Source organism: Nyctibius grandis, chromosome 4 (assembly GCF_013368605.1).
Source record: "Nyctibius grandis isolate bNycGra1 chromosome 4, bNycGra1.pri, whole genome shotgun sequence".
NCBI classification, from domain to species: domain Eukaryota; kingdom Metazoa; phylum Chordata; class Aves; order Nyctibiiformes; family Nyctibiidae; genus Nyctibius; species Nyctibius grandis.
In genome coordinates, this window is record NC_090661.1 from 53,128,771 (window position 1) to 53,272,949 (window position 144,179).

At 40.5% G+C, this 144,179-nt stretch overlaps 3 protein-coding genes across 5 annotated transcripts; 1 reads left to right on the forward strand and 2 right to left on the reverse strand.

The window, feature by feature from the left end:
* Positions 1–55,356: 55,356 nt before the first annotated feature.
* LOC137662171 (galactocerebrosidase-like) lies at positions 55,357–90,310 on the reverse strand. 3 transcript variants are annotated; one of them, XM_068398278.1, is made up of 14 exons: positions 90,197–90,310; positions 88,632–88,771; positions 86,365–86,403; positions 81,284–81,411; positions 72,136–72,291; positions 69,900–70,024; positions 68,584–68,711; positions 68,026–68,115; positions 63,376–63,465; positions 62,886–63,030; positions 62,179–62,359; positions 59,254–59,417; positions 57,414–57,490; positions 55,357–55,724 (listed from the first exon to the last, which is right to left on the reverse strand). In XM_068398278.1, the coding sequence occupies exons 1-14, from the start codon at positions 90,288–90,290 to the stop codon at positions 55,581–55,583; spliced, it is 1,701 nt and encodes a 566-aa protein (XP_068254379.1). In that variant the 5' UTR covers positions 90,291–90,310; the 3' UTR covers positions 55,357–55,580. The 3 variants fall into 3 exon arrangements, with proteins under 3 accessions (XP_068254379.1, XP_068254377.1, XP_068254378.1); XM_068398276.1 differs by lacking the exon at positions 81,284–81,411 and adding an exon at positions 77,681–77,811 and having other exon boundaries at positions 90,197–90,290; XM_068398277.1 differs by lacking the exons at positions 55,357–55,724; positions 81,284–81,411 and adding an exon at positions 77,681–77,811 and having other exon boundaries at positions 57,413–57,490; positions 59,254–59,349; positions 90,197–90,290.
* Positions 90,311–92,274: 1,964 nt separating this feature from the next.
* On the reverse strand, positions 92,275–96,734 carry LOC137661751 (galactocerebrosidase-like). The gene is made up of 3 exons (XM_068397378.1): positions 96,567–96,734; positions 95,474–95,542; positions 92,275–92,355 (listed from the first exon to the last, which is right to left on the reverse strand). The coding sequence occupies exons 1-3, from the start codon at positions 96,732–96,734 to the stop codon at positions 92,275–92,277; spliced, it is 318 nt and encodes a 105-aa protein (XP_068253479.1).
* Positions 96,735–105,723: 8,989 nt separating this feature from the next.
* On the forward strand, positions 105,724–106,761 carry GPR65 (G protein-coupled receptor 65). Its single transcript, XM_068399911.1, has one exon. The coding sequence runs from the start codon at positions 105,724–105,726 to the stop codon at positions 106,759–106,761; it is 1,038 nt and encodes a 345-aa protein (XP_068256012.1).
* Positions 106,762–144,179: the final 37,418 nt, after the last annotated feature.

A 144,179-nucleotide genomic window follows, 5' to 3' on the forward strand; every position in this document is an offset into this window, starting at 1 on the left:
ACTCATTGAAAAGTTGGAGAGCTAACAGATTGTTCTCTTGATGCTTTGAAATACAGCAAACCACTAAAAGCAAAATATTAGCTGTCTGCCCTTGTCTTCTGACCCTTCAAACAAAATAACACATTCCTAGGCAGAAAGATCCAGGTTCTCCTTGTGTGGAGGCCAAAATAGCTCCAAGGCTTTACTTCGGCAGAAAGATATTGTGTTATCACCCAGGCCTGACTACACTCTCACTTGGTGAAACCAGAGCTAAATCCTATTGCCAGGCATGGTCTGAGCAGTTAAGGATCTTCTGATAGTTCCAGAGGCATGAACTTGAATGCATCCAAGTTTTCTGATGAGTAAAATTTCTGATTCTTCTGTGCACTTTCTCTTTGTTTCTGTGTGATAAAAGGAGTATTTTGCAAGAAATTACAGGCTTTAGAAGAACACTTGAAAAAGAGACCAGAAAGGTCAAGAAACAGGTAGCTAGCGAATTAAATAGGAAGGGGAATGTACAAAGTTTGGCACTCCAAAGAGACAGAGTCCTATTAACTCCTTTCTTCCTCTTCCTATTAAGAACAGAGTGAGCTGATGACATTGACCACTTCTAAAATCCCAGCTTTACAATCAAAACTTTACAGAGAGTTATGCTGGATATTAGAGATAGAAATAACATATTCCTGTATGTATAATGAACTTTGTTTTTAATATTATTTGACCTGCAATGTCTGCTCACTAGCATGAAGGATTAGATGGGAAGTTATTTTTTTCACCACAGTCTGTTTAAATGTTTGAACAGACTTAATTCACCTCTTCACTTGGTTGCACTTTCATAGCCCTTCCCCATCCACTTGTCAGCCCTCTGAAAGGTCCCTCTCAGACTGGGCAACATGAACACAATCAAATCATATGGGGGAAAAATTAAAAACAAAATGCTGAACAAAATAAAAGACCTTTCCATCATGCAATTGTGATTTAAATTTGTGTGTATCCAAATATTTCCTTTGGTAAAGCTTTTCACAGTCCCCTGTGCAAGGCAGCAATAAGCTGTTAACAGGAGATAAATTAAAGAATGGAAAATTATAGCACACATTCCACCTGCATATTGGCTTTAACACAAACATCAATCATTTTCCAAGGTAATTACTATTGTGTTGGCCCGCAGGGACCAGGCGAATGAAAAGGGTAAGATTTAATGCTCTATGCAACGTGCATAAACACATGCATATCCACACACATGCGTGCATCCACAGCAAAGAGTTTTTTCACTGCTAAAGAGCTTGCTGTAAAAGCTCCCTGTGAATGTGACAGATCTCTTGAGACAAATTTAAAAGCTAAAGAGCCATATACTGATCACATTTATACAGAGGCAAACCCAGAATAACACCACTAATGTCCACACCATTTCTCAAAGTTCACACAGAAGTAAATGAAATCTGAATCTGGCTTAAAGTCCTTGCCAAATTCTCAGGCAACAATACTTTCTTGATTAAGCCACAGGCTATGAAGAACAAGGAGCTATTGTCCAAGCAGCTGGCAGCAGACTGATTAATAATAGCACTAGAGGACATCTGAGACATGCTTAAAGTTATTGAATTCATTAAGCTAAATTCTGTTGCAACTTGAAATGGCTAGGAGTCTTGCCACTGATCACTATTTAGGCCAGCCTGTCATTATTTCCCATATAAAATATGCAATAAAGCAGCAGTGCCAAAAAAACATTTAAAACCAAAATCGGACTGAACCTTAGGAAATATACAAGTTGTGAAACCATTGCATTTTAGAAGCTGAGGATGGATAGCAACCTTAGTAGAAATCAGAGTGAAAAGAGTTATGCTACAGTTCATCAGAAACCCTTAACCCCAATACGCTATTAGCTAATATAGTAATACAGTCATAACTGACGGGTTTTCTTTTTGTAAAGTATTTTTTGTGTTTTTAGCACACACACACATGCATCCAAAATTCAAGTGAACATCTCTATGATCCCACAGTCACATTACGAGGTTCTAGTATCTATTCGGAGTCCATGCACAAAGGAAAAATAAAGCCACTTTCACTATTGTAATTAAGCTTAAAGCATTGGAAAAGGACGTGCAAGGCATTACTTGGTGGCACACAAATGATTAAGAGGATGTCAGATAATTATATTCAAGAGTTCCTACAGTTTTAATTCCTGTTTCCCCTCCTTCTTTTTTTCCTTTTGTTGTCATTCTAACTGGAACCACAGATGGTTCCTGACCCCAAAACCATTAGAAAGAAAAGACAAGTTCCCACCATACATCTACTTTCTAAACCACATCTCATCTGACTGAACATCAGAGGGACCATCCAGAGGGACCTTGACAGGCTTGAGAGCTGGACCTGTGCAAACTGTATGAAGTTCAACAGGGCCAAGTGCAAGGGCCTGCACATGGATCGGGGCAATCCCAAGCACAAATACAGGCTGGGCAGAGAATGGATTGAGAGCAGCCCCAAGGAGAAGGACTTGGGGGTGATGGTTGACAAGAAGCTCAGCATGAGCCGGCAATGTGTACTTGCAGCCCAGAAGGCCAACCGCATCCTGGGCTGCATCAAAAGAAGCATGGTCAGCAGGTCGAGGGAGGTGATTCTGCCCCTCTACTCTGCTCTCTTGAGACCCCACCTGGAGTACTGCGTTCAGCTCTGGGGCCTCCAACATAAGAAGGACATGGAGCTGTTGGAACGAGTCCAGAGGAGGGCCACTAAGATGATCAGAGGGCTGGAGCACCTCTCCTATGAAGAGAAGCTGAGAGAGTTGGGGCTTTTCAGCCTGGAGAACAGAAGGCTCCGGGGAGACCTCACAGCAGCCTTCCAGTATCTGAAGGGGGCCTACAGGAAAGCGGGAGAGGGGCTTTTTACAAGGGCAAGTAGTGACAGGACGAGGGAGAATGGTTTTAAACTGAAAGAGGGTAGATTTAGATTAGATATTAGGAAGAAATTCTTTACTGTGAGGGCGGTGAGACACTGGAACAGGTTGCCCAGAGAAGCTGTGGCTGTCCCCTCCCTGGCAGTGTTTAAGGCCAGGCTGGATGAGGCTTTGAGCAACCTGGTCTAGAGGAAAGGTGTCCCTGCCTGTGGCAGGGGGGTTGGAACTAGATGATCTTTAAGGTCCCTTCCAACCCAAACCATTCTATGATTCTATGATTCTATGAATATGTTTCTGGTGTTTATCTGTGCTCACAGCAGGTGTACAACTTCCACAGGCACTAGCCTGAATGAGGGCAGACTGTACCCACAGTACTGGTTAGAGAACCAGATACTGTTATATCTTACTTTACTACAGATCCTAACTACAACTGAACACAGGGAGAATGCAAAAATACCTTTAAATGTCCTCTTTGTTGCGAGTTAAGGGAGGTTTTTTACATACCTGCCCTGGGCTGCTGTTTCCCATCTCAGCAGTGCTCAGCTGTAGGGTTTCCCAGGGAGTGATACAGATGTAAACATACTTACTGTCAGTGCAGAGTAGGAGAAACTGAGGCACCAGCAAGGAAGTGATTTGCTGCCTGTCACTCAGCAGCTTGGTGGCTAGATGCAGGGAACCTAATGCACTCATGATTATTATTGATGTGGCATTGTCACTCAGCTTGTGCCCTGTGCCAGTTCAGAAGATGAAAGTTTAACCTGGCCATTGAGAAACTTGCATACAACCAGCTTACCCAGCACTTACAGTTGCAGAGCAAAACATGGGCTGTGCTTAATACAATAAGCTTTGGAGACACAGGCCAAAAAAGGGGAGGGTTTTCTTGCCCTCCTGACAGTGGTGCAGCCTGAAAATGAGGAAGATTTGCCCTTCAGCTATGGCTCTGGGATGATACAGTCTGAACATCAGAGACTAAACCAGGGAGACTTTCCACTGTTATGCTGTAAATGCCCTTTTCAGGTATCATGGAAAGAAAAAAGGTTGCCTAGATCAGAAGCCAAAGAGTTGTGTGGACTGAACAAATTGAGCCCTTTGTAGTAATACCTGAGCTCGCTCTCAAGTGTGGGAAGCAGTACGGCCCCATTCTTCTGGCAGTCTGTCTAGACCAACTGACAGGTTAACAAAGCTAGGAAGAAAACTCTGCTGAAGTTAATAAACTGCATTCAATACCAAAATGAATTGCTCAGGGATAGCTCTATATCTGCATACCACCAACACTGAAGAAAAATCAACAGTGGAGGAAAATCAGCTTGGAAGAGGTGGCAGAAGGTCCTCCTGTTCACTTGCAGCATGCATGACAGCTGCTCTGGAAATGGTTCTCCACAACCAGTGTTATAAGCTCATAGTTCTTGCATCTTATTATTCAGCATTTGGTACAGGAACCAGCAAGTGGACTAGAGGACAAGGAGACTGAGACTGGGAAGTGCATGAGGGGAAGAGCCTGGAAAAGGTCCAGCAAGGAGATCAGTGTGAGTGACAACAAGAAAAGGAAAACAGGTTTCCAGGACCTCAGGCATGCATTGGCTGATAGATGGCCTTAAGACAAGAAGCTGGTGGAAAGGGATGAAACCTCCCAAGGAGTTTGAAGCCTGGGCCTGAAATGTCTTTGGGGAGGGTGCAGCAGCAAACTGGAGGAGGAGAGAGAGAAACTGCATGAGAAGGTAGGAGAAGAGATAAGAGGGAAGGGCTAAGCCAGAGCCTGGTTATAGAAACAGAGTAGGAAGAACGTGAGTTACGATCACACACGTTGCTGTTCTTTCCGTATTTCCTCACATGGGAGCCAACAGATTTGTAATTTATGCATCCTTTTAACCCCCTTGGAGGTCTAGTGAAAAAGAAATTCTGCACAAATGAGGTCACTTTTCCCCTCCTTCCAAGGCTCGGACTGTTACTAGTTTATTCTTTCCCCCACGTAGATGACCCAGAAAAAAAGACACATATCCAGGAGTGAAGTATCTAGCCTTTGCTGTTGGGCTTGGTCAGCTTGCAAAGATACTGATGATAAATTCAGAGATTCTAAGAGACATCAGACAGAGAAATACATTTATTCAGAAGTAGTATTTCTCTCTTAAAAATCAGCCACAGGTGATAAGGAGGCTGTGTGTGGAGGATTTTTGTTTGTGTTCTTCTATTTTGCTTTTATGTTTCTGCTTTTGAAGAAATCTTTGGAGAATAGCAATTTATTCAGAGTCTGTCACACAGCTGACGGTCTGCTGCTGCTGCTATCAGGAGATACATCTTATTTCTGTTGAGCTGGTTTGACAGACACTTGTGAGGTTTCTCTGCTTTATGTCTCAGCTCCAGGAGACATCCTCACAGAAACAGAGGATTCTATCTACTCCACTTGTGGCTAACGGATTATTGTTATTTGTTTCTTATCCCAAACCATCAATACTTGGCAGTCTGTCCTGAGCCGCACTGCTTACATTTCTTTCTCCTGTTTGCTAGATGAGCTTTGCCCTATTATTAACTTCATTTTCCTGCACATAAAGCTGACTGGTGAGGCGTTTTGGGACATTGCTGTCAAAATGATGTTTTCAATAGAAAACTATAGAAGAATAGTTTTTTTGCAGAAACTATTTCTGCAAAATTGAAAATTTTTGCTGGGAAAACGGAATGAGTGCCCAGAACTCAACCTGCCTCAAGGGTCAGGGTAGCTCATGGGATGTGTCACTCCAGAAATGTATATCTGCATCCTAGCTCAAGGGTCAGCCAACACTATGATGTGGTGCCCTATGATAGGAGGTATTGGGGGGCAGATTGCAAGGAAGCAAACACATGAACACAAGAAGTACCAAGGGATATGCAGATTGTATTTCTGTGGGACTCTGCTGCATCCTCTGAACATGCAGCTTGAGATGAAACCTTCATTAACGTGAGATTTCAGCACTTTTTGGCAGATGTTTTTGGGATGAAGGATGGGAATCTGTGATCTGACTTCAAGCCATGTGACTATATTTAAATAGTAGCAATATTGTGCCACTAAGCCCTGATATATCCAAGGTGCAATAGCTCAAACTGTGTACTATACAAGCGTGGTCATATGGCTTTGAAACAAAGCATGGCTTTGTCTTGCTTATATCACAGAATCAACCAGGTTGGAAGAGACCTCTGGGATCATCGAGTCCAACTGCTGCCCTGACACCACCCTGTCAACTAGACCATGGCACTAAGTGCCATGTCCAGTCTTTTCTTAAACATATCCAGAGATGGTGACTCCACCACCTCCCTGGGCAGCCCGTTCCAATGTCTAATGACCCTTTCTGAAAAGAAATGCTTCCTAATGTCCAACCTGAACCTCCCCTGGTGAAGCTTGAGGCTGTGTCCTCTTGTCCTATTGCTAGTTGCCTGGGAGAAGAGGCCGACTCCCACTTCACTAGAACCTCCCTTCAGGTAGTTGTAGACTGCAATAAGGTCATCTCTCAGCCTCCTCTTCTCCAGGCTAAACAACCGCAGCTCCCCCAGCCATTCCTCATAGGTCAGACCCTCCAGACCCTTCACCAGCTTGGTCACCCTCCTCTGCACTCGCTCCAACACCTCAACATCTTTCTTGAAGTGCGGGGTCCAGAACTGGACACAGTATTCAAGGTGCGGCCTCACCAGTGCCAAGTACAGAGGGACGATCACTTCCATAGACCGGCTGGCTACACTACTCCTAATAGAGGCCAGGATGCCATTGGCCTTCTTGGCCACCTGGGCACACTGCTGGCTCATGTTTAGCCGGCTGTTGATCAGCACCCCCACATCTCTTTCCGCCGTGCCGCTTTCTAACCACTCTTCCCGCAGCCTGTAGCGCTGCATGGGGTTGTTGTGGCCCAAGTGTAAGACCCGGCACTTGTTCTTGTTGAACCTCGTGCCGTTGGTCTCAGCCCATCTATCTAACCTGTCCAGATCCGTCTGTAGGGCCTTCCTACCCTCCAGCAGATCGACACTCCCACCCAGCTTGGTGTCATCTGCAAATTTACTGAAGGTGCACTCAATCCCTACGTCTAGATCATCTGTAAAGATATTGAACAGCACCGTTCCCAGAACTGAGCCCTGGGGAACACCGCTAGTGACTGCCCGCCAGTTGGACTTTGCCCCATTCTCCACTCTGGGCTCGTCCATCCAGCCAGTTTTTAACCCATCGAAGAGTCCACCCATCCAAGCCCTGGGCAGCCAGTTTGTCTAGGAGGATGCTGTGGGAGACAGTGTCGAATGCCTTACTGAAGTCTAGATAGACTACATCCACAGCCCTGCCCTCATCTACTAAGCGGGTCACTTGGTCATAGAAGGAGACCAGGTTGGTCAAGCAGGACCTGCCTTTCATGAATCCATGTTGGCTGGCCCCGATGCCCCGATTGTCCTGCATGTGCCGTGTAATGGCACTCAGGATGATCTGTTCCATCACCTTGCCTGGCACCGAGGTCGGGCTGACAGGCCTATAGTTCCCTGGATCATCCTTCCGACCCTTCTTGTAGATGGGCGTTACATTTGCTAATTTGCAGTCAGCTGGAACTTCTCCAGTTAACCAGGACTGCCGATAGATAGTCCAGAGTGGTTTGGCAAGTTCATTTGCCAGTTCCTTCATTACTCTGGGGTGAATCCCATCCGGGCCCATAGCCTTGTGGGTGTCCATCTGGCACAGCAGGTCACTAACCGTCTCCTCCTGGATTACGGGGGCTTCACACAGCCCCCTGTCCCTAACTTCAGGCTCTGGGGGCCAAGTCTCCTGAGGACAACCGGTCTTGACATTAAAGATATCCTTTGTGAAGCAAAAAACATTCACTAGTTAAATTTTTTAACCTGTTTTATGATTAAATGGAATCCTACAGTTTTTTTCTGTGGGGCAGAAATTATGACTTTGCATGTCTGACTTGAGTCTAAAATGTATTATGATCCTGATGGTCTCATTCTCCAGGATCCTGTAAGAACTTGTCCTGTCTTATGTGCTTCAGAATGTCAAACAGGGTCAAGAACAACCCAGGCAAAACCCTTTACTGCAGCCTCACCTCTGTTGAATCCCCTCTGACAGCACTGAAAGTCACAGCAAGAAAGAGAATTACAGTCAACTTCCAGGTGGTCAGTGCTCTTTTGTAGTCATGTCCTTCATTTCCACCAGTTTAACAGGGCTCAAGGAGCCTCAGTCCACGCACATGGAGACAAGAGCCCATCTACAAAGCCAGCCAAGCCCCATGAGAATGGCATGTTATTTTGTCCACAGCAGATAGAGATAATCAAAGGAGATCATCCTACTTAGACTGAGAGCTTTTCATAGCAGGGGGGTATTTTGTTCATGTTGCATAAGCACTGGGTGTATTAATGTCACTTTTCCTGTGTGCTACACCAGCCCTTTCCTCCTCTAAGCTTTCATCCATAAGGAGGTCTTGTCAAGCTCAGGGGCAAAACATTATGTTAAGGAAGTCTGAACAATTGCTTCTCTTTTCTTTTCCTGGGCTGTTGCTATATTTAATTCACAGGCACATTTTAAATAAATGATCAAAAAATTTTGCAGTTATGTTTCCAAAGGACTAACGAAAGTAAGAAGTGGCTTTGGGAGTTTTGTTCATCTGCTTTTGGTAAGGCATAGGAACTTAGCTGATGGTGTCCTTGAGGGTATCTTCTAAGGCTGAAACACCAGGATATTCTCCTGACACAGTCTGAGGACAGAAAAAGAGAACAAAAACGTGGCTGGAGCTGCATGGCAGAACTGCAGATCAAAACAGCTGCCTCCGCATCACAGTGTCTGCCTATTGATTCTTCTCATGGCTCACCCTGCATTCCCAAGTAGCCAGTCATGTACAGCTTCTGATTTTAGGAATTGCGTGGCACAAGCAATGCAAACACAGTTTCACCGAAGTCAGGTTTACTGAGGAGGTAAGCTGGCAGTGCAGCTGCCCCTACACCCTACCCCTGCACACACACATGCACAAAGCCACAATACGAAGATTGTAATTGCTGCTAAATCTACATTTTCCCAAAATGTAGGGTTTGCAGCATTAGAAAGGATGAGAAAGGTTTGGCTACAGAATTGTGGTACACCCATTGTTCCACAGCTACTATGCCTATGCCAAACCATAGCCATTTTTTTCCTTTTGAACCTGAATTCAGCATTTCTGTTGGTATTACTATTGCCTTTAATGTAGTGGGGTTTTTTCTACAGCATTGTATCTCATTCATTTCTCAAAAATAAATTCTAGACATGACTAAGATCTCTGTGGGGCGTGGTGTGTAAGAAACCTTGTCAAACTTGTGCAGAAAAAGAAAGTGCTGTCAGGCAGAGAATGCTGGAAGACATGGTATGTGGTCTTCTTGCTAAGGTTGTTGAAATCAAGCCTGGTCTGGCAGAGTCCTTTTCTGCCCTGCCACAGATTTCCCATCCCATCCCATGAGAGGGGATGAGGCACACTGGCCAACAGCTAGTCACTCTCAGTAGTCTCACCTCTGGATGTAGAGCCTGAGGATGCAGACTTGGAAAAAGTACCAAAGCAAGTATGTTTAAAGTCCAGCTTCTACCAGTGTTAACCCCTGAAAACAACAGGCCTTGAGTTTCTCATATCCCACAGGCATATTAACAGGTACTTTGATCATAATGGGCTGTCTTGGGAATAGCGACCACGAAATGTTAGAGTTTTCGATAGTGGGGGAAGTAAGGAGGGGCAAGAGCAGAACTTCTGCCTCAGATTTCCGCCAGGCAGACTTTAGCCTGTTTAAGAGATTGGTGGACAGAGTCCCTTGGGAGTCGGTCCTGAAGGGCAAAGGAGTCCAGGAAGGCTGGATGTGCTTTAAAAAGAAATTGCTAAATATACAGGAACAGGCTGTCCCGGTGTGTACGAAGACAAGCCATTGGGGAAAAAGACCAGCCTGGTTAAACAGAGAACTTAGGCTAGAACTTAAGGAAAAAAAAGAGAGCCTATTTGCTCTGGAAGAAGGGTCGGGTAACTTGAGAGGTCTATAGGAATGTTGCAGGTCGTGTAGGGAGAAGACTAGAAGGGCCAAAGCTCAATTAGAGCTTGATTTGGCTGCTATGGTCAAAGATAACAAAAAAAGCTTCTACAAATACATTAACAGCAAAAGGAGGGTCAAGGAGAGCCTCCACCACTTGCTGAATGAGGAGGGTAGTGTAGTGTCAGGGGATGAGGAAAAGGCAGAGGTGCTCAATGCCTTCTTTGCCTCAGTCTTTAATGTCAGGACCAGTTGTCCTCAGGAGACTTGGCCCCCAGAGCCTGAAGTTAGGGACAGGGGGCTGTGTGAACCCCCCGTAATCCAGGAGGAGACGGTTAGTGACCTGCTGTGCCAGTTGGACACCCACAAGGCTATGGGCCCGGATGGGATTCACCCCAGAGTAATGAAGGAACTGGCAAATGAACTTGCCAAACCACTCTGGACTATCTATCGGCAGTCCTGGTTAACTGGAGAAGTTCCAGCTGACTGCAAATTAGCAAATGTAACGCCCATCTACAAGAAGGGTCGGAAGGATGATCCAGGGAACTATAGGCCTGTCAGCCCGACCTCGGTGCCAGGCAAGGTGATGGAACAGATCATCCTGAGTGCCATTACACGGCACATGCAGGACAATCGGGGCATCGGGGCCAGCCAACATGGATTCATGAAAGGCAGGTCCTGCTTGACCAACCTGGTCTCCTTCTATGACCAAGTGACCCGCTTAGTAGATGAGGGCAGGGCTGTGGATGTAGTCTATCTAGACTTCAGTAAGGCATTCGACACTGTCTCCCACAGCATCCTCCTAGACAAACTGGCTGCCCAGGGCTTGGATGGGTGGACTCTTCGATGGGTTAAAAACTGGCTGGATGGCCGAGCCCAGAGAGTGGTGGTGAATGGGGTAAAGTCCAGTCACTAGCGGTGTTCCCCAGGGCTCAGTTCTGGGAACGGTGCTGTTCAATATCTTTACAGATGATCTAGACGTAGGGATTGAGTGCACCTTCAGTAAATTTGCAGATGACACCAAGCTGGGTGGGAGTGTCGATTTGCTGGAGGGTAGGAAGGCCCTACAGACGGATCTGGACAGGTTAGATAGATGGGCTGAGACCAACGGCACGAGGTTCAACAAGAACAAGTGCCGGGTCTTACACTTGGGCCACAACAACCCCATGCAGCGCTACAGGCTGCGGGAAGAGTGGTTAGAAAGCGGCACGGCGGAAAGAGATGTGGGGGTGCTGATCAACAGCCGGCTAAACATGAGCCAGCAGTGTGCCCAGGTGGCCAAGAAGGCCAATGGCATCCTGGCCTCTATTAGGAGAAGTGTAGCCAGCCGGTCTATGGAAGTGATCGTCCCTCTGTACTTGGCACTGGTGAGGCCGCACCTTGAATACTGTGTCCAGTTCTGGACCCCGCACTTCAAGAAAGATGTTGAGGTGTTGGAGTGAGTGCAGAGGAGGGTGACCAAGCTGGTGAAGGGTCTGGAGGGTATGACCTATGAGGAATGGCTGGGGGAGCTGCGGTTGTTTAGCCTGGAGAAGAGGAGGCTGAGAGATGACCTTATTGCAGTCTACAACTACCTGAAGGGAGGTTCTAGTGAAGTGGGAGTCGGCCTCTTCTCCCAGGCAACTAGCGATAGGACAAGAGGACACAGCCTCAAGCTTCACCAGGGGAGGTTCAGGTTGGACATTAGGAAGCATTTCTTTTCAGAAAGGGTCATTAGACATTGGAACGGGCTGCCCAGGGAGGTGGTGGAGTCACCATCTCTGGATATGTTTAAGAAAAGACTGGACATGGCACTTAGTGCCATGGTCTAGTTGACAGGGTGGTGTCAGGGCAATGGTTGGGCTCGATGATGCCAGAGGTCTCTTCCAACCTGACTGATTCTGTGATTCTGTGATTCTGTGATAATCCCACTGTACCTCTCCTTCATTGTGAACCACTCCATCTGAAAAGGGGATAACAACAAGCCTTCACATTAGAGAATTATTTAGAAATAAATTAATGATCTTCTATTAAAATTATGGTCAATCTAAAGATGTGTGCATTTTAAAAAAAAATACGTAAAAAAATTAGTTATTCCATTGCTAGAGCAGGATTTAGAATCATAGAATCATAGAATCATTTCTGTTGAAAAGGACCTTTAAGATCATCAAGTCCAACTGTTAACCTAGCACTGCCAAGTCTACCACTAAACCATGTCCCTAAGCATCACATCTACATGTCTTTTAAATACCTCCAGGGATGGTGACTCCACCACTTCCATGGGCAGCCTGTTCCAATGTTTGACAGCCCTATCAGCAAAGAAATTTTTCCTCGTATCCAATCTAAACCTCCCCTGGTACAACTTGAGGCTGTTTCCTCTCGTCCTATTGCTTGTTACCTGCGAGAAGAGACAGACACCCACCTTGCTACAACCTCCTTTCAGGTAGTTGTAGAGAGCAATAAGGTCTCCCCTCAGCCTCCTTTTCTCCAGACTAAACAACCCCAGTTCCCTCAGCCGCTCCTCATAAGACTTGTGCTCCAGACCCTTCACCAGCTTTGTTGCCCTTCTTTGAACTCGCTCCAAATGTGTTTCTTGTAGTGAGAGGCCCAAAACTGAACACAGTATTCGAGGTGCGGCCCCGCCAGTGCCAAGTACAAGGGGACGACCACTTCACTTGTCCTGCTGGCCACACTATTTCTGATACAAGCCAGGATGATGTTGGCCTTCTTGCCCACCTGGGCACACTGCTGGCTCATATTCAGCCGGCCATCGATCAACATCCCCAGGTCCTTTTCCACCAGGCAGCTTTACAGCCACTCTTCCCCAAGCCTGTAGCATTGTATGGGGTTGTTGTGCCCCAAGTGCAGGACCCAACACTTGGCCTTGTCGAGCCTCATACAGTTGGCCTGGGCCCATCGATCCAGACTGTCCAGATCCCTCTGCAGAGCCTTCCTACCCTCAAGCAGATCAACACTCCTGCCCAACTTGATGTCATCTGCAAACTTACTGAGGGTGCACTCGATCCCCTTTTCCAGATCATTGATAAAGATATTAAAGAGAACTGGCCTCAATAATGAGCCTTGGGGAATACCACTTGTGACCGGACGCCAACTGGATTTAATTCCATTCACCACATCTCTTTGGGCTCGGCCCTCCAGCCAGTTTTTTACTCCTTTGAAGGAGTTCTGGGATTATGCAGAAAATTACATGTAATGCTACATGAAAAACAATAAAATAAAATACTGAGAAGTACTCAGCATCACTCCGTGGACTGAATGAGACAAAGTTCCCATAGGAAAAAAGATACACTTCCATACATTCAAAAAACATATTGTACTGCTCGTACACACAAAGGTGGCATCTGAAGTGTCCTGTTTCTGACTGCATAATTTTAAATCGGTAGTTTTATATGGGAACTCTCTATAGCTTGCCAAAAAAGCAAAAGAGGGAGAACTGTTTCTGAATATATTAAGAGTTTAAACATAGAAGAAAGGAAAACATGGTTCATAGTACTACAAAATGGAACAGGACCTGGAGTTTGTGAAGAAGATGAGCCTAAGGAAAACCTCACAAACATCTTCACAAGCAAATCAATCATACTTCTTCTTGTAATGATAATCCTTCAGCATATACCATATCTGGAACTTAACCCACTAATCACCAGTAGGATACTTTGCATTAACTTCATAAGATCAGCCCTGAAAGCAGTGCAATAAACAGAAACTAAGCAAAAGGTGTTTTAGGTAAAGAAAACTTCCTGCCAGCAAGATTTACCAAGATAGAGATCTGTAAAATTGTAGTGCTCCTTCGCTGAGATTCTTGCACAAGAGTCATCCAATTCTTATTCCACAGATCAATCATTGCCCTGTAATTTAAAAGCAAGTGAGAATCAGCACCAGTCAGATCAGTATGTGTTAGTCAGAAGATGTGCACAGTAAGACAACAATATATTAAAAATCCATCTATTATAGAACCCTTCAGGATGAGCTTTCTGCTCACTTCCACAGAATACTGTGTCAACAAGAACCTTAACGATACAACTTACAGTTCAATTATATGACACGGATTTTCAACTAGAGTCATCATAGATATCACTTAAATGTAGTTCAAACTATTTCATTATTGACAATATTCCCTCAGATAGCCATTGCCATTGGTGGAACTGCTCTGACATTCTTTGATGTAACTCTCAAGCACTGTTATCTTCTAATTCAGTAATTTATAGAGCAACACTCCTCTTCGATGAGAAATGGGAAGGAAAAGGGAGAAAATCTTTCTCTCCTGCTTCAATCATTTCATCACTGTGGCTACCCACGGACATATGCCTTGCTTAGAAAGTTTCTGTAAAGTGGGGAAAGTGGATTCGTCTCCACAAACTGTGGGTAGGTAGGACACCCACTAAATTTATTAACACCATTTATTAGCAGCATGAGCTCCAGTACAATCCTGAGGAGGCATCTTCTGGCTTTACTCTTTCTCTTGCATTGTGTAGTCTCTCTCCTCTACATAGAAAAGGGCAGCACTCTAAAGGGAGGCAAATTTTTCAGGAGCTGAACTGATTCAAATGCATGTTTTCCTTTCCACAGTCCAATTCCTACAGCTATATAAATGCAAACAGGTGGATGGGAGACAGCAAGATATCTGTACCTTCTAAATAAGAAATGAAATGGTCTTTTGTTACAACTAGAAGGTTAGAATTCTACACCAAGTATTACCAGCAGCTTCCAAACATCCTCACTGTCACATAATGAAAATACTGAACTTCCTTGGTGGCTTCCTAGTTGCTTCATTTATTTGTCAGTCTGATCCTCAAAGCCCAAGTTTATCCTGCCAGGAAATAAAGAACAAAGAAGTGAAACAATTGGTAGGAGAGTTGTTTGTGCATCATACTCCAGAAGTAAAAAGCAGGTGGAAATATTTCCTTCTCCTTCCCAACTTGACACATAGTAATAGAGTGTTTTGATGCAGCTCTGTATGTGCAGCTGTGTTCAATAGAGTGAAGCTCAATCGCTGAGATGGGAACCACTGCAAATCACAACTAAAGTGGCTGGCACATGAAGATCTTAAATGTCAGAGAGAAGACAGCAGTCAGCCATCAAAAATGAGTAAAAAAATTCCTAGCTTGAATTGCATCTTGCCTAGTAAGGCTTTGTATTAATTAGGTGTGATTTTTGATAAAAACATTCTCCCTCTTCCTAAAGCAATCTGACAATCACCACCTAAACTGGACTTGGATAATATGGTGGGATAAACACAGGCACATTCAGAACTGGGTCAACAGTAGGTAAACTGTTGTACCAAAACTATTATTACCCATGGGGAGACACAAGCATTAATCCTTAAAGGAAATGGTTTGTATAGACAGACTTCAGCACCCAATTCACACTATATTCACTGATTTGCTGACAGAAATCAGCTCTAGAAAGGAGGTTTACATTTTAGTAAGACCTTCAACATTTTTTGACCCACCATGCTTGATGCATTCATATATGCATATGCATAAGGTCCAGAACTAAGTGTTTGTAGCACTTTTAGCTCTGGGAGTCCAGAAAATGGAGACTAGACTTGGTTGACAGCAATATGTGGTCAAAGCGAGTCCACACCCACATATAAATGTATTCCATGTATCAATCAGGATGACCACTGCTAACTCAAGAGGCCTTCTGCCACTGACTATATCAGTTGTGACCCCATCAAATCATGCTGTTAACAGAGCTTCTTCAACTGTCATGCTGAAATAGCTTATCAAAGAATGCACAGCATCTGCATTACTTGGTTGCTTTAAATCCAGATTATCTGTGTGAAAGGGAAGGAAAAAGCACACTACAGTTTAAGTGCAGATATCAGTCTTAAGATAGAAATTACTGGCTAAAAGTTGATGGCCTGCTATGGGTCAGATTAGATGATTATAATGATCCCTTCTGGCCTTAAAAATCTATTAATCTTTAATAAAAAATTAATTTAAATCAAAGTCAGTCTTACTTCTTTTATGCTGCTGCATTAAGATGAATTATCAGGATCTGTTATACAAAATATTTCAACGTCTTACAGAATAACTCTTGACAAGAATGATATGTCTGTGGACAGGCCTAGAAATGCCCTTCATTTTTTAAATTTCATTCACCTTATAAAATATCTCTCTCTCCCAACTTAAGCCTCAATATTCATAACTCAGTACTCCTAGTATTGCACTATATACCTGAAAGTGTAGACAAAAAAATAAGCTGCTATGTGAAATTTCCCAGACCACAGCTCCTACCAGATGTGTGCAGCTTACCGGGCAATGTATATTATTTGTTCTTACTTGATGATATCATAAGCAGAGAAGGGGTACTTCCTTGGCTCTGAAGCCATGCAAATCTCTCAGACTGTCTGTTGATTTGCTAAATGAGACAAAGTTCCCAAAATCTCTTATCTGTTAAGTCAAACACTAGCATGTTTCTCAACCTAACACAAAGGCTACATTTTGTGTTAGAACAAAATAATAAGGCCAAAGAATTTGCAAGAACAGACAGTTTGTAGAGGATAGTGGAAATATCTCTTAACATGTTGTCCTTTTCCCCACCCTTCTTTCTCTATGCACAGTTGCGTCATATTCAATTTTTTGCATTTCCCATCCTGTCATCAGTTTTCCATGCCATCTGTAACTACCTTTCCCCCCTGCTCTTTCTCATGATAGCTGACCTAGCTACAGGAAACCAATAAATTCTGTGGTTCTGTTAGACTTTCAAACCCACAGTACTTAAGTGAATTCTAAATTGGTTGACCACAGAACGGACAAAAATCCATTAATGTGTGCATAGTCCTTCTGGAAACAATGCTTCATCTAATCAGCGTTTTAGCAACTCCAGTAGCAACCCCAATGACAGCCATGATGATAGCCACTGTGTAGTGAAAGAGCATTAACATTCTACATTTATATTTTCTGCTGCACCAGAAATTTTTATATTTAATTTCAATTCTTATTACATAAGGTCTGATCGAAAGTAACAAACCTAAAAGGAAAGTGATCTCATTTAATTGTAGTGCTTCGTTACACTTCATTTTTAAAGGTTGCTTTCACTTTATTTTATAAAACTGGCAATTTTTTTATGACATTTAGTAAGCGAGTTTCATTTAAAATCCTACTCAGCAACTTGGTATGCCTCACTACCAGAAAGTGCAAACAGTGAAGGAATTATGGGCTTCATTTATCTTTCACGTTTTATCAGCCGTGTGTTACGTTAAGAAACTCACTTATTCTAAGTGCTGTTGGTTCAACTTCTTTTGGAGCTGGCATATGTTACGTTGCAATGATTGATCATTGTGTACTGCTGCAGTGTAACAAGGGGATGAATAACGAATGAAGAAGTGTCTCTGGGAAAGGAAGGCCAAAATATGCCCAGTTTAAGACTAATTACAATAGCGCTTATCACTGAAGATTCATGAAACATAGATCAAGAGCATAATGACAAGCAGCCTGGTTGTTACAGATCACACAGTAATGTAATTAACAAAAAAGACATAAACCTCAACATCTATGTAAAGTGTGTAAAATTATCTTCATTTTGTAGACAATTTAAGACACAGAGATTAATTAACCCAAGTAAAGTGATGTAGCAAGTGAATGGCAGAGTCAGGAACACAACATCGGGTCCTCACTCTACACCAAGTGCTCTTGTCACTAGCCTAAGATGATAAGAAGGCTCCAACCTGATACAAATTAAGACATCCCATAGCTTCTGCTTGCAAGCAGGGTTTGGAGCAGCTTGGCATGTGCATTTCAACGGAAGAGGTGATTCATATCAATCCCTGCTCCTGCTCCACAGCTAATGCAGAGATCATGATCACTTCTTTCCTCTCTTTTCCTTATTCAGCTTGATAGTTACCTCTTTAGGGGTCATTAATTATGGTTATGTTATGCAATTCAAAAGGCAGAGGCTTTTTTCCACTGGGAGGACATTGCACAGCCAAACAACAAAGATAGGATTTCTGCATTTACTTCTTGAACACAACTCTACTTTTATACAGCCTATCAATCTCACTCAGCAGTCCTATGTTATAAGGCAGAATCATGTAAAAAGAAGAATTAGTACTAGTGATCTACTAGTGGAAAGGGAGAAGAAAAGGCAGCAAATAGATTAAAAAGCCTACATTTAACCCTTTGTGATAAGTGAGATGTAAAAATATGAGCAATAATGTATAACTGAACAGATGGGTTATTATCTTCATTGAAACACAGCTTTTCCTCAGGTGAACGGATTTACTGGTTGATCAAGATTGGCACTTTGCTCTCAGCAGTGGCCATTACTGAGTGCTAAATTTATTAAAAAAAAAAAAAAAAAAAAAGAAGACATAATACACATAGCCACTGAGAATTTTCACTGGCATGCGACGGTAGTTCATATTTTTGAGTCAAGGAAGGCATGCACTCTTGAAATTTTTCCAGCCCATTTTGGTTTGAAAACACAACCCTCCAACCAAAGTTAATTTTAAGCCCAGGTTCAGATTAAAGTCATCAACAGACTCAGAAGTCTACGTAAAGAGGAGATTTTGATGGAAACAAAGCATCAATATCCAAGCAGAGCAGATGCAGAGAAAATCACTGGAGGTGTTGGTCCTGACCTAGTAATCCTGAAGGAAGACATTTACCCATTGTCCCCATATATCCATAGCATGAGTCGTCCAGGAGGATCCTCAGAAAAAAAAATATTTCCAGTCAGCTTCAGTCTTCCCTCTTGCCAGCATAGATGAGAGATACACAAAGTCAGGCTGTGGGAAATGGAGGCCAGGAAACAAAAAATATTTTGATTAAAAAAAAAACAATACCAGTACAGGGGATCTCTTTTCTAAAGGTTATCTCACTCCCAGAAACAGGCTGATCCAGCTGGATATATTTACCCTAAGATTTTTCAAGAGTTTGGACATGGATTGAAATTCTGTGCCATGGTTCATTTTGATTTCTAATCTGACCAAGGAATAATTTCAATCATTTCATATCTCTTCACATTGTAAAACACCTTCAGTAAGGATGTTTGAACCAATTTTATCCCCTTAATGATGTTTACACTGTAACAGCATCCCAGGGCCAAACCTATCACTTCCCACTGACTTATTAAGGGTGGAGGGGAGAGTGGGTAATGTTTCATCAAGACATCTTGTGTAATGTAACTACTTTTTTTTATTTGTGTACACAGAAAGAGTCAGGTTGTGGAACTGTTAAACTGGATTTTAAATGATTTGAGAGATGTTAGATTTTAAATGGGATTAACCTCTCTCTTCAACCTCCAAAGTCTGAACAAATTATTAAATATATCCTACAATGATACTGACAACAAACAGTTAGAATCCACCAGGTGAAGACTTCAGTGGTGTAGCCTTGAGCAATGCACAGCTAGACAGGGAGCAGAGAAGAAAAATGGCATGGATGATTATGAAATATATTAATAGACTCACCCAGAAACAGAATTACTATGCTCCATTAAGAAGATGCAAAGGCATGTGGCAGCAAGCTCTAATGAACCAGGTGTAGTATGGGAGAAGCAGAAGAGTGGTATTTCTTCAAGAGCAGAGGCCCCAGGGAACAAATCATCCTCTTCTCCCATAAGCTTGTGTCAGACTCCAGGACAGTCTGCTGGGAAATTGTCCTAGTTTGGCCTAAACCAGGCCAATTTTCCTTTCAGCGATTTTTACTTTCAGCTAAGTCTCTTCTAAGTAACTGCACTTTCTGAAACTACCTGTATGTTTTGCAGACAGTGTCTGCTTCTAGGACTGATAACGCTCAAAGTTTGTAGTTATCACTGAGGCACCGGTAGGGATGTTATGCAGAAAGGCTCTTGCTGTACTTATTCCTAGAGAAACCAAGGTCACTGCTAAATTCCTTACTGCTTACAAGTGAAGAGCCGAAGGGGGGTCACACCTGCAGGGAGGAGCGGACCGGGCAGGTGACCCAAAAGTGACCAACGAAGGTATTCCATCCCATACACGTCATTCTCCGTATAAAGTGGGGGGATCACGAGGGTCTCGCTCTCTTTCTGCTATGGCCGGTGTCCAAAGAGGACTCTGTCCGTTTTCCTGCTGCCCCCGATCTCGATCCGTGCATCCCTGAATCCAGCTCTCATCACTAGGCCCAGCCTGGGCCTTCCCGGAGCCTGCCCTGCAGTGCCAGTGGTGACATGGCCAACACTGGGGGAGCTTGATCTTGGTTTTGTATATATTTGTATATATTTGTATATATTTTATTATTCCAATATTATTATTATTATACTCTTTTTCATTATTATAGTTTATTAAAACTGTTTTAACTTTCCAACCCGTAAGTCTCTCTCCCTTTTCCCTTTCCCTTTCCCTTCGGGGAGCAGGGGGAGAGGGTTAACAGAGAGCATCTGCCACAGGTTTAATAGCCAGCCCAGTTTTAAACCGTGACAGATTTATTGGTGCCCAACGTGGGGCTCGAGAGAACCTCCGTCAGGTTGCTCTGATAAGTCGGATCCCAGCTCCGGCGGGAGGAGACCCGGAGAGCTCAGCTGGGAGAGTATCAGATTTCTTCCTTTGAGATTTACGAGGGGTTGGAAATCAAAACAGATAGCTAAGATGGTAATGTTATTTTTGAACACTGTGTTATCTCATCTCTTTATAGAGCTTTTTTCAGAGTTAAGTGTAACAATACCTTACTTGCCTTATGCGCTGTTTGTTAGTGTTTACATGCGGTTTAGCAGTGGGCGCTGGTCAAAATGTATCGTTTTGGCATGGGTTTTGATACTGATTTATGTCATGATAAACTGGGCAGTTATTATTCCGATCTCTTATCTCTGTGACACAATGATGGGCAGCTTTATCGTGAATCGGTAGCAGCAACTTCATCTGCACACTCTGAGCGTCCTTTAGCTGATTCTGTCAGTACCTTCCCCTTTTTTGCCAAGCTGATTCCACTAGATTCTGTGAAATTCGGATGGGGCATGTTTTTATTTTCAGTTGTCCTGAATGTGTTCCTGATGTGGTATAAGATTAAATGTCGGTGCAGGGACAGCTGTAGGTGTTATGCTGCTGCTATAGCCACTAAATCCACTCAAACCCCAGCATCTACCTGATCTGTACCAACCGCCCCTGTAACCAGGAAGAAACACCAAAAGAAATCAGCTCATGAAGAGAAGGATGATGAGGCAGAGCCTTCTAAGGCAGAGCCATCACATGACCCAGATGAGGGCCCTTCTCAGGCAGAGTCAGGGCCCGACACAGATGAGGGTCTCCTTGATCGTCTTTTTAAAGCAGACCCATCACACAAGAAAGGTCCTTCTAAAGCAGAACTATCACAGGAGGAGGACTCGGACTTAGAGATAACCTACCACTGCTTATCCCTGAAGGACCTGCGAAATATAAGGAAAGACTTCAGCCATTATGACGGTGAGCCAATTATTACCTGGTTGCTCCGATGCTGGGATAATGGGGCAGATAGCATGGAACTGGATGGTAGAGAAGCCAGACAGTTGGGTTCCCTGTCCAGAGACAGTGGTATTGATAAGGTGCTTGCAAGAAGGTCAAACACTATCAGTCTCTGGAGGCAACTCCTGTCAGCTGTAAAGAGCAGGTATCCCTATAAAGATGATGTTATGAGCCACCTAAGCAAATGGAACACTATAGAAAAAGGTATTAACTACCTTAGAGAACTAGCTGTGCAAGAGATCATTTATAGACACCCACGGGACATTGTAGATCCTGTAAATCCTGATGAAGTGGAATGCAACCGATCCATGTTCCAGAAGGCTGTGAAGAGTGCTCCACTGACATATACCCATACATTGTCAATATTAGTATGGGGAGAAGATGATATGGCACGACCTAGTGTGGGTAAAATGGCTAACTGTATGCGACAGTATGAAGATAGTATTTCTTCCCCACTGCAGGCACGCATCTCTGCTGTGGAAAAACTGACTAAGGAAAACCAGGACTCATTTAACAACTGTCAGACAAACTGTCCAGGATCGAGAATAAACTTGACTCTCTACCTACACAGGCCCGTGTTGCAGCCGTCAGGAGAAAACGCCCTCCTACAGGACCGGCTCAAAGGAAATGGAACACGTCACGAGGTATCCTGTGGTTTGCCCGGTGTGGTTATGGGGAGGACATGAGCAGATGGCATGGACAACCTACCAGTACACTACAGGTACGAGTACGTGAGTTGCAATCTAAAAGAAATACCAGAGAGAATTTTCCTAGGAGGATGGCTGCTCCAGTTACCAGTGAGCAGGACTCCAGTCACAGTAGATGGGCCTCAGATCCCTATTTCCCAAAAGTGAATAGGGGAAATGAAGGTCCAATCCCTGTGAGCAGCATGAATCCATTCCTTAATTAGGGGGGCCCTGCCTCCAGCCAGGTGGAGGAGAGGGACAACAGAGAGTGGTGGTGAATGGGGCAAAGTCCAACTGGCGGCCGGTCACTAGCGGTGTTCCCCAGGGCTCAGTTCTGGGAACGGTGCTGTTCAATATCTTTATAGATGATCTAGACGTAGGGATTGAGTGCACCCTCAGTAAATTTGCAGATGACACCAAGCTGGGTGGGAGTGTCGATCTGCTGGAGGGTAGGAAGGCCCTACAGACGGATCTGGACAGGTTAGATAGATGGGCTGAGACCAACGGCATGAGGTTCAACAAGAACAAGTGCCGGGTCTTACACTTGGGCCACAACAACCCCATGCAGCGCTACAGGCTGGGGGAAGAGTGGTTAGAGAGCGGCACGGCGGAAAGAGATGTGGGGGTGCTGATCGACAGCCAGCTAAACATGAGCCAGCAGTGTGCCCAGGTGGCCAAGAAGGCCAATGGTACCCTGGCCTCTATTAGGAATAGTGTAGCCAGCCGGTCTAGGGAAGTGATCGTCCCTCTGTACTTGGCACTGGTGAGGCCGCACCTTGAATACTGTGTCCAGTTCTGGGCCCCGCACTTCAAGAAAGATGTTGAGGTGTTGGAGCAAGTGCAGAGGAGGGCGACCAAGCTGGTGAAGGGTCTGGAGGGTCTGACCTATGAGGAATGGCTGAGGGAGCTGGGGTTGTTTAGCCTGGAGAAGAGGAGGCTCAGAGGTGACCTTATTGCAGTCTACAACTACCTGAAGGGAGGTTCTAGTGAAGTGGGAGTCAGCCTCTTCTCCCAGGCAACTAGCCATAGGACAAGAGGACATAGCTTCAAGCTTCGCCAGGGGAGGTTCAGGTTGGACATTAGGAAGCATTTCTTCTCAGAAAGGGTCATTAGACATTGGAACAGGCTGCCCAGGGAGGTGGTGGAGTCACCATCTCTGGATGTGTTTAAGAAAAGACTGGACATGGCACTTAGTGCCATGGTCTAGTTGACAGGGTGGTGTCAGGGCAATGGTTGGACTCGATGATCCCTGACGTCTCTTCTAACCTGACTGATTCTGTGATTCTGAGTTTATTGGACTGTGTGGATTCGACGGCCTGGCACATTAAACCCACAAAGGTATCGAGCCTTGGTAGACACTGGTGCACAGTGCACCCTCATGCCATCGGATCATAAAGGAACAGAATGTATCAATCAGTATTTTGGGAGTAACAGGGGGATCTCAAGTGTTATCTGTATTGGAGGCTGAAGTGAGCCTAAATAAAAATTAATGGAAAAAGCACCCCATTGTGACTGGCCCAGATGCTCTGTGCATCCTTGGCATAGACTACCTCAAGAGAGGGTATTTTAAGGACCCAAAAGGGTATAGATGGGCCTTTGGTATAGCGGCTGTAGAGACTGAGGACATTAAACAGCTGTCTACCTTATATGGCCTCTCAGAGGATCCTTCTGTTGTGGGGTTGCTGAAAGCTGAAGAACAACAGGTGCCAATTGCTACTACTACGGTGCACTGACGACAATATCGCACCAGTCGAGACTCCTTGATCCCCATTCATAAACTGATTAGACAATTAGAAAATCAAGGAGTGATTAGCAAGACTCGCTCACCCTTTAGTAGTCCTATACGGCCAGTGCGAAAGTCTAATGGAGAATGGAGATTAACTGTGGACTATCGTGGCCTAAAAGAAGTTACGCCATCGCTGAATGCTGCCGTGCCAGACATGCTAGAACTTCAATACGAACTGAAGTCAAAGGCAGACAAGTGGTATGCCACCATAGACATTGCTAATGCGTTTCTCTCTATTCCCTTGGCACCAAAGTGCAGGCCACAGTTTGCTTCTACCTGGAGAGGTATCCAGTACACCTGGAATCGACTGCCCCAGGGGTGGAAACACAGTCCTACTCTTTGTCATGGACTGATCCAGACTGCACTAGAAAAGGGTGGAGCTCCAGAACATTTGCAATATATTGACGACATCATTGTGTGGGGTGATAGAGCAGCAGAAGTTTTTGACAAAGGGGAGAAAATAATCCAAATTCTTCTGAAAGCTGGTTTTGCCATAAAAAGAGGCAAGGTCAAGGGACGTGCCCGGGAGATCCAGTTTTTAGGGATTAAATGGCAAGATGGGCGTCGCCAGATCCCGATAGAGGTGATCGACAAAATAGCAGCTATGTCCCCACCAACTAACAAAAAGGAAACACAAGCCTTCTTAGGCGTTGTGGGTTTCTGGAGAATGCATATTCCAGATTACAGCCAGATTGTACGCCTGCTTTATTAAGTAACCAGAAAGAAAAATGATTTTCAGTGGGGCCCTGAACAACGACAGGCTTTCGAACAGATTAAACAAGAGATTGTGCATGCAGTAGCCCTTGGACCAGTCCGTACGGGACAAGATGTTAAAAATGTGCTCTGCACCGCAGCTGGGGACAATGGTCCTACCTGGAGCCTCTGGCAGAAAGTGCCAGGGGAGACTTGAGGTCGACCCCTAGGATTTTGGAGTCGAGGATACAAGGTCTCCGAGGCCAATTACACTCCAACTAAAAAAGAGATACTGGCAGCATATGAAGGAGTTAGAGCTGCTTCAGAGGTAATTGGTACTGAAGCACAACTTCTCCTGGCAACCCGATTACCAGTAATAAGCTGGATGTTCAAGGGTAAGGTTCCTACTACTCATCATGCAACTGATGCTACACGGAGTAAATGGATTGCATTAATTACACAGAGGGCTCGAATAGGAAACCCTAATCGCCCAGGAATCTTAGAAGTGATCATGGACTGGCCAGAAGGCAAAGACTTCGGAATGCCACCAGAAAAGGAGGTGACACGTGCTGAAGAAGTCCTACCATACAATGAACTACCAGAGGATGAGAAGCAGTATGCCCTGTTCACGGATCGATCCTGCCACATTGTAGGAAAGCATCGGAAGTGGAAAGCTGCTGTATGGAGTCCTATTTAACGAGTCACAGAAGCCACAGAAGGACAAGGTGAATCGAGGCAATTTGCAGAGGTAAAAGCCATCCAGCTGGCTTCAGATATTGCTGAACGAGAAAAGTGGCCAAGGCTGTATCTTTATACTGACTCATGGATGGTAGCAAATGCCTTGTGGGGGTGGTTAAAGCAGTGGAAGCGAAGCAACTGGCAGCGCAAAGGGAAACCTATTTGGGCTGCTGAATTGTGGCAAGATATTGCTGCTCGGCTAGAGAAACTAGTCGTGAAGGTACGTCATGTAGATGCTCACATACCTAAAAGTCGGGCAACTGAGGAACATCGAAACAACCAACAAGTGGATCAGGCTGCTAAAGTATTCCAAATAGATTTGGACTGGGAACATAAAGGTGAACTATTTTTAGCTCGGTGGGCTCATGACACTTCAGGTCATCAAGAGAGAGATGCAACATACAGATGGGCTCATGACCAAGGGGTGGACTTAACCATGGACTCTATTGCACAGGTTATCCATGATTGTGAAACATGCGCCGCAATTAAGCAAGCCAAACGGTTAAAACCTTTGTGGTATGGGGGGCAGTGGTTGAAATATAAATATGGGGAGGCCTGGCAAATTGACTATATCACACTCCCTCAAACCCGCCAGGGTAAACGCTATGTGCTTACCATGGTGGAGGCGACCACCGGATGGCTGGAAACGTACTCTGTGCCCCATGCCACTGCCCAGAACGCTATTCTGGGCCTTGAAAAGCAAATCTTGTGGTGACCTGGCATGCCAGAGAGAATTGAGTCGGACAATGGGACTCATTTCAAAAACAGTCTCATAGACAACTGGGCCAAAGAGCATGGCATCGAATGGGTATAATATCCCCTATCATGCACCAGCCTCTGGGAAAATTGAATGGTACAATGGGCTGTTAATAACTACCCTAAAAGCAATGTGCGGTGGAACCTTTAAAAATTGGGATAAGCATTTGGCACAAGCTACCTGGTTAGTTAACACCAGGGGATCTATCAATCGAGCTGGCCCTGCTCAGTCGGACCTTTTACATACAGTACAAGGGGATAAAGGCCCTGTGGTGCATGAATGGAATCTGTTGGGAAAAACCGTATGGATTCTTCCTGCTACGGACAAAGTTAAACCCATTCATGGGATTGCTTTTGCTCGAGGACCTGGATGTACTTGGTGGGTGATGCTGCAGGATGGTGGAGTCCGATGTGTCCCTGAAGGCGATCTAATCCTGGGTGAGAATACTTAATTCTGAACTGTATGATGTTAATTGCTGCATAATACTAACAGTGTTCATAAGTGTCTTTCAGGTTGAAGCAGTGGTGATGAGACCGGAGCTAGCTTCATCAAGTGGCATCCAGTAACCTCCTCCAGACTGACATCTTTAACCTGCAACCCGTGGGCATGAACTGTGACAAAGCTCATACCATCTCTCCTGCCCTGAGAGACTGCTAGCCAGATGGAAACCCACAATCCTGAACTAAATGAACTTAATGAACTTTTGTATAGAGATGAATAATAAACTAGTGATATCTGTATATATTTGAAAATTAAAAGGTAGTGGTGATCTGAGCATGGCGTGAATGGTATGGAATAAGGGGTGGAATGTTCTAGTTTGGCCTAAACCAGGCCAATTTTCCTTTCAGTGATTTTTACTTTCTGCTAAGTCTCTTCTAAGTAACTGCACTTTCTGAAACTACCTGCATGTTTTGCAGACAGTGTCTGCTTCTAGGACTGATAATGCTCAAAGTTTGTAGTTATCACTGAGGCACCGGTAGGGATGTTATGCAGAAAGGCTCTTGCTGTACTTATTCCTAGAGAAACCAAGGTCACTGCTAAATTCCTCACTGCTTATGAGTGAAGAGCCGAAGGGGGGTCACACCTGCAGGGAGGAACGGACCGGGCAGGTGACCCAAAAGTGACCAACGAAGGTATTCCATCCCATACACGTCATTCTCCGTATAAAGTGGGGGGATCACGAGGGTCTCGCTCTCTTTCTGCTATGGCTGGTGTCCGAAAAGGACTCTGTCCGTTTTCCTGCTGCCCCTGATCTCGATCCGTGCATCCCTGAATCCAGCTCTCATCACTAGGCCCAGCCTGGACCTTCCCGGAGCCTGGTGACGTGGTGGTGACGTGGCCAACATTGGGGGAGCTTGATCTTGGTTTTGTATGTATTTGTATATATTTGTATATATTTGATTATTCCAATATTATTATTATTATTATACTCTTTTTCATTATTATAGTTTATTAAAACTGTTTTAACTTTCCAACCCGTAAGTCTCTCTCCCTTTTCCCTTTCCCTTTCCCTTCGGGGAGCAGGGGGGGAGGGTTAACAGAGAGCATCTGCCACAGGTTTAATAGCCGGCCCAGTTTTAAACCATGACAGAAATTTATCTTTCCTACCCATCTAATATTTCTGTCTTGCAACAGCAGAAGGAAACTCGGTGGAGGCAGCTTGTATTTAAGATTGATCTGAAAACAATACTTCTTTTCTGTCAAAGAGCCAAGCTTTTGAAAGGAGTTTTCATTGCACATCGAGAAAAGCTGTGGATTTTCAATTATTTTCGATGGGGGAGGGGTTGTGGTTTAGGTTTTCGTGTTGTTTTTTTTTTTTTTGACAGAAACAGTGTACTTCCCCAGAACATCCAGCTACTCATGGGATAGGTCAGCTGCACGGATTTGTGAGAACTTCAGATTTTAGGCCAGTGTTGTAAGCACCAAGTTACTGGTCGCACTTACAAGGGTTGGTCCTTCACTTTTCCACTGTGTTCTGATTGAAATGCCACATCAGAAATTTTCTGGAGAAAATAATTTAATTGAAACTCAAGTATTTCTATGAAGAACTTCAATTTTATACTGAGTTCTCTAACAAAAGATATTTTGCTGAAAATATCCTGCTCAGTCTTCTCATGGACCAATAATATCTTCATTTTCAAAAGCTACAAGATAAATCTCTGCCCTCACCGACATCCATGTCTCTGTCATAGCCATTTCCAGATCAATTAGGACAAAGCAGGGCAAAGGCTATCACTGCTGTGAAAATCTCACTCCACACCTTTTTTTTTCTTTCTTCCTGCTGCTAGAGACAAATGGTTCCAAGAGCTGTATTTGTTCACAGCAGGTTGAAATTCCCTTCTTAAAAACAACAAAACAGAATAACATTTAAGGGAAATAAATACAGAACATAACCTCTGCATCACTGCTGCTAGCATCCTGTTTTCTTTCTTTGAGCTTCTCAAGCTTTGTCCTCTCTTCCCTCCTTCTGCCCGAAAAAGGTGCTGCGCTTTTCACACCCTTACTCGTTTACCTTCACAAGAAGGGGTCCATGTTTATCTCTGTTTTAAAAATAGCAAGCAAGCAGGCACAAAAACCATAAAGACAGCATTTCTGAAATATGCAGGCAACACAATGCTGTGTCTTTCATAGCTAACTTCATTAGCAACAAAGTTGTCCTCCTTACCAGAAGGGTGTAGGGTAAGCTCAGCAAACAAATGTCCACAGGCACTCTAAGTATGGGTGCATTTGTCACACCAATCTGCCTGCCTTTGCCAAGGTTCAAATCCACCCACAATGTATTACATATCCATAAACAAGTTATTCTTCAGCAACAGTGGCTCTTGGCTTAAGGGACAGCCTGCATGGGTGGACGTAAATCAGGTGAGAGGCATCAATATACCGTAACTGAAGGTCTAGGTTTGTGTATAGGCAAACTACATTTCCACTCAATAATGTGTTTCATATCTTTTTCTAGAGTCAGAAAATAAAAGAACTTGTTACCAGTGAGATGATGCAGTTACTCCACTAGCTCAAAGTGGTGGGAATTAAGCCATGCCTATGATCTACAGCGAGACAGTTACACAGGTTTTGTAGAAACCAGGCAATATCAAAAATTAGCTGTTCAATAAAGGTAGTGAAAAATGAAAACAATTATTTCATACTGTTTCAGGAACTTCTCATCAGAAATTCATCTGCTGATGTTCACATTCCTGTTGGTAGGCTACCACAAGATTGGTGTTATGGAGAGTATATTCATATAAGTGTCTGAAAAAAACAAATTCTTGGCTTCAAAATTCATTTAATTGGAAAACTGAATTTTGTTTCATGTCCAGGCTTTGCAGCAGTGTCTTCTGTGAAGAGTGTAGAATGCTACTAGCTATTAAAATGCTCATATTTGAAAAGATCTACAGTTGATATAGTTAAGGATGAAAGAATATTTTCTGATTAAAAAAAGTTCAGGTCATCTAATTAAAAAAAAAAAAAGAAATAGTATCATAATACAGACAACCAACTATCCAATTTTAAGATGCAGTTCCAGTATGGGAATAAAAATTCCCAGTGAAGAGTCATAACATATCTATGGGTAGATATTTGTTCTTACAAAAGATATAACAAATCCTAATAGTCAAAATCATTTAAAGCAGCTGTCCCCTGGAAAGAATTTTGCGACAGGATAAAGGTCTTCTTTTGTAAAATAAATTGTTCATTGTGAATTGTTTCTCTAGATGAAATTTCCATTTTGAATAACTTATTTCATTCTTTCTCACTCTTCTATGTTCTTTTCTTCTCCCCCTGCAATGAAGAAAAAAAGTTTTCTTCTTTTTCACACAGGAAAATATATAAAGTCAAGACTGTTTATTACTTGACATGTTCCAATTTGAAAATAAAACAAAGGAATGTATTTTTAAAACAATAAATTTCCAGTATGTTTACCCCTTGCATAAACAAACAAAGCTGGAGTTTGCAGGAAATATTAAAGTTAATTTCAATTGCAAATCTGACCTTATTAAAATGGCTTTTCAGAGAGCTATAAACAAACAGTGTGTGAGCTAGTAATGTAGCCAAAATAACAGAACACATTCTCAACTAGCATTATAATTAAAGTAAAAAAATATTAGTTTCACAGTTTTGAAAAATCTTAGAGGGGGAGGAGGACTGGGAAAAATGTTTTAAGGAAATCTCAAGGTTGGGGGAAAAAAGTATTCCAGTTGGATGTCTCCTTTAAGAATTCTTTGGACACTTACACTTTCAAACTCAAAATAAATTCTGATGAACACCTTCAAAATGTTATTAGGCACTTACTAATGTAATATGTTTTGAATAGTTTTCTCCTAGAGCTACTACATTGCCTCTTAATGTTTGAAGCAGAACCATTAAGATTTACTGCATTTTCTGTGAGAATAAAAATGGAGCAATTAAGACTGTGCTTGTATCTGCAATGGATGTGAAGAGCTAATAAATTTCAAAATTAAAAGCCAACAGATAAGCTGAGCTGGTTTCTTGGTTTATGGAAAATCTATACCTGAAGGTCCATTTAAACCAGTGTATTGTTAGCAAGCCAATTGTTTCCTTTTACTTAGAAAAATAATACAGGCTGCAGAAGACCAGACAAATTAGATAAAGCAGAGGTGAAACTCAACAGGCTACTTCTAACCCCAAAAAGTCTTAGATGACTATGGCTCTTGGGTACAGCACGCATGACTCTCAGTGAGTGTAAAAGAGTATCAGCTCTTCATGTGCAAGTGTTCTCTGATCAAAACATATTTTTACTCATGTCCATGTACATTTATTTGATTGAAGTTGCTTTAAAACAAATTTATGTCCTTTAGTTTATAATGTAATTAAGTTATTTATTTAACCGTATTGTCAAGACTTCATTCTCATTTGGAGTCAGCGCATCCAAACAGAAAGTGGCCAAGAGCTATTCTACTGATAGAAAAGGAGGAAACCGAATACTACAATGGACAGTGATCCTCTGAGGTTACTTTAGGCAGGGTTGCAAAGAAGCAGAGAATCTCTTTCTTTTAGTATCTATGTGGGGATTGTTCATATTTTGTAAGGCTGGATTTGACTGTCAGTTGCTTTCCCATTTCATTGGAGCACGCAGGGAGGGAATAGCAGTGTACAGAGTCAAGGGGCTGTTTCGCATGGCTTCACAAGCACAAAACCTCCTAAAACTTTCCAACAAGCAAAGACACAAATTTATTCAATATCTAGAGCTGTACCTGAAAAGCATCACCTAGCCTCTGATGAAAACATCTTCAGTCCTTCTTACTGTAGCAAAAGCAGCACAGCAATTATTTGCAGGACCTTCTTCCATGTCAGGGTGGTGCCTAGTGCGAGTACATACAGCTACTCATGCCGGTTTCTGGGCTTTGAGGCAGTTTCTGGATCTCCTGGGAGGAGGATTCACATGAGACTTCTCCCTTTCACTGCCTCTGTTCGGAATGAAAATATCAGAGTCCCCTCCATTTGCAGCAGTTCGGCCATTTCCACATCAGCATGAACTAGTGCAAATGCAAAACAGGAAAATACGAAACAGAAAAAGATAACCAATTAGAAATCTTGAAAAAAGTTACCAAGCCTGGTGCATACTCTGGATTAGATTTGTAGCAGGTCTGTCTGTTTGCAAAGGAATTCCCAAAATCACTTTATATGCTGCAGGAGTCTGAATAACTGTAACCAAAGTTGTTGGTGTGGATCATTCTTTTTACTGGGTACTTATTTTTGGCTAAAAACATCTCGCTTCGGTCATCAGCTCTACCTACCACTGAACTAAAAAATGAGCCATTTCCCCTCAAAACAAAGAGGCAGGATAGAGCAGGAAGCTAGAAGCTATAGGGTTGCAAAGATATTTTGTATGACTAAGGTGTTTCTTTTCCCAGGATCCTTCTGGGTTTAAGCTTCAAATCCTCCATCAGCCACACTGAAAACCTCAAAACCTGGGTTTATATGATTATACAAATATGATGAATGTGTATTTGCTTTCTCTAGTTCCTGTATAAAGAACTTGGATCTACTTCAACTGAGACTGGAGCCTGACCTCTCTGCGTCAGGCTCCAGTTAAACCATGAGCTGCAGAGCACAGGCTTGTTGTCAATACTTACCTGCAGTTCCTCTGATCTGCTTTTCAGGCCCCTTTATCTACTCTCTCTTCTACCTCACCCATAACTGCACTATGAAGTGTTGGCCTAAAGACTGTGGGCTATCAGGCTGCACCAAGCTTTTGGTTACTTCTGGCACAAAACCAACAGGGATCACAGTTTGGTGAGATGCATCATCTGTATAACAGTATAACAAGATCAAACAAAGTTACTGAGTGCTAGCAGGGAATTCAAAAATTTGAGTACCCACTGTGTGACAGAGGAGCTAAGACTCCTGCCTAGCTCCTTATGCTATAAAGTCTGCCTGGGTATTCCTTCCCGTCTGGAAAAGAGTCTTCGATTCCTGTTGGCATCTGAACAAATACAGCCTCCTTTTTAGATCAAGGATAAAGGAAAAGAAATGGTAATTTAGAACAGACACCCCCCTCCCCCCAACCCTTTGGCTGAGAAAGGAGAGAGCAGCAGTTGCACACCAGTGCCAGACATGCAGGAATGTGAGCCATGTGGGGATAGATCCACGGACTGGGATGGAGAGGAAATATAATGGGAGCCAAAGCCTCAGCCAAGGAAACACTACCTGTGTCTGTATCATTATTATGAGGGAAATGCAGCATAAGAGAGTATTTTCCATACCATAGCAGATGAAACGATCGTTATAGAAAATGCTGTATTTTAGGGCATGACATTACTATGAGAAGCCATCATACATCTTTAGCTCCCTTTCCTTCAAAACATTTTTGCCGTGTGTTACTAGATGAATGTGAAGTAGCCCAAGCAGAAGCAATAAACACACATGCAACATTAATTCCACCTTTTTAAGTGATTACTAGAGAGAGAAAAATATTTGAAATTAGGACTGCAGGTATGGCAGATGTGACTACATGAATCAACATATACTCTTCACTCTGTCACACCAAGAAGGTTCTTGGAGAGTTAAACTGATACCAGTATTATCCAGACAGCTCTGATTACAAGTCTTGGAAGCTGTACGAAGTAGAGAAGTGCCTTAGTGACAGCAATATTCAGCTTTCGCATTCATGACACAGTAAAAGTGATGAGGTCTGAAGGGAAAGACCACCTTACTAATGCAAATATCTTGGCTTCCCAATAAAGTTGATCTCAACCTAGGCTACAGAATTTTTCACATGGGAAAAAGTGAAGATTGACATTCCTGTGCTGGTAACTTCCATTGATTGTCTCCATTTGTCAGTGTGAAAATCAGTCAAACAGCAACAAAAGATTTCCTTTTCATGGTTTTCCTGCAGCTGAAAAATTACCCCTCCTTCCAAGCAGGATGTCCAGCAGATTAAAAAACAGTATAAAGTTTCCCTCAGTCACAGATAACATTTGTATTCCTAACTATCAGAGCAGATAGCGCAACTGTTTTCTGACCTGTTAGAGACCATGGAACGGGCGTACACACATCATGATTATGGTCATGCAAGTTAGGTCATATGATGGTTATCAGTGAGGTCACAAAGAAGGAAAGAGGAAGATGCTGAAGTCAGGCTCTCAGAGGTAAGAGATGGTGATTTCATTTGCAGTCTCACATTTGGCCCTCTCCTTTATCAGTTTCTTGCCTGGTTCCCAGATCCAAGGTCCTTTAAATCAGAGAGTTGCCCCCCACAGCACCATTGTCTGGAGAGTCACAGAGAGTTCACAGGTGAAATCATGCTGCACAGCTCTGACTGGAGCATGTTTTATGAGAATAGCAAATAGGTGACTAATCAGTCACTTGAAAGAAATACAAGGCAATGGAGAATGCTCAGAGAGATTCTGAATTGCAGTTTAAAACCATAACCACTTGTGCCCTGGGCATGGAAAATGAATTATAGCCTTCCTCTTTGCAGCAGTCTTTTATACATGTTAGAAGATCAAACAGCCACACATTCATTTTTTTCTTCACAACCCATGTTTCTCTGTGCTGTTGATTACTCCCATTGCTCTTCTCTTCAATTACATCCACATATTTCTTTGCAAACATACAATTTACACTAATAATAGTCAGTAGATGGGATGACCAAAACCTCCAAACTGAAGAAAGAGAACAGCTCTCAAAAAAGACTGAATTTGCTACTTGGACATCAAGTTTTAAGGGAGGTAATTGTTTCTACTGTCGATAGGTATAACAATACATAACAAACCTCTCTGGACTTGTTTCTAGAACTATTCTATAAAATGATTTATCTGAAGCAGAGAGATGTGATAGCTCTGAAAAGAAGGAAAAATGTAAATATTTAACTTACAGACAAATTAGAAAAGAATAGAATAAAATATAATGGAATGGAATGGAATAGAATAGAATAGAATAGAATAGAATAGAATAGAATAGAATAGAATAGAACAGAATAGAATAGAACAGAATAGAATAGAATAGAATAGAATAGAATAGAATAGAATAGAACAGAATAATTTCAGTTGGAGGGGACCTACAATGACCATCTAGTCCAACAGCCTGACCAATTCAGGGCTGCCCAAAAGTTAAAGCAAATTATTAAGGGCATTGTCCAAATGCCTCTTAAACTGACAGGCTTGGGGCGTTGACAATCTGAATCACAGAACCAGCAGTACCCATAGTTTAAACAGATGGTACAAGATCTGTCTGCAAGAAGAAACGACTCCCTAAAACACATGATGTCTGCACAGCCTGGTGTGTGGACTCACCGCTCTGGAAATAAGGGAGCCCATTGTCTGAACCCAAAGTGGCACAAGCCTGGCATACAGATGTCCCTGAAGATATATTTAAATCCTGTCTTCAGTTTATAAGGCTGTTACCACCTCCTCTATTCAAAACCTTTGCCCAGAAGGCACTGACTGGCTCAGAGACGAGATGAGTGAAACCAGCTATATGGCTTGGCCTGCATACTAACACTGCTTCTGAGATGAAAACACTGCAAGCACTGTAACTATTAAAACAGGCATTTCTGGGCAGCTCTCATGGCATGTGCTGTCTGTCCTACAAGCTTATTTGTATTTGCAGAGATCGAGAGGAGTCAGGGAAATGCTGAGTTTCCTCCCCAGTGCTTCCCTCCTCTCCTTAGATTTAATAATAACAGTAATTCACTGTAAGTATGTACAAGCAGACAGGTTAGAGAAGATCTGCATGTTAATCCCTGGGAGGAGTTAATTCTTTAGTTGATGCTATGAACTGAACTATTTTCTTTATTCTTATTAAGTCTCAAATCATCTACCAACACACTTCTGTCCTACTCTCCCACCTCCTTCATGCTGCCCCTACACCAGACTGACTGATACCAGAAGTGAAGGTGAAGACCAAAATCAAACTTCCAAAATAAACTCAGAAAGCACATTGCATTGCTGCAAAGCACATTCTGCAAAGAGCACTGAAAACAATTTCAAGCACAGGCAAAAAAAAAAAATCCTAAATCATGGGAGTGAAATGCAATACTCATTGCCAGGAGATTATATACGTGACGTGCCAAGAATGAGCTGAAAGGAGGCAATGCAATGCTTACATCTCTTTGTTTCTTACTTATGGAGTTGTCTGTATTCAGTCAGTTATTATCCAGCAAATAGAAGGCAACAGTTAAAGGCTAAAGGATAATATTCATCTAGTCTATAGACCACAATAGGTGAAAATATCAGCAGGAAGAAAACGCACCTTAACTACGAAACAAATTATCAGGTTTTAATAGAACTGCAAATATATTGAAGGTACAGTACACATATGCTGTAGAACAGGTAACACGTCATGCAGGTTGTTATGGAAACACATTGTCATTGTCATTTGGTTGGAAACTCTTAGAATATTGAAGGGACCGTTTGCAAAAAGCAACAACAATCATATCCTTACATCTCAAGAGCTGAATCAAGTATGAATCACCCCAAAATAATGCTTTTACACCAAAAAAAAAAAGCGAAACGTGACAGTTTGAAAATGGTTTGGGGTAAGAAAACTTCTGGAAGACTGATGGATATTAACTTAGACAAGTACTAAATATAAGGCAAATAGAGTTACTGTTTAATTAATAAAGCAATATCTCAGGCCCTGAAATAAAGCCAAGCTGCCACATGCCCATTTTGTGGAGAAAAACTGACTCAGATAACAGCCTCAGGTGGCTGGAGAGTTCAGTGAGGAGTAAGACGCTCGGACAGACTGACCTGGAGGGCTGTTTAGAAATTAACCTACAGAGTCAGCTCAGCTTTGATGGTCAACAGGAGGGTGAATGGGACATGATGTTTCTCTTCACAAGGATTAGGCCAAAAAAGGTTAGTACTAAGCACTGTTTTAATAGAGGGAGAGCTAACAGGTGAGGATTTGACATTTCTGAGAATAGACCCAGGCAGAGAAGCTTCCTTTGGTAGAACCAGTGGGAATTTCAGGCAGCAAGAGCTAAACATCTCACAAGCCCATCAGGCAAATAGTTGAAAGAATAATGACACAATAAATGTGGCATTTTATAGCCTCAGTTAATGAGCAGGCTTCAGCACCTACAGCTCTAACATAATTGAAAAGCAGAGCATTACTTAACCTATTTCTCATCAGTGTAGGTGTTTCATCCTCAAGGCTCAATTCAATCTCCTTCACTCACTTATTCCACTAGCGATTTGCCAAGAGTATTTCCCCCTCTGCTAGGCTGCTGAATTCTGCCTTCTGGGAAAGCCAGGACTATTAATTGGAATAAGTCTCTCTGGGATTTTCTTCTGTTCCTTGTTTTGGAACAGATGGATGGTAAACATCCAGTCGCACTGCCTTTTCCCTCTCTCTTCGATGGTCATATCACATGCACTACTTTTACAAGACCTATCAAAAGTAAAAAATGTTTTCATGCAGGTTTTGTATAGTCCTCTTTAGAATAAAAATAGATAAATATGTAGAATAGGCAGGTTAAAGAAGAAGACAAGAGCAAGGCATCAGTCTGATGCAACATAGTTGCTACAGCTTGATATGGACTGATTCTGAGGTGCTGTTCACCCTGTAAATCTTCCTCAAGTCCTCTTGAGTTGTGGATGGTCAGACTATCCTTTTGATCAATCCTACAAATAGCACATAAATCAAATTTGACCTAATTTTTCCAGGCAGTCAGGATTTTCTGATCACACCGATATCACACAGCAGAACAGCAGCTGCTGGCTGCTCCGTTCATGTAAAAGGGAGGTCAACAACACTCTTGAGGAAGTGTCTTGGAATTCAAAATCCTGAAAACAAAGAACTCTTCATTAGGGAGTCAGTCCTTACCTCTTTGATTAGAACTGTTCGAGCCCTGCTCATCCCTTCCATAGCCCCCCAAGGAAATCTCCAGCCAAACCAGAAAACCTAATCTTACTGTTCCCAGCACTGATGGAACTGGAAAAGAAATGTAGGGAAAATCCTTTTTTTTTTTTCCCTTGATAAAAACCTTTTGGGTTGTTTTTGCCCTCAGATAATGATATGACAAGGAGGAGCAATCTGATTCTGCAGGTCACCCTTACAGTCCTGACTAAATAATAGACACAAGGGTATCAGTTACCCTCTTATAAGACGGTTATCTGCTGATCTGTTTAGAGCAAGTTGTGCCTCCATAGAACTGGTCCCACTGACATGTTTACAGCTCTAAGCCCATTACAAAGGCTGAAGGTGTTCAGATGAAGGAAGAAAGGAATACATGTTTTCTGGGCTTTATATGTACCGGGTGGCAGTGGTTTAAAGAATCCTATGGTAAACAGAAGTCAAACAGTAATCCTCTTTTATTTCTTGTCTCTGTACCAGGAGTAGAAGACTCCGCAGGCAGAAGTGCTTACTTGGGAGAGGAAGGCAATGAGACTGAGCCCTTGGTTGTATTTTTGCATCCCAGCCAGGGCACTCATGCAGGAGAGTTAAGGTGGTGACTAACATATCTGCTGCTCTGGGCTGGAAAGACCTAGTCCTCTTCTGCAGAAACCTTGCTCACAGCTGCTATGGCAACAGGATAATAAGGATGCAGAAGGGGACATTAGTTTTTTTTCCCCTGTGCTGAGTCACCTGCTCTGCCATGAAGAGCAAGTGAGATTGCTTCATCCTGAAGTGTGTGGATTGTTTCTGTAGTTTGGAATGAAGCATCAAAAAGCAGTTAGTGCATATCACAGCTGTAATCTCAGCACTCTGTATGAAAAATAGGTCCTGCTCACTACACCCATTGCCAAAACACAGCCACATCACAGAAGGACAGTGATGCAGAGGAAGATGGTGTACCAGTAATCAAGAAACAGTGCAGGCAGGCAGAGCACAGTGCATATTATTACAGGTTACGGGGCTCCCAGCCTTAGTGTTGCAAAGTCTGACACTGTCTAATTAAGTCCTACAAATAAGCAGGCCTTCTCTAAAAGGCAGTTAGTGAGGAGGCACCATGCATCCTAACATCATTGTGTACCTTTGACTGGTGCGTGGGCCAGTGAGAGAAATCTCCAGCTCAGTGGCCTACAGTATCCTGGGTTTCCCTTGGAGGTTTCCTAGTCGACATGGTGGTGCCAGGGCAATGGTTGGACTCTATGATCCCTGAGGTCTCTTCCAATCTGATTGATTCTGTGATTCTGTGACCCTACCCGTAACTAGCCAAAGCTGAGTGACAGAGTATGCCTGATCAAATAGCATCATCAGGGAGTGCAATTCATTACAGGGTACCAACTGTGCAGCTAGAAAGACACCAATGCTACAGCCATAAATCTTTAGCTGAATCCTACCAAAGGGCTTAAGCATCGTCTTGGTGCGATTCTTCTCTTTGCATGTGTTATGAGAGAGCACTCATGACTTGGAACTCATTCAGAGAAAAATTATTCTGTGACATACACGAAGTTCTAAGACCAGCCTGTTTCCTTCTTGCACTAAACATTTGCTTATGGATCCTTCAAAAAGCATAAAGAAAATAGAGTGCTGAGCAGGTCATTTGGCAAAGGAAATGGCAAAGAGGGAAGTACTTTTCCAACACAATGTCTCAAGAACAATACAGATTTATCGTACTGTGGGAAATGTCAAAATTATTTTGATATATTTACAGTGCTGTTACCCTGTGTTACGTCTTCTAAGGATGTGATGATCAAATGCCACAAGGCCTTCTCAGAAATGTAGCCTAGACCTAATAAATACATACATAATCCAACATTTCTTTGACATTTATTGACTTCTCAGGGGCTCCTGGAGTATGAAAGACAGGCACCTGGAATTTTAAGCAGTGTTGCCTTGCATAATTGAAAGGCAAAAGACGGAAGGATTTTGTGTACCCATAGTCTGAGATGCAAAGAGAATACAAGAAGCTGAAGGTGGAAGGAGAGGAAGTAGCTACTGAGCATGATCTGAAGCCAGAGATAATACGGGTATCAATCTTTCATCCTGAGAGCCCACCAGTTAAACTTGATCTATCAGAGTGAGCTGGGATTAGTGTTTAACATTCATATTCCATAAAAGAAACTAGAATTTAGGGTTAAACACAGTTCAAGATGCCTTCTCATGTCACAGTGCTTTTGCTGAGATTTCCCTCTTTTTCCACGGTATTGGGATATGGATACTACTAGAATAACTCAGTGCAGAATCAGGAAAAAAAACAGTTTTTCCCCCCCTACTACTTCCCCCCTTCAAGCAGTGGTAAATGAGAAACAAATCTTGTCATTATTCGGGTATTTAGCCTTTCTACAAGATGCTTCAAAATGTGGTTTATGAAGATATTAAGTTTCAACAAGAAGGATTGTACTGAAGAGGATTTCATGAAGCAAAACTAGCATATCTGTGATCAGTGGTCCAATGTTGTGAACATCTCAAAATTTGTGCTGCTAGGTTAAAATGTATTGTGGCTGTAAGCAACACTGAATTGCAAAACTATAAATGCAAATAGTTTATATGTGTGTGTGTGTGTGTACATATCAGGAAAGAAGCAGAATGTAAAGACAATGGAATAGCTCAAACTCCAGCTATCATGCTTGCAGAGCTCGATTTACTGGTTTTAATATGTTGTCTTCTCTATGCTGGAGCTGTCTTAAGCATCATTAAATTACTAAAATTTGTTGCAAGCTAAGAACATACATACGTTTTTACAATGGCTTGGCTCAAGTAGCATAATTCATCTGACAGCAACTGTAAACCACCATAAGATGAGGCTGAGTCCAGAGTGAACTCTTATGTACTCCTCAAAACAGCAAACAACCTCAACATTAGGGAAAAAAATGACTGCCAGTTTAATTTCCAGGACTAAATCAGAGAGAAACAGGGTCTAAATCTTTTTATTCAAAATCCAGACCCGCCAACCTGGCTGTGTGTTGCTCTGAATTGTGAATTCTTCTTCCCTCTATCTGAAAAATCCTGATCTGCTCTGGAATGGTAATATATCATTTTAAAATCAGCATCAGGAAGGGCTGCCTGTATCTTCTATAAGCCATGAAATATGCATAGGAAGCACTGAAGTCAAGCCTGAAGTCACTTGTTTTGGTGCTTTTGGTTGAATCCAAGACAAGGAGACATGACAGACACATCAAGTGGATTCAAGAAAGGACCACACTGAAAAAGATTCTTCTTCCGAAGTTCTTATGCTCCTCAAGCAACAAATACAGGAAAGTTATTAGACCTCTTATCTCACTTTTTTGTGAGCATCATGGATCTAGTTGGCCTCTCAATCTGAATTTCTCTAGAGTTAAAATCCTGATCTGTATGCAATTAATGGAAGCTCAAAGAAAGAGGTCATTGAAGCTACAATTTCACTGCAAATGATAAATTCTCTTATAACCATGATGAAAAATGTCACTGCCTTGATCTCCTTTCCTCTCCCATTCCAACCAAAAGCACAGGTGACAGACACCCTGTACTATGCTCAAGAGGATGCTGCAGCAATGAAATGGCTTTGAAAGTTGCCCATTGGTGGGTCCTTCTCTGCTCTTGCAGAAGTAATTTTGAAAACATCACAAGGAACGCATTGCTATCCCTTTGCTACCTCATCAAGTACTTGTTAAACACCATCATTTATTTGTGAGAAGCTGATTCTGCTTTCCTCAGCCTCCTCATTTTTTTCCAGAGATCTGTCTGTCTTGACAGAAGCTAGGAAGAAATCAGAACCATGTTGTTGTTCTCTCCAAGTGGAATTTTTCCCCAGCATTTTTCAAGATTAATTTTTTCCCATAGCAAAGACATCTTTTGCTACAGGATGGAAATTCGATTTTTCCAAGACAGTTATAAAAAGGTGAATAAATTCTATGAATTCATAATTCTATGAAAAAGAAGCTTTATCATTTCATTAATCTAAATGAAGTTAAATATTTCGGCATACTTTACACAAGGCCTTGGCCACAAATCTCTAACTGAAGCAAGTCCCAGTGTCCAGATCTAGGCTTAAACCATTTTTGTGTGCATAGCAACTGATCTTTCATTTCTCAGTTGTTGCATTGCCATCACATAACTGCAGTCCAAGTTTTAGTCCTGTTCTCCAGTGTAAATTCCATTATATGATTCTGACTTCCTACAATGTGAGCTATTATTTCGGGGGGGGGGGGGGGGGGGGTGGGGGGGGGGGGTGGGGCTGGGTAAGAAGGAATTTTAAAAGGCAAGAGCTGTAATTCTTGTGTTTGTTGTCTGAATTGTAATCACACTTTTTCATTTGTAATTGATAGAATTTTTATGAATAGATTTCAAGGCTAGAAAAACAGAATAATGTCACTGGCACACCATTTTACAGACAGGGAATCTCAGATACAAGAAAATCACATCAGTGGCAAAAGACTCTACAAAATCTTGACTCCAGAACTGGTGTCAAGACTGGATAATTCTTCAGCAATTCACAAACATCCCAATTTCAGGTACACAAGGGTTTCTTTTCTCCAGTATTAGAACTCTACCAATGGGCTGACAACAGTTCTGTGTTTGCCCTCTGACTCTACAGGAGTATCAGCAGCAGTAAGAGCTACTAGCAGATTAAGATGGTGGCATTCCTTCCCCTTGATCTGAAGGTAAAATCCTACCTCCTAAACTTCCTTAATCATCTGAGTAGTATTCCTGTCTTTTCATCAAGTGAGTCATAAGGACAGACTGCACAAATGAAGCCTAACCAGAAACCTTCATGGACCTGATCTGCAGAAGGGCTAACTACCCCAGCTTCACCTGAAGGTCAGCAAGTTCTGTATCTTCACTTCCTCTGGGAGTTAGGTCCATTCTGTCACTTGAAACATCTTACAACTAGCAGAGAGTTGCGCCTCAGACAGCTGTTCCCAGGTACCCTGCCTTACTCCCTTGGTCTAGAGACTTGCACGAGCCCTCCATTTGATGTGGCATTTTCCACATTACAGCTTTCAGGAGAAGACTATGCTTTGACAAGTGTTACATATGGCTCTCTGAGGCATCGGATTATAGCTCAGCTCTGTTACTAGAACTCCTTCTTATTAACTTTACTGCTCTGTGCTATGTATTACAGCATGAAGCAGCCCAAGCACCCACCAGCGCTGCAGCTCTGGGACCAAACAGGTGGTTTGTCAGTACGGATGGGGAAGTCAGAAACAGGAGCTCTTGCCAGCAACTGGCAAGCGCAGATTTACAATAGCGGCTTGTCCAGGCTCTTCCTTCTCTCAAAGGAGCTAAAGGCTCTGTCTTAAGTAAATTCACTCACTAAATAATCCACAAGGAACTTCTCAAAATTACTCGAAACATCACTAACAAGCTGCCAAGCTGCATCCTTGCGCTGACTACACAAAACAGGGCTGTCCTGGTGTTATCTTGCTGGCCGAGATAGGGTCATATAATTCACCTGCTCTGAAGATACTTGTAAATAACCACAGTCTACAGGCCATACAATATCTTGGAATCTCTCTTCCAATTTCCTATATATTCTTTGCTTATTCAAGTGCATTTTTTTGGTAAGCAATTTGCCTTCAAAGTAGGAAGGGTGGAAAGGAATAGCTATCAAGGTTTAATGATCACATTTCAGTCCCTTAGCACCTCATGGAAATGTTTTTTTCTCACTTTTGCACAAGAAGCTAAAGTTACATCAAGGAAAGGCAAAATGAAAACCTGAAATGTTCCTGAAGATCATGTTCTGTCAGAGCAAACTACAAGGAAAAGAGCCATGACCCAGACAGCACAGAGCACCGAACGACCTGTAAAGATAACCAACAACACTCGGAGGAATTTCATCAAGAAAACAGAAAAAAAAATACACAGACAGTGTTAAAGTTATAAACCAATAAGCAAAATTTCTGCAGTTCTTCAAAGAAGATGTTCCCTCTCATTAGACAGAGGGGCATGACACTCCCACAGACAACATTAGCTTCCTCCTCCGCAGAAACTCATATGAAATGGTGGTTGTCAGAGCCACTTAAGACAAATAAGCACCAAGTTCCCTGTCTTGTGCCTTCTCCCCACCACACAAATGACGTATCCACCCTTTAGAGAAGCAAACCTCATGGATGCCTTACATAAAAGCAGGACTGAAAAAGAACAGTGTCCACTTCAGTTTCACACGTCCTATGGGTATTGCTATAATCTCCACCAAAATCAGAAACATTTCTCACTTTGCCTTCCAGGAGGCAAGGCATAGCAATATGTTTTCCTGTCAGGATCTCGTATCTTTGTTTTAAATTCTACAAATTGCTTGTGCTTCCCAGTCCCTACATGCATCTGGGTAGGCACTTTCGAGGGCAATGTAAAGGGCACAGAAGAAAACTGTGAACCCATAACCAAGGATTTCCTTGAGCAATGTGTCACCAGAGCACTTGAGCTGAGACGGCCCATGCTTATGCCCAGCATTGAGCTGCCTGACATTGGTGGCCTGGGAGGGACAGGGAAGGACATCACCTCAGGAAGTCTGTGGCTTAATCCAGTGTGAAAGCAAATAGCTGGCTATTAACCTAGGGCACATAAAGCTTTTGAAAACCTGGCACAAGGGAGTAAATTGCTTTCCTGGTAATCACTGCTCATTTACCTCTCCCATATTTCTGATTATGCTGTTCTGAGACACTTGATAATGGCCAAACCCATCCTCCCTTTCTGCTTTCACACTGCTGACCTCTTTGTTTTTTTAAGTTTCACAATCACCCAAAATTCAGCCAGTTCCAGTTTCTGATGTGCTCTTTGTGTCCTCCCTTCACACGTGTTTACAGGGCTGCTGCCTTTCCTTGTCCCCAGACCTCTTTGAACAAAGAACTGCCTTGTCCAAGGATAAGCTGGATGACAATTCCTCTACCAGTGCAAACATGCTGCTTCTTTCTCACACAGTGTCTCTGTCCCTTACAGCTACCCAAACTATCAATTTGATATTTTAAAATGAAAGCAGAAACTATGAGCCCACACCTCAGAAAACCTCAAAGTCACAGGAAATAACAATCCTGCAGCTGTATGCTATAAAAAGCTCTTCTACATAATTCTCATTCACTGTCACATCTAGTCAGGGGTTTCATCTTGTGATCACGCCTGTGCACGTGCACAGCTCTCCTCTACAAAGTCTCAGTAGAGCTCACATGGCCATGCACAGCAGGACACCTGTGCAGTCTCGTAGGGAGACTTTCCCATATCAGGGCTGTGGCGTGTAAAAGGCTTTTAGGATATGGGCTGTAGCAGCGCAATTATGAGTGAAGAGCAAACTCATTGTGCACTAAAAATAATTGTTGTAGATCCTTTCATAACTTAAATACATGAGGTAAGTATTACCGAGACTCACACAAAAGCTGTGCTTCTGGCAGCAGTTGGGCATTTGGGGCTTGCTCTTGTTTTAATGACTTTGATCCAGATAAACCATTGTACGTAATAGATGCTTTACAAAGCATCTGGGTTTTTATAGGTTAATCTGCTTAAAGCAAATGCAAAATTATTAAAAGATTAATCAGTATTCCTTGTAAGGGAAGTCTTGGGATTTGTGCACAGAAAGCTGTCCACAGTATCAACCTTATCTTTCTTCTCAAGTAAAGCTGCCTTCATTTCTTGTTTTCATGGCTCAGAGAGGCTGGTCCCAAATCCAGCAAGGCAGCTATTTTTTTAGTCAAACTTCCACTGCCATCTAGTGCCTCCAGTACAGACTGCAAGGTCCTCTTCACGGACTTGTCACCAAAGATAAAAAGTCCTAAGGTTCATGTCAAACCTCAGTTTTTCATTCAGAAACCAATCTTTGTGATAGCGCTATAGATTTTTTTCTGAGTACAGATCAGACTTGCTGTAATGAGGTTTTTTTTTTTTGTATCCTGAAGTATGAGCTACCAATCCTGACTGTTTGGGCTGAGTGGTGGTTTCAAATACCATGTCAGTCACACTCAGTGAACTGGAATAGCATTGCTGTTTATCTGGTTTTGGTTGGGACAAAGAGACTTTTCACAGGCAATTAGGTGTCCAGAGGAAAAGAAGTAGCTATAGTTAAGCAATAATGTGAACAGTGTTCATTAGCTTCAGGAATACGACATTGACAAAAGGTGACTGCAGATATAACAAGTGGACTTGGCCTTGTTTTCCTCTTGTACCATTCTACTCTTTTGCTAGGTATGACTTACATCCATTTTTTTCAATGAAAAGAGGGGAGAGAGCCTGCAGACAAGCATTTCTGAGGGCATATTATGGATTCAGGCTTTTTACACATGCATTAACAAAACCTCTCCTACCTTGCTTAAGTCATGGTAAGTACGCAGGGACTGACACAACTCCAAGAAGACACAATGTAATGTTCACATCACTCCACTATGTATTTCTATACCAAACAAGGCCTTTTCCAACCTATCCTACTCATCTCCATTCTACTGGTTCCACTAGAAAGGCAGCTCTGTGAAACACAGCACCTTGCCTGACCTTCTCCAGAAGATTTCCTTGCAGACTGTGGCAGCTGTTGGTGATGTGCCTATGTTTCAGCTCACTGACTCCATCACTTTTGCCTGTTTTTTCCCTACTGTGAGACTGTTGGATGGAGAAACTACAGGACACCAAAGTACTGCTGGTACACAGAACCAAGAGAGTACTCTTGCAAAAACTCTGTGAAAAGGCCCACACCCATAGTATGATTATCATTAAAGGTAGAGCATGATCACTGTCAGCACTGCAGCTCTCTGACATGGAGAACAAAAAAGGCAGCCTGTTCAGGGGTGGATTCAAAAGGAAATAAAGTCACCACTCCCAGTCCCCCATCATCACTAACGCAGAGCTGACAACTGCCAAGCAGAGGCACATCTGCAGTGGCTTCTTTCAGAGCAATGTCATTTTCCTACTCCTACTTTCAACAGGAGGTGACACTGAGCTTTTAATCAGTGCTTTTCCCTGCTAATGCTTTTAGTCCTTGTAGGAAGGAAGTTAAAGCAGCAGCTCTATTTCAGGTCTATTAAGCAAGAGTGTTCTGTGCCACTGTATTCCTGTGTTGCATCTCAGTTTCTAATGAGGAAACTGAGGCACGGAGTGAACACAGGACATAATGTTAGGAATAAATACAGAAGTCTTCAAACTGCTCATATTCATTCTGGGTTTCATAGGCACTTTGAACAGCAGTTGCAGCTTTCTGTCCTTTGACTGATGCACTCCCAATCTCCATCCACCACTCACTTAAAGCTGTGGTAAACGTAGGGAATTTAAATGTTATAAAAAATTCCAGAACTATCCAGGATGGCACACAGTGCTCCTTAATCATTTAAATACAGAACGGTACTTTTTGAAAAGTCAATACAGCTTCATAGGTAAATTCATGATATTCTTCTTTCAGAGCACTGTCCTCAACAGAAATAAAACTAAACAGAGTATCTCCAGATCAACAGAAAGGTACAGCATGCAACATGCACTTCTCTTTTATCTGTAGTAGAGGGCACCGGTAATATTTACATGGTATTGAGCTCCTTGCAGGATTAAAGAAGTGGAATGTGTTCCACAACCTTTTGAAACAAGCAGGCACAAGGAGAAAAAGACATTTCAGTTCGACAATGCAATGCTAAAACCTCACAGGGCAGAAAATAATCATCATCACACTTATTATCAGCACATTAGTTTAGTGGAAGCTAGCAACTTTTTCAGAGAAACTGCCTTCTGAAATGACCTAGTATGGACAGCTACTCCTGCAGAAGTCTTCAAAGGAATCTGAGGATGCAGTATATGCTCATCAGGGAGGCTGGTAATCACAGAATTGCTGTAATTGGGTTTTGATGTAATAAAAGCAAGCCATCACCCTTTCTACATCAGGCTTCTTGGGGGGAAAAAAAAAAAAGTCAAATGCGAACATTTTGGTGGTAAAATGAGGAATGATAAATAGAAATGATCTAAAAGGAAACAAAGAAAATCCTCCAGCCTATTCTCATTCCAATGCCTGATTGTATAAGAAAAGTGATTAAAAACCTGCCTGACTTCTAGGAGGTTGAGTTCCACAAAGAAGGTCCAGAAGATTAGCATCTACCGTTCCCAATTCACCATGTAACACACAAGAAAAACACTCACCTTCAAACCTTAATACTACCATTGAGGATGTTATCCTTGTAGCCACCCTATATGGCACCGGGGAATGTGCTGGGGGCAAAGGCAGGGAGGGAAAAATACAGGTATGACTTGTGGCTTGGCAGCTAGAACACCAGAAGAAAATATAGTTGCCTACAGGGTCCTGCTGATGTCTCCTTGCAGAACCTGGTTTATATAAATTCTATTTATTACAAAAATCAGGCTCCAGTGAAAACCTACTCAGTTCCATTAACTGTACACTATGTGGGAAAATCCAGTGAAGTAACAATATTCAGATCCAGCACAAGAAAAAAAATAATTAGCTGTAATACAGAGCTCAAAAGATTGAATAGTACAAAAGACGAAGATTACTGCATTTTCACCTGGCTAAGTATTTGAGTGGAAGGGTGACAGACATCTGTGAGTATTCACCGTTCAAAAAGTGCAAATAGAGAAGGAGAATGAAACCAAGGGATGTAAAGAATGTATTTACATTTGTGGAGGGGGAGATTTTTGTTGCAGAGATCTACTAGAACTGCCATTATGAAAAAAATATTGATGTCTTTCTCATTATGACATTCAAAAGGAGACTCCCACATGGATTCAGTAACACCCTACCAGAAACTCCCGTTAGCTTGGGAAGGGGGAATTCATAGTCGGTGTATCTATATGAAAGCGTTCACATAATCAAAGCATTTTGTCTCTGAAGGTAGAATCACAGGTGCTTCATGAAGGGCTTTAGCCACTCCACAATACTAGAGCTCAATACCTATTGGACATGTTCTGCAGTATCAACCTTGCTTTTATCATGAATTGGGAAGTAAAGCTGAACTATCTCCCTCCACCCCTTACATGGATCATAAACACAAGTAATGATGCTGTTTGTTTTAAAATCAATAGCAGAATAGCCACCTACAAATGAGAAGTGGAAGCTCTCCCACCCTTTTGACTCTGCACTGAACTAAGGCAGGCCCCAAAAACGTACAACAGGAAAAAAATTCATATTTGGCAAGGAGATGGGCTGAAGGATCAACAATGTCTTCTCAGCCTCTTCCTTCTGGTACAGACTTGTCCTGCTGCATTGAGCAAATTTCCTATAATGCAGGACAAACATTTTTTTAGGATAAAGTATCAGCTGAGCAGCGAGAAAAAAAATTGAACCATTAAGCAGCAATCTTAGAGTGAATGGGAAATAGGCAGCTCATGCCAGAGACATTGTGCATCCCAACGCAGCTTTATAGATCTCTGCACTGAGACATTAGTGTGCACCTCAGCTCAGCACAGAACCTGTCTGATCTCCTGCCAGTGAACACTACCATTCATTGCTCCCACTACAAGAGCAATCACATTAGAAGGGAATACGGACATCCTTAATAGGATTTGCTGTTTGTCAGTGCTGCATGCTCTTTCCAATGACTGTTAACTCTGTATAATCAAGCCTATGAGGCTACAGAGCCATTCCTGTGCAATCTCAGATTGGCTGATGTACATGAAGCTTCCCAAAACCTTGGAAGAAGGGTGGCACTAACAGAGAAACATTTTTCCTTTTCTTACAACTCTGCTGCTATGCTAGCAGAGAAGAAACCTTCTGCAACCAGGAGCAGGACTGATTCACACTCACAGGCATGCGTTTCAGCCGCATAACCTGTTGTCATGTTTTCTAACCTTTTCTAATCCTAGTGTTCTTGGAAAATGGCAGCAGTGCCTGTAATTAGCTATACAACACTTGCTTTTTAGTAACAACAAAGTATTGTGTTCTCTATAGGTATTTTAATTAAATTATTGTTCATTGAAAACAGCAACGAAGATGACTGCATTTCACAGCAGAAACTGAACAAAGGAAGTCAAGCTAAACCTGGACTGTTCTTTGCTTTTCCCCGTATTATTTGGGTACATGTGCACAGAGTTTGTTTGGGGTTTTGTTGTTGTTGTTTTTAAATACTCATTTTGCTGTTATCTTCTCTGTCTTAGACCATCCAGGGTTCCCAGACCATGGCTACACAACATTAGCCTAGTGTACTAGATTCTGTTTTCTCTTGTAAACCCTCGAGTTAGTGCTGTACTGAGCCATCCTTTACTACAGTTCTGCATTTTGAAACGCATCCATGAGTACAGTAAAACCAAAATGATTGTTTTCCTGCTCTAAGTGAAGTTTTAACTCTCAGTCAGGTACACTTGATACCAACAGAAAAGGCATTTAAAAAAAAAAAAGTCCACACTAACAAATAAAAATTTTAGGTTATTTCATCTCCACTTTCCAGAGATATGTCTAGGTTTAGCCTGGAGTGTACAAAAGTAAAGGACAGGTTTAACACATGAGTTGCAAAGTTACTTGGAGCCCCCTGACAAAATTGATGTTTGGGTTCTGTCTCTGTTTCTAACCTGATCTGAATATAATTCCTTGAGGGGAAAAATACTGTTTTACAGTTGCTTGTCTTAGCCACTATGAAAACCACACAGAAGTATCTTGGCACACAGTGAAAGCTTGGCAACACTGCTTCAACACACATTTTCCTCTGCTCAGTTGCAAGTAGGTGTTTGGGGGTTTGGGTTGTTTTAAAACACAAGTTCTAGAAACAACACCTTTATTGTTTCAGTGACACTTGAGCATAAATGGAAGCAACATGCCTAGTGGCAAGAGGAACTTGCTCATGCTAACCTTTCATGCATTACCAATACAGGCAGGATGATTGCTAAGGTTCCAGCCACACACAAAAAGCATTTAACCTTTACCTAAGATATCTTTGGTAAGCAAACAGATAAGCATTTGCATTTTATTTCTCTGTTTCAGCAAGCCCTGACATTAATTGGCACATGATATTTTTTCTCATCAAGTATCAAAGTATAATATGCTCAAAACCTTAAAATAGCTGCCTGATGATTCTGCTGCAAGCCTAGCAAGTCTTTTAAAATTAGGGGTTTTTTACAACCTTTCCTCCCCCTCCGCCTCCACTCCCAGCATATGCTAGACTTGTATAATGTAGTACTTACAAGGGGGGGTAAAAAAAAACAACAAAAAAACCTGAACAAACAAACAAAAAAAGGCCCATAACATCGAAGTGAGGATAATAAGGTCTCCAAGCACTGTCCCTCTTCGGTCATGCTGCTGAAATCATCATAGACAGCAATAATTAGGGTGTCTCTTTTCACAATATGCATAGCCCTCCAGAAAATGGACTCTGGATAGAAACTTCAGGTAAGCCAATGAAAAAATATTAAGTGAAAACAACCAACCTGCTGCTACCATGCAATAAAACTGATTCAATAAGGAAAGAGCAAACCACTACCATTCCAAATCAAACCCTGAACTAGAAATTTACTTTTGTACAGTGAAAGCAGGAGGCAGCTGCAAAAGGAACCATGATCAGTAGCCTAAAGCAAGAGTCTCCTGTACCTTTAAAGCAAAGAAGCCCTGGTGTTTTGCAGGAATTTGAAAATCCCAAGAACTGCTCATCCTGACTAACCTCAAAGGTAGGGTGGCAGAGAAGGTACAGAATTGATTTTGCTGCAGTATTTGTGTGTGTGGTACCACATACCTGTCTACTAGAAGACAGTATTTCCAGGGTAATTTGTATCTACTGGTATGAGCGCCTGGAAAAGACGACTAGCTCTATGGAATTTCCCCCCTCTTTTAAAGTTGAATCCTTAGGTTTAAAGGTGTGTGGGGGGTGGGGGAAGAGCACATCTGAAGCTAGATTCAAAAGGATATTCAAAGTAAAGAATCACAGAATGGTTGGGGTTGGAAAGGACCTCTGGAGATCATCTAGTCCAACCCCCTGCCAAAGCAGGTTCACCTAGAGCACATTGCACAGGGTCGTGTCCAGAAGAGTTTTGAATATCTCCAGAGGAGACTCTACCACCTCTCTGTGCAGCCTGTTCCAGTGCTCTGCCACCCTCAAAGTAAAGAAGTTTTTCTTCATATTGAGACGGAACTTCCTGTGTTTGTTTGTGCCCGTTGCCCCTTGTCCTGTTGCTGGGCACCACTGAGAAGAGTCTGGCCCCATCCTCTTGACACCCGCCCCCCTAAGGTATTTGTCAGTATCGATAACATTCCCTCTCAGTCTTCTCTTCTCCAGGCTAAGCAGACCCATCTCCCTTAGCCTTTCCTCATGAGAGAGGCGCTCCAGTCCTCTAATCTTTGTAGCCCTCCACTGCACTCTCTCCAGTAGTTCCTTGTCTTGAGCTGGGGAACCCAGAAATGGACACAGTACTCCAGGTGCGGCCTCACTAGGGCAGTGTAGATGGGGAGGATAACTTCCTTCAACCTGCTGGCCACATTCTTCCTAATGCACCCCAGGATACCATTGGCCACGTTGGCCACAAGGGCACATTGTTGGCTCATGGTGAACTTGTCCACCAGGACTCCCAGGTCCTTCTCCGTAGCGCTGCTTTCCAGCAGGTCAGCCCCCAACCTGTACTGGTGCATGGGGTTATTCCTCCCAAGGTGCAGGACCCTACACTTGCCTTTGTTGAACTTCGTGAGGTTCCTCTCCCCCAGCTCTCCAGCCTGTCCAGGTCTCGTTGAATGGCAGCACAGCCTTCTGATGTATCGGTCACTCCTCCCAGTTTTGTGTCATCAGCGAACTTGCTGAGGGTACACTCTGTCCCTTCATCCAGGTCTCTGATGAATAAGTTGAACATGACTGGACCCAGTACTGACCCCTGGGGAACCCTGTTAGCTACAGGCCTCCAACTAGACTCAGCACCGTTGATCACCTCTGAGCTCTGCCATTCAGCCAGTTCTCAATCCACCTCACTGTCCACTCATCTAACCCACACCTCCTGAGCTTTCCTATGAGGATGTTACGGGAGACAGTGTCAAAAGCCTTGAAGTCAAGGTAGACAACATCCACTGCTCTCCTGTCATCTACCCAGCCAGTCATGCCATCGTAGAAGGCCACCAGATGGGTCAAGCATGATTTCCCCTTGGTGATTCCATGTTGACTACTCCTGATAACCTTCGGTTCCTCCACATGCTTAGAGATGACATCCAGAATGAGCTGTTCCATCACCTTTCCAGGGATGGAGGTGAGGCTGACCAGCCTGTAGTTTCCTGGGTCCTCCTTCTTGCCCTTTTTGAAGACTGGAGTGACATTGGCCTTTCTCCAGTCTTCAGGCACCTCTCCTGTTCTCCATGACCTTTCAAAGGTGATAGAGAGTGGCTTGACAATAACATCTGCGAGCTCCCTCGGCTCTCGTGGATGCATCCCATTGGGGTCCATAGATTTGTGGCTGTCCAGTTTGCCTAAATGATCTCTAACCCGATCCTTCTCCACCAAGGGAAAGTCTCATTTAAACTTTAAAGAAGCCTCATTTACACTTTAAAAGTACATCTGCACAGCACTGTCTGTTTCCATACCTAGAAACAAACTTTCCGCTGAATTACACAAGACTCAGCAGTACTCAGCAGTTCTGCCTGACTGGCCCTTAAATACAATTTAATTTCCTTAACCAAATGCAGAAAAAACCCAGAAAGAAGCAAAATGTATATTGAGCGCTATAAAAAAAAAATTGTTTTATCAACAGCACAAGTCCTAATGCATATAGATTTTGAGATATTTGTTAATGAGGACTGTTTGGCTATTCAGAGCATCAGAAAAACCTCTTCCAACCCAATTAAGCTAATGCCAAACATATTTATCAGGAATCACAATGGAAAAACCATCAGCTTTCTTACTGGAGAAAATCAAGACCCATTTACAGAAGCATTCTGCACAAATAAAGGGTTTTTAAGTGTTTTATTTGTCCATTTGGAATGATTAGTATTTATAATCAACACCATAAATCCACCCCTCAATGAAAGACCTGACAGCTTGTTATTGCCAAACATATTACAGACTGCTGAAGGGTGAAGAATTACAGACATATAGAGATGAATAACATATCACCATTAAATCACTTACTCTGTTCATAAGTTTAATCCTCTAACATTATAAATTAAGGTTAGAAAAAAAATCAACACTTCCCGTTATAAAATACATTGTGTTTAGTACACAATATAACAGTACAGTTTATTACACTAGTGCATTAAAAGGTAAAAAAACCTGAACAGTTCCTTTGGAATTATTTCATCATTGCGGATCTCTCTCTTACACAAACACTGCTTCCAGCCACACGAGCTACCAGGAAGCATCCTACTAGGAAAACCCATCACAGCTAAAATAAGTCTAGTCTGAGAACTATTTCTCCTATACTCATATTACTTGAATATGAGGACTTACAATTACGTTCCTTCACATCTGGAGTTACCAGTGACATCCCTTCTGAAATCAAGCAAGTAATGAACAGATTTGCATCCATACTTCAGCCATCAAATGAAACTGAAGTAGAAAAATGGCTTTTATTTTTCACCCAGTTAAGTAAACAGTTACTAAATATTCGGAAGCCTTCTACAAGAGTTTTCAGGTTTAGTGGTTTGGACCATTTTTCAAGGTTACTAGCATGTATGAAACTTGCACGTATGAATGATTCATAACCAATCAATAGCAGTATCAGTATAATTGCTAAAAGATAAAACATTTTTACTTATTAGAGATGGAATTTAGAGATCTCTTCTCCAAAAACTCATTTGGAAGATAATCTTTATAAAAATTTTCCAGTAATGATTCGTATTATATTAACTCTATATTAGATGACAACTTTGAAGACTGAAGTTAATACTTACTGGAATCAGCCTTCAAAATAAATTCGATCAGAATAATAATCTGTATAAATCGAAGTATATTGCAAATCTGTTTCTCAAAGATAAGATACTGCCTGCTACAGATAGCCTCATAGAGCTATTAGTGCCCTACCAAGTCTGTACTTGCTTGTCAATTAATTAGGATGTGAATGTGAAAAGTAGACGGACACAGGAGGCATGTTTCGTTATGGCAACAGACATCATCTTCATTCAAACTGATCAACAGCAAACAAGAAAAATTCAGAAGCTAACTGAATTTGGAATGTGTGTGATGAAAATTCCATTCAGTACCTCATTATATTCTCAATTATTTTTTTTCTGTAGTACAGTAAATTGGGAAAAAAAAAAAAAAAAACAATGAAGCAACAGCAAAACAGAATCCCTCCTTCCCAAGGATCTGAAATTCCTTCTGCTCACTCTGTGATGCCTAGGAAAAGTTTAAAAACAGACACTAGTGTGTCAATACCACTGCCTGGAGCACAAAGCAATTCTGTCTCTGTCCACCTGCTGTCACTTACCTTATGACTAGATTGCAAGCTCTTAAGGGCAAAGACTACTTTTTTCAATTTTCTTTTAAACCAGGATGTGATAATATCCATATCTCCTCTGTGCTACAGTAATATAATAAGCTAAATAACATTGTTATGCTTTAATTACTGTCTGCTCTAAGCTTTAGATCCATCAAAAGTGAGAGATGGTTGCCCAAGTTTCTAGGAACAAAAGACCAGTTTTTCCACATGTGACCTGACACGAAAGTAAGCACTCTGCTTGCCAGCATCCATGACACAAAGTTTTCATTCTTTGCACCATGCAAAAATCCCACAAGGGTATCATTAACGAACTGCAAGTTATGGTATGTTTTCGTCCTTTTCAACCCTTTCATTGGAAAGAGAAGGTAGTTTAGAAGTAAGGCACATCCTGCACTGCCTGATCAGCCATAAGGCACATTTCCATTCCACTGAAAATATGATTGATTTTAAGGCTGGCAATGAAAGTTGGAAGAAGTAATCAGGAAGAAGTAATCAAATGCACTTGGAGTACTGTAATGTCTAGCCTCAGATTATAGCAGAAAAACAGAAAAAACACCTTTTTTTTTTACTACAGAAAAATTAGGTACTTCATCCAAATGAAACTTGAGAATGACAGACCGACAAAAGTATGGGGCCACTGGCTCAGAAGGCTTACTGGCATTTAATTCTTTCTTTCAGAGTGAAAGGAATGGACATAATCATGTAAAAATGCAGCTTGAGATGCCTCTGTCTTCTGTTAACTAAGTGAGCTGGGAAGTTAAGACATTGTTATTAAGAGAGATTTAAATCCATTATTTTGTTTTCATAATTACCTTGAACTAAAATTTACCCCCAAAAACAAAAGGGCAAAAATCCCATGGCAACCAGGGAATAAAGTTACAGTCATATTGATACCTACACTCAAGTAAACCTTTAACAAATAATAAGGATAGAATTCAGATTCATTGCCAACAGACCAATCTCAGCACAGCATTAAGTTTTTGAATTGGCTCTTACTCAAAGGAATATGAGAACCGCGTTCTCCAAAAGCAAAAGCCACCTCAGCTAGCTTCAACATGAAAGTTGTCAAACTGTGCAAACTCAAACGAGCGAGTTCCAATAGCAGCCCAGCCATTACTTGGTTTAGAAATGGTGACATTCTCCCAGAGTGGATAACCGTTTAACAGTCCTGAGACAGAAGTGCCCTGTCAAAAAAAGGAAAAAGTTAGCTTTGTAAAATCCAGTGATTAAGTGTGTTAACACTGAGCCTACTCACATGGGAGAAGAGACAGGGCAGAAAGATGTCAAGTCAACTTTCAACTACATTTCACACATTTTCCACGCAGAGGTGTTTCTAAATACTGCATAGAATCCTTCAGTGCCTATCAGCTCTGTGAAACAGATCTAATGCCTTTACAGTGAATATACAAAAGGCTCATCTTCCCCTAACTCATAGCTTTCAAAACTCAGCGCAGAATGTGAAAGGTAAACTGGTTTTCCTCTTCCATTTGTGTCAGTCTCTCTCAAACAGCCCAACTGTCTTAAGGGGATATGATACTCCTGGCACTGATTCTGCAGAATTAGGCATAAGTCTAAAGGAAAGAGAGATGTATTTTAGTCATTAAGCTGAGAGGAAGACGGGACAGCAGAACTTTCAAGTATCATGATGCCATAAAAATTAAAAACAGCTTCAGGAAGTTACAATTTGTCTTGCTAGTGTTCCACCAAACAATATTTAGAAAAGAAGTACTTCAGTTTACTTGTATTTCTTAATCTGAAAGACAATTAGTCACAGGTAAAAGCAAAGAACGCCCTTCAAGAAGGAGTCAGCATGGGAATTCTTTAAAAAGGGCTCTTCACTTCTGTCATTATATCAGAGGCATATTTGGTACAAAATACTTTAACAGCACAGATGGAAGTTTGTAGCATCATCATTTTAAAACTACCACCGTTTTGTGTTTTAAGTGATCTACGTTCACCTTCAGCCCCCCACGCAGGTTAGCAAAAGTCTTGGCCCATTTTACAGATGGCAATCACTGTTATAAGTGTGGGTGTACAAAAGCCAAAACTACATCCACTCAAGTGAATGCCTCAGGTAAGAGCATCCCTCTCAGTACATAATTTTAAAAAAGAGTTTGCTTCGGCAGCAGATCTCCCCAGCTAGGATTCAAGCTTCCCCACATTGCAGTTGCAAAGGTTACATTAGGCAAAAAGATTAGGCATTCAGCAGAGGAACTTAAAGCCTTTTAGTTACTTGTACCAATGTCACACCCAGCTAAGTGCAGAGGTATATTTAAAGCAGAGCTTGGGACTACTTTCCTCACCAAGTGATTGTGGCCAAAAGGGGTGGAGTGGGGGGGAAGGAAAAAAATGTGGACAGGCTCCTCATTAACTGTGGCCCATTTTTACAGCAACACTATGCCCAGACTTCTTCAGTATAGGAAAGAAGGATGGCAGCTCACCTGGTTCCCCACTCCTTAACTAGTTCCACATATAAGGCCTTAGCATACAAAGGGAATTGGTAGGAGCCAGATTTGTAAAACAGGCTAGTTTAGTAGTTTACTGACAGTCTTCGGAACAGGAAGTCAGGTCATGATCTTTTCATTAGATTAAACAAAAGATATGCCTCTCTAGCCCTCTGATCGCCAGCTTTCAACTCATCTTTCCAGTTATTTTCTATACTCTCTCCAGTTTCTCAAAATCTCTTTAAAAATACAGGCAGCAGAACTCGGTATGGTATTTTGGTATTGGTTTAAAATAACAGATATTATTTATGTTTTAGACAGGGCGAACTAATACAGGCAGACAGCCAATAGTATAGCATAGTTTTGTCTGAACCATTTAGGACTGGAAGTTTCATAACTGGTTTTCTAGCTTTTTGCCTGTGTCCTTACCTGAATGTTGAGAGTAAGCGTGTGCCACGCATTATCCCGGACACCAGAAAGTCCTTTCGTTAATATTTCTTCTCCGGCTGCAAAATATGCTTAAGGTTAGCAAAGTGTTACTTCATCTCTTTGCTGAGACTGATAGATAAATACCAATCCAGCAAAAGGAAAATAATACCTGTTTTGCAGAAGTGTTCAAGACTGGCATCTTAACAATTCCAGCTGCAGCATGGAAAGCTTAACACACAAACCTGGACTCTATATAATCAGTGCATTCTCCTGTTTTGCCAGGAATGTTTTTCCACTGAAATCTCCAATGCTCTTGGGAATTTGGCCTGAGATAAGGATTCCCTCTGTTAAGAGTATGGGTTCATGAACTGTGACAGTAGCTATTGCTCTGCTTGTTCTACAGATCTCCTTGTTTATGGATTGGAACTTCTTTAAATTAGAGGGTTTGAGTTGCCACATCATCGTGTTACTTAGTTGTAGTTAAAATTTAAGCTAACCGAAAATTGGGTGTGACTGACACCTGGATGGAAGACCTGAAAAAAATTAAGTGCTACAAGTAGAATCTTCAATTATTCAGTAGACAGTTTTAGCTGCAAGTTAATTTAACATTCAGGCTCCCTTCCAGAAAAATATAAAGATCACTGAAAATAGCTGTACAGAAAAAAAATCATCATATTGTGTAACAAGTGTCTCAGTCTGAAATAATGAGGTGGTTAATCAAAATCCTCTCATTTCATGTAGGAAAAATTATTTTTGACAGCCTGAGAAACCAATTGGGTAACGTTGTTATGCTTTACTAAATATAAATACTGGAGCTGGTCCTAAACATGAGTATGTTTTTACATACACCCAAAACTTAAGTTGTTATGGAGTTAGACACTGCAAAGTTTCCCTAGGGAGCACTGGTATGTTAATAGATGTTTAAATGTTCATTTAAAGCCTTCTTTACACTACCCATCCATCTAAAAAAGGAAAGGGAAAAGAAAAAAACAAAAAAAACACAGAAAAACAAAATGAGGAGAAATGAGAGATTACAACTACCAAATAAAAGGTGAGACTATTTTTAAGGTTCAGTACAGTGTGAAATGGGTCATTACAGGTTATCTTCATATCAGATATACTATAGATTTAGATATTGTGTGTATTTGACCCACCGGAAACTATTGAAAATTTTAATTTATACTCATGAAGTGATAGGAAATGCATTTAAACAACAAAACCTGCCACTATTTCAAAGCAAATTAAAAAGAACTTTTAGCTACTGATGAAGTATTATGACATACAGTCTTTCACGTGCCTTTCAGGTGCTCTGTAGATGAACACATATGAATGTTAGCATCACAAGTAGAATATGCTCTCACTCCACTGCGCTGGCCTAACAGTAGAATGCATAATTTGCGGAAACAGCAGGCCACTCAACATCATCATCACCTAAGCCAGATATATGTACATCAGCTTGCACTGCTCTACAAGACAGGCCACTGCATTTCAAGCAGATTTTTGTTCTAGGTGTAGTATAAGAATACAGATCAAACGTTTCTGTAAGTAATATGTATCAGAGTATTTATGAAAAGCAAAATAGTTTACATTTGCTAATATAAAATAGGTTTTGTCAGCAGGAAAAAAAAAAAATCCAGAAAGCTGAGACTGAGAACTGGACCAGCCAGCAGCCTTCAGAATCCCTCTTCATGTACAAAATGTGGCCATCATTAGAGCACAATGGGTTAAACTCATAGTGATGACAACTAAATTACAAAATCTGAACATTAGTCATTTTTATCAAGGCTATCAAAACTACATGTCCATATGTCAACATCCACTTCACTGAAGAGCTGCTTACCTAGGTCACCAGTGACTCTGTAGGTGCCATCTGCAAAAACCCAGAAGAAAACTCCTTTGGTACGTCGAACATATATCCCACCATTGTCGACTCTTCCTGCAATAAACACGCCCCCATCACATTGTTTTTCTATGTAGATGTCACAAGTGACTGTCATGTTTACCCTATAAGAGAAGTTTAGTGTTTTAACAAGCAAGGAATTGATTTTTTTGAGCAGGCAGTTCATAGAAGAGTATTTCCTATGTAGTACAGCAACCTTTTTGAGGAAAGATTTAGCAATCCCAACTGTGACCTACAGGTGCGAGATGCACAGGACTTGTCTAGACTGGTTGTTTCCCTTTCCCACATGTGAGTCCATAGACTTCCTTAGGAACAGCAACTGTTCGCAGAAACCAACCACAAAACAAAGTGTATTGTCAGCAACTTTCAGTTAATTATTAAAAAAAAGAAAAAAAAACACAAACCAAAAAATACACAGAAGGTTTGCATCTCCACAGAAACTTTCAAGTCTGCAAAATTAAAAGTTGCTTTTGGATAACATAAACAAATCCAAGATTCAAGGTCATAGCACTACATCTGCTAAAATTTGGTCCTCATTTCTCTAGGATTTTTAATACAGGCCAAATCTTAAGTAATCCAGACCTCTTGCCCAAAAGCCAAAACAAACTTTTTTAAACAAAATGTTCAAATAGGTTGAAATTATTTAATTTTCCTGAGGTGGTACTTCAGCTCTACAGTAAGGCACCATGTTATACATATAATGACAGCTGTAAAGGAGAATAAAGCAGATGAATACAAGATCAATAAAATGGCACCTAGAAAATTTACATAACTTCCCCCACCCCGAAGTTGCCTTACAAGCCTCTTAATGAAAATTAAAGGCATTCTTTACCTCTATTAATGTACATACAAATTAAAAATCTATATCTCATGTCTGAAAGGACTTGCAATATGGATACAGCCACAAGGTCACTTATTTAGGAAGTTTCCAATTATCTATACTTACAGAATGTGAAAAGACACTCTACGACATCAGCTGAGCTGATAACTAAATCATAAATAACATTTATTTTAGCAGCTCTTCTCCTCACCTCTTACATAACAGTAAGAACAACCTGAGATTTCATTCTAATGTAATGCTATTAGAAGTATCAGATTCTTGGATGCATATTCATTACACAAACAAGTTTTCTTTCTTGCCTCCCTATGTATTAAACAAGGGACCCCCACATCTTGCTTAAGCCATTATAAAGAGATTGGAAGCAATGTAGAATGAGTTAAATAGTAATATTTTCAGGATACAGCTCGGTTCAATAAAACCACCAGAGCAAAACACTAACAAATTCAGAAGTAGAAACAAAAAGCTTTCACAAGCACAAGATTAAAATCCAAACTAAAACCAACTAAATAATCCTGAAGTTTAAGCATAATAAATTGTCATTGATGACTGAAGTCAAATATCATTCCACAGAGTAATTCAGTGCAAGACTGGTTCAGCATTTCAATAGCATGCACTAACGGTTGAAAACATCTACCTAGGACAAATGAGCCTTAAACTGAGGATAAAGCAAACAAATCAGAGGACCTGAAATCGAAGATTATCATGATGAAAAGTTATAGATCAGTAAAACTTAAATAATCAGCTGAATATTCAGGAAGCAAGCTTGGTCCTGAAAACAAGACGAAAATTCAGAAAGAAATGGAATCAAAATAAAATAATAGGAAGTTTTTAGGAATCCCCGTACAGTAATTTAAGAATACATCCTGTGTAGCTGTTATAGGGATCACTCGATGAGGGAAAGTTGATTATAGGGGGAATACGAGACTGCCTAACAGAGAGCTGCAAAAGAAAACATCAGGTAACTGAAGAACAACCTCCAGCTACAAGATGGTGATATTCTTAGCTTAGGCTTCAGAGCAAAGTGATTCAATCACTTGTCCAGGCCAGAAATTAGAAGCGTGGAACATGTTCTGAAAAAGCATTTAGGGGATGTTCCAGTCAAAGCGGAAAAAACCCTGACAGAATCTCTGTTTTAAAGAACATATCAAAAGAATTTAAGCTAGACCCAAACAGAAGAAAAGTTTTAAGCATAAAGTTTATTATTAGTTACTATTACTAAACCAATTAGTTAACAGGCCCTTTCCCAAATGCTTTTAAATTTTAAATAAATATTATGATAAAATATGCTGCTTGATTCAAATTACCATCATTATAGCTCCTAGAAAGAATTGCAATCATAACCATACTCTTACCAAACCAGTAAATCTGAGTTACGTTTACCCAGAAATGAAACTGGTTTAAGTAGCAGTTGAATCAAATGCACACAATTCTAGGAACTGCACAGAAGATGGCAGTCTGCAACAAATATAACCAAACTAACTTCCAGACTATTACATTGATACAGGATTGATCAAATCACTAACCACCAAGCAAGACAACTCAAAATTAAGTAATTTAAAATGAATCCATTTTTTTGTCCCATTTAAAAACATACTGAAACTCAGTGCACTCTTTGAATTAGGATTTTGTCTTGGTCTTTCTAGTATGCTAACCCAGATCCATTATTCTGAAAAAACAGCTTGAACAAATATGCCCAGCAGGACATTAGGAAAAAAAATTTCTGAGACAGTGCAGCAGTGTGCCAAGCTACCAAGAAATGTGGTGGACTCTCCATCCTTGGATGTTTTTAAGACTTGTTTAGACAAAGACACTGTTGATGTCTTAGAATTGGCAATAGCACTGAGCAGGGCTCAATGACTTTTGGAAGTCCCTTTAAGCCATCGTTTCTACATGTCTACAGAGAGTCTGAACGCAAAAGCCCTGTGTCCAAGAGAAATGAGGTCTGAGACAGATTAACTGATCATAACTCACATGGGTAAGGAGGACATCTCCCCAGATATCACTAGAAAATAGTATTTACATACCACTGAAAATTTCCTATGAGACTGATGGTCTGGTCTGCATCAGAAGCCCAAGTGATGGGTCGCTGAACCACCACCTGGCGGAGTGTGAACACATGATCTCCTGGGTCAGAAGTGTTTATGAAATATTCAAATGCACCTGTCTGATCTGCAAAATTCGGGGCTTCACTGAAAGGTGGATTACCTGTTCCGAAAATAAAACACATATCAATGCCAAAACATTATTTTTCTTCTGTGTACTCTTGTTTTCAGAAATCTCTTCTGCAAATATTCTCCAGAATTTTGACTTACTCTATCAGAGTACAGTCTCCAAAGCTGATGTTTTGGGAGTTGGAAGGTGATTTTAGTTTTGGTTTTGTTTTTAAGCAGACCCCGGTTTTTGCAAACACATGAACAAAGTAAGTTCCCTATCTTCCTTCCAAAAACTAGTTCACCTTAGCTATGAGCTGTATCATTTGTATCAATAATTTTATAACTCTTAGTGACCACCCAGTTAAGACATAGAATTAAATACATCTTATTGCGAGTGAGGTACACAGGTGTAAGTTGTTGGAGAAGCAGGTATAAATAAGCAAAAATAAAACACACATTCAGACTACTTTATGTTGCTTACATTAGAAGACTCAAACAATGTAATTGTTATATCCTTTTTACATTAAGACTATATCTGTGTGTGAATTAAGTTTCTGGATAAAAGATTTCTGACTTACGAATATTGAAATCGTCTTTGTAATTTGAAGGAAAGGGCTGAGGTATTGGAGGCTCTGGGCAACCACATTTCTGCCCTGTCTTGAGTGTGGTTAAAGTGTAGACTTCATCCATGTTTAGATCTAAAGAAAAACTTCCTTTACACACCTGGAATTAAAGAAAGCTCAAGCTGCAAAAATCAAACAACTAAATAACAAAATACTCAAGTTCCTGAATTAAAAGAGATCCTCTAAATCCCTGATTTAAGGCAAAAATCTTGTCTTCTTGTCTCAGCATTTAATATCTCTGAGCTATTTTGAAAATCCTTTTCCCCTAAACTCTTCATTACCTCCAGGTAAGCTTGTATATAGCTAGTAAAATTGTACTCAAACAGAGCTAATAAAACATGCCCTAATTATGGAGTTGAATTAGGCATGAAAGTCCAGGGGTTCCAGCAAAGGGGCAAGAAACACCTGAAACTGCAGAGACTGTAATTAAAACTGATCAACTTACCTTTACAGGATGGAGTTGCTGAAAAAGACTAGAGTTTCCAGATTCAAAACCAAGTCTAGAATGCCACACTTGAAGGGTTTCCACCATATACTACGATGAAACAATACAAAATTTAAAAAATAAAAGCCAAAACCAAAAAACTTGAATATTCACCATGAGAAATATCAGTCCTCTAAGGGTGTCTAATTTTTGTTATTTTAGAGCTGTTGTGGAAAACACACCTGATTAACACATGGCTCAGAGACTGGTGCCACCACTGGAATTTTGGGTTCTTTGATCATGGAGAAGTTTATATGGCACCTGGTCTGCTGGTGACAGATGGAGTACATCTGTCTCAAAGGGGAAAAAGGATCCTCGCACAGGAGCTGGCGGGGCTCGTTGAAAGGGCTTTAAACTAAGCTCGAAGGGGGGAAGGGGATAAAACCAGGCTCACCAGAGATGAGCCTAAGGACAGCCTTCAGACTACTGTCCTACTCGAGGTGGATAATGGTTGTACATGGGGCAATAATAACACAGGGCTCACTAATAAGTTAGTAACCAAGGAAGCGGCCAGGAATGGTCAGATAGCAAGAGTGAAAACTGGTGGCTTAACTCCCTCTCTGAAGTGCTTATATACCAATGCATGGAGTATGGGAAATAAACATGAGGAGTTGGAGATCTGCCTTAGATTGCATGACTATGATGTAGTTGCAATCACTGAAACATGGTGAGACAGCTCCCATGACTGGAATTTTGTCATGGATGGCTATGTACTATTTAGGAAAGACAGACCAACAAGGCGAGGAGGTGGTGTCGCTCCTTATGTGCAAGAGCAACTGAAATGTATTGAGTTCTATCCAGGGTGGGAAGTAGAACAGCTTGAAAGCTTGTGGGTAAGAATTAAGGGGCGTGCAAAGGGGAGTGAAACTGTTGTGGGGGTCTACTATAGACCACCAAAACAAGAAGAAGATGTTGATGAGGCCTTCTACAGACAACTGGAGGTAGCCTATAGAACACGCTCCTTGGTACTCATGGGTGACTTTAATCACCCTGATATTTGTTGGGAAGCCCACACAGCTGGACATGTTCAGTCAAAAAGGCTCTTACAGTGCATCGATGATAACTTCTTAATGCAGGTAGTGGAGGAACCAACGAGAAGAGGTGCACTGCTGGAACTTGTATTAACGAATGAAGAAGGACTAGTTGGGGACATTAAGGCTGGGAACAGCCTTGGCAACAGTGATCACGACATGGTGGAGTTTAGTATTTTACAAGGTAGAAGTAGGGCAATAAGTAGGATTACAACCCTGGACTTCCACAGGGCCAACTTCGTACTCTTCAAAGATCTACTTGCAGGAATCCCATGGGCTAAGACTCTGGAGGGCAAAGGAGCCCAAGAAAGTTGGTCAATGTTTAAATACCACTTCCTGCAAGCCCAAGATAGGTGCGTTCCCTTGAGTAAAACATCGGGTAGATGTGCTATGAGACCTGCATGGATGAGCAAGGAGCTTCTGAAGGAAATCTCACGGAAGAAAGAAATTTACAGTTCGTGGAAGAAGGGTCTTGTCACTTGGGAGAACTATAGGGAAGTTGTCAGGACGTGTAGGAAGGCAACAAGAAAGGCCAAAGCCCTCTTAGAACTAAAACTGGCAAAGGAAGTAAAAGAGAACAAAAAGGGCTTCTTCAAATATATCAGTAGCAAAAGGAAGAACAGGGGAAGTGTGGGCCCTCTGCTGAATGAGGCGGCAGCCCTGATAACTGAGGATGCAGAGAAGGCAGAGTTGCTGAATGCCTTCTTTGCTTCGGTCTTTAATCCTAAGACCAGCCCTTGTGATCTCCAGACCCTGGATGTAGGAGAGAAAGCCTGGAGGAGGGAAGACTCTCCACTAGTCAGTGAAGACTGGGTTAGTGATCAGTTACGGAAATTGAATACACACAAGTCCACGGGCCCCGATGAGATGCACCCAAGAGTGTTGAGAGAACTGGCTGGTGTTGTTGCTCTACCGTTCTCCATCATTTTCGCAAGATCATGGCAAACAGGAGAGGTGCCTGAGGACTGGAGGAATGCCAATGTCACTCCAGTCTTCAAAAAAGGCAAGAAGGAAGATCCAGAAAACTACAGACCAGTCAGCCTCACCTCCACCCCTGGAAAAATGATGGAGCGGATCATTCTGGAGGTCATCTCTAAGCACATGGAAGAGAAGAAGGTTATCAGGAGTAGTCAGCATGGATTTACCAAGGGGAAATCATGCTTGACTAACCTGATAGCTTTCTATGATGTCGTGACTGAATGGGTAGATGCAGGGAGACCAGTGGATGTAGTCTACCTTGACCTTAGCAAGGTGTTTGACACAGTTTCCCATGACATCCTCGTGAACAAGCTCAGGAAGTGGAAGGTAGAAGAACAGACAGTGAGATGGGTTAAGAACTGGCTACACAACAGAGCCCAAAGAGTGGTAATCAATGGTGCCAAGTCCAACTGGAGACCTGTAACTAGTGGAGTCCCCCAAGGATCAGTGCTGGGTCCAGTCCTGTTCAACATCTTCATCAATGACCTTGATGAAGGGTCAGAGTGTCTTCTCAGCAAGTTTGCTGATGATACGAAGCTGGGAGGTTTGGCTGAAACACCTGAAGGCTGTGCAGCCATTCAGCGTGATTTGGACAGACTGGAGAGCTGGGCAAAGAGGAACCTAATGAGGTTCAACAAGAATAAGTGCAGAGTCCTGCACCTGGGAAGGAGTAATAAAATGCACCAGTACAGGTTAGGAGGCAATCTGCTAGGGAGCAGCTCCGTGGAGAAGGACCTTGGAGTCCTGGTGGACAACAAGTTATCCATGGGACAGCAATGTGCCCTTGTGGCCAAGAAGGCAAATGGTTTCCTGGGGTGCATTAAGAAGAGTGTGTCCAGTAGATCGAGGGAGGTCCTCCTCCCCCTCTACTCTACCCTGGCGAGACCTCACCTGGAGTATTGCATTCAGTTCTGGGCTCCCCAGTTCAAGAGGGAGAGATCTACTGGAGAGAGTCCAACGGAGGGCTACGAGGATGATTAAGGGACTGGAACACTTGCCTTACGAGGAAAGGTTGAGAGACCTGGGGCTTTTTAGTCTGGAGAAGAGAAGACTGAGAGGGCATCTGATTAATGTGTATAAATATATGAGGGCTGGGTGTCAACAGGAAAGGCACAACCTCTTTTCACTTGTGCCCTGCGATAGGACAAGGGGCAACGGATGCAAGCTAGAGCACAGGAAGTTCAACCTCAACATGAGGAAGAACTTCTTTACTGTAAGGTAGTTACAGAGCACTGGAATAGGCTCCCCAGAGAGGTTGTGTAGTCTCCTTCTCTGGAGACTTTCAAGCCCTGTCTGGATGCGTTCCTGTGTAACCTGCCCTAGATTGGTCCTGCTCTGGCAGGGGGGTTGGATTCGATCTCCAGAGGTCCCTTCCAACCCCTAACATTCTATGATTCTATGACCACATTACAGACCACCACTCTATTCAGCTAGCCATTACATATGGCTTATCTTTTTATACATCAATAAGCCAATAAGCTATATATTACAGCATTGCAGTAATGCTGCTTATAAAGACAGAAAGCATTGCAATCACACATGCAATCTTTAACTTCTCTATTACCAACAACAGTATCCCTTTGGTACAAGTTCTCTGCCTAGGAGCAACCAGGATGAAATAATCTCCTGCTAATTTTGCTTTAATGAGACCTTTAGTTAGTTGCTGGTTCTTTGATATTCATTTTTGAGCAAAGTACTTCACTTACAGATCTCCAAACTTCCGCGATACTGTGGCATATCAGCTATGTTAGCTACAGATTTTAATCATATCCAATTCCTAACTTTTTTTTAGTTACCCAGATGAACAACAAAGCAAGCAACGTAGAGTTTGGTTTGGATAAGCTGTCTGATATTTCCCCCAAAGGGAGATGTATATCAGAAGTGACGTTCAGCTACTCTCCCTAAGCAAACCATTTTATTGTCAAAAGTATTGTTCAAACTATCTCCTCCTAAATGAAAGGAAACTATTGCCACCAAAAATCAAATTCCGAATAAGTAAACACTTTCACCTTCTGAGAAGCAATCATCCAAATCAACTAACGAAGATTCACTATAGTTTACAGTGTGAAAGTACTGTTCACATTTCAGAGGGAAATTCAGTTTAGCGAGATTAAAAAAAAAAAAAAAAAAAACACCAAAACACACAAATGGGAGATTCTCAGAATATCTCTTCATAGGATAGAACAACATAAGCTACAGCATACAATCAACTGCAGTTACTCCCCTGGAAAGGAGCTGATAACAACTGGAAAGATCATTGCCACGCTGGCTGGTCAAACTATGTTAGCACATCAGAGCACCCAGCCTTGGAATAAATCCTAAAGAAAAATTCAACTGCATTTCTATTCTTCAGAATTTCTTCTACAATATACAGATCATTAGACTGGGAGGTAGTAATTCTACAAATTCAGTTATGACATTATATCTCATGGTAAGAGTAGAACTAGAATGCTTAAAACTTTGCCAAGTGTGTAACAGCCTCTAGTATTGGAGGTAAAGAACTCCAGTTTCTTGTAAACCTGTGATATTGTCTTGGATGTACTTGATTATGGACAGCAATTCATTTTACAAGACTGATCAAATGTATTCAAGATCTACTTACAAATGACCCTTTGAGGTAGAAAGTTGCTCTCTGAGGTGTCACACTGAAATGAGGCAGTGGAGGCCTGATACATTGAGAGTGATTATGAGTCTGAAGAAAAAAAATAAGTGTAACAGAAGGAACATACATTACTGGAATGCATCACATGGAAATGTTCATTAAAAACATATAGCATAAATTGAAATTAAAAAAGCAACATAGGATCAATTTGCAACTATTTATTTCACTGTTATCTTGATGATAACCGCAATTATACTAGCTTAATAATTTTATTTTGAATACTGCTTAAAAAAGGATGTGATTTAATTTCCTCCCAGAGTGTGTCACCAAATTAAAGCCAATTTGTGATATAAAGATGACATATACATTGATCTCCAGGAAGATTCAACTAGCTATTCAAGTTTAGGTAGAAAAAAGGACCTCTAGTTGTCTCACTAACAAAGCTACAAGCATCAAATAACATTCACAGATATTGAACTACATAAATCACAACAGGTTCTTCATTACAAGACATTTCCTTTACCTTTTCTAGTTCATTGGAATTGCTGATGCACATACCATAGTTTCAATGATGATGGTAAGGTTTCCTAGGCCATCTGTCAGAGCTACAAAACTGCCACCTCCTTCTAAGTGTCCATCCACTTGCAAGTATGACCAGCCTGGCTGAGTGAATTGCGTTGTGTGTGCTGAGACAAAACAGAAAAAATATCAGAAAATAATTAAGTCTTAATAAAAAATAATACCATTTGTAGTCTGAATTAAAATTTCTCTCTCATACATTCTTACACAACAAAAACTTGATTTTGTGAAGAAAGTAATGAAACTTCCAAAACAAATTCTACCTATATAAGAAGAAAAATTAAAGAATTATACTAAGGCACAATTAAAAACATCAGCTGTGTGGCAGACAAAACAGTTAAAATGATAGAGATTATTTAGACAGGAAGAAAAAACTATTACACCACTATATAAGTCAATCATGTACATTCAATATGAATATTCATCACGGTTTAGATTTTCAAAAATCACTTTTTTTTTTTTTTTCAAATGAAGTAAAGTTGAGCCAGAGAAAGCATAGATGGGCATCTCCATGAGGAATAACCAAGTAAGTTTCAGCATGTAAGAGAGCATACCAAAGAATATGACCTAGATCACAAAAATCCTAAGCAACATGGAAACAGGAACTGCTAAGTTGTTCTGAACTGTTCATATGACAGTATGGTCTTTTATGCTTTTACATATACAGGTAACCAGCAGAAGAATAAAAATTAAAGCATTTGCCTTGTTCCTCCATTATGGCATTGCATATGCTAACTGCTCTACTGAACTGTAGCAAATACAGCAAAATACTACAGGACTACAGAGTAGCCAGTGAATCCACATGTCCATAGACATTATGTGAACATATTCCCTTTTCCCCAAGCACAAGGAAATGCTGACTTAGACAAGCCAAGAATCTCAAGCAGGATGAGAATACAGAGGTTCTTTGTTCCATTTTCTCAAATTGAGAGGTATCAAATGTCTACTTAAGGATTTAAAAAAATAGAGAAAGGAACTAGGAAAGTACACTAACCTTTAATGGGCACTTCAGATCAAAATACTTTTAATAGTAACAGCTATAAAAGGCAGTAGTTTATTTATTTCTGCTGTATCTAATGGTGATGTATTAAGATTTCCCTACCAGATCTTTCTGCTTTCTATTGAAAGGAGCTTTTTTCTTCTTCTTTTTTAAAGTATTCACAAAACTTTCCATAAAACTAATTTAATTTGGTACAAAAAATAATACAAATAAACATACTAAATAAATAAAGGCCTCAGAAAATACAGTTATGCTCTGTGTTAGATCACCAAACTTTTACCTACGAACTGTCTACCTGTAATCCAGATAGGAGCTTCTACTTTGTAGTGGCCACTCCACGGCTCTTGTGCTGTCATTAATCCACATCGACCAAAGGGCAACTCTTCATAATAACTAGCCACCAAGTTCCATGCAATGGTTCTGGAAGAAAACCAGGTTTTTTTGCTCCGTTCATATGGACAGTATTAGATTAACCCAGTACAAGAATTTATTCCTCTTTTTTCTCCAGCATACAATGAAAAGAAGTTGAAGGCAAAACAAACAATCTTTCCAGCTAAAAGAGAAAGAAAAAAAAAAAAAAAACCACACACGAGAGGAAAATAAAACAAATCAACTTCCAGTGTTGAGAACTTCTTACAAAACTGATGACACATTCTCTGGCTATATTACCATAAAAAGTTGCACATTAAAGGAAATGCATACTGAGGGTTAAAGACTCCATTCATATTTACTTTTCCTGTTTCAAAGGGGGAAAAAAAGAAGTTAACAAGGTTTACAGCTTTTTGTTCGGGTGGTTTTTGATGTTTTTTTCGTTGGTTGGATGTTGCTGGTGGTGGTGGTAATTTTTTTTGGGGGGGTGGGAGAGTGGTTAAGGACCACTGGAAAAAAAAAATAAGCCTGCCTTTATCCATATAAATAACGAACAGATAACAACACCAACCAGCCATTCTCTGGGAATTGTTGCCATTTCAAGTTGTCAAGACACTGACAAGGTTAACTGCTTCAAGTCTTTTGATTTGGTCTTCACTGAAAATCTTTTGCTAGGACTTAACTTACAGCATGTGCACCGTCAGTATGGAAATACAGCTTAATAAAGCAGTTATGTAGAAAGCAAAAGCTGGCATGCTGTTCTGCTATTGCATACAGATGAGTGCAAAGGCCTCATATTCTAAAGCCATTGCCATAGATTTATCACACTATATACGCATTTCAGAAGAGATCCTGAAATCCTACAAAAGTTGCTCATAAAATAAACAACTCTTGAGTTGTGAACTCAAGAACTTGCTCACATTAAACTTGTTCTGCAGAATTTCAAACTTAGAAAAGGAATGCAGGGAACTCAAGTACAAAGGAAATGACCTTAGTGGAAAGATAAGCTGCCTTTCATCAGGAAGAGACTGTTTTCAATACAAAAGGCAAGATAACTTCAAGACTGGATATATGGACTTGGAACTATTCCACAATAATTTCTAAACACAATATATAAGACTGGCTGTCAGGTTGCTAAACAGATAGGGCATATATAACTACAAAGGGCTTGTAAAAAAAGAAAAAAAAACGGGAAGAGACAGACACCAAAAAACGGGAAAAGACAGACCCCAAAGTAAGCTAATAAGTCATATGAGAGTCAAGAGGCAACCAGAATGGTCAGGAATTCACATAGGAAACATTCATGTGTTAGAAAATTTCAGCTTGCAGAAAAGGAGACAGAAGATTCATAGAAACCGGGTGACTCAAGAAACTTCCCTTTACAAGTATCCAAGTGCTCTGTGCTCTGTTTCAAGCATTTCAGACAAAAAAACATTTCTCTTTGTTGTTCCAAAATGAAGTTATATAAAAACTAAAAGCTTTAAACAATTTTGCTTACATCTTGATGCCTACACTTTCTTTAACCAGAAACTTTTTTTTCTTTCAGATCAGTAGTTGCTGCACTAGAAACATCGAAGTATGTTTTCTAGTCTCTTCTAAAACTGTGAGTTATGTAACTTACCAATAAATAGAACAGCTTTCTTCCAGATTTCAATTTGGAAAGAAAATGTACAGGAAACAGTAAACATATCAGAAGACTACAACAAGTTTTAGAACGGACTCTGAGAAAGAAGTTGTATGTGAAAACTAGATAATGACACCCATACCTACTATTAGCTTAAGACAAACAACCTGATAAAGGACCTAAGAAAAATATGGATAAATTAGCTTTATTGTTATTTTCCTCCAATGTTTTTCATGTTGTTAGTTCTTCTTACAAATATTCTCTTTTCAACAAATATAATCAGAATCTCAAAGGCATCTGAACTCAGCTGCATAAGCCATTGGACACTGTGGAATAGTAACTCAAGAATACACTAAAACTTGCGTGACTTCTACCCCAGTAAAGACTTCATACTTTACTATATTTGAATTCAGACTGGCAGTGGAGAGAGTTTCAGTTTACCTACTATCTTACCATTGCAGATGGATGTGTTATATAGTACTTGAAACAATTCTTACATATGAAGTTGTGAAAGCAAGCAACAGTGCAGAACACTTACGCGGTCATGTTTCCATTCACGTAGTTTTGATTCAGAATCCGAGCCCAGCAGCCTGCACCTACTTCGTCATTGAAAGTACTGTAATCTTCTGAAGACCACAGTTTCTTCTTAGTTAATAAGGCATTTGGCACTGTTTTCGTTCCAGGATAGTGAGCCCTACACAGTATTTTAAAAAGAAAGAGCACTTATCACAAAAAGAAAAATCAAAGCCTGGAAGCACAAACACCAGTAATGATTCATCTCCTCCAAACTGAAAATGAAAAACAAACTTTCTTTGGAATAATACTAATGGAATAGAAGAAAACTGGATGAAAAAAATGGATGAAAGAGCACTATAATATTCCGTAGCTTATTGTATTGCATCAGTAGAAGATTATTTCTTCTGATACATGCCAGCATATAAGTAAACCTAGCTTTAAATATATCGTGCAATTTCTGCAGCTTGCTAAAGCAAAGCTTTATCCTGAAATTGAGCTTGAAGATTTTAATAACTGTAATGTGCTAAACAGAGAAAATACATGCTACCTTGTACTATCTCAAACAAAACCACAAATAATTATAAAATCAACAGTAAGATACAGTGCGAGGCATTATTCTATGAACTTAACCACGCGAATGTCTTAGGACCTAAACATGAACTTGGCTAATTTTGCACAACTTTTTAATAAACTCAGGTTTCAAAAAGGCTTGCTAGTTGGACTATAAAAGTTACAGAGGTGTAAACTGAAAATAGTTGAAACATACAATGAAAGCTAATTTCCTTCCAAGAACTTCCTTAGTATGAGGAAAGTTGCTTTCTCCCAAATCAAGCCTACTGATTATACTCAACCACAACAGTGATTCACTGTGCCAAATTAGTCTGACTGAAATAAAACCTTTCAAATCACTTGCAGAAGACAGGGTCATGATTTTCCCCTAACTTAGCACACTCACTGAACATACTAAATACATACACTAAAATGAAACTATCAGCACTGGAAAGGAAGGCATAAGTATTTCCTTAACTATTAGCCTGAAACTTGACAAATTGATAAATTTGTGACAGGGACATAAGAAATACCAGTTTTTCTAGGCTGACTGTTGGGCTTTTTTCATTATTTTCCCCCTACTGGACAATGGGCCATTTCCCAGTGTTGTAGTCTTTCATACATAGCTTCACTAATGATAATATAACAGACAGTAGAGATTTTAGCTACATCGTTCTCTGCTGCACAGATTACTGTATGTCCCCTTTGGCTTGGAAACACAAGTATTACCTGAATACCAAGCAAAGGTTTTTGTAATGGTGTAAAGTATGTAGCTTGCAAAGACAAGGCAAAGAAGGAATAATTTGTCTTTCTACACTCCATATCCCGAAGAGCTGTCAAAAAAAAGGTTAAGAGAGTATGTACTCATATTTTAAACACTGCAATTGAACTAGGTGATCAGGAAGATATTATTACCAAATGTTTTATATATTCTGTTTCTATGTATTTATGCGGGGAAAAAAACAAAACTAAACAAAACACCCAGACCCCCAAATTTGCATATCAACATCCCTGCAGATGCAAGCTGTACTTTACAAAAAAAAAGAAAAAAAAAAGTGGGGGGCTGTTATAGTTTTACGTACCATTACACAGGAACAAAATCTATAGAGCTCTAATTTCCTGCACTAAGACAGAGGGTCACCTTTATTTGCATAAAAGGGAAGAGAAATAATGCAATGCAAAGACACTAAAGCTATGGGAATAAAGTGGAAAAAACGGGGATGATACTCAGGATTAAAGTTACAGGGAGAAGAAACAGGTTCTAGAGGCAGGCTCCTTCAGTGTATGTTTATTGACAGCTTTCCTCCACTTAAAGCCCACACACTTGTAACATTCTCATTTTGTCCCACTGGTATGCAATCAGGTAAAAGTTTCAGCACCCATGGAGAAATGAATCACTTTTCTCTGCTCTTAGATGCAATTTCTATTACTGTTAATGAACACAATTTACACCATATTTCCTTTTCACTTACTTTGCTGTTAACCAAGGGGTTTTGTTTTACTTTCATTAATATCTACATTAGTCCTTAAAAAGCTGGATATGACTAAAGAGTGAATAACTCCTTTTCCATATGAAAACTAACTTTTTAAAAATAAGTATGCCAATCTTTTTTTAACTTTCAATAGCACTGTAGAGTTCATAGTCTAAAAAGACCCACCCAAATGCACAAAGGAAACATTTGCTATCAGATTACAGTGAAGGATTTCACACCCAGTATGTGCTGGATTTGTTGAACTCTATGTGATTTATATTGAAAGAAAACACTAGATCATGCTACAGCCCTCTTTTAGACATCTTGTGCCACTCTACAGCCTCAACAACTAACAAAAGACGTGCAGCAAAGAACAGGAGATTAGCTGTGTCCAGAACAGCATACTTTGCTCCTTTAGTAATGAAAACTCCTATAAAGGAGCGACTATACTCCAATTAGTCTCAGGAAATAATTGGTCCACTCAAGGACCACTACCATTTGGAGAGACTTGAGTATCCTGATTAATGTTTCAGCAAAAACCACAGACTCCTAAACACCTACCTTCCTTGCTGCCTGAAAAGATGAACTGGAATAGAGTTTATGCATCGTTCTTATAGACGTAGTGCTTCAGCAGAAGCAGTGGGATTTTGGATTCTCTGCTCTCTTTTGAGCAGAGAGGCAGACACACTATAACAGAATACCACTTCAAAGAGAAAGGGAAAAGTGATGTATATCATGAAAGGGGAGAAAAATAATGGATCTTAGTAGAGAAAAGGTAATGAAAGGAGTAGTAGGAACAGAATTACAACAGAAGTGACACATAAGATTAAGACTCTTATCACTGTGAGAGAAGAATTTACCAACAGCTAGGACTATCAGTGTTTGCATTCTTCAAACCACTGTTATTTACTAAAAAAATAAAAAAATAAAAAAATTTTAATCGTTCCCTCCTTCTTTCAGTCTCTGGAACCAGCAGATGGTTGGTTCATCATCAGGGCCTCTAACTGCTAGAGTGGTAACAAAGTATTTTTAAAATATTAACTGTTATGAGATTGAGTGTGTTTTATATAGCAGATGATGGAGCAATAGAACTCCAACAGGAAAAAAATCCACAGTTGCCTGTGTAGGACAGCTAAACTACATCAGATATTAAGAAAGTAACATTACTTAAGAAAAGTTCTTCTATTTATGGATTGCAAATGCTGCTTTGCATAATTGCTCACAGTGACTTCATTTGGACAACTTAGTTAAAAAAAAAACAACCAAACAAAAAATTTTGTGCTATTTTTTGTTTTGCACATAGCAATATCCCAAAGGGGAGGATAGGGAAAATCAGGATAGCAATAGCAGGTTTTTCCACCATTTTTCTCTCATGCATCAGTACAAGGCTGTAGAATTCCACTACAGGCATCACAGCATGATTCCATCATGGAGTAATGTCACAACATCATCTTGTTTTTCTTAGGTTGTTAACTTGGGCATAAGTAGGTCTAACAAATCTCTTTAAAGGGTTTGGTTTTCTCTGACATGTTCAGCCAAATGTGTGTTTAGAACCGATTTGGTTAAGAACACTGATGCTTCTAACCAAAAAGACTGAGCTGTTACCTAATGGCATACTAAATTTATATTAGGTGAAAATGAAAGTTGTTACTCAAACTCACTGACACTTTCTAAACAGTTCCTATTTTCTTTCCATTAACAGCAGGAAGCAGGGGTAAATTTTCAACATGTAGAGTCAGAATAGCTTGGTCTCTAACTGTACAGAATGCAAAAATCTAAGTGGTTTAACTGCGTTACAAACAGGTAGCACATCTAAAGTACTACTATGAGTAACTGTGGAATTCGCAAGCCCATTGTTGAAAAACATTGTTTTCAAGAGCTACAATGTAATTTAAATGTGTTCAAAGTAAGAGTAATACTTATTTATAATTCATTATATTTCATTTCACTGGTAAAATTGATGCGAACATAATAGCTCTGAAAAGCTGTTTGGAAATATCACATTATAAAGAGCTTTGGTGACTTGGGTCATTCCTATGTGGGTGAACATCTATTAATAGTTTTACAGTGTGTCTTCAGGACTCGCTCTAATTTCTAGCCATTACAATATCTTGCAGAATAAGCCTGGCTGGAAATAGTGCAAAATAAAACAAAAGCAGCAGCTTTAACCAACGTCCCATCCAGGTTGTCTGATGAGAGACCTCACAGATCACAGATTACGTTACCAAGTCCAAAACTGATTTTATGTGCACTTATGTAAAATCCTGGCTATCTGAAATACTTTTCAAATAAAAAAGAAAGCCAACTTTTTTATTTTTAAAGATACCACGATAAGATGTGCACCCCTAAATGGCCAGTAGCCAACTGATTATCCATTACACAAGACAGTATTTCATCTCCTGTTAAGAGAATCAGAGTAGGGACATAAAACTTACACTTGCAAAGAGTTAAGCAACTACAGCTTAGGAAGATAGTGTAAAAACAGTTGAGCTTCAGGAACTGACTCTGGATGCATGCTTGTAGCTGTCAAAAAAACAGAAAGGAAGCATGCTTACTATGCTGGGATCATGGTAACTACAGTGGATTTGTGTCTGGTCAGAGTGAGTTAACAATTGCTTTCACTTGTTGATCCACACATGATCCAAGACTCCACTTGTAAAAAAACTTTTTGTTTTTCAGAATACTTTTTGTTGTTCAGAATGGGGGGAGGGACACTGACTGCATAACTGTACTTGGAGGGAAGGCCTTCATTTCTATACCTCCTCTGGGTCAGATATATAACAATGAATAAAAAAGACTCAAGTTGAATCAAGGAACAGCCACATTTGAAACACGTGATTGGGTCAGGTAAGTTTATGGAACCTCGTAATTAAAATTTAGTGCTACTGTAAAAAGAAAAGTTAATGAGCAAGTCTTACACACATTTCCCTTCAGCAGACAAGTCAATAATCAATCTCAAATTTAGTCTACTGCTTTTGCAAAATATTAGCAACATATGATGAAACCCAGAACTAGAAAAACAAGTCAGCTGGCTGCATGCTTTCCAAACACAACCTTCCCATCAAAACAAAACAGGAACTAAGAATCAAGACATTATTGTAACTAAAAAAAAGAATCATAGTCCCAATTAATTTCTGGATCACACCCATTTCTGTAACAGACCAGTGGAAGTCAGTAATACAAGGCTGTATACAAAGCTGTAAAGCTAAAGCACTTTTTGCATACCAAATACAGGAATCAAAACAACCCTCAGAATAAAAAGGGTTGTCCAAAAAACCTTCAATTCATCAGAAGTGCAACCACAGCCAACAGGAATCTTCCACATGATAGGAGACTTACGATTCTGTTAAAGAGTTGAGGCTGTCATCAGGACAACAGCCCATGTGATTTGATGTGAGGTAGTAAGAAAGATTATAGTATCAATCCTTTCATTGCAGGTAAGAGTATAGAGAGGTAAAGCTTTAGCTGTGCTAGGTATAAATAAGCAAGATGAAAACAAACGATGAACAAACCACCAAGAAAGAAAAAAAAGAGAGAACCCCCTACCCAATCACATCGACCACTCCGTGGAGCTCAGAGTCAAGCAGCAAGACAAAGGAAATGGGCTCCCACAGTCTATCGCTGGCTATGATCCTCACCTGCTGCAGACCGTGCTTATCCAATGTGTATCTCAACAGCTTGAGGGAAAAAATAGCCAAAAATTTATATCAGGAAAAGCAGCATCTTCTTCAACACTATTTGAACATATTTCAAAAACAAATCATGTTCCAATTCTTGTTTTTACAACTTGGACAACAACTGTTACACCAAACAAAATGTAATAGATTGTCAAGCACTAAGTACCTTCAAAGGACACTTTCTTCCTCTACCATGCCAAAACCCAAAGTACATGACAAAAGGAAAAATGAAAAACATTTGGTTCTTATTTTCTTACACACACAAAACTGCAGATAAAGACAAAGCAAATCACATTTCATGCAAGATACTCTATTTGCAGATCAGCCACTTAGATGTTACAATGTTGAGGGTTAGGCTACAAGGAGGACATACCAGTCAAGGACAACTGAATTATAACTTACAAACCTTGTGAAAGCACAGTAAACATTTAATTAAGGAGTTGATTCCCCCTATCAACCATTTAACAGTGGAGCAACACAAATGAGATCAGCTCTCCCCAAACACAACCGACAAGAAACGAGAAAAACCCCAGACGCATACACACCTTATTACTCAACTGCGTTTTATTTACAGTTTTAAAATTGCAACCACTGTACACTTCCCTAGAGACATTTTAAGGCCTTGAAAGTCAATAAAGCAAATCTAAAATGTCACGTAAGACCGAGTCTAATGATGTAGTTCCTCGAAGTCCAGAGGTCCCCTAAACAGCATTTGCTGTACTTGTAAATCCAGATAATATCAAATGCCTAACTACCTTCAAATCGTTCTGTATATTTCTACCATATACTGTCTTCTCTAACAGGGAACACTACCTGCAGGAAACAGTGCTGCAAGATTTTTTTTCCCCACAGATCAGAATCTGAACTAGCTTATCTGCAGTCTGACAGTAGCCTGAAACATCAAGATTTCCTGCCCCAAAGTCTTAAGAACTGTTAGTGCTAATTCTGCATTGTATTTTCCTGTTATATCTTGCATTAGAATAAGGCAGTATTTGGTTTGCAGACTTACCATACTACAAAAGCTAAAGTACTTAGCGGTTATGGAAGGTTCCTGATGACTAGAGAAAAACAGTTTTAATGCCCATCTTCAAGAAGGAGGATCTGAGAAAATACAGGCCCATCAACCTAGCCTCAGTCCCCACGAAGGTTATAGAGCAAGTCTTCCTGGAAGCCACTGCCAAGCACAGGAAAGACAGGAGGATGACTGGAAATGGCAGCATGGATTTACCAAGGGCAAATCATGCCTGACAAATATGATTACTTTCTACGACAAGACTACCTGTGAGGTCAAGGTGAAATCAGTGGATGTCATATACCTTACCTTTAGCAAGGTCTCCCACCAAGGTGGGCAGAAAAGTCCAACCAGGGTGCAGATTGCTAGCGATGTCCCCATAGGCTGATAATAGGGCCAAAACTGTTTTATGTCTTTAATAAAACTCAGGAAGTTCACCTTTTGCTTTGCTCATGCACACACAACTTTTGCTTTCCCTATTTAACTGTCTTCATTTCAACCCACAAGTTTTCTCACTTTCACTCTTTTGATCCCCCCCCTGCCCCCGCCATCCCACTGCAGGGGAGTGGCTGTGTGGGGCTGGGCTGAGCTGCCTGCCAGGGTTAACCCACAACTATGCTGAGAAGGAGGGCTGTTATTTAGAGGGAACTCACAGACTGGAAAAAACAGGCTGACAGGCATCTCGTCAAGTTCAACAGCTGCAAACACAAAGTCCTACACCTGGGACAGAATAACCCCTTGCAAGAGTACAGGCTGTGGACTGATGAAAAATTCAGTTAGGTGTAAGAACTTAAAGAAAAAAAAAAAAAAAGAAAAAAGAGCCTAAGTATGGTCAAACACATGGAATCAGTTGCCCAAAGGGGTTGTGAAGATATTAAATTCTACCTAATTACAGATAACAACCCCAAAAATAAGACATAAAAAGACAAGGCTGTTCTAACTGTAAAATCTATTGTTTTTAATTGAGACAAACATTATGTCTTAAGATCAGTTACATAAATCCAAAATTAAGTTTCTAGCTTGTGCTTTGAACTATGTAATATATATAACATTCAATAAAAACCTCTGACAATAGGAACTTTCATCTTAAAGGACAACTAAAACATGTCTGTGGTCTTAAAGGCTACAAACAAGAACAGGTACTCCTAGTCTTGATTCTGTCAAGCTCTTAAAGAAGTAAGAACCATACACACTCAGTGTACTCCTTCTGCAAGTTTCATTGGCATGGAAGTCATAACTAAAATATTTCCTAATGGACTACAACTTGCTGAGGTGCAAGTCTTGCCTAACCTAAGTCATAAGTTTTTAAACCAAATGAGTTACTCAATGTTGGCATTATAATTGGTATTTCTGAAGCAGCCACTTCCAGGTGATCAGTGTTTAGAAGCACAACATCTGAAAAGAGTTTCTTTATAAAATCCCTGCTTAACCCACATGCTATAACCTTTGAACCATGCATTAGTTTAAACAACTACGAGCATATCACACCTCTTACATATAAATAAGGATAAATGGTACACTAGGGACCACAAGCATGTTCTTATCAGAGCAAGATTAACAATGGAGGTAAGCAAGTTAACAAATGTAACACAAGTAAACAATTTATACACATACAGGTCATTTTCACTGGAAACATGCTATAATTTTTAAAAAACGATTCATAGTTTTGAGAAATCGGAGATTACCAAGAAAGCAAGAGCAGCAGAATAAGTATCAAGCCAGTTGACAGAAGCAAGGTAGTAATTAAGTATATTATGGAGGAAGAGTGCAGGCAATCAAGTTGCCATTTGCTAGAACTACAACAGTGGGCATTCCTAGCTCCTAAAATTGAGATGGTTCTATTAGTTTAAAAACAAGATTTGGATGCTTGTTTTTCCTTCCACTTCACTGTCTGTGTGTGCACTTCTAATACGATCTGTTATCAGATATAAGCAACAAACAGAAACTCATAGCTTTAGGACATGACCAGAAAAATCTTAAGCAAATGACATGTTGCAGGGAACACTACAAGCATGGAAAGTCCCAGGGTGATAAGTTCCAGGGTGAAACTTCAAGTTCACCTGAAATTAAAACTGACTGCAGACCAAGAAATTCAGTCCTAAGGTTTTTCTGACTTTGAAGAGGCACATGCTAATCTTAGCTAATCTATCTAATCTTAGCTAGAAGCCTCCTGTCATTCACTAGTGCTAAGACAAGAAGCCTAAAATATAGCTCCTAACGGAACACTTGAAAGAAATGATGGAAGAGTGGTAAGGTTACCTTATACATGCACTAAACTGAAAGAAGAGAGGAAGACAGGAAAGAGTAGTCAGTCATCACTGTACATGATGACAACAAAACTGGGAATGGCTCGGAAGTTTCAAATAAGAATATATGACTTCTCAAAATGGAGGTGAAGGCTTACTTACAGAAATGAAGCAATAAGCAATGTGTAAAATTCCTCCCTTCTCCCACACTTACCCGACTACCTCAATAGCATCATTAAGATACGGATCAACTATCATCTCCTTTGAAATGTTCCAATCTCCATCTGCAGCGATGATGCCAATGTTCCATAGACCCAGTCTGTCCAAAGATTGTCGAAGTACCTTAGTAACAGATAACACCACTTAAAGTACAGCCTTCATCAATCAGGCAACATGAAAATTTAAGACTGAAAACAATTTAAGAACTGTAGAAGAAGTCAGTGGAAGTATTTGTCTTAGACCAAGATGGATAAGAAAAGTTCTCACTTCTCAAAGGAGAGTCATAATGACAACTAAGACAAAGTTGATGGTAAGTATTGTTAACGCTGAAGAGTTATCTATGGCATTCAGATAGCCGTTACATAAAAATGGGCTTCTCATCACTTGTATTACTTTTGACAGCCCACGTGACAGCATACATGTACTCCACTCGGACACTCTCAACATACTGACTCCATCCATTGCATGCATGTAATTCATTACGTGTGAGTAATATATTTATCATAAAGTCAGTCACATTAAGTTCATATCATAGAATCATAGAATGGTTTCGGTTGGTAGGGACCTTTAAAGATCATCTAGTTCCAAACCCCCTGTCACGGGCGGGGACACCTTTCCACTCGAACAGGTTGCTTCAAAGCCTCATCCAACCTGGCCTTAAACACTGCCAAGGAGGGGGCATCCACAACTTCTCTGGGCAATCTGTTCCAGTGTCTCACCACTCTAACAGTAAAGAATTTCTTCCTAATATCTAATCCAAACCTACCCTCTTTCAGTTTAAAACCTTTCCCCCTCATCCCATCGTTGATCTGAAAATGATGACTGGTTGGAATGTGAAAGTGGAGATACCTCCACAAGTGATCAGAAGTGAAAGTTAACCTGATCCCAAAAAAAGTATATTGAGAAATCATGAATTGAATTTTTAAAATAGAAAAGACCTTGTAACCATACAGTTTTCTACAAGAACAGAAATCATTGCCAAACATCTGTCCTTTTCAAGTGAGGAGCACACCTAAGCATTCTTTTCACAGGCTATTTCACTGAACAACAAAAAAAAAAAAAGCCCTTGATCTTACAAGTGTCTGATATTTAAGTTTACCCTCTACCTGGGTCTCATATGTCTCACTAATTTTCAGGAACATAATGCATAAAACTGGAATTGCATATTTACAACAAAACTGAGGGCAGTCAACTTTGAATCCAAACATGCCAGCAGAAGAGGATTCCTACTCTCTTTCCAGCTTCTCCTTACTACTTCACTGCCGAAGATGATAAACCTCTCACATCTGCCCGTGGAACTTCTTAGACAAAATATATGCAGGCAAAATATCCCCAGCTCTAACAGTTAAGAATGAACCAGGCTTATACAGGGCTGGTATTATACAGCATGATTTATCTGAACACTCAATAAAAATGATTTTTTTTTTTTTAAAGTATTTTCAGCAGCTTCCACATACAGTTGCATCTGAAAAAGGACATCAGTCCAGTGTCTAAAATCCTTCTTTCAATCCTGGATATAGAGGAATAATGTACTATGTGCTGTATATATGCATGCATAAGAAAGATTTTTCTAACTATTTGAAGATCAGTAGGCATGAATCCTTAAATAATTTCTTGTAATAGCCCTCCAGAAATGTGAGGAAGAATGGGGAGCATTTCTATTTTGATGTGTAGTCAAATAAGGACACAAAGCAAAGTCCAAGTGTTGGTGACAATGAAAGCCTAGATCTAAAGGACATAAAATTTATTAAGAAGAAAAGTAGCAATGAAGTTCTGTTCAGCTGCTTGAAGCCTTTGAAACATGAAGTTTTTCAGAAGAAAAATTAATAATGGTAGAAATACTTACAGCAAGGTCCTTGCAATTTAAAGCTTTCTAGCTAGCTAGACATTTGGAAAAACTGCCTGACCACACAGATAGTTCAGAAGACCAAAATGACTGGAGAGGCTGAAGAACTTCCACGTTGAAAGATAAGTACCGAAGACACAGAACTGTAGACACTCAAAATGCACTCCATAATAACATACACAGAATGGTTCCCTCACACACAGTATTCATGTTTATATAGATACTCCTTCAATTTTAGGGTTAGTTTAAGATGACAGTATTTAAAAATACAATTGGAAGAATAGGATCTTATTGAATAAGAATTTATAAGCAATAGAATCATCATTTCTTTTTTTCATTTTTTCTACTTAATAAGAAACATAACTAGCACCTTAATGGATGAAGTAACTAAAATAACTTCTTAAAAGTAAAAATTTAGCACAATAACGAAGAGCTTATCTATGTCATGTATTTGTCAGACACTACAGGAAATGTTTGGTGTGCAACAGCACACTTCGGTAAATAGACCTTTTTTGAAATGGCAGGCTGCAAATAGAACTGTCATGCCGATTAGAGAATAGATGGCATGCAACCCTGCAGAGAGTATGAGAATGAATGGTAAAATAGGTGTTAAATAAAAAGCCTTGTATCAGTTAAGGTACAGTGGAGGGAAGGCTGACACTTTTCAGCAAATATTTTGGTGATTTTAAGATCAAATTTTAAACTAAACATTTAGTTCTAGAAGCCAAAAGCTTAGTCCCAATTCAACAGCATTTAAAAAGCTAACAAGAAAAATGCCACACCTATACTCACAGAATCACAGAACGGTTAAGGGACCCCTGGAGATCATCTAGTCCAACCCCCAAACTCGACAGTTTGTTCTCCACATTCATTCTCCCCCCATAAGGAAGCCAAGACAAACAGATGAGAAAGCCTCCAGGTGACATGACATAGGACTGAGCAAAACAGAAGATTTCTATTTCTTACAAAACACATAGAAAGCCAGAAAACCATTTAAAAAAAAAGAGCCAATCAGTGACATAGTGAAATAAAATGAGTATTTTATTTACAGTAAGATCTGCCTTCTCTCTGATGATTCCTTTTACAAAGAATTCAGTCTCATAGGCACTCCAAGCAATGTAACATCTAGCCAGCAAAGAAACAGAACTTGCAGCTCAAAAACCAAAAATCCCTCACTATTTACCTTTCATCTTACTTGCATAGTTTTATTCCAGCCTGCAGACAAGGGGTTTCAATTCTGTCTGCTTTTGTTCCTATAACATACATACCGAACAACTAGAGATTTCTCCTTGAAGTCCACACACAAACACTTTCCCCTCCTCCCCTACCAGCATAATTTACCTGTGATTAGGGTTATCCTTTAGAAGACTACTAGTACCCTTAGTGATTTCTCCATTAGGCCACACCTGATTAGTGAACCACTTTTCTTTTTGAAAAAGAAAAGCCTGGCACCAACACTGTCCGAGGCTAAATATAACAGAAAACTTCTAGTTTCTGAGGCTTTTTTGTAATAAAGAGAGCACCCTATGAACTTGTTTCCTAGCTTTAAAAAAATTAGGCTATGGTTTGTGCTGAACACACATTGGGATGGGATATTTTAAGTGGATTCTAACCACACCCACTGAACACATTTAGACGGGGATTTAAGTAGCTTCACTAGCAAAGTCTGAAGCATCTGCACATCCACCAGACTTTTGTTACTTAACATGCCCAAAAAAACAAGACACCTTGACATAGATGCCAAGATATCCTCCTGTGTCACACTTTAGTGTATTCATGTTTTCTCTGGAAGGGATTTTGTAAGTCACTCAAAAACTTTAATGCCAAACCTCTGAGTCTAGAAAATACCTTCAATTAAATTAGTTGTGGAATGAAATACACACAACAGAATTTGGTCTAAGATGTAATGAGACTTGGAAACTAAGTTACTGTGGCAACAGTGGACCCAGTAAATCAGTTTACAATACACGTTTGATTAACGTATTTGTTAACAAGAAATCCATAAAGCTGGATATAAGGTATTCCCCTTTCTTTGTACAATTTATACGACCGGCACAGAGTTTTCTGCCAGTGCTTCCTGCCCTTCCTCAGTCAAAGCACTGCACAAATCATAGGAAACAGTTATAAGGGTATTCATCTAATTCTACATTCTCAGAAATACAATTTTAAAAAGAAATGTTTTATAGGACAGCATTCTCAGTTCTCAGGAGTAAGCAGAATTCTATATATGCCAGCCTCATGAAAGATACTTAAAGATACTTTTTTGCTCTTATTGCAATGTCAAGTTTAACTGTTGTACACCGTTTCCTGTATCATTCTACTAAAACTAATCATTGAACATAATAGCTACAGAAGTTGCCAAGGACAAATGATGTGACTAACCTCATTCAGTGTACACAAACTGTAAGAACTGAAACTTTTCTAATAGCTGCTAATTGACTAATTTTAAGCAGATGGGATCCAATCCCTGCTGAGTTCTGAAAAAAAAAATTAGTTTTTCCTATACACTCAATTTAACTCTTATTTGCTTTTAAGAAGAGGTAATGCAATTGCTTCTTAGCCTTGAAGCAGCAACAAGGAAACGAACAAAGCAGAAGCTTGTACTTAAGATTCCACTTCAACATAACAAACAGAAACAGTTTTCAAAGAAGGACAGGGGGGCAGCAGAGGCAGGCAGCAGTGAGAGATATTAGAGAGATCTCAAGGCTGGTTATGTGAAATACTGTGTTCCTCCAACTCTTTTAGAACGGGAGGTACTGAATTTTGCACAGTTAAAAACACAGAGCCTTGTTTATGTTTTCTGATTTACCTTTTCCATAAAATAAGAACCTGGAGTTTTATACCAATAATTTAAGGGCACTATATCCACTGGAACTTTGCTACAGAATTTTAAGTAATTCTAGATGTTGAACTATATCCAAGCCAGTACAAAGACAATGAATTTGTATTAATTCAGTAGCATCAACTGGAGCTTCCATTGAAATGTGAAGGTCCTGAACACTCAGCATACACTGACACACTTACAGTTCAAAATAACACACACAAAAAAAAGATCTAGAGATCTGATCCTGTTAGCATTCCATGCCTGCAACTACAAGAAATAGAGTTCAATAACTGAAGTAGTTGCAGGATTAAGGTCCCTCTTCCAGGCAAATTCAGACAAGCTAACTGTTTAGATACGATAACAAAAACAAACATTTCACTTCAGAGAAATAAGAAAAAATACATACCTTAATATATTTGCTACTAAATGCCCTTTCATTCCATATCTATAAAGGAAAAGTAGAAAGCTATTTAGAAAAATCAGGATGTCAATGCAAAATGAAAGATTTTATTTACAGATATGATAAGTATATATATGTATATATAAGATTATACAATCCATTAATGAACTGGTTTCAGTTTGCTAGAGGAAAGTGTTCCGGTTGGTTTTGTTATCAATTCTTCAGGGGAAAACTCTGTATGAAAGTTCAAAAGAGCTGCTTGTTTATCTATCTCTAAAGTCTACTGATTGCCTTCTTGTTGAAAAGAACTCTAGCGCTGCTTGAGCTCTACAATGGTAGCAGTGTTACACATGACATTATTACCAATGGGTCTACAGTTTGTTAGAAATCATTGAGAAACACATTGCGGCTTCAAGGCGTGGTCCTAACGAATAGGCACATTGCCATACACTGACATAGGAGAGCTGGAATAAGTTACATACCGAACAATTGCCTACAGTTTCAGGGTGTTATTCAATAACGCTTACAGTTCCTTCTAATTTACACAGGACTGTACCCATACTTAAACACAAGACAGATCCAGCATAGTTTAAGTAAACAGACACAAAATTATCTCTTTTCTGTCGCTCTGGATTTTTCATCTTTTATGGAAAGACTGTAAGCTAAACACAGCTTAAAATTCAAAAGCAGGAATGCTAGTTTTCCTTTCTACCAAATACCCTGGCCAATAAAATCCATAGTCAGAAACCTTCTTACTTTCTTTTTTCTAAAAGTGCAACATGAACACTATGACTCACATTCACCAGTAAAGGTGGAAGTACCCCCTGTAGGTGTAGATTACCCAACCACGTACAAGCAGTTTCTTGTAGGTGGGATACGTCCATTTGATTTTGATATTTCTAGATCTTTCCATAAGTGCTAATGCATGACTTCAGAAACAAGCCGATCAAAAAGTTGAAAGGCTCTTTTCATCATAAAGCAAATGATGATATATAATATGTGGTATAAACTGAAAAAGCAGTAAAGGCTAACAATGTAGAATCAGAACAGCATGAAAATTGTTTTGACAGTTTCTGAGCCTTCACAGACCTCACTGCTTTCCTGTATTTCAGATTATACCCACAAAGAAGCCAGACAATATGCAATGCCCCACCTTGCCTGCAGAAGCAGAAGTTCCCTTTTCTTAGAAGCATAGAATTCAGAAGGCCCATCAGAGTGAAGTAACAATACAGAAGGCAGACATAACTCAAATATGTAAAGTGCAGAACTTACCTTCTACTCTAAGAGCATAGCAAAAAAGAAAATTTAACAGCAGTTGTTCTCCCTGTCCCCCCAAGTTGAATTGCTGAAGCATCCCTGTGTTACTCCAAATGCAAGACTGACACAGCTGAAATAAGTCAGCAACATCAAGAGGGGTGCATTCCAGAGGAGATATACATCGGATATACTTTCCCACATTACAGCAGAAAGGTCAGACTTCTTTGAGGGGTGAGAACCACAGTTTCAGAAGCTTTGCTCTAGAATGCTGAAGTGATTTTCAGCTTTTCTGCAGTTAAACAACTGTCTCACATCAAAAAACTTAAAAGTCCAAAATAAGTGTTTCAGTAAGTATAGGACTGATTTTAGAGGAATCCTAGCCACGTATTTTCTTAATCAGAAAAAAAAAAGTTGAATCTCATATAATGAACTTGAAAAGTGCTTTTCCAGATTGTCTGCTTCTCTCTCTCATCTCCAAATTACGACATTTGTCTGACATTCATTCACTACTTCCATATATTGCACTGTAACACCAGCACCTTTATCTACTATAAATAATGCTGGTAAAAATGGAAGAAGTTGTAGAGGATTGCCCTTCCGCAAAACAGCGACCGTATTTCATGCCAAGAAGCGGTGTTAGCTGACTTTCACCAACTAACTTAACTAATGCTTTTTGTTAGCTGGTAACTGCTGAAACCTAAGCAGAACAAGCAAGGCAGAAAACAACAAGCCCAAGACTCAAACAGGTTTCAGAATTCTCAAATTCTCAGGTAACTTTGTTATAGATTTGGGATGGCAGCAGACTACTCATTTTACACTGGTTCTGCTTTAATGGCCATTATTGCAGAAACGCTGTAAGCTGACATAACTTCTACCTTTCCCCTTGCAACACAAAAAGCCAAAACTGCAATTATAAAACAATTTCTCTTCCCATCCCCCTCCTCCAGTAATCAGACAAGACCAAGATCTTAGGAATTAAGATAGATAAAATATACAGGAGATTTTGATTTACTGACCCCAACATAATCAATGTCCAAATTATGATACTGTTTGGCTCCTAATATCCAAGAAACAACATAGTAAGCAGTGACATCTGGATAGTCATAGGGCCAGTTTTCACCCTTCCCTATCCATGCTGGAAATGTCCAAGGTAATCCTGGAAAGAGAGAAGAAAAACAAATGAGTAAGATAAGTGGTTGGTCTACACTTACTCGATAAATCTCAACAGCAAGCTGTAATTTGTTCTACCTAAAATGAAGGAGCAGATAAGCACTTCAGATTCACATTGTTCCAGGGAAGACAATTAAACATAACTTATTCAAGTGGAGAGTATGCTCTAATATAAATTGTGATCAAATATATTAATAGCTGCTCTTTTTTTAAGCTAGAAAACCTTCATTACTAGAGAACAACTGACTACATACAATTTTTCAATTCCAAAGATTTTAGGATAAAAATTTACAAAGTTATAGACAAAGGATCAACACTGAACACCAAAAATTGTTAATCTCCTGCATATGAATTTCAGAAGAAGTGATGATCTAATCATAACAGAAGAAGAAAGACTAGGATCATGAAAAAGCATTTCTGAGTCTCAGCTGTTTACTTCATCTTGTAGTAAATAAGAAAAACAAATTAAGCTAACCAGATCCTGCTATGTTTTCTGCTGACTTTGTGTAAGACACCATAGGCTAATTCAAAGGCAAACCCTCCTTACTTTGTTGAGTGCTTGATCTGAGGGAAGAGGGAGGTTATTAATAATCACAATTAGTCATAGATGGTAAGCTTACTGCTTGTCACAGTGCCTGTCTAACAGACCCTGACTGGCACATCTTGCACCAAGTAATGCCTCGTGGCTGGATATGGCAAAGCCTGACCCCTGGAAGAGGGGGAATTAAATACTTTTTAATTGACAGATTTCTTCCCTTGTTTCATGTGAAATACATTTTGTAAAGTGTTTTAGTTAAAATCTAGGGTTTCACATTTGTACTGTCACAGCACACACACAACCCACGATCAAAACGGGGAGACAGGAAAGTCCTCTTACAACTCAATTACATACGTAAGACAAATCAGAAGACAAGAACCACTATAGCGGGGAGGGGCTGATGGGTTTGTAATAAGAACATATAATTGAATTTAGTGTATAAAATATTTACAGATTTATACTTCCTGTAAGTTTACTTTATCCCTCCCAAATTTTTTACTCTATTATTCAGAAATTCATCTCTCATGATAAATCATTTATGTTCATTGCTGTGATACAGTCTAAGCATTAACATCACTTGATACAAGCAAATTATTCGTCGTTTCTTATCCTATGCTACTTGTTACATACATTCTTGTTATGCTACTTGTTACAGTAGCACAACATAAGAATGTTATGCTACTGTAACAAAGTAAAACATAGTAAGTTTAACTGAAGCATCAAGGCAAGATTACCGAATATTAGAGATTCTACTTTGTCTGCGGCAACATCAAAACATCTGTCCATTAAAATTAATATGCTAATTAAGGTTCAGATATGTAATTTAGTTAGGAGAGGAAAAGCATTTAAATCCTAAAGCTTGAAGCAATTTACCAATCAGTTTAATTTTGGGGTTTCTCTTTTTAGCTTCTTTCATCAGCCACCATTCATAGCCCCGGAAGTAGTTCTCATCATTTTCGTAGTGCATATGGGAGGGTTCAGTACCATCTAGGAAGGAAAGAGACAGGTAGCTCATAATTATCCTCTGTGTCATAAGCTGTTACACATCATAAAGTTTTCTGTATTGCTCGCTGACATACTATGCAAGCACATATCTCCAACATGGTTCACAGGTTCTTTGGCACATATTTCAAAGCAAAATGAGTAGTGGGAGGGAACACACAAAACTTGCCACCCTTCATTCTCAGCATATTACCTTAGTCAGCATAGATTTAATATTTTTTATTTTTTAACGGATGATGCCTGCTTTTAACATCAGAATGTTATTAACCCTTGGGCATTTTCTATCCCTATCTATGATAATGCTAAATCTGTATTCATGATTATCTTGGTCCCAACAACCACTAGGAAAGTTACATCATTAAGATCAGCAGGAGTAAAAAAACAACACTTGTAGAAGCAAGTTATATCTAAACCAAAAAGCAAACAAAAGAAGGTTGTATTTTGTTTCTCCTGTGCAAGGCAAGTCCAGGGAGAGAAAAGAAAGGAACTGCCCTGAAGTTTTTCAGTGACAGGGCAGAGATTTTTTTTATTTTTATAGTAAAAGATCTAGTTTATAATTTCCATGGTGTTCCGTGACTGCAGGAAGAGTTTTTAGAATTGAAGGCTATGCACAGAATTCCCTCAGGCAAAGGTAAACAAACTAGAAAGGTGCAAAAGAATCAGTGTTGCATGGGAAGTCATTACACACAAAAGTCAATTAATAACTTGTGCATGCAACTGCAACAATTACTTATATTGAGCTATATGCTTAATTGTTCCAGAGATCTATTCTGACAAGACTTCTTTTTTTAATGAAGTCTGCTGAAATAGCACATTTCATTACAGAAAATAAGACTGATTTTTTTTTAGCTTACTAACACTTCACTATTTAGAAATTCTATTTGTCAGAGACATAGAACAATAATTAGATTCCAAACTTAAGACTCCTGATCACACTTCAAACAGACTCCTGATCACACCTCTGAGGTCAGAGTAAGAGCTGCAGTCCAATGTGTTAAGACATATGCATCTTAGTGTTCTCCTTCTAAAATCTGGAAAGCCATCACACAAGTATGTTACATTCTCCTTAGCCAGCAGCAAGACTCTTTGAAAAGAAGGTCTGCGCATGCATGAAGATGACTCCATTCTCCTCTAACCAGCAATTTTCTGACCAAATACCGAGGTGTTAAACCCAATATAATACTTTTCACCATGTTAATTTTTCTTAAGGAAAGTAAACCAAATAAATGAAAAACAATATCTAACTACACAAACACAGACATTAGAAAAAATATATATAAAATGCCACAAAGACAGATGCTATGCTTTCTATTATTAACTGAGTCTGGTTTAAGTCTGTTCTTGACATAGCCAAGATTTACTTCTGGGGGAAATAAAAAAAAAATATATGAACTGTAGTCTAGTCACTGCTTCTTAGCTTCCGATCACAAGCAGTCACTAAACAATTTCTCCTATATGTAAATATAGTAGGCTAGGCAAATTTGCAATTGTGGCCAGGCAAAAAAAAAAAAAATAGTGCTGTGCCTACTGTCACTCCAGTGAAATGTAGCAGCTCATTAAACCAACGAAATATAATTGCTTCTGACTGTCTGTCTTTGCATTTTCATGCTTTTAAGACATAAACTACCTACTCCTACACAAGTTTTAGAGTTTGTATTGCAAAACTGGTGTTTGAGAAATGCTCTGCAATTCAGAAAGCTACTAGAGGTTCCTTAATCTCAGGGGGGAAAAAAGAACTCATTTGCTCTAGAATGCAACCTATTAACCATATGATAGTGAGAACCATCTCCAGAACATTAGTGTAAATTTCTCTTCTACAAGTTAGCAGATATTGTTTATGCTTTTCTGCAACTTCAGTACAACTACAGAATGCATCTCCATGCTTCAGCTAAAGTGACATGTGCAGGACATTACTTACAGCATCACTGCAACGAGAAGTTAGACCCTGCTCACACAAAATCCATACCTGTTGATTGTCCATCACCTCCAATCTCTACTTTGAGGATATGTAAAGAAGCACCAAAATTTGGCTAGAAAAAAGACAGAAAAACAAACAGAATCCTGCTGTTAATAAGAAGAATGCAATAAATAAGTGTACAATTTTGAGGATGCTAAAAATTCAATACTTTTTTTACACACCCATTATAGATGCAACGAGAGATTATACAAAATTCTGCTTCAAAAGGAAATCGAGCAAGAAAAATAGTACACTTATCTTCAGTCATTTTCACTGACTCTTGCACCATTAATGACACTTCTCCCCAGCTATGCAGATTTTAAACTGGTTACACAAGAAAATACTGAAGAACTCTAAAAGTAGAACATGGGCTATACGAGGAAGACAACAGTATTTTTAATGTTATTAGAAGTCAAGTTTGTTTTCTTTTAAAATCAAATTATTAGAATTAATATTTCAGTAAATTATTTTTTGGTGTAAAGGGTTACATTGCTTATGTGAAAGAGCATACATACGGGTCAAAAACAATCTGCTAACTACAAGTAGAAAGGCAATAAAGAAAAAAAAAAACCCACAATGGAAAAAAAAATGGCCACCTAGTCCACTATCCTGTTCCCCTGGCATCTGACTGGTGGAGCAGAACATAAAATTCAAGCTCATACAGGCAATTCTACTCAAAGTATGTTCTCCAGCCATTAGTGGCTTAAGAGTTGCTTAAGCCAGAAGTTACAACTAATCATTATTTTAATAACTACTAACGAGCTGTCGTCCACCATGGAATTACCCAAGTATAATTTTGGCATCCAAAAAAAAGTTTTAAGAGGTGAGAATGCAGTTTGATCAAAAAATATGCTGCATAGATGGTAGTTTGCTTGGCTTGCAAGTTTTGGATTTTTTTATTTGTTCTTAAATAAGAAGCAGATATTCTCAATTTACCATATCTCTTCCTGACATTTCTGATTTTAAACTTCTAACACGTTTGCTCTCCCATCCCCATCATGAAAGTTGACTGACATTAAAAGACAAGGAGAATGAGGCAAAGTATATCCCTCCCAGGTATCTCATGACAGCTTAAGAGGTTTTGGTAAAAGAACATTGTGACCCGCTTAGTAGATGAGGGCAGGGCTGTGGATGTAGTCTATCTAGACTTCAGTAAGGCATTCGACACTGTCCCCCACAGCATCCTCCTAGACAAACTGGCTGCCCGGGGCTTGGATGGGTGGACTCTTCAATGGGTTAAAAACTGGCTGGATGGCCGAGCCCAGAGAGTGGTGGTGAATGGGGCAAAGTCCAACTGGCGGCCGGTCACTAGCGGTGTTCCCCAGGGCTCAGTTCTGGGGCCGGTGCTGTTCAATATCTTTATAGATGATCTAGACGTAGGGATTGAGTGCACCCTTAGCAAATTTGCAGATGACACCAAGCTGGGTGGGAGTGTCGATCTGCTGGAGGGTAGGAAGGCCCTACAGACGGATCTGGACAGATTAGATAGATGGGCTGAGACCAACGGCATGAGGTTCAACAAGAACAAGTGCCGGGTCTTACACTTCGGCCACAACAACCCCATGCAGCTCTACAGGCTGGGGGAAGAGTGGTTAGAAAGCGGCCCAGTGGAAAGAGACCTGGGGGTGCTGATCGACAGCCGGCTAAACATGAGCCAGCAGTGTGCCCAGGTGGCCAAGAAGGCCAATGGCATCCTGGCCTCTATTAGGAATAGTGTAGCCAGCCGGTCTAGGGAAGTGATTGTCCCTCTGTACTCGGCACTGGCGAGGCTGCATCTTGAGTACTGTGTCCAGTTCTGGGCCCCGCACTTCAAGAAAGATGTTGAGGTGTTGGAGCGAGTCCAGAGGAGGGTGACCAAGCTGGTGAAGGGTCTGGAGGGTCTGACCTATGAGGAACGGCTGAGGGAGCTGGGGTTGTTTAGCCTGGAGAAGAGGAGGCTCAGAGGTGACCTTATTGCAGTCTACAACTACCTGAAGGGAGGTTGTAGTAAAGTGGGAGTTGGCCTCTTCTCCCGGGCAACTAGCGATAGGACAAGAGGACACAGCCTCAAGCTTCGCCAGGGGAGGTTCAGGTTGGACATTAGGAAGAATTTCTTCTCAGAAAGGGTCATTAGACATTGGAATGGGCTGCCCAGGGAGGTGGTGGAGTCACCATCTCTGGATGTGTTTAAAAAAAGACTGGACATGGCACTTAGTGCCATGGTCTAGTTGACATGGTGGTGTCAGGGCAATGGTTGGACTCGATAATCCCAGAGGTCTCTTCCAACCTGATTGATTCTGTGATTCTGTGAACATGCCAAAAATTCTTTGAAAATCATGATCTCTCAGCTAGATTTTCCTTTATCACATCACTATTGGTTCCTTCCGAAAACTCATTTTTGTAACACACAACTTCGGTCTACAAAAAACATAGGTTTTGATCCCCCAGTCACACATTATGCCTTAGTCTGCCCTTTAAAACCAATTCTTTAAACTGCACAGTAAACTATTCCCCTCCAGCCATCTGGATTACGCTCCTTGAAAGCGACATGACTTCTCTTCTAGCAGAGTAATTTACAGTGCCAAAAGCAAAACTAGTTATTACTGTCCACTGCAATAATCTTACCATATATTACGTTGTGTAACTCCACAGGTTACACTTGCTAACTAAAGCAGCTTACAAACCAGTAACGTTCACACACCTTCTAGAGTAACTGCACTTATACTTGAGATGAGTTTGGAATAGATATGCTATTGAAATGATGCAGTCTGCACAGTCGTTTTCACATTATGTGAACCCATCTATATTTAAAAAAAAAAAAAAAAAAAAAATCAAAACTGTCTCAAACACCCACTTCCTGCAATCACTATGAACAGCTAAAACCCTCATTTTAGCCACAAAAACCATTTAATCCTCATTAAGCCCACATGGATGACCAAAATATGTTGAAAACATATTTTTTAAAACATATTGTGAAAACATAAAGGAATTTTAATACTAATTTGAAGAACCAGGCTTCTGAACAACATGCTGGTTGTCAAAAACAACAGCTAAAATTTAAGGTTCTGATAAAAATCAAGATTAAAGTAGATCCTTTACAAGATGGGAGTTCACCTAATTTCAAATAGTAGTGAATATACTATAGAAGTTCCAACATTACACAATAAGAAAAATAAAATTAGACATTATTGTAGCAGTGAAACCGACTTTACCTTGAACAGATAATCCAAAATCTGGGACCGATAAGGTTCTTGGTAGTTCACCAGGAGTCTAGATGTGGCCTAAAATGGAAAGAAAACATGAAAATATGAAAACCTAACTTTCAAACATATGAGTACATCCCAGTTCGTCTTTCACATATCTAATAAACCTAGAAAAATAATAATAGCATCAGGAACTCAGCTAAGCCCCTACAAAAACTCTTTTCTAACCCTTCAATTGGGCATTTCTGGTTTCGTAGATTGCAATTGCCTTGTACTCCTGTTACCTGCAATTTATTGCAAAGACAGTCCAGAGAATATAGAAACAAAGAGATCTCACAGACTTATCACAAGCAACACGCAGCTCCCTCCCAGCACCATTTCTCCCGCTCTACTCGAATCTCTGTGCTTTCACTCACTGCACAGCAAAGGCAACGGGAGCTCACGGCGCACACAGGCAAGAGGGCACGGAAAGCAACTCGGCAGGTCCAAGAGTGGGTAAGAACTCGAAGGGTCTCCCAGCTCTGGTGGCCAGACCACAGGAAAGTGTACGACTCGCTGTTGCCTCATCCAGCGTTTTAAAACTCATGGAGACAAGCAGCTAGGAAGAACCTCTACAGAAAAAAAAACACCCTGGCTTAGCTCTCCTTCGACGGCACCGAGGATGTGCTGGCCCTCGGCACCCAGAGCAGCCTTACGAGAAAGAGCCACTGCACAGCTGCCCGGAGGACGGGCACAAAGCAGGGCCCGGCTCCAGCTCTCCTCGCAGCCAGGACCCCTGCCCGCACAGCCCCCCTCGGGGCCTGCGGGGATGCCCCTCAGAGCCCCACTCACATCCCCCGCTCCTCCGTCACGGCTCCCCTCACAGTTCGCCCCTCCCCTGCCTCTCACGGCTCCACTCAGAGGCCCCCCCAGCCCTCATGGCTCCACTCGGAGGACCCCCCCCGGCACAGGCCACGCCGAAGCCCCGAGGGCCTGCACCGGAGCCACCCAACACTCCCACCGACGGAATCCCCCGCCCAAGCGCCCGTTGCAACCGCCGCGCCGAGGAGGGTATCAGCACCACAGCACCGGAGGAGCCCGCACGCTGGCCGGCGCCGCTCACCCCGCCGCCGCTGATAGCCCCGATCCCGTCGAACTGCCTGCCCAGCCCGCCAGCATCGTCCAGCACGTAGGTGGCCGTCGAGAGCGCAGCGGCAGCGGCGCCGGGGGGCCCCGGGCCCCAGCTGCAGCCAAGCAGGAGGCAGCCCCACAGCAGAGCGGCGCACGCCATCCCGCCCGCTCCGCTCCGCACCACCGACAGCGTCCCGGGCGCACAGCCCCGTCCCTGCAGCGACTCGCCACTACCCCGCTCTGTGTGTCACGTGACCGCACAACCTGGCAATCACCTGGGGGGCGGGGCATGAGCAGCCTTCGCCGCCATTTTGCTACAGGGAAAGGCGAAGGGCGGCGGAGGCTTTCAGCCCTTACGGGTAACCCACCCCCCCCCCCGCGTCAGGTTGAAGTTAGTGGTTGCCATTTTGAGAGAGGGCAAAGCAAGTTCCTGCTGGTGGGAAGCGTACCGCCATGCTGGAATTGGGCAGTGAACAGCGAGTGAAGCTACTATGGAGCCATCTTGGGTGTGGGAAAGCTGCCTGGCTGTGAGGCGAGGCGGGGTGAGGGCGTTACCGCGGGACAGAGTTTCTCTGGGAACATACCGGGAGGTTGCGTTTAGTGCAGCATGAACAGCTGGGTTGTGAGAGCTACAGCGAACTGACTTTTTCTTCAGGGCCTCTGGCAAGGCACGGCAGTTTTCCTGGAAGAGGAATGGTGTTTCCCAGTGAATCTCTCATTTCCAGGCCCTTGCCAGCACCCAGTTCCCTGGTTTTGTCCAGCTGTCAGGCTGCCAGCAAATCCCTCATAAAGTAGGCAAAAATCAGCACGTCGAAGAAGAAAACTCCAGCACGTTGTGAGAAAGACCTTTGATCGCTTGCAGAGGAACAGGCAGGGAGTGGCCCTGTGGCATAGGGCTAGGCCCGGAGGGGAGCTGCTGCAGAGAGGGGTGCTGGCAGACTGACCGGCTTCCTTGGGAATCCCAGTTGGCCTCAGTTAGATCCACAACTGCATCAGCAGGACCCCAGAAAGGGATCCTGAAAGTAGGTTTTGAGTTGCACCACTAGCAGGGCTGAACAAGCCTTCCTATTTTACAGCCTTCCTGGGGCACACTGCAGGGCAATTGCATAAAAGTACGACCAGATAAGATGGTGCTGTGCCACATGTTAAAAAGTTTCCATGAGGAGAGACAGGGTGTTCCCTCAGACTCCAGCTCATGAAAGCATTTGGCTCAGAGGAAAAGTAATCAGGAGACTGGCAATCAGCTTGATTATCCTATAAAAATCCTTAAAGAACTGTCTGCTGACCTCAGTGTTACAGAGGCAATGCTCCATCTCCCTATAGGAGGAATGAGGCACCAGGAGATGCAGTGGCTGACGTCATGCAGGCGGTGTGTTAGAGCTGTGGAAAAGCCCAGGTTTTTCACGTTTCTGTCCATAAAGAAAATGGACAGTTATTTGATCCACTGCCTCTCTTATCCATGTCATTAAGGGATCTAATGTCTCAGTGATGATATTACCTGACTGATGTTTCCTGTTTATTTCTTTTTTAATAACAATACCAAACACTCATAAAACATTTTGCACTTTACAGCAATATCAAGCATTAACTAATGAACCTGCTCACACCCAAATGAGCTATACAATGTCATTATTACATGCAGAAGGACAGAGTGACTTCCTCAAGGCTACAGTGAGTCAGTGGCAGAGGTAAAATTATGCTCATGATCCTAATTCACATTCATTCCAGCAGACTACAGCTTTGCACACCTGGAAGCTTTGCAAAACCATCATAAATTATTAATTGGTTAATTTTGATAATTTCTTAAATTAATGCATCAATTTATTCTACATAGAACGCTTAAGTTGTGGAATTCAGTCTCTTATTCACTCATAGGAGCCTAAAAGTGTCAGCTTTCAAAACTCATATTGCCATCCTATGATGTGCTGAGTGCCTCCTCTTTTCAGTTGGTATACAAAAACATTCTTAGAATCTGTTTTGCTAGAAAGAAGAGAATATTTTGCTGGGAGTCTGGGGGGTTTTATTCTGCATTAGGAATCTCAGCCTTGCTTTTTACCTGTTTTTTTCTTTACAACTTTGTCCATGACGCAGGGACATGTGATCTGGACCCTTTGTAAGCCCAAATATAACCAATAAAATTATTGAGGACTTATTCATTGCTTCTTTTGTAGATAAAATTGTTTTCCACTGTTAATACTTTTCTATTTCAGTTGTTCTTTCTTGATAGTACTTTAATCTCAGCCAACCCAAAGAATACCTGTTGTTCCGAGATGACTGATTTGAGATCCTGTGTATGTCCAGATCTCAAAAAAACCTGGAAGACTGTGCTGCTTGCATCAGAAATTAAATTGTTCCATAGGGACACAGTCAAGAGTTACTTTTTGCATATTGCTTTACTTCCAGGATGTATAAAATGTATCATCTTGCTTCCTTTGATCTTTCAGTCCCACTATAAATTGTTAGAGTGAAGAACTGTAGAAATGCATATCAACTATGTTTCTCTATTTCTAATAATGATAAGAACCACTTTTTCTTCAGTGAAGTATGGGAACCCTCAACAGAACAGCAAAACTAGCTCACCAGACATTACTCTTAGTAGGTACCATGTTAGGAAAAGGCAGATGAAAAGTGATAAAACAGGTCTTTGTCTAATGACGTTTCTCTCCATGAAAATAAAGGTTTGACTGAAATTTATTTTAGAAATTAATCTAACCAAGTGGCTGGAAATCCTCCCTTTCACCAGACTGGAGGGGGCTATGATACCAGTTCAGGAATTACTACAAGTATAGAATGATTTGATAATTTAGGTTTCATATAACAAACAAGTGCATCAGCAGAAAAACTGTGGATGAAAAAGTCATGCCCTGGCTGGAAAAAAAGAAGGAACCAAATCTCTGCATCCAGTGGTTGAATATTATAGAGCTGCCTGGTATTGTTCTCAAGGAAGTCAGTATGTTCTATTTTAGAGCTTTTAAATTTGCTTATCTGTTTCATTTCTCCTTAGCATATGAATCATCAAACAAACAGGACAGTTTTTGTGTTACCCAATAGATGTACATTTAAAGTGAAATTGTACCCAGTTTCTTAGAAGCAGAATTGAATCATTCCAAACAGAATTTAAGAAAAAAATCAGAGCACACAATAAATTATTCTGATCACAGAGGGAAAAGAGAAACTGTGCTCATATAACAATTTTCCACCTCGCTAATTGAATAGAATTATCTGTTAAAAGAATCACTCCTGTGAAACCTGCATCCAACTTCAGATTCAGTTTCTATAAAAATATATAAATATGCAACCTGTTGCAGTACATAAAATTCTCTTATCCTTTGTTAACTAGAACTGTTCACAAACTTCCTCCCATCAGTAGGCAAATGGAAAAAAAACAGTAATACAAATTCTGAAAATAATTAATTCTTTTTGCACAAAGTCCTAAAGTCATTGTGATATATTTTTATGGGCTCTTCTTAGGTGGATTCTTATTTGATTCTGTGATAAATTTGATGGGAAAGGCAAGTGACAAGTCCTTCAGTCAAAAATGACCCTAAGTTTTGAACATGTACAAGTAAACACAAATAAATACATATACACTCCACAGTATTTTATTTCTGTGGAGTGGTTTCTCTGCAGAATGTATTGTGTCCTAGTTAAGAGGTTTGTAATATATTCCACTCATGTAATTAGGCAATATTTTCAATAAAACCTTTATAAACTTACTAAAAGTATTCCTAGATTTACCAGCGTTGGTACCATCCTTTGTGCATACTTCTACGTAACTATGTTGCCTTTTTTCCCATGGATAAGTTTAGATTAACAAAGTATTAAAAAAAAAAAAAAAGAAAAAAAGAAAAGAGACGTGTGATGTTGCCTCATTGGTGTATCCACGAGCAGCTTCCTGTTGCTTTATCTGATGAAGCAGCTTTTCTTCTCAGAAACAGACACGGGTTACACAGCCGATGGCATCACAGTGAAATTGCTGCATGGGGACACATGGCTGCCTAGGTAAGTGTTCAAAATCCAAGAAGTCATATACACGTGTTCTGGTACAGATTTCAACCTGGCTCTCCCTTAATGTGATGCTGACATCACACAACAAAAAGAAGGGACACAAAAGGGGCTGGAAAAGATTGCTTTGGGAGAAGGAGTATTTCACTGCCAGCACAAGTGAAACATGAGACAATAGGGCAAATTACGTCAAAAGATTGAATTAGGGAAGACATGCCAGCTTGATTTATTGTTGTAATGGTATTGCCATGATTAAAATAACCTGTTGCTTAGGAGAGGGGGAAATGACGGAGAAGAACAGTATTTGGGAGTGTTTTCAGGATTCTGAGCTGTCCTGTCTTCACTGCAAAAAAATGTCTCAGGCCTCACAGGGGGTTCCAGTAGCTCTTCTATTATTGTTCTTTAATATTTTATGGCACTAACAAGGTTCTCAGCACTATTTATATGAATGTACACAAGGCTTAAAAATTAGCAGAAAAATAAGCTGTGCTAAAAGTAGCTTCTTAGAATACCAAGTATCATGTACATGAAAATATTTTGTACAGCATCTTCCTGTATGCCTAGAGGAAAACATGATGCACGTAAAGATGTAGCAAAATAATACTCACCTGTATGGCCTGCATCTTAAAAAGCATAGCTTTTTTATCTTTTTGCTCATGTTAACAGAATTTTATGCTCTATAAAACAGTCCATAAAGTGTACCTCAAAGTTAAAAAGCCTGAGCTCTTTTAGACCTGTTTGTGTCTCTACAGAATCTCACGGAGACCTGTGAGTGAAGTTTAGTGTTGTATGAGGAAAAATGCAAAAATGTCCATGTTACTGAAAGGCATATTTCAACTCTTCTAGACTGTGAAGTTTTTCAGAATTAAGTTTTGAGATCTGCTCATTAAGAAAAAAGATCCAGCTATGGAAGGTCCTTGTGCTAGAGGAAATCAGCTTGGCACTATAACTTATTTTGAGAACATAAAGCAATCTACTTTGTTGAAATTGCTTTGAGAGAAAAAAAATCAAGAAAACCATCTGTCCTTCCATCTTATGACTGATATACACTATCACCAGTACAACAGCTACTGTATGAGCTCACATATTGTTTTCTTTCACTGAAACTTACATAAAAGGCAAAGTACTTGCAAAAACTTACCACATTATAGTGAATATTGCTTACAGCAACTTGCCCTTTTATGAAGTTGAATTTGAAATAAATATCAGTTGCAGATGTTGCCAAACTTAAACTGGTGTTTATTAGCTGAAGGAAAACTTTTTGTTTAATTAGTGACTAAACTTTTCTGTTAATAACACAAAATCCTTACAGTCCTCTTCATCTTTCCTAATTTCCCAAACTATAGTAGAATTCATTTATCTGAAAAATAAAAGAGACTCTTCCATTCTTGCCTTAGAAAGTTGTTTATGGATAAGAGTATGGAATGTGATTTTGTATTTGTGCCTATGAAAGTATAGCTTTATACTTATTTTGTTACTTTCAAAATGTCATAAATGGAGAGACCGCATAAAGCTCTCTTTAAATCTGAAACGTTACTCATCAATACAATGGAGTGCATCAATACAAATACAAGATATAATGAGTACTTTTCTCCAGAAACTTTCACAAGGTCCCTTTACAGGCTTGTTTTTATACACTACTTAAGCATAGCATTTGCTATTCCATTTCTTTAAATTTTATGTCTGACTGACTTTTTTCAGAGCTCTTGTACAAGTTTTCTGTAGCAAAATGACAAAGAGATAGGGACAATGATACTCATTGAATAAGGTGGCTAAAAGAAAAAATTGAGAAGTTGAGAAGTTTGGTTTTTTTCATTTGAAACACATTGGATACCAAAACAAGTCTATAAAATAAGTCACAAGTCTACAGAATTAGTCACAGTGGGTTTGGACCATGAAAGTCAAACCGTTAGACTGTATCGTTAAACAGAAATTCCTCGATAGTTTTTCAGAAAAAAATAACAATCAGTGTGAAAAATTATCAAACATTGTGTTTTAGGATAGCTGTAAGCCAATACCATCCTCCTGGGCAAAACCAGCGGGTACGCTCAGTACCTGAGAGAAAACCAGGGAATGCTTCAGATAGTGCATTCAGGTAAGATAAATCATTTTGCATTATGTAGTCCTACTTCTCAGAAAAAAAAACCTAAACAAGGAAGTATGATATGGACTGCTTCCCCTGAGAGAAGGCCCCAAGTAACTGTAATGAAATGTGTTGTAATCAGGGCAAAACAGTGCTTTCTGCTTTTATGTTTCTGTGCAAGAAACTGCAGCATGCATTGTGGTATACTTCATTTGTTGACTCTCTGACACACTTAAGTATAGGTCACCAATACATGCCAGAATGACACACTTCTTGTTATTATTCTCAATGAAAGCATGTCCTCCTATAAGTAGTATCAATGTGTCATCAAAGCTGGGACATGAATTACCTGGGGAATTTTAGACAGGCTCCAGGGCTTTGTTATAGAAACTATTGATGATACTGGTTAAAACTAAAAGAAAACCATGGGGTACAGTGACCTGTGAACATGAAGGACAGAAACAAATTGCCGAGGTGGCAAATTTCATGTGGTTTCAACTCTGTTTGAATCCCATCTTCAGTGTCCCAGCCTGCCATTAGCCAGTTACATCTTAAGATACTAGTTCCTTAAGGCAGATGGCAGAAAAGCAAGGCAAGGTCTTGCCCAAAGAACATGTGGTTTATTCAGACAAGTGCAATATAAGGAAAAGTGGTTTACCTTATGATCAGTGAGATCAACTGAGCAAAACTTGCGGAAACAATGAGCTAAAAAGAGAAAGCTGAAGAAAAAAAGGTGGGTGGTATGAAGACATTGGCATGTTGGTCTGTGAGTAGATATGGAAGAGCTGATAAAGATAACTGTGAGAGGAGCTGTTGTGAGTAACATGGAGACAAGTCGGGAGCTTGTAAGGATGATGAGTCTGTAATTTGACAAGTCAACTAACAATGGAGAATGAGTTTGTGGGGGAGGGAGAAGGAATTCCAGTTTCTCAGTCACACGACTAGTAAACACTGCCTCATACACTTGCTACATTACACACATGCTTCTGAAAGGACACATTTCCCTGTTAGACATTAAGAGACCTGACATAGGAAAAGAGATGCTAAAATGTGATTAGAGGAAGAAGTAGGTATTTTATCTTTTACTCATCTGGTCAGTCTTGCATATGTTTGCTTTGCTTTTGGTGAGAAGTGGGTCAGCAAAACCCTGGGATCCAATTTCTAGAGCTAGATTTTTAATTTGTGATACTTATCTATACGGGTAAGCTTACAATGTGCTATTTACCATGTGGTTTTATTAAACCACACTGAAAAGCAGACATCTTATGTTTGTCTTAAATATAGACACTGCGTTTTTTTTTTAATTGGTCATCATGTAAGTAAAGCTGTTCAATGAACCAAATTGGCAAGTCCTCAAGAATTTTCCTTGTCTTTCAAGCCTGTGAATGAATTTAGCTCTAACTGTGAAAAGTTAGCCGACTTGATCAAATAAAGCAGTGGCTGGTAAAATTAAATATGTGCTTTCTGACTAGTTTTGTCATTGCTCCTTTTTTTTCTGAATATGCAGAAATCCATATAATAACCTGAATATGCAGAAATCCATATAATAACCTTTCAACACAGGCAATAAACCTACCTGGGTTTCTCTGATAAACCCACAAACCTACACACACACACGCATCAAACCCGTAAAAGGCAGAATGAATTTGCCTACCACGTGGGAAAATCCCTGCACCCAAGTTGTCTTCACTTTGAGCTATTTCCTACGTGGGAACAGTTGTAGACAGCGCTATCTTGCAGCCTACTCATTCTACAACCTCTTCACCTCCTCTGCTGGCAGTCTAGGCTCAAACCACAGATGAGTTATCACAGGCAGTCTCTGAAGCAGTTAGTATATTTCGCAGTAGAGCTGGACCACAACAAATATTCCCCATTCCTGTATTTCCTGAACTTAACAATTAGATCTTTGGAGAAGAGAATTACTGATTATCAGAGCTGTGATATAAGCAGTGAGTACCAGCTGCCTCATAGCTGTGGTTGTACACCCTTTCTTACTTAAAGGTCAGCTCTTCTAAGTGCTTCTAAGGCTCACGCACACAACTCCTCCCACTGCTTTAGTCAGGGCTGCTGTTTTACTGGTATTTTCATGTTGAAGCTGTTGACACTCACAGCCCTGGTAGTGCCTAAGATAAACTTAATTGATAATGGTTTTATAAACACATGCATGGCAATTCTTAGAGGAAAGAAGTGTAAATGAAAAGTTGTACTCAGAGAGTCTCCACCTCACATGAGTCTGAGTGACACCCTGGCACATTCTCCTGTGCATGCAGGAACCCAATAGCCTGTCAGGTTTCACATGAGGGTTCCTGGGACATGCAGTAAGCTTTGCTGGAATAGCACAGTTGATGGCAAGTTCTTGGAGGATCACATACAAAGGAGGGGAAAGGAAGCAGGAAAGTGTGAGGATGCGACAAGACAATAGAGTGATTTGCAACAGGGAGTATCTCAGGGAGAATACCAGTCACACATTCTCGTCTTCTGAGCAGATCCCAACATCTAGCAGCACCTGAATCCCTGTCTTTCTATCCTTGTCTCTCCATTGACTTAGAGAGGAGAAGATTATTGGGGATGAGAAATCTGCCGTACTCATATGGCCAAAACCCTATTCTACTCACCTGAATAAGAGAAAGTGCACTTCTGTTATTTGTGGTGCACTTTCTGATCTCCTTCGACTCTCCCACAAGAGAGACCTGGGACTGCAGGACCCTACCCCTCTGTACGTGTCTTAACTACTCATCCTGCTGCTGCTGTAGATGCTTGCATCTGACTGACCTTGACCACCTTAGACATTTGGGTTCCTCTTCCTATGCACTTCTAACTCCAGGAGTGTGTAAAACTTTTGATCTCCTACAAACACAGTTAGTTTCTTCTAAACAAAGACACCCACCAAGAAGCCTATTAAAAAAACAAACAAAAATGTTTTTTTAGCTGACATTTTTCCTTTTTGGTAACAGAAGGCTGGAATCTTACCAACCAGGTCCTGAAGAAGTAACAGATGACCACCCATCAGTTTATTGCATCCAGGCTGGAATTAGCCCAAAGATACTACTCGGGGTGGACAATGAACAACACTGCTAAGTGCCATGATGATCACACCCTGGATAAGTATTTGTTTCCATTTGTGTACAGCACTGTGATGATGATCAGTATTCCCATCAACTGCATATCCCTCTATGCATCTTGCATTCAGGTGAGGAAAAAGAATGAGTTAGCAGTCTACCTCTTCAGCCTATCCCTGGCTGACCTTTTGTACTCTCTGATTCTGCCTCTCTGGATTGATTATGCCTGGAATGGAGATAACTGGAGGCTCTCTGCCGTGCTTTGTCAGATTTCTGCCTTCCTTATGTATATGAATTTCTACACCAGCACTGCGTTCCTTGCATGCATCTCTGTTGACAGATACCTGGCATTAGTTCACCCCTTAAAGCTCCAGCACTTGCGCACAAGAAGATTTTCATTGGTTATCAGCATAATTGTTTGGCTTCTGGAAAGCATCTTGAATTCAGTCATATTGGTGAAAAAAGAAGTATTCAATGATCCTTGTAATTTCACTAATCATACATTATGCTATGATAAGTACCCCCTGGAATGGTGGCAGGCACGGATAAATTTATTCCGGATATGCTCAGGGTACCTGGTCCCTTTCATAATCATCATGTTTTGCTACCATAAAATCTACCAAGTAGTGAGGTGTAATCAAGCCACAGCAGATGAAGAAAAGAAAAAAGTGAAGAAACTTATTCTGAATATCACAGTTACGTTCATTGTTTGTTTCACTCCTTATCACGTTATATTGCTTATTCGCAGCATCAAAGAACCTTACACCACTGACCCACAGCTTTTGCAGTTGATGTATAAGGTTTACAGAATCACACAGGCCTTAACAAGTTTGAATTGCATTGCTGATCCCATTCTTTACTGCTTTGTGAGTGAAACTGCGCGAACAGACATATTGAATTTGCTCAGGTGTTGCTTGTGCCTACGAAAGCGTGAGGGAGACCAAGCGAAAGATCATGCTCTGTGCAGTTCTGCTACGAAGAGCAGTGCGCTGATCACCTACAGAACTTCCTGTGAAATGGAGACTGTCAAAAATGCCTGAGCGAGCACATTCAAGACAAAATTGGATACCCAAAGGGGAAAGAAAGAAAAATTCTTCCCCAGTCTGTAACTAAGAAATACCCCAAAAGTCACAGATACTAACCTAAGTGAAACCAGTAGCTGGAGCTAATGAGAACTTGTTACAGGGTCAATGAAATCAGTGGAGCATCAACACATATCTTTAAATCAGGCATGGTACATAAATCAATGTCAACCAACAAATGCACAGTCAAGAAAGATGACCATGACACATTGACAAAATCATTGAGGATCCCTCGCAGAATTGCCTCCTGTCACTGCTTGCTAACTAGCCTGCGTCCTGGGCATACTCAGCTGGAGGAAGGCTGAAGTCCTCTTAACCTGGTCATTTGTTTTCCAGTTTTAGTAGAAACATAAAGGTTAGCTGGGAAGGAGCCCCCAAAGGGATTTTTTTTTTAATCAGTACTGTGATAGAAGTGAATAAAGCACGCACTCATGTGGAGTTGATGCAAATGATTGACAAAGGAGCAGACAGAGGGAGGGTGCTAAATCTTCTCTCTAATTTCATGGTGTAACTTATACTGCTATGATGGTTCCTATGTTTCCGTAAGGACTCAAGTCCTCCTTCAGCATACCCCTGAGTTTAGCCACTTGTTAAAATTGTTTACCTCATGTGGACGGGTACTTACCTGCTCTTAAGCTTTTCAGCTTTTGTTTTATTTAGAAAATATATGTTCTACTGTATAACCATATGTCATGCAGTTTCATTACAATATCAGTATTGGGTTTCAGATAGTTGAAGATTCATTACTTCAAGTTCCCATAAAGAACCAAGTTCTAGCCACCAGTGGTTTAACTCAGATGAAATTTTTCCTGATCTATGCAGGGAGGCAAGGGGCTTCACATGTCCACAATATAAAGGACCAGCCTTTAGCCTTCCTTATTATGGCTGAAATCTGGAGTGTGGTTACATTTGCAGAGTCAATAGAGCAAGAAGGTTTATATCCACTTACTTAACTGCACCTGGAAGCCTCAGCTAGAGGTTCCAGGGCTCTCAGTCTGCAAGTTTTAAAAAAATCAAACAACAAACCAACAAGCAATACTGACAAACCAGCAAAGAACACGAATGTACCAACAAACAATAAGAATGGCAGCAAAAGAACCCACATTTTGAAAGGGTTGAAGTTAGCATAAATCAAAAGTACAGTTATTAATTCAGGGACCTGTTCCTGCACAGGCCTCTGCAAAGGCTACATGGTTTCCTGGTAGCAGTGGGCACATGACCCTTGTAAAAGTGTTAAAACACAATGGAAAGTCTTTTTTTTCCTCCTCTCACAACCTTTTCACTTTTGTTCAGTTGCCAGGAAGAATGTTTGGTTACAGTGGTTGTCCAGTTTCATACGGAAAAAAATTTTTCTTTCCATCAAAAAAATCCCCTTCTAGCAAGTCTGTGTCGTGGAAAGATTTTGACCAGCACTTTTTCAGCACACTTCTAGGTCTGACATTATACTTGGAGGATGAGCATACAGTGGCCACAAGCAATATGGAAATTCTTATAAGATCCCTCTGCATGTAAATTACAAATTTCTCCATTACAAAGAGCCACTTTCATTGTTTTCATGAGTTCCTGTTTGTGTCTATTTATACTTTCAATTAATTTCACATTCTGAGACAGGAACTTGAGAGGCTGAGGAGGCTGGGCTTGTTCAGCCTGGAGAAGAGGAGGCTTTGAGGGACCTAATGGCAGTCTTGCAATACTTGCAAGGAGGGTATTGAGAAGTTGGAGCCAAGCTGTTCATGAGAGTGCATAGCAGGAGAACAAGAAATCATGTGCATAACTTGAAGCAAGAAGGGTCAGAGTTGATACAAGGGAAAACTTTTGAACTATGAGGACTGACAAGCAGTGAGCATGTTGCACTAAAATGTTCTGCATGCTCCATCCTGACAGGTTTTCAAGACCCAACTGAATAAAGCCCTGAGCAACCTGGTCTGACCTAATAGCTGACCTTCCTTTGAGCAGAAGGTTTGACTAGAGACTTCCTGAGGTCCCTTCCAACCAGAATTGCCCTGTGATCCTATGAACTGTGTATGTCACTATTGTGGATGTTGCCTTCCTCTCTAAAAAAAGTATGTTCCCTTCCCTTCTTTGTTTCCATTTGCTGGAATTTGTTTTGTTTTGTTTTTATGTGGCATTTTTTTCTCTAATACCTTCTTATATATTATGAAAGAAAAAGTATGCAAGCAAGTCACTTCATCACAGATTTGTTCCTGTGCTGACCTATGTATTTTGCAACAGAATGTGAAATATCACTGAAGTGCTAGAATAAAAGCGGAATTTAGCTTCCCTGTAACTTCATGAAAAAAACAACTCAGTAGCTCATTTCTAGACCTTTCACATGCCAGAAAGGTTGGAAAGTTAATTCTATTGGGGTTTTTAATTTATTTTGAATAAAGAATAAAGAAAACTGAAACTAAGCAACAAAACTGAGTCAAATTTAACTTGTGCATCAGGAAGTAGTGAGAACTGCCTGCTCTGCAAGGGACTGGGAGCCAGGAGCTGAGGGTGGCAGCCAGGCAGGCTGAGCAGCATCCTCACCAAGAAACCATGTGGTCCCACGGCACCCCAGTGAGGCACAGAGAGCAGGTCTGGTGATGGTAACCAGTGTTGGCCAACAGCTCTGTAATCACCGAAGGGGCAACGGGCACAAACTGAAACACAGGAAGTTCCATCTGAATATGAGGAAGAACTTCTTTACTTTGAGGGTGACGGAGCACTGGAACAGGCTGCCCAGGGAGGTTGTGGAGTCTCCTTCTCTGGAGATATTCAAAACCCGCCTGGATGTGATCCTGTGCAACGTGTTCTAGGTGAACCTGCTTTGGCAGGGGGTTGGACTAGATTATCTCCAGAGGTCCCTTCGAAACCCAACCTGCAGATTGGGTGATTCTGTGATTCTGTGATTCTGTGATTACCAGACAAATCTGTAGTGACAAGGCAGGTCTGAGGTCAAGCCAGGAAGCCAAGACAGGAAGGCAAGGTCGGGATCAGCCAGGTACGAGGCTGCGCACAGCCACACCATGTCAGCACTGGCCTCCACACAAGCAGCCAAACCCCAAGGAGGCAGGAAAAAAGACCACAGAGTCTCCTGGTAAACTTAGGGCCCTGACCCTGTGCAAAGACCTTGATTTCCACAATGTCTGGCCCTGAGATTTTACACTTTTTCATATTCCACCAATGCTCATGAAAGCCATAGCTTAGACCAGCTTACATTGGTATGTGTGGATGTTTTTCATAGCATAATTTCCTATAGTACCTCCTTGCATTGCTGAAGATCCACTTCAGGATAAAGGAAAACAATGATGATTGCTGGCCTATAGGCCAGGCTTCACAAAAAAGCTCAGATAAGTTCAGAGTCCTGTCATTTTATGATAACAAAATGGAGGTACCTAGTCCCTTGGATTATTTTGAAATGCTCAGTCTATGTGTTCAAATCACAACCCTCTGGAGAAATGAGGAAACTTTTTGATGTAGAGACTACAATGTCCTGTACATCAGCCATTTGTGTATTTACCTCATTGTTCTTACATAGCTAAAAATTTACACTTTTTTTTCATTCTGTCTCCAAATTTGTTTGTCCCAGGTGGACCAAATTTACAATATGAAAGTGGACATCTATGTTCTTATTAGAATTGCAGTATTACAAGAGAGGGACTTTTCACTATGCAAAAATGGCATAGTGAAAAGTAAATTTCTTCATCCAGGCTCCAATCCATGCTGTGTACTATTGTTACTGAATATTGCACTTAGAATTCCTGATGGCTCTGCAGGCAAAAAACAAGTACAAACCCACAGGAACTCTTCCCAAAGCAAGGACATTCCTTACTGTGATGGTAATTTAGTTAATAACCACAGGGTATGAAATGTCAGTGCCAAATGATATTGTTGTCAGCATAATAACAGCAGAGGTGAATTTATATGTCAATAATTCGCTTAAAGCAGAATCCATCTGCCAAAAGTCCAGCAAAGATATAGCTCAGCTGGGTAAGTTGGGAGCTTTTCAGTGAACTGTGGTACCTAGCTGGTGGAATTTCACACTTCATTTAATCTGTTCTTCCTAGAATCCTAGCCACAACCTGCATCACCGCATTCATGATGCAGATCATTATTCTTTTCTGATGTAACTACACATCAGCTTTGCTTTGTTAACGTCAGTGGGGTCAGTCCTGGCTCAAGTGGTTGTAGACTAACAGAGACTTTTGCCTAGCGGGTTTTTTTTTTTTGAGTCTCTTAACACGTCTAACTTCAGAGCCACTGAGAAAGATGAAGGGAAGCGTGAATTTGAGTTACAAGATTAATATATTCCACTTCCTGTTTCTATTCACAGAGAATGACGCTACTAAAATAGTTCTGATAAGCCTGGTGACGATCTTCAGCAATGTCACTCTTAATTTAATGCCAGTAAAGAAGGGAGCATTGGGCCATAGTTTAGCCATGTGCCACTTTCCATATTACTTACCAGTTTCATCAGTGTCATCATCGGTCTAGTTCTCTGTTTTCTAAGGTGGTAAAGGAGCAAACTGTTCATTTGCTCCCCACCTCCACACAGCATAGAAGAGAATGTGGGTGGGAGTATTAGGGCACTTGGGACCAGCGCAACCACGATGGCAGAAGATCTGCTTGCGCAGAACAAGGCTGCAGGGAAGGAAAGCGAAGCATGGCTCTGAGCTCAGCAGGAGCCAGGGCAGCTGCTGCACCCACAGGCCAGTGCTGCCAGTTGCCAGGGCTTTCCTTCTGCGTGAGACAGCAGCTCATCGTGGTCCCAGAGCCCCGCGAGATGGCAGCCCAAGGCCACCTGTCCTACTGCACCTGCAGGGTCCCCAACGACACTGATCCAAGGTGGCATCTAATAAGTGATGCTCCGGAGCTGATAAGGGGAAAGACAGTGAAACACCTTGTGCATATCGCAAAGGTTTTTCTTTTGTTGCTGCACCACAATGGCTGTTACCGATAAATTGCTAGCCTAAGCTGACACAGGGAGGTTTTGGCTGCTCAGCTATGAATTAAAAGTAACCAAGCTATTTCACCTAAATCTTGTAATATCCTAGAAAGACATAAAGTCTGTTCTGGACTGGGGCTTTGGGAAAAAAACAAACAAACAAACAAAACAACAACAAGAAAAAACAAACAGAAAACAGTGAAGAAAAGGCTGTATCAAATGACATGTAAAAAGCCTGATCCAGGTGTGTTACAAAGACCCTGCCCAAGACACAGTCAGATCCTCATCTGTGCCAACCCAGAGGCTCTGTCAGCAGAGCGTATCACCTACAGCCTCTGTCCAGCCTGTGTACAGCAGAGCTAGAACACGTGTCCCGTAGCATCTCTCACTGAACATCAGAGTGCACATATACATACTAATCACATCACTAATGTGGAATGGGAATGCTAAAACAGTGGGAGGTGTGGAACACCTGAAAAAAAAAACCGTGGGAAAATAGGTCAATCCCTTTTTTCTTCTGTTTTTAAAATTAACTCTGAGTATTTTGGTGATGGGAGTACAAACTCCCAGCTTCTTTAAATGGAGTGTGAGAGAAATTGGGAAAAAAAAAAAAAGAGATGATGTCTTACAAGAGCTGAGGTAGCTCTCAAGAGCTGTTACTTTAAATTTAGTATTTTGAGAAGAGTTATTGCTATAGCAGCTACTTGCTTAAAGATTCAATACCAGGGAGAAAAGATTATTTTCTTTTCCATTGTTTTGTTTTCCTGATAAAGTCAAGCTCTGTTTCTGGAGGAACAATTTAGGTGATGATAGATGGGGAAAAGCACACCCAGATACTGTACTAGTGTCCAATCACGTATAAATATATATATAAACATCACATTTAGTTTTATGTTCATTACATATGAAGGTAAAGTAAACAAGATAGGAGTGCAGCTCATGCCTTATCATGGTTTTCTCTATGGCTCTTCAGATCATCTAGATGTGGCACATTGCCTTTCAGATGAGATACTGAAGTTCATTTATCATAAGCAATGACTTTCACAAGCTTTTCGCAAGAACTGGTCCTGTTATCCCCAAATTTGTGCTACATTCCATCCCAGCTGAAGCTTTACTTTGATTTCTTGTAGAATCCTGACCTTATCTGTCATTTCTCACTGTTTAAAACCTTCCTGCCTTTTAACAACAGACGTGCGAAGTAGTTGCTGTTTTTCTGACCCCACAGGAAGAACTACACCCAGGAACAATCTTGTTTCAAATTTCTAGCATTTTAGCACAGGGTTTATTTGTGCCTTGATCCCAGTCCTATCTCAGGGATATATTGAGCTATTGGAAAAATTGTCACCTCAGTTTCCTTCACCTGATAGCTGGTACCTTAGCAGATGTCACAGCAAGTACTAAATCCAGAAAGCTACAGTCTAAAGGAGAGGTCCATACATTGTTTTCTGTTTCACATACTTAATTATATGTGTGAGGAAACACTGTGAGGAAAATGCAATTCATCCTGTAAGTGCAATGTGGGCAGAATCCCATAGGCTCACATCCTTAAATGAAATGAACTTATGAGACTGAGGAGGCATGACCGATGAGATTGTCTCTTCTGGGGAAGTTGCAGAGATTAGCGGCTCCACTCTGATGGATGCAAAGAAAGAAGGTAGGGCTGGAAAAGACAGCTCCAGTGAGAATGCGTCCTCCCCTTATATTCCCTTGAACAGGCTACTTCTAGATGACAGATGGAAAACTGAGCCAAAGCAGTACAGCACCCACATCAGGTCACCCTCCTGGCACCACAGCTCTTACAGTCTCTTCCACTTCAGCTTTCCACAGTCCATCCAGACACACAACAGATGACTACTGGGTGTGTAAGTGGGCAGCCAATGGCTTCATGACACAGCTCTTCCCCACTGTTTTCCTCTCCTTCCCTTCACACCCCGATGTTCCTACTAATATCCTAGTTTGAGGCACCAGGTCTCACATGTGACATCTGTAGGGTCTCACAAAGTGCGTTGGCTTATGGCAAGCCATCTGCTGAGGTATCTTTTCACCTTAGGAGACACAAGGACTCCTCTGAACGGGAAGGAAGGTAAAAAGCCCTAACTCTTAGAGGGCAAGAGGAACTCTAACTGTGCCAAATACCTGTGAAGCAATTCCTGAGATTCATTGTATTCTCAGAATGAGGGAATAAACACATGGCTTCACCCATCTTCTTTGCTTACCCTTGTGGAGTGCAACACAATAAATAATCCTCAGTAAACTAAAGTTTCTGCTCCTTCTTAGAATGCAGTGCAGCAGAAAAACCCAGGAAAGGTCAAACTATCGATGGCTGATATATTCACCGTAACCCCATGCAGGCTGAAGTGAGCTCGCCTTCCTGGCATGCAGAGAATGAGCAGTGTCACTGGCAGCGCAGTCAGTGTACATGAACATACTACAGGTTGTGTGTAGTGTAACCAACCTAAGAAAAAGCTTCATACTGAGATGCTTTACAGGGAAACAATACTGCATTCACATTTGTTACAGAGTTAGTGCCAGAAATGTGTGAAATACAGGATGTAATTTCTTGGACACCTGTTTTGATGTGATCAGTGCCAGTCTTCCTTCCCCATCTGTATGGCTGTTGGTGCACAATGCAGTGTCTCAATCCAGTCCACATATAGCTATGGGACCTCATAATATCACAGAAGTAATAAGATACTACGGTGTATTCTGAAGGCATTGCCAGTGACTCAATATTTAACCTTGCATTGAAATTTGCAGCCATTGTAATTCCTAATGTTCTGTTTGAGTAGCACATTTCATCACAAGTCTAGTGTTCACACTTAGAGGATGATTGATTTTTGTGGAAAGCAGGAAATAAATTTAGGCAGTAGCATTTAGCAGTTTAAAATTACCTCCTTTCGGAAAAGAAAAATTCAGTCCTGAAGGTTTTTTTGATCCCTATTACTTCACTAATAGATTCAAAATTTGACTTTGGATAAGCCTGGCATGTGGAGTTTCAAAATCTGGAAATAGTTATCAACAGTAAGCACCACAACTCTCTCTCTACCAAAGGAAGACAAGGGAAATAACTTTGAGGAAAAAAAAAACAAACTGATTCTACCTGTCTCACCATTATTTATATTCATGATTTCTTCAGAATTTTTTTCATGTGGTTATTTGAAAGTCACAGCTCTTGTATCTGGAGGTTCTCGTGTATTTTCCCTTACCTTCTCTTGTGTTTTATGTTTATCACTGCACAAAGAGCCTTGACAAAGTGAATTTTAAATGCCTAAATGTAGGAGGGGAAAAAAAGGATCCAAAATATAGTATGTTTTAAATGTTTTTTTTTTAAATAAAATCTTAACAGTGATTTGCTATGCATTTTTTTAAAGCTTAACATTTAATTTATTTCTTCACAGTAACAGGGAGCAACCACAAAGGGTATCAGGGTAGAACTAATGGAAAAGTATAAACCTCAAGAATGATTTGGTAGCTATGAAAAGTTTTGCAGACTACAAATACCTGTTCAGTCACTCAGGTCAAGCTGAAGGAACCTGCAAAATTGATTTAACTGGAAGCCTTTGCAAAAAAATTGCTAACGTGGTACATGTAGGTTTGTCTTTTCTTTGTTGCGCATTCATTTTAATTCATTACAGACATATTACAAGTGAAACCACTTCTGGATACTTTGGTTTTTAGCCAACTGTGCAGTTTATTTATTTTTAGCAATTCATTCAGAGAAACCAGGACCAAGAACTCGGAGACCCTTTGAAGCACTACCTGTGCAGGAGGCATAAGAAGCCCAGTGCAGACATTAAATCTGGCCCTTCACTCAAGACCGCTATAAATACACTCCAAAGACATTAAAGTAAAAACCTTAATGATTGCAGCGAGAGGGGATAGGAATCCCTATGCTTGGATACATATTATTTTCTGGAAAGTGCCTGCTTTCCTGTCACCTCACAAAACTCATTTTTCCTTAGATGCTTTATTTGTTCTTGCAAATGATGCACTTATGTAGCACTTTCACTCAAAGAAATGCAGCAAAATACTACAGAGACAACTGCCTCGATTGTATTTACAGCAAACTGTCTGAAATGAGTGAGCTGAGAGACTGTCCTCACTAGGTGGCGATTTCAGTCTGTTTAGCCAGGCTTTGTAGAAGAGCAGAACAAAATCCTAATTTAAGGATATGTTTCTTATATATAAGAAAAGGGAGTCTGGGAGCAGAGCTGGCCTCTGCGCCCCAAGTTCCCGTGAAGCTGGGGTGAGCCATCATGATCCATTCAGCCTCTGCCTTGAGCTGCTGCAAGCTGTCAGGCTGTGGATCATTGGACCCGTGAGCTCAAAACACAAGGCCTAACACTGAGCTTTGTGAGCTTTCTTCCAGCCTAGATTTATTAATGGCTGGTTTATGCTTACTTTTCTTTGTAACAACTTTTTCGTTTAATTGTGTCTCCTTTCTCCCCAGTATTTATTCCAGTATAAATACGTACATACATATACAAGCAATAGGCTTCTACACTGCTAAACAAAGGAGGCTCTTCCAGCCTCTAGCCTGATGAGCCCCTCATTCCCAAACTCATCCCACTAGCCTTTTTCTTCTCACGTCCTAGCCGAGCTCTGTCCTTGGGACTGGCACCAGTTCAGGGCACCACCAGTGCTCACTCAGAGCTGCTGTAATGCTCCCCTATGTCTGCCCAAACACCGTATTTGATATATCACACCAGCACAGGTATGACACATTTCACCCACAGTTCAAACTCATCCTGCCACCGGTCAGCACCTCCCCTCAGGCATTTATGGTGGATGAGTTCCCAAGGCTACAGCTCTCTTATTGTCAGCCTCCAAGTACATCAGAATACGCTTTGTACTGAATAACCCCCCCAAAGAGATTCATGCTTTACCTTTTTATCTCTTTGAAGACATTCACTTCCCTGAAGTACAATAAATCATTTTTATCTGCATGTTTTCTCAATGATCAGACCTTTCAGTTGCTGCACTATAGTCATGTTCTTCCACATCACTTCTTTAATCTGTGCAGTATCCAGCTTCACGTCCTGAGCAGTACTGGTTCTTCCCCATTTCCTCCCAGGAGTTCACATTAGAGTAAAGCTTTTCAGGTGCTTTACACTCACCATATCTGCTTCCCAGGAGGATTAGGCTTGCTCATCCTGTTAGCTCTATTACCAGATGTTGTGGGTTAACCCCGGTGGGCAGCTCAGCCCCATCAGCCACTCGCTTATTCTCCTCTGGTCGGATGGGGCAGAGAATCGGAAGGGTAAAAGTGAGAAAACTCATGAATTGAGATAAAGACAGTTTAATAGGGAAACCAAAAGCCACACACAAGCAAAGCAAAACAAGGAATTCATTCACTACTTCCCATCGGCAGGCAGGTGTTCAGCCATCCCCAGGACAGCAGGGCTCCGTCACACGTGACAGTTACTTGGGAAGACAAAACGCCGTTAACTGTGAGTGTCCCCCCTGTCGCCTTCTTCCCCTAGAATTTGTTGCTGAGCACAACGTCATATGGTGTGGAATATCCCTTTGGTCAGTCGGGATCAGCTGTCCCGGCTGTGTCCACTCCCAACTTCTTCTGCACCACCAGCCTACTGGCCGGTGGCGTGGTGTGAGAAGCAGAAAAGGCCTTGACTGTGTGTGAGCACTGCTCAGCAATAACTAAAACATCCCTCTGTTATTAACACTGTTTTCATCACAAATCCAAAACATAGCCCCATACAAGCTATTGTGGAGAAAACAAACTCTATCCCAGCCCAAAACAGTACCCCAGGCCAATTACAGTTTTAGCTGATGCTACTACTTTCTTCTCTTCCCTGTAACTACAATCAATATTCCTTTATCCTTTGCTATATTCATGATTTTCTTCTTTCTGTGTATTAAGACCAGAAGGAACAACTACACAAGCTTCTTTCATTACTTCAGTGACACCTGTGAATCTTCTCAGCCCTAGAATTCAAAACATTTGTTAATTAGCTGGCTTTTTGAGCAATTTTGGTCTTCATTTCAGTGATTTATGTGTTTCAGGAAGCAGTATGGAATTAATTAAATTCTCAGCATTTATTAACTTTGCTCCTGTGTGCTCAGTTTTTATTCTAAGCTATATTATTCATATGAAAAAATGACATTTCAGTAATGTGATGCTCTGAGATGATTCCAAATGTCTGCGACTAAAACAAGGAATTAAAGCTAATAAACCCTGCATTGAATTATACATACTTTCTTTTTTGCCATCAGGACATACTTGGCCACTAAAATGCAAATAATGTTCTCTAGTACACCATCAACCCTTATTTTGCTCGTTCAATCATAAGTATTTAAATATTAAATTAACAAAGAAAAAAATGAAAAGTTAGGTTGTACAAGTCCATCCAATACGAAGCATTAGGCTCTTCTTCTTCCTTTTCCTTCTGCCTCCCTCTCATTAGTCCTTGACATCCTTTCCCTTCTTTTGTCTTTTTCCCAAGTTCTTTCTGCTGTATTGCTCCACCTTGCTCCCTTATATGTCCAGAAGAATATTTATAAAATAATCTCTGCTCGCCTCCTCACATCTTTATTACTAACGTAAGCAACCCTGAGCCATTGCACAATACAGGGAAGTGTCATGTTGTTGGGGAAGGGGAAGAAAAATCTCACTAGGCATCAGTATTTTGGCTGGGTCAGAAAGAACACATTTACCACAACGACAGCCACAAGCAGGCTTCAGGAGAGTTTTCTCAGAGCTTGAATGAACTCCAGAGCTGACCACCATGAAGTCTCCTATACATGTGATGTCAAAATGAACTGATGTTGTGTAACCCAGGTTCCTTTTTACTGCAACCTCCTGTGTTTTTTTCTTCTTTTTTGTTTTTCCTGTTGAGTTATTTTTGTCCCTGTTAGTTACTTCTCTGAAGAACTTAATATACAATCGAAGTAGCTCAGAAAATGTGGTTTCAACATTAAAAGTTGTTTATTAGAATAAATGTCGTGTCTTTACCTTACATTAGAATACTATGACCATGGTCTAAATTCATGTTGAATTTCAAGAAATTACTATAGCCAGATAAATCAGCTTTGCTCAGAAAAGTACACGTTCAGTCATAATACTGACATGATTGAGTGGTTTCTGAGAAACCTGTGATCCTCTCATGTTTGGAACGTCCCTAGGTCCTGGACCCACATTCACCTGCCTCTGCTTATCTTCAGAGGCACTTTCTCAGAAAGCCAATGGGCTCATCTCTGAATTCCGGCAGTTGAAGTTAGTGGCAGTTTGGTTACAAGGATTCCAGTTTGGCCCAGCTGCCTTTCCCCAAAACCTGGCAAGAGCACTTTGCACTTCTGATCAGCTTGGTTATTGTCCTTGTAACCACAGTCACCGCTATCAGCAGTGCCACTGGTGACATCCCACCACACTGCCAGCACCCAGAACCTGCGTACCAGGGAGACAGCCTCACTGGCGTTACAGTGGTTTGCCCTGTCTGACTAAGGAACCTGTAAAAGGTCCTTTTGTCAGGCTTCAAATCAGAATCGTGGTGCTAAGTTCTACAACCCGTGCAGTTCCCAACTCTTCTCCCATGTGGACATGCAGAGGACTAAGTATTTTTATGATGCAGAGACCATGAGGCCACGATGGGCTGTACATGCGTGTCCTTTACATATGGGTCTTACCACTATTTCCCTGCATATACCTCAGCCTCATACCTAGATGTCTCTGGGATAATATAATGTTTCAAATGATGGACCAGTCTTAAATTCACGATTTGCTTGAAGTCACCAACCTCCAGATAAAAGAGAAGTATTATGCAGAACAGCTTATAGCATAAATGCACATATGGACAAAAAAATTATAAAAGATCATTTATAGCTGTTTAAAGTTCCTTGAGATGCGTTGTCTACACATACATAAATACCTATTTTTGTAGCTTTTGGGTTTTTTTGAGCAATGCAACCGTTGGTGTTTCTTACATGTTTCCTTTTTTGGAGATAGGCAAAGGAAAATCAGTATTTGTTAAAATAATAGACAACTAGAACACATTTATGATTTCATATCAGTTTAAGCCAAATAATTTAGAAGACAGTATTTGTAAAAACAGTACTGCTTTCTTTTGGCATTTTCTAAAACAAGCATGCCAGATTATTTGAAAGAGTATTCTCTTTATAAAATTTACTAATATTTTGGAGATGTTACTATTTTAAAACTCAAAGCCACAATGAAACATTCCCATTTGAGACAAAACATTTAGGTCAACTTTTTGCTTTTCTGTTTAACTAGAAAAAAAGATCATTCAATTGATTTTGTGGTCTGCCAGGAAACCCACCTAAAGCTCTCAATCTGCTTTCATATTTAAATGAAAATGAAGAATCTTGGGCTTAAAGAGAAGATATTTTCAGTGGAGCCAGACAGCTTTACATCTATCACGATGCTAGCCTTTGGATAGTAAAGCCTCCTGTTGCTGCTATGAGGAGCTCTGGCTCTATCCATCAGCTCACATCAGGCTTTTATTTCAGGAAAGCTTTCAACTTGTAAATGTTAGGTGTCACTCAGCACTCTGCTTGGTGCACACTCACTGGAAAATTGTCATATGCATCCTCAGAGGGCCAGCAGGATGGATCCTTAACCTTTTAGCACCATACTCTTCTCCCACACGCTGCTTTAGCTCTTGTAGCTCACTGCTAGTTCATTTTGCTCCCATTTGGGAAGGCTAATGAGAAGAATCTTGCTGAGCTCTCACATCATATTAATAATTATATGGGAATAAACACAGTATGAATAACTGTAGGGTGCTATGTTGGGCAGGAATGACAACTACCTACTTAAAATAGGATGCTTTTTCCTCTGTGCAATGAAAGGCAGAAAAAAAAAGAATTGCCAGAGAATGAGATGTGTTTGTGTTAGTTAAAATAAAAAAAAAAATTTCTTTGTCCTGCACCATCTACTGAGTGTAATTTTCTTGGGCTGAGTGTCTTTCACTAGTCTTGTTGACTCAGCAAAGACTGATACATAGTTCACAAGCTATTTTTAGGAAATCCATTATTGCAGTGATAGTTAAGGAAAAAAAGGCGTAATAAAATCTAAGGTACCAAATGAAACCATGTTTTAGAAATTCAGCCGTGAATCAGGCTGTGGGGATAACAATATAACTTAATTATGCATGAGTTAAATTCGCTGGCAAAAACCCCATTAATCCATTGAAAACCTACTAAGGAGTCAATAATGCTTTTCTAACACAGAAGTATGAAATCTACATCGAGACTCTTAAAAATAAAAGTAAATATCCACATTTCAGAACCTGAGTTACAATAGCACTAATTAATGATGACCTGACTCCATCATCCCCTTCTCCTACAGAATTGTTCTCCACTGTCTTTTCATTAGTCTCATTTCAAAAGTCTCACGTGAAGAAATTTCTATCATTAAGTTGGCTAGTCTATGATCAGCTTTCATTGTTGAGAAATTTTCTTCATATTCTCAGATATAAGTAGCAACAAGGAAAGTATTGAATGTATTTCTTTCCTTCAAAATGTTTTAATAGATATGCAAGTATTGCAATGAGGTGCTCAAAAGATTAGATGAGCTATACCTAATTAAAAGTTCTCTGAGCTGTTGAGCATGGAGCTTGATGCAAGATCCACAAAAAGCCTTTCCAGCTCCCTCAGGAGTCAGCACGTCATTGCTTGCTTATCCTCTAAGTACAGCTTGCCAAGGAAGCAGAGTTACAAGGACAGCCAGGCTGCTGTGGGATGGACACACAGACAGCACTGCACACACAGCTGAAAACCTTCCTAGGGTGAGCAGTGAGGACATTCACAGGAAGCTTTGGAAAGGCTTAATAACTGCCATTTCCGAGGGTGCTTCATCTGTTGACACATCAGTGACATCTGCCGCTAACCTGTTCTGCTTCCATGTTGTGACTTCAGATATCGAGTCATGACAGAACTTGTCTGAGCCATGACAGAACTTGTCCTCTGATGACAGGAGAGAACGTAGGCAGCAAAGATGAAAGATGTGTTGGCTGTAGCTCTAGATCCCATTGCTGGTATTGAATACTCAGCCTACTGTTTTTGTCAGAGGGTCTCAGAGCACCACCAGAAACGCACAAAAATTTCCAGAATTGGTTTGTATGCATATAGTCTGTTATCACTCTTATCTAAAGCTTCCTTTAATTAAAGTTACCAAAGTCTTCTGAGAATAAAAAAACTTGAAGCTCAGTATTTCCCGTAGCCAGTACAATAAAGAAGAGGAGGAGGAGGCCATCATCCAGTTATAACCCCTAGTTCAGTACCCCACACATTTGTGTGTCCTCAGATGGTTTTAATGCATCTGCTCCTTGTGGGTATTTGTGTTTTCCGTAAAGTGTGCCATTGCTTTAAAAATGCACACACTATTTTGTTTTATTGTTCTGTCATTCCTACCCACAGACTAAACCCATTTTCACATTATCAGACAAAGTAAGGAAATCAAGAATTAAAACAAGGAAATGGAGGCTTTTTGAGTTCTTTTATTTATACTTCCCTTTCAAGAGCCTTGAAAAATGTCCTTCATCCTTCCCTTTTGCAATTTAGGAATAGTAATTTGTGCCAGAGCTGAATGCAGGAATTCATGCTCTCGCCTCAATTAGTATTGACTCTATCACGGTCTGTAGTTGTAAACAATGCCAACAACACTTACCAGCCACAAAAAAAGAACTAATCAATAATGGGTCAGGAGGACCAGCGGTACATTCAGTTTCTGGGAATATAAATCCTTGACAAGAAAACACAATTTCAGCTTCAGACTCTGTAACTGCAAGGATCTTTGAAGTGATGGAACCAAGTTTAGTTTTTAATCTCAGAATATATTTTGGTAATGATCTCAATAGCTCCCACCAATACAATTATTGTTATTATTATCATTTCCCACTAACACAATATTTTTTCAAGAACAAGTGGTTGTGTAATTCACCAAAAGAAAAACAGACATCCTGATCAATTTCACTCTATGCCATTCAAGACAGAATGAGAAAATATGTGCCAGAAAGTTTTGTCAATAAGGAAGGTATCTGAAATTTCTGGTCTTGTGGGAATATGTTCAAATGAAACGGATACTAAAGGAACGTACAGGCCTCATCCTGTGCGGAGCTGTCTGTTTATGTAATTAGCAATAGCTATACTTGCCATTGATACGGAGCCACATACAGGACTTTTGATTAAGGTAGAGACTTATCTTCTGGGCCAGAGTCACTATGCCCACACTCTCCCCTCTCCTATCATGCTGTCATTCTGAGACATTGCTTTGCTCTTTTCTTGTGTCGGGCATCACTTCTCCTTGAGGATGCGCTGCACACAGCAGGGGAGCAGCATGCATGCAGTGGTATATGCGCCATCACAGACACCTGAGTCTGCTGGAAAATGGCTTTGCAGAGAATGACTGTAGCCAAGAAAATTCCCTTTCCTGAATTATGGGAAACCATGACAACATAGATCCTGTATCTCATGGCTACCCCTACCTAACTAGTATTATGTCATCTTAAACACAGGTCACCAGAACAGTCTCTATTTTCTAATGAATATAAAAACATAGATTTTAATGGCCACTCTTTCCCAAATACCCATTTTTCTTCTATATTCGTTATTAACAAACTTCTGCTGCCAATAGCATTTGCATTACCAGTAACTGCACCAGATGGTAGAAAAAGGCTATGGCTGTGCTGGTCAGTCACCACATGTGGATATAAACCTCCCACAGCAAAGATTAAATAAGAGTCTGAATACAGTGCAGCGAGTAGTCCAATTATATACGTGTTATATATGTCATGCTAATATCATGTATTATAGAAAACTGATGCCAAGCAGACAATACAGAGCTCTGAAAATAACCTCTTTGTCCTGAGATAATTGTATTTCTTCCTTGCTATCAGCCATTTGTGGAAAAGTATTAATTTTAGTATGAGGTGCTAAACCACAAAGATTCTTATAAAGAGGATATTGAAAAAGTCTTCATCTCAGCACAGAAGGGAGAACCCCATTGTCTTCAATCCGGCTTCATTTTTCTATCTATCTATGGCACTTAAGAATTCACATAAAAAGTTGCAGCTACTAGAAATTATGTGTACGTAGTGACCTTTAACTATAACATGCACCAATTCAATAAATTAATTCAGCTAAGTGTAAAAATAAAATTGTGTTTCCCTTGGGTATGGCAACAGTGCTTGCCTTGCAAGGACTCATCTATCAGTAATAACACTCTGTTCAAAGCTGCATATGAATATACTATGATCTTTAAAAAAAAAACACAACAGCACATTCTTATTCTAAAAAGACCTTAACTCCCTTCGCGATTGCTGTATCTTGTGAAAAAATAGCAGAGTACCCGATCAAGCCAACTGAAGACATAAATTACTGGATGAGAGGAAATCAATATTTTATTAGAAGCACAAGGCTTACTATGATGAACCTTGCAGACATGTATCTTTCTGTTTATAGGTAAATCATTAGATTTCCTAAAATAGACAAGGCTGCTAGACAGCTGATTTCTTCAGCTCGGGGCGATGGGGATTATAGTATAGGCATAAAAGAAGAAGGTACAGAATGGGAAATGTCACTATAAAAATCCTCTTGAGGGGAAAGGAGAGGGAGGAAGGTACAAAATGCGACTATACAACCAACATGCATCTGCCTCCTGCTTCAGGAGCTTCTCTTGAACCTTATACTACTGTTGGCAATGTGAAAAGTTATTAAATACAGCCTATTTTACAATGCTGTTTTCCATTACAAGCCCATCCTGAGTGGTTCTGAGCATCTGAGACTCTAGCTGATGTTCATTTTCCAAGATCCTCAGAGGTCCTCGAAATCCTCTTAAGTCATTAATTATAGCTTATCCAGAAGCTTTGAAGAGCAGGATCCGAGACAACATGGGAACGGAGGCTGCTGAGCTCCCGACAGACGCTTGAGACTTCGCAGAAGCGGGCCTTCGCTACCTGCGCTGAGGAAAGCACAACATGTGAGCTCTTTCTGTGCACGTTAGGCAGAGCTGTGAAACACACACAAGCCCCATGCCAGCTTATGCCTCTTAAATCATAGTGTGCCCTTGGGCCCCAGCACAGGCCTCTGCAGACATCCTTTGGCTCAGGTATCTTTTTGGCATGTTTCAAATATATTTCTCTCTTCCCTCAAGCTGTCTCTTTGCAGGTAGATACGGTGGTGAAGAAATAACCTCACAGGGCTCCAGAAGGCTGTCAAAATAACTGTTCACATATTTATCCTGCCAAACCCCACTATTGATTAAAATAGACTTGATGGATTCTGATAGTTCCCACCTGCAGATCAAAGGAAAGCAAGAAAATATAGTTCTAAGTAGAAAGACTCAATTAAGTGGCAATACTGGAAACTTACACCGTTACCCAGAACTGAATTTTGCCTGAAACCCCCTGCAGAGGGTACATCAGGAATATTCCCTTCTCAAACCCAGACAGTGCAATTTGCGAATTGAACAGAAATCGGGTTAGAGTGATTAATTATAACTGTAGTAAGGTATATTACTTATTTCTCTTTCTCGTCATCTTGTCTCAGCTTGTAAATATTTTTTTCATGGAGCAACTTCCTTCCTGAAATCAATATCCATGTACAAAAGGCAAAAGCTAGCTCCCGTCAGACTGCGAGGAAAGATTCCTATTGACTTTGGTGAGATCTGGGCTACATCCTCTTTCATAGAATGAATAGCACTTGTGATATTAGTAACGGCAAGTTCAAGTTTTAAATAGAAAGTAGTATTTTATCAGTATGATTCACGTTTCCAAAACAGTGTCATTGCTAATTCATTTGGTTAGGCTGCTTCTTTAGAGTATCATCTCAAGTATTACTACATTGTTTTGAAAACACTGTATTGCAAATCTAACCATAATCTTTAGCATTACCAAGAGCTGCCTTCTTCACACAAATTCTGGCACTCCTGTACTAATCACCATTTCAGTAGATGATACAGTACAGTACATTCTGCCATCAATGTGCTTGTCACCTTGCTGTCACTGCAGAATGACTTTTTTGACTAGTAACTGTGGGCATCCGAGAAGCCCTATCAGTCAATCTAAAATAAACCTAGACACCATCAGCAGTCATACCTGAATACATTACATAGTTTGTCACTCAGGCATACTATACTGGAAGTAAAACACTGCCCTTGGCTATTCCTGTGCAGCGGTGCTGCCAGTGCTGGGGCCGGGATACGCAGCGCTGTGAGCACGCCTGCCTCCTCAACTGAGTTATTTTGGTAATCGCTGGTGATTGCTCCAAGTGCCACATTGAAGGCTGTTCCTGCTGGCAAGAAATTAGCCCTGGTGCTCTGCCCCAGTGTAAACCAGTATGTGTGACATGAACCACACTCAGAACCATCTGCTTGGATCCATCTTTCTCCATCTGCCACCATGCTCTATACTATCTGTAGGACATTGCCTCAGAATTATGAAACATCCTCTCTAGGTTCTCAATATCCTACTGTAACAGATGGGCATAACATATATTCCATAATAACCATTGTGGATATAGCTGCCCTTTGTTATATTAATGAGTTAATAAGAAAAGAGCCAACTAGCTGACATTACTACATTACCGACCTTTCAAGTAAAAAAGGCTAAAGTCTAAGTCTGCATTAGTAACACGAGAGAAGGCATACCTGTGAAATAATGCATTTCCTCTTGGTTTGACTAGAAATCGATATGTGAGGTGTAATCCAAATCTTTGTTAGTACCACTAACTATGGCACAGTAATTCCTAGAGAAAGCAAGTCTAATGAGCAACACTAAGGCTAAACAAATGGGATGTTCAACAGCTATGACATTTTGGTAATACACCAGTGAACAGAGATATTTTAATTTATTAGTAGTGAAGCACAGATGAGCCCGCAATAGAAGAGAAGCATCTCTCTGATGCTTGTTTTGTATGATAAAATCTAACTGCATGTCAAGTTTTAAAAGATGTGAATTGCTTTCTGCTGCACAGTCTAAATTTCACAAAAATTATCCAGGGGCTAGAAAACCATAATGCATGTCACAAGGATTCAATGTATTTGATTATGCAAAAATAAAGCTGAGGAGTGATTTGATCACTTCCTTACACATTTAGACACTGAAGACGTGTGTGTGACAGGAGGCAGGTTCTCTGCCTGGCTAGCCAGAAAGGCATCGCAGGACCAAGTGGCTTAGAAGGTGCAGTTTGACAGTCACACATGAAAAAGGCCAAGTTAGCTTGTGACAAAGATGTTTAAGCATTGGTACGTTCCCTAGGCAGCAGCACCATCATTTGGAGTTTCTAAAATGATGCAAGACGGTTTCAAACAATCTATAATCCATTTTTTCCAGTAAATATTCTGTGTACAACGTTGAAAACTAGATAAGCAGGATAGGTTGTGCTGGCCCCTGAGTTGGTGGATCCTTGCCACTTATCCTGAATGCAAGCAGAGATTTTTTAGGGTGTCTATAGGAGCTAAAGGTGTCCCTTCCCCTGCACAGCTAGCACAGGAGTGTGTTTCATCTGCTCTGTGCAACATGAAGGGGAGAACGGACTGTGCCTTGGAGAAGTTTCATTCCTGCTGCTCCCTCAAGTGTCGCGGCTGCAGCCACTACTGCTGAAATTCAGTAACTCAATACCAAGGACAGGGAAAACAAAAAAGAACATGAGGCTTGGTGCAATGAGTGATCTATAACTATGACTATTTATAATAGGAGATAGCAGGAGAAACAGATTATTTTAGAGGTACAGGGTATTTTTTGTAAGACATTGTAGGCTAACATCCAGGGTGGCCGAGGCATTTCAGAATCAAAGAGCACGGGGGGTCTCCAGGCCTCTCAGTCATTCTCTGAGTTTCCATTTGTCCGGCAGTACTGGCAGCTGCTGGTTCCCCTTAGGCTATCATTTTTTCTCTTAGACTGGTTTTTCCACTGGATGTGAGGAGGGGGGGGTGTGTGCTGGTATCCAGATAGGTGCCCTGAATATAGTGAATGGTTTCCTGTTCTGTTGAGGATGAACATTTCTTCAGTTGCTTTGCTGATCTCTTCATTGGTGATGGGATTTGTCCCATCAACAGCCCAAAAATTTCAAAGGGACCAGTTACTGTATATTTACGTTGTGGTGTATATAACATTTTAGTGCTGGAAGTGGCAAAGCCAGTCTGCATTTTACATAAGCAAATTGTTTTTGAAGACCCTTGCCCATCTAACTTCAGAGGAGGCAGGACATTGCCAAACCCACAGCTTCCTTGCCTTATATATATTGATGGCATCTCCATAAGAATCCACATTCTTAGGTCCTTGCTTCCATGCAAATACAAAGCCAACTTGCTCTGAATATTGAAAAACAGGACTAAAATGTGCTTTTGTACTATGGCTGTGGTAAGACCTAAAGTCAATTGTGGGAATATAACAGAAGATTGGCGAGGAGGATTGTAAACACGCTCAAGTGACTTGCACCTGAGGTGTCGAAAAACACATATATCATGCTAGTAACTGTTGTTTAGTCTTGTGTGCTGGACAAGTAGAACATCTGCATTCAGATAACACAGGCCTGTGATAAGACTCAGGAGCACCTAATTGTTCATGCCTGAGATTCCTGCCCTGCTGTGAGAAAGATCAAAGCGCAGTGGAAAACTGCCGCCTGCAAGAAACCCTTGATAAAAAGGCGAAAGCAGCAGGCCCGGAATCTCTCACTCTCTGTCTAGCAGGAACCGAGCTCCGCGGTGCCTGCGTCCCCGCTTGCGTGCCTTTGCCCCAGGTGCTGCTTCGGAGATCCCCCGGTTTGCGAGGTAACAGGAATAGATTTGCTCTTTGCATTTTATCTGTGGTCTTGTGGCTGTTCCTGCGTCCTGCCTGTGTCGGCTCACACATCAATTAATTTATTGTTCTTGATAAATATCAGAATTCATTCTCATAATTTAACAGATTTTATCTAAACCTTTTATTTTGTTTTCTGTAATCTCTTATTTGCGTTCCATTCCACAGTGGCTAATTAAGATTTATAAGCAAATCCAGAAATGAGACAAATTCAGCAGAATTAACTGATATAACAATCATAATGCATATTTTTACAGTGCAGCTTTCTAGTCATGAATATCGCTTAGACTGTGTAATTCCAGGCTATTAAAAAAGTGCTTGCCCTGCATTTATTTAAGATTTGTACTAATGGCTCTAAGCATTATATGATTAATAACAATAATAATTAGATCTATGAATCATTAAAGGAAACACTTCTGCAGCAGTTCCTGCTGTTCCTTCACCTGTAAAAATCTTTTCTCTTACAGTGCTGAAGGGAGGACTCTGAATCTCCCCATGCTTTGCCATTGCTGGCAATTAGCAGAACTTGCTGATTAAGCAAACCCAAGACACAGCTTTCGGCTGAGCTGCCAGAGAAAGTCTGCTCTGTGGTAGGAACCTAGCTGGTAAGGGGCCTCTTTGCTTTGAGATTGCTCTTGATGGCACACTGGCATGGAGAAAAACCTACCTTTTGTAAAGATACATCAACATCATATAGCAAAGGGACATATGCTGGCAAGACAACATCTCTCCTTGTGTTCAAAGCACTTTCTCCTCGTAATTCATCTATTAGGACACAGAAAGAAGCAAGTGATTACTATGACTGATATACTGAAGGAGAAAAAAAACCTCTTTGCCACTATTTCCATTACATGCAGTTGCCATTCTTTAAACATATTGCACATGTGCAGGTGGTAGAAGATAATTGATCTTCATTGAGTCTCTAGATAACAGCTTTCAAAGTTTCCCTGGAGACAGCACTATCATGATGGATTCATTCGTTGAACAACCATGAGATACCTAACTAACTCTTTCAATTAAAAAAAATTCCTCCCTCAACTTGCAGTTCTTCATTCCTCTTGAAAAATCCAATGAAATATCTTTTGATAGAAATAATGTAGTTTCATACACATACACGGGTATGCACACATCCATCCAACATTTGATTCAAGACCACCATTAGTTAAACTATGCTGGACATTAAAGACATATAAGAGCCAGTTTCAGACTCGCTGTAATGACATGTAAATCCAGATCCTGTTTATTCATGCTCTGAATTTGTCTTGTGTACTTCAGGGTTTAGTACTAGTTATTTGTGGGATTAATTTGGAGACATCCCACTAATGGAGAAGTGTTAATGATTGTTATATCATACTATATTTAGTTTTATAGAAGGAAAAAATATAGTTGATGTTAACCTTAAAACGTCCAAAGGGACAGAGTTGTTTTAAAGTTATGATGTGGAGGCCAAAAAAGTATTAGCACAGAAGTATGTAATTCTAAGGGAGCTGAGGATAAAGGCACCCCAGCAGCATGTGTGAAATTCAGCTGCAGTTTGAAGACAACTCTCATAGAAACAAACATTACAAGACACTGTTAGAAGTTTAAAAAGGAACTTCATTCTATCAAGAAATGATGTTACTGTTCCCATACGACCACATTGACAGACATGAGCCACATTCAGCTTTTTTTGCCCTATAGATTCCAACATGAATGGATCAAAATGCTTTATGAAAAACATTTAAACTATCATTTCCACAAAGTAGATCTTATGCACTACAGACAAACAGATTAAGATTTCAGAACTGGAAAGACTGAGAACCACAGTCATTTGGGGTACCTCCCTCATTATCCATTTTCAGAAATTTGATCTGTGACTCACATAGATAGACTTGCCCTGATGCTCTCAGGCAGTGGCAGAGAATGGAGACCGCCTCATCCAGGCTCAATGCTGCTGTAACCTCCACACTTGCACAGCTGCTTCCCTGTGCCCTCGAAGAGGCAGTGAACTGGGGACATGGTCATGGGTCTGTTGCAAAGCTTGTACAAATTCTGTAAACAAAATCAAAGCTGAAAAGGTAATTCCATTCTGAAAAGGGAATAATTGCCAGATTGAATTGGAAAACAGATTGTTATAATTCACTTGGACGACACTTCAGTCTCTATAAGCATGACACAATGACTCTTCATTCAGGAACACGGATGTGACTGTATCTTCCAATTCTTTAGCTATTCCACCATAACTGGGCATGAATAATGTACACTGCAAGCCAAATGTCACCCAAACAATGCCATTAAGAATGAACGAACATCTATCTGTGTAGCTGAACTATTGCTGAACCTGCAGACTTACGCAATTCTTGTCACTAAGAAGCCCATCAACATTTTATAATGACATGCAAATGAGTGAGAATTGTTCTGAATGAGAAACAGTAGGCCAAAAAAAGCACTACATATCAAAATATATATCTAGAAAGCTTTTCTGTTTCTGGTGGGAGTTCTCAGACAGATTATTGTACAAGTAACTTCACTTACCTGTGCCTCTCTCCTTACTCCCTTCTTTTTCTGTTTAGGCAAATAATTCTCACCCGTAACTTAAAAAAATACATATACTTAGCTTATATTTTGATAATGATTAGATAGTAATGCCTCCTAAGGTGAACAAGACTAACTTCAAAATGATAGACTTGGTCAAAATGAATCTTTACATTTTTATATAAACAGAAGAAAATAATAGCAGCTAGCAAGAGTCCTTGTTCTGCCTGTCCCTCCTTGCCTGGAACAAATATTTAAAGACCTCAAAATGTTCCACAGAATGAATTCATCATTTCCGTTTTGAAGAAAGAGAAACTTAAAGCGCACTAGATAATTCATGTAAAGTCATATGGTCAATCATATGTTTCAATAATTTTGTCCAAGCATCATATGCTTTTTAATTTCTAACTCTCAGCCCTGTACACAGCCCCATGGCTTACATTGTTTTTTAATCCACAGTGATGTTTGTACACACTCCTTTTTGTATCCACTCATATCCACACAGTATATTTATACTTCACTTTTTTTCTCTGCCATGCGTGCATATAGATAATACTTACAATTGGCCAGAAAACTACAATTTCATCATGTGAAAAATTTTAAACTTTCAAATATATAGACAGAAAATTATTCATAACCCTAAAAGCTCCTGTCTATTTTTAATTAAATATTGAAATGTAGAGTTACAGTAATGTTACTATATAACCTAACCAACAAAAACAACTACAAAAAGTCCTTCCAAACCCTTTTAAACCTTTACTACTTATGCTCTTTATCAACAGGCATTGATTATTAATGTTAGCTAAAACAGTGAAAGGGAAAGCGCAGAGCCAAGGCAGCCTGCTCTCAGCCTCTTTACACTAATGGCTTGGAAGATACTGTTAGTATGCTCATATCCCTTCACTGAAGAATCAAATTATTTCAGCTTTCATATAGACCGCATTCAAGTAAATTACTGGAGGTGCCCTTTACCACTTGGTGCATCACCAATTACCAAATGCCATTACTTTCAAATACAATGAAATGTTTTGGTGTCACAAGGTTAAAGAGAAAACCTATTTGCAATGAATGAAAGGGCAGAAAATGTCACATACAGAAACAGAAAGATAGATTGAATAGTTATAGCAGAAGTCAGAGGTCCAAAGCGTAGATGAGCTGGTTTCCCCAGTAAGATTGCTGGCTGTGAATTAAACGGGATATACACCTGAGATTCAGAAGAATCTGCACAGTAAAGGATTTTGAAGTATATGCCAAATATTCTGTGCACACTCATGTGAAGAAGACAAAAGATTAAGTATTACTTTTATGTGACATTGCGTTTAAAACATGTCAGAAAAAAAAACTTCTAGTAGAAAGTGCTATGAGGTGTCAGGTCAGCCTTTACATATCTAAAAAATGCCCTTTAAACATATGGATATTTTGGGGGGAGGGGGCTGTTGGTGAAACAGCTACAGCATGTCAGATTGACAGATTTATGTTCGAATACTGCAGTCTGTAGGTAAGAATTACCTTCGGGGAGAAGTCTGCCTCATGTTACTTCAGGTTTCCTGATCGTAAAAGGCATTTTGCAATCTAAACTGAAATAATTTCAGATTAAAAGCAGTCAAAAAGTCTAGAGACAGTTTCCATGAAAATGGGTCCCAACTTGAAGTATAGATGTAAGTCTGGAGCACTGAATCTACTACAAAATGGTCATTGTCTTCAACAGAATGAAATTATTATCTATATAGAAAATGCTGGTGGTTATGTAGGTATACACATTGCCTATATCCAAGAAAGTCCACTGAAATCAGAAGAGGCTTTCTAAATATGTTCTCCATGATCTGTCCACAATTGTGAGTAACCACTAGCAAAATAAAAATAGCAAGCATGTAGTCAGAAATCAACTGTCCAAATTATTGAAAATAAATAAACGAGGATACCTTATTGCTCTCCACCCACAAAACTTGGCTCTGTAGCACAGCTATAGATTTTATCTTTTGTTGTTGTTGTCATTTTAGCTGTACTAGTACCTACTGCCCAGCACTCCCATCCATTTGTCATTTCATTTTCCTCCAGCTAGTGATTTATGCTTTCCCTTCTGGCTAAGAGTGTCTGATTTCAATTACTTCACTTCCTTGAAAGTCCAGTTCCTACAATGAATTGAGAAATTTCCATTTTCTTTATTACCCTGGGCACTTTATTTTAACACAAGCATACACTCTATCACGGCATCTTAGAAAGGCTTGTGCCTGCTATCTAAGATTACCTTAGCTGTACCTTTCACATTCCTTTTTCTGTTTGTTTTCTCCCTTTCAGACTCCAGAAACCCCTTTAAAAACTCTGCTTTCATAAACAGCTTTCTGTGACACATAAACATGTGAAAACCTTTCAATGTCAATTAAAAAGATTTCAGGATAGTAGAAATGTAAGACCAGAAGAGAACACATGAGCTCCAAAAACCTGACTGAACAGTAGGAGATGAAGAAACATCCATGGAGTACTTATTCCCCCTCACTCCAACACACCATAAAACATCTCCCCAAACTCCTTTAACAACCTCAAACCATTAATAAAATACCCACAGGCACAACTCCAACAACAGACGGAGAAAGCAAGTGAACTCAAGGACATTGTTAATGCTCCAGGTCCTTTCCCTAGCAGGGAAGCTGTAAGAGAGAAGAGATCCGAGGCTGTGATCACATCCTACGCAGCCATGGAGGAAACCATGAAGACATGAAGCACAGGCCAGCCAGCTCCTGCCACTCTGAGCTGGAGAAAACTTCCCACCAAGCTCCAGCCACAAGAAGGGTTTTTCAATCAGTTTCTTTTTCAGGTTCAAATTATGTTTCGAATTGTGTGTATGAAATGTACTAATTAGAAAACTTCATCAGCTTATACACAGTATCTCATGAAGCCTGATTACCCTGTAGGCAGTGTTGGGCATTATTTATCCCTGTCAGTGCTGAAGGTTTATTTTATTAACATACAGTTAAATAGGAGTATCCCCTGGAATAAACTTCATCTTTGCTATATATATGGAAAACCTGTGACCCATGTTGGGAAGTGCTCTATATTCAGGCTAATTTACTTGACTGAAGGAGTATGTTCAAGCAATGCCGCAGTGCTATTTACCTACAATGCAAACAATTCACAAGTCTACTGTCACTCGGAACTAGTTCAGTTTGCAGAAATGGTGAAGGTAAGCTGATTTTGAATGGTTGAAGTCTTCACTGTCCATCCCCCAGTTCCTCCCTGAAGGACAGCTTTTCCACCAAGTAACACAACCCACTACGGGAGAATATTTCAGCACGGAGAAGCAAATAGAAATACAGAGACGTGTTGACTGAGGGGTTATTCAAAGAAGAATGATGTGAGGCCAGTCCAACCTTTCTCTCCAGTTAAATATGTAATGAGAGTATATCTTACCAAGTAAATCCTGCTTACTAATACATCACTTAACACAGCAAGCTCAGAGCTTATTTTTTAAGCCTTGTACCCATGACAGTGGCTCTCACAGCTGAAGAAGAGAGTCAAGGAAAGTATTCAGTGGCATGAGTGAGTAAAGGAGTGTAAAAAAATTAATATATGAAAGATCTGGGATGGTTCTCAGTTTCAAACACACTAGCAAGTCCAACAGATGTGCCATCACCTGAACTGACTGACAGCTCTCTCAGTGGCCAATCTGCCAAGCTATGAAGAAACTGAAACAAAAGTACTGCCTTGTATAAAACCATCAGATGTACAGGTAAAAAGGGTTAAACCAGGAGACAAACAAAAGCCCGGTAATTTTTGCTCCTAAATCCTTTATATACTTTTGATAATATCCCCCAAAAGACATTTCACATTCTAGAAGCAAAAGAGATTTATGCATGTATATAGTTTCAGTAAAGCTTTTAAGGGCATAGGAGCAGCTAATATTTTGAGTGTGGAACTGAAGAAAAATAAAATTAAAACCAAAATTATTAACATCATCCCTGCCTTTCTAGAAGAAAGAAGAGAGAAAACCAGTGGAATGCAAACTGCGCATGTCGGAATTTCTCTCTCCCCGTGTACTGTAACCAAAGCTACTTGTGCAGAAGGCTGGGCTTCGTCCCTCTCAAACAGAAGTCAGTGCTTATTTCGTTGATTATCTACATACTAAAGATGATAGGCTCTGTGTGATTAGGACTGAAGCCCAGAATGAAGCACAAAGTGAAGGCTGTCAGTGAGATGCAGAGCTGTTACTAAGGGCTCCTGAGCTACCCGCCATACCTCCAACCCCCTGCTGTCATTTCCAGCCACTCCTCCTTCCCCAGTGATGGAAATCAGGAATACTCTCCTGAAATCAGGGAAACAGCAGGAGAGTTAAGGCTAGAGTAAGGGCATGAAGAATCAGACCTGTCTTTCAAAGAGCTGTTCTGGAGAGACAGCAACCCTGAACTGCAGCAGGTAAGATGGTAAAGTACAAACCCTTCAACAACAGTAGAGGGAGCAAAGGAAACGACAGACAAAGCACATTTTTCTCTCTAAAATTACCAATTTTTTAAACTTGCTCTTATATGAAAAAGATCTTCTTTTGAAGTTTGAAATTATAAAAAAAATAGTGAAAAAGATAGCAGCATTTTTTGCTTTTACCAAAGCCAGTTATTTGCTCCTACTGGATTTTAGCTGATTTCAAAGTCTCCTCCACAAAAAGATTTGAAAGGATGGGGAAAGCACCTGTAAGTGAAACAGCTTTGAACCAAAAATCAAACACAGAAGATATAACAGTTTCCTTACATATACAGCAATCATTAAAGGGAAAGAGTGTTTGATTATGGAAAGACAGCTGATTTTGTTTTTACTCAAAGTTAATTTTTTTCAAATAATAAGAAATTGTCCTGTTTGCTAGATCAAAACAGAGACATCCTATAATACATTTTTTCTGTAGCTATTCAAAACCTGAAATCCATTGGAGCCAGTGAGAATTCAAGAAGAAAGGAGTTCAGTATAAATCTCTGAGTCTTTTCTTTCTGTGCTCCCTGTTGATATTGCTGGTCATTATATATAATAATTCTCCCTAAGCTTTGCATAATTTTTAAACCATTTCAGAGGGGTATCTCTGCCTGTGGGGAAACATATCTTTAAGTAACCAGGAAAAAAAAAAGGCACCTAGCTAACCATCTGTTAATCAATGGGAATATAAACTGTAATTGTTGCACAGAAATTCTAATAATTTCGCTTGTTTCTTTCCATCCTTTATAAGGGCACCTGAACAATCTGGCAAGCACTGAGTGTATTAACTGATGCCCTTGGAAGCCCAAGGATCTAATGGCTGTGGTGCAGAGAGCTGGGACCATTAGGCCTTACTTTCATGCTATATCATATAAACCTACAGCCCTCCTATTGCCAGATCACTTCAGCTCCCTGTGTTCTCATTTATTTGTACGTTAATTATGGGAGCAAAATGGGAGTAAAATATCTCACAAGGGTGCACTGAAACTTAATTTATCGGTGTTTATAGAACCATTTGAGACATGCAGATGAAAGCTTATATATGAAGTGTATAAATAGTTATTATTTTCATAACCATTTGCAAGGACTGATTTCCCACTGCCTCTTCTATTACGCTTGTATTTCAGCTGCTTTGCTAGTAGTCCTCAGCAGTTTCAGTCTCAGCCTGGTTCCTGTGTGTGCCAGGAGAGACACTTAAATCCTGGACATTTTTCTGTGGCCACTAGGAGCAGTCCTGTTCCTGATGCATCGTATTACTGCCATGGAGCTAGATGTTTAATATTATTATTGTCATCTTTCTGCCAACCACTGATTGACAGCAAGAAGGGTTGGGTTCAAATTTAAAGGGATCACTAATAAAATGTCAGCTGGAGCATCTGCTCAGAAACCCACAGCAAACAAAACTCAATTTTCTGCCTTGACTTTCTCTTAGGTAAGTGAATCAGTTGACTTAACAATATTATCTTGAAGGGAGAAAAGAAAGAAAAAAAATAAGGAGATAAAGAGGACAATGCACAACATCTAATTCCAGAAGTACAACACTATTAGGCAACCCTTGCCACCAAGGCAGGCATTTGCCCAGCCCGGTGCTTTCCCCCTGCAGTGACACTGCAACTCGAGATGGCTGTAGTCACAGCTTTTTTCTTTCTGCAGTTCTGGTAGGTGTGGAGAGCTTAGGGTAAAAACATTTTTGGGTTCCTACCTTAGGACTGTATTCTAGTCTGACCATCTCCCATGACAAGCACAGGATACGGGCAGCTTTAACTCACTATAATGGAGAGTCTGCTCTCCATGTAATACTATTTTCACAACATTTCTACTAAGATAGCTAATAAAAAGGCCTAAATATATTCTTAGTCAGTAAAGTGTCATAATTTGCATGGTGGGGGCAGATCTTGGTATATATGTGTCTGGTGGTGAGTTGTGTATCACCCCATGCCCCAGCATATTAATACATTCAGTTAACGAACAGGAGAGAGCAAACGATGGACAGAGATAAGCATACATAATCTTTCATCGGATTATGATGGTTTATCTACCTTAACTTGATTTTGAATCTTTCCTGAGGTCGTTGAGGTTTTTGGCTCTTTTCTCATTCTTCCACACTTTCTCATAAAGTGACACAACAGCCAAAATGATATGACCAAGCTTATTCCATATGGTACCCCAAGAATTAGTTGGGCCTGATTTCTGCTCCATCATGGCTCAAGCTGCATTTGAACTAGTGAACTGGAAGTCAAAGGCTTATTTTCTAGGCATTACTAGCCTTCTGAGTCATCCACCTCCTGGTTTATAATGGAAAATAGTTATTCATTGTCACTATTATTGTTCTGATCCATAATCAAGGAAAAGCAATCCTGGCAGATGGTCTGGGACCGTCTAGGTACAGATAAACACCACACAAGATTATGAAACTCCCTGTGCTGTAACCTTTAGTATTATGGCAGGATTATTCAAAACTGTGTAATACTCCAATAAATAAGAAAATGGGACCCACCTAAACATTAGCTGCTGCCAAAGAATACGGTAAAGATATTGAAGAGCTCAAGCATTCTGAAATTACTGAGAAATACTATGTCTTTCTGAAACAGTATTCTTCAGAATAAACAGGCTAAGAGATCATTTCCCTTAGCAAAAACTCATCAAGAAAAAAACAGTGTTTGAACAAAGGCTATCTGGTGCTAGTAGGAGCCTTCCTAGTGTTTAGAATTGTGTTTTGTACACGTGCTAACACTTTTTAGGGGTCTTATTTGCCTTTCTAGAGAGTAGCCAGAAGATATCTAGTCAAGCTTAACTAAAATCATCCTTAATTTAGGTCTGAGGCAGAAAACCACCAACAAAAAATACTGAAGACCAGGATTCCACCAAAAGAAAAATCTCATTCATGAGTTGTTGAAATTCCAGCCTATTTTTTTCATTTCTCTACCAAGCAGTATTTGTGCTTAATATGCCTGGGTTTGGTTTGTGGTTGATCATTAGGCATAAAAAGCCTGATTTTCACAAGTGTCCAGAACTCCAGCTGGGCTCCAGCAGAGATGCTGTATTCATCCTTCTCAGAAAACAAGCACTTATTTGAATGAATTGTGTGTCATTGCTTCTGTAATTTCTGCATTCTGAATAAACTAACCTTCGCAGTTAAATCCTGATGCCCAGAACGTTGCGCCCACATGTTATTGGAAAGGTAATTTACCCTGGATTAGGAAAAAAAGGTCTCTTATTTCACCTGTGACCCTTCTGTCACAATATGTTAGTGCCAGCTGTGCAGGGTAAGTAATTATGCTGGGCTGGAGGCTGAGCAGGTGACTCGCAGATGCTCCAGACCCCAGCCCGTGCCAACGGGCAGGGACATGCCTGATTTCACATAAGCAAAGAAGCCTCGGCACATTTAGTGTTTTAGCTTTCTCCCTCCCATTGTGCTGAAAATCTGTATCCTTAATTTTCTGTTTCTGTTGAACAGTTATAAAGCAGGCGGGTGGAACAGACGGGAAATCGGATACCCTTTTAACACACTCCAGTGGAAACTCACAGGCTAGTGTTTCAGATATGAATTATATAATGAAATTAAATGGTAAGAACAAAATAGCAGCTTCAAATGCAGCAAAACACAAAGAAAATTGTGTTTATCTGACCATTTCTTTTATCCACAATGGTACCACTGGTGCCTGACTGGGAGGTGGATAATATGCTCAAGTATTACTGTGACAAACACGAGGGGAAACCTATGGATGGAAACCTAAAGGATGGAAAAAATGAACCATAGTGCTTCCAAAAATGTGCATGCAACTCCTGTCCAGTGCAATAGAAGGCTTTATGGACTATGAGAGATTGGTGAGAGGATCTCAGTCCACCTTCTAGGAGACCAAATGTCCTCATGACAGAGCCTGTAGCATCATTCACAACTATTAGGACCAAGATGAAAGAATTAACTTTTCATTACTGAAAGTATTTCTTCTGCTTCAAGAGTAAGGCCAGTGGAAGAAAGCAGATGTCTGTGCTGTTTACCATGTTTACCTGTATTTGTGCTGCCTGTACTACAGGTAGCCAGTAGTAGAACTAGTCTCAGGTCTGTTGACTTCTGTGTCACCTCCCGAGAAAGCCATCTCAAAAGTTTTCCAGATATACATGCTCACACAGGTCTCCTGGCTCGCTCCCAAGGGCTGAATACTTGCAGCTCTCACTGAAACCAAGCCTTCACCAGTCCCGTATTCCTATCTGGATGAATTTCATCCTTAATCTAACTGCATATCACTTCCCAGTTCTGCATCTCAAAGACGTTGCACTTTGCAAAATGATGGAGACCTTGAGGAACTTCCAGCTATTTTGAAAAACACATGCTTTGTGTTGTAAGAAATATAGAACTATTGAAATAATTTGAGCTACATTGATTTAACGTATCTGCTTAGGCCAAACAATAAAATTCACTCTTCAGTTTCACCCATGCCTAAGGACTGTTTTCGTGAAAATTCGATAAACATAAAATTGATATTATTTTGAAGCAGCATTATGAAGTAGGGAGATGGAAATTTCATCCAAAAGCTACTTTCATGGTAATTGTTTCACCCAGCTCTCCTTTCAGAAAACCAATGCATTGCTAAAAAGGTGTCTAAGGGGACCCAGAAAGGTGGTAGAGTTTATTCCTCTTAAAAATAGGGGGAAAAAACCCTCTATGAAACGTTGATACTTCTGCATTCAAGCATTTTTGACAGAATCATTCTTACTGCTTGTTAGCACCATGGATTAAGTGACTTCCCATATCCCATATATTTATTTTCATCTTATGCAATTTGTAAATAATAATGCTATGGTTACTAATAATGCCATGAAAACAGTTACTAGTTTGCTAATCCATATAGGAATCTGCAAATCTGATTATCTAACAAATGAAATTATTTAGTGAAGTCATCTGATAGGTTTTTCAACTTTAACCTAAAACCACGTCTTTTCCTCTCTTAAAGAAAGACAACTTTAAACATTTTTCCTCTTTTATTCTGAGGTGACATCTTCAAAAGGTACCTAGCTCATGTCATGTAACTTTAAAGTCTTGAACTCATGCCTGTTAAATTTAATACATTTCTACTACTGATTTCAATGAGATTTATCTCTATTAATCTATAATGATTGTAACTAGCTAAATGTTACCAGTTTATTTTAAATCATAAAGCTTAAAGTCGTATGTTGCTAAAAATATCACTAAATGCAAAATAAATTTGATTTCCCTACTACTACCACCAAAAAGGGCCCTGTAAACTAGCAGTCGTTACACACAAATCATTCAGATATTCATCTCCATTTATCACATTCATAACCCTTAAACAGAGACAAAGAGAAGGAGAGACAAGGTGATGACTGTGATGATCCTTAGGCTTTCTGCAAATTCCCTGCTTCCAACACGTAAATAATTGAGCTGTGTCCCAGACCTTGTGAAAATCTCCTGTTTATCCATTGGATATTTTGCCATGGACATAAAATACTATCTGGAACTACACAGCTGTAGGTGAGGATGCTCTTGTTTATTAGTCTTCAACTGAGCCCAGAGGCACTGAAGTTTCTGGGAAGTTTGCTATCAAATTCAAGAGGGCAGCTTTGCTCCAATGGTTTCATAAATCTCCTTGCAGAAGTAGGGCCTATTACAGCTTAACAAGAGTAATTTACATGCAACTAATTTGTAATCATGTGGCAAACTATCTTCTAGTCTATCAGACATTTCTTCCCTTAACAGGATTTTCCCCTCAATTTAGATAGAGGCAAACTGAATATTTCATCAACTTTTTTTTAACGACTTCTATTTTTAAGCAAAGAAAACTGAATTTTAGTCTATGGAGCCCAGATGATTGATCATTTGTCAGATGATTGAGTCATTTTCCAGGAGAAAAAAGTGCTGAACTAATGCTATGCTGCAGATTATTCAGCTGAGTGCTTATGTATTTGCAGGTGCCAGGACCACAGAATGTATAGTGCAGCATTCAGGTTTAAGGATTATTTTTCTCTTTAAAATGTTGGTATAAGAGGGCCTATTGTCTGTTTAGTACCAGGAGTCTGCCTATGAGTAGCTCCCATTTCCATCTGTCTTTAAACCTCTTTTGCTGGGTTCTAGCGCTGGTATAAGGCAAACGTATTCAGAACTTGAATGAAGATAAGAAGGAGGCAGGAAAAACACTGAGCAGTGATGGGAATTTTCATAGGAAAAAATAATTACTTGCATGTATTTACCAAAAATATATTTCTGCTCTTGCTTACACTACTCAGTTCCCTGTCATCTGAGCTTTAAATTTAAAATATTTCAGCTTTGCCTGATATCTTTTAACATAAACAAACACTCAGTCACCATGACAACAATGTTACTTATTGCAATTCTTTTAACTTTTAGTGATGGGAAGGGAAAGCTTCGTTTGCCTTCTACCATTTATTTAATCCTTCTGCTATTCAGTTTTGCAGCCAGTGAATCAAAACTTTGGGGCCATTTTCATTTTAGTCCAACTCCACTGAAAAGACCCTGCTTCTACCAGAAATTAAATTCCATCCTTTGTTTTCAATGTGCAAAAACAAAGCAAAAATATTACAAAGTAGGAGACATACAGTAGGTGCATTTAGCTACTAGTTACCTCTTTCATTATTCTACATGAATAGCTTTGATGCTCCAGCTTTAAGCAGCGCTCTAGTGCTGTGGCTGTGATTCAGAGGCAGCTCGCATGGTGAGCAGCATCAGGATGGGTCACTCTTTGAGTGAGCTCCAAGAAACACCTACATACTGCAGGAAACGGTGAATCAGATGTCAGCGGCTTCCCCTCTAAAACACCACGAAACAAATGCCTTAGTATGGTACAAGGGTGATGGACTAAAAATTAACTTAAAGCTTGAGCTAGATGGTTTCAGATCACATAGCTGTTACAGCCATCACAGCCTAAGGATATAACCTGCCTGTACTGTAAGCTGCTTTATAGTATTTGGCTCGGTAAGAGGTTACTTCCAGCTAGTGATGACTCTAAAGCCTTTTGGCCTATGGGGAACCCTGCTGGGGGCTATTGTGTGGGCATGGTGTGCTTGGCTGTCTTGGTGTGACGTGGTTACGTACTGCCTGTGTGTCATCACTGCATAGCACATGAGGGAAACAAGTCTTGAGGATTTTAAACTTGAGGTTTATGAAGCTCTAGTGGTGGAGGGCCCCACCATTGCCCATGGTATAAGGTGGTACTGAAGTATGAGGGCCTTGGTTTTGACCAAAGATTGTTTTACCTAATATCTATTGCATTTTTTCACACAGACATGGGTGTACCCACGGACATGCCTGTCCCCTGCATAAGCAGGAATAACAAGCTCAATGCCTAGAGCAAGCTCCCACACTAATGACTATGTTATTCCTCGTATTCCTCCCTTGTAGTCTCAAACAGCTGTCTTCTTGCTCACAGTCTACCTGGTGTTGGGCCGTGTGGCTGTTCATCCTAACTCCAAACCATCTAAAAAGGAGTCCAGCATGAAACTCAGTTGCAGGGTTTTGAGACATCATATTTTGCAGCATCCCTTGCCATTACAGATGTGGAAGAACCATCCAGCTTGATTTCTGTCATGACGTTCATAGACTCCAAAAGTGAGGGTGGCAAGAAATAATATTCATTCACCTGAGAGAAGTGGAGGCCCTGATTTCAAGGGTCTTTGACACTGAGGTCTAGGAGGATCTGAGCCCCGTCCTTCACACATTTCTGCTCACACAGCATGCACACTGCAGCTGTGTTTACCGTAATGATTTTCTTGTGATCACCGAGGCAGAATATTTCCCTGCTCTGCTGTAGGTAGGATGAGAGAAAGGAAGAGAAAAGATCACATTTAAGTGTTTGCATCAAATAATCCAGCTCTGTTTTAACTTGCTGGTTTATGTATAGCTACTATTAGCTAGAGACTTTTTGGTGACGAACACTCTTTTGCACAGGTTGCAGTCTTGACCTCTAGTAGCTTTTGTAATGTGTGAAAAGATCACTATTAGGCCAAGTATTCTCCAAGGAAATATTTCATATATTGCTAGTTTTGCTTGCACTCTGTGGCAAACTACACTATAAATCTCATGTTTCGTATGTAAGAACAGAACAAGACTCCAATAACTAACCTCACACACTCAGCTACTCATTTATTGCATTACGCATAAATTGCAGCCCGAGAATTATTCAGTAAGGAAACTCAAAAATCTAATAAATAGCAGATCCAAGACTTTGCAATCTGTCAGTCAACAATTCAGGAAAAGTGGAAATCTTCAAATTATTATTCAGTGAAAATCCTGTTTCCTCCATTGCATACAGGAATTTTTTAGCATCACACAGCTTGTATGGAGCAGTAGCCATTTTTACTCCTGATCCCCTTACACAGACTCTTCTCATGTAGTCATTCACTAGGTACTTCTGTAAGCCAGTCTCCAAATGGCTGCAGGGAAAATATTTCTTCAACATCAATGCTTTTGCTGTAAGACTGTGCAAAAATGATTTGGAGGTGACAGTGGGAGGGGTAGATCAGAGCTAAAACAGAAAAAGCAGCACAGAAAAAAAGATATGTAAGTGCCTAATCTTTGTAAATAGTAATTATCCGAAGTAATTCTTTTTCTGCCAGTCTCTTCCGTCAAGAAAAGAGGTTTAATAAAAAGACCTATAACCAAAAGAAAAGCTTTTACAGGATCACCTAACCACTGGCTGTGCTTTGTTTTCTGTGGTGAGAACATG

Bases quoted from the DNA above. Each gene is read 5' to 3' on its own strand.
- LOC137662171 (XM_068398276.1), bottom strand. From the start codon at position 90,290: ATGCACTACGAAAATGATGAGAACTACTTCCGGGGCTATGAATGGTGG. The intron at 68,712-69,899 runs GTAGACAGTTCG...GTTTTGTCTCAG, and splicing joins AGCTCCTATCTGGATTACAG to CACACACAACGCAATTCACT. The intron at 55,725-57,413 runs GTAAGGACACAG...TTTTTTTGACAG, and splicing joins CGCTTACTCTCAACATTCAG to GGCACTTCTGTCTCAGGACT.
- LOC137661751 (XM_068397378.1), bottom strand. From the start codon at position 96,734: ATGGCGTGCGCCGCTCTGCTGTGGGGCTGCCTCCTGCTTGGCTGCAGC. The intron at 95,543-96,566 runs GTGAGCGGCGCC...TTTCCATTTTAG, and splicing joins GGGCTATCAGCGGCGGCGGG to GCCACATCTAGACTCCTGGT. The intron at 92,356-95,473 runs GTAAAGTCGGTT...TCTTTTTTCTAG, and splicing joins TTTTGGATTATCTGTTCAAG to CCAAATTTTGGTGCTTCTTT.
- GPR65 (XM_068399911.1), top strand. From the start codon at position 105,724: ATGAACAACACTGCTAAGTGCCATGATGATCACACCCTGGATAAGTAT.